Genomic DNA, 124,542 nt, shown 5'->3' with positions numbered 1-124,542 from the left:
CACTGTGCCTGGCCGGCAAAATAAACTTTTCAAATGAACTGAGACCTGTCTCAAATTTGGGGGGTTCACAAATCAATTGTAGCATTCAATTAATTGCACCACACTTTTACCCACTTAGTATCCTTTACTTGATATTCTAACTTATATTCAACTCCTTTTAGGAATTTGAAGTCAGTTTTATATATATAAACAACAATAAAAGATTTGGTAGCTTGATAGTGGTAATAGCTACAGTCCTTAAAGGTAGTGCTCTCCATCTGGTCATACTGGGCATTTGTTAAATCCATGAGTTCATGTCATTGATGGGAAGTGATTATCATTGATTTATCTTAAGAGAGCAGGGAGTGTTCTGCATGAAAAATTAAAATTACATGAGAGAAACAGTTGTAAAATGCAAGATACGAAAGTCTATTAATACTGACTAGATAGGCCAGGCATGGTGGCTCATGCCTGTAATCTCAGCATTTTGGGAGGCCGAGGTGGGTGGATCACCAGGTGAGGAGTTTGAGACCACCCTGGCCAATATGGTGACACCTCGTCTCTACTAAAAGTACAAAATTAGTTGGGCGTGGTGGCACGCACCTGTCATCCCAACTACTCGGGAGGCTGAGGCAGAAGAATCACTTGAACCCAGGAGGCAGAGGTTACAGTGAGCCGAGATTGAGCCATTGCACTGTAGCCTGGGCGACAGAGCGAGACTCCGTGTGGAAAAAAAAAACAAAAAACACTGACTAGGTAATTATTCAACAGTTCTGACAGAAGTAGTTCTGAGGAAACATCAGTAGATGGTGAAAAAACTTAGGGCCTCAGAGAAATGTTAGCACTGATGTCTAAGAGATGGAATTATGCTCAGCACATAATTGGAATGGTCACTCTGATGGTTTTGGCTTCAAAATGAGATTCTTCTTTTTTTTTTTTTTTTGAGATGGAGTCTCGCTCTGTCACTGTATAAAATGGACCAATCAGCAGGATGTGGGTGGGGTCAAATAAGGGAATAAAAGCTGGCCAGCCAGTAGCAGCAACCCGCCCAGGTCCCCTTCCACACTGTGGAAACTTTGTTCTTTTGCTCTTCGCAATAAATCTTGCTGTTGCTCACTCTTTGGGCCCGCACTGCCTTTATGAGCTGTAACACCGCGAAGGTCTGCCACTTCACTCCTAAAGCCAGCGAGACCACGAACCCACCAGAAGGAAGAAACTCTAGACACATCTGAACATCTGAAGGAACAAACTCCAGACATACCATCTTTAAGAACTTTAACACTGCCCGTGAGGGTCTGCGGCTTCATTCTTGAAGTCAGCGAGACCAAGAACCCACCGGAAGGAACCAATTCTGGACACAATACCTTTCAAACAAGGAACCTGTCCAGGCTTCCTTCTGATGACCAACCCACCTCTGATGCTGGCCAGTCTATTTCACACAAAGTTCTAAGTTTTCCTGGTGTCATAGTAACACCATAATCTCCCTTAAATCCTTTCTTGAAATTTTTCAACATAGTTCCTAGTGAAGTGGGCTTACTTTGTGCCTGACCCATGCTTCTTTGAGACAAAACACCACGCTCACACCACACGCACACCACAAAACAAAGAACAAGTAAAAAGGGCACACATACACTTTTACAGTTTACACCAAACCAGAATCAAAACCCAAATCAGAGTATCCGGAAATCCAAGCCAGGTCAAAACCAAAACCAAAGTATCAAGCAATCCAAATCAAGTCAAAAACAAAAACCAAAGTGCCGGTACAGGCATGCCGTGGGTGATCAGGCCACCCTTCCACTCAAATGGAGTGGGCAATTTCCAAAGACTAGTCTTACCAAGTTTCAGATGTCCGGACTCCAAGTGCCTGTTCCTTCCCAGTGTTCAGCCACTGCATTGATCCTCTGTGGGGGCCTGCCACGCGCCACTCTGGCGAGGTGTTCCACCGGGGCAATTGCCTACCCACTCTGGCGAGGTGTTCCACCGGGGCAATTGCCTACCCGGGAGTGCTCTCAGGTTCTGCGTCCCTCAAGCTGGCCAGAGTCCCCTGTAGGGATGCTCCACAGGGCAGGCCTAAGCTGCCTAAGGGGCTGCCTCGACTATCTGTTAATCACCTGGCTTCCCAGTCAGGGAACCAAGAAATGTAGCAGGACAAGCTGCAGGGCTGTATTCAGCCGGGAGCTTTGGCAAGACTCACATCTCCAACTACCAAGCTCCCCAAGTGAGCAATTCCTGTCCCTTTTAAGGGCTTACAACTCTAAGGGGGTCCACATGAGAGGGTTGTGATCGATTGAGCAAGCAGGGAGTACACGACTGGGGGCTGCATGCAGTGGTAATCAGAACGGAACAGAACAGGACAGGGATTTTCACAATGCTTTTCCATACAATGTCTGGAATCCATAGATAACATAACCGGTTTGGTCAGGGGTCGATCTTTAACCAGGCCCAGGGTTGGCACCTGGCTGTCTGCCTGTGGATTTCATTTCTGCCTTTTAGTTTTTACTTGTTTCTTTGGAGGCAGAAATTGGGCATAAAACAATATGAGGGGTGGTCTCCTCCCTTAACAGCACAAACGCTTAATTAACATTTCTTTTTCTTTTGAGACAGGTTCTGTCGCCCAGGCTGGAGTGCGGTGGTGCAGTCATAGCTCAGTGCAGCCTGGACCACCTGGGCTCAAGCAGTCCTGCCACCTCAGCCTCTCAAAATTTGGGATTACAGGCGCGCGCCACCGTGCGGGTCAGGAGGCCTCCCTGAGGGCCCCGGAGGTGGAGCTGGGCTTTTCCTTCGGAAGCGCCCCTGGGAATCTCTCTCTTTACGGCCTTGGAACCTGGGAAACTACATTACCCAGAAAGCTCTGCGTCAAATGACAGCACGGCAGAGCCAGTGAGAGTTCAGATTGAAGGCGTTTCCGTGTGCGCAAGTAAGGTAGAGGCGGGACTCCCGGCGCCCTTTAGTAGCGACCGTTTCCATTGGCGTTAGGGAGTCCTTGGAGCGCTGTGTTGGGACCGTGGTGGTGACTGGATCCAGGAGGTCGAGAGTCGTTCTTCTTTTTGCACAGACGTGACTCTGCAGCTCTTTAACGGCTCCCGCTGCTCTCAACCCAGCTTACCCGACGTGGTCCCATGGCGGCGGCCGCGCTAAGGTTCCCCGTTCAGGTAATTGTGGCGCCTTCCGTGCTCTCCGGTCACCTCCTAGTCACACAAGTCCTAAAGCAGCGAGGGAGCGGCACCTGCTCACGGCTCTGCAACCCGGACCCGGCGTCGGGACACTGAGGCGCTCTCGGGAGGGATCCCTGTTTCAGACACCCGTGGGATGCGGTGGGGAGAGCGACAGGTACAGGGAGGGGCGCAGGCAATGGCCTGGAGATGGACGGATCCGGGAGGATGGAACCTGGGGTCCACAGGCGCCTGTAGGGAACAACCTGTGAGGCGGAACTCCTCCTGGAAAAGCAAGGAGGCTGGGGGCTGTGAAATCATTGCGAGGACACTAGAAATAGGAGAATTTCCAAGAAAGAAGGGACTGGATCAAAGTCCAGGCTTTTAAAGTTTCCTAAAGGCCAAATAAATAACAGAGTAGAGAGGGGATGACGTTGGGGCCCTTTGAGATTGAATCCTTGTAGATCATATAGGTGGTAGAGATGACACTTTGTGCTGAGACACGCAGGTCAGACAATAGTCCAAGGTCACCTGGCTCCGTGGACACAAAAGCGTTCAGGGAGGCCTGAGCTTACCAGATCCTATCAGGGACACAGTCCTGTAAAGTCAGCCTCTTCCCTCAGGCCTTTATGGCTGTAGAAGCATTTAAGGAACGCATACAAGAAAGTGGAGGGTGGGGCCGGGTGCAGTGGCTCACTCCTGTAATCCCAGCACTTTGTGAGGCTTAGGCGGGCGGATCACCTGAGGTCCGGAGGTAGAGACCAGCCTGACCAACCATGGAGAAACCCTGTCTCTACTAAAAATACAAAATTAGCCGGGCGTGGTGGCGCATGCCTGTAATCCCAGCTACTTGGGAAACTGAGGCAGCAGACTCGCTTGAACCCGGGAGGCGGAGGTTGCGTGAGCCGAGATCGCGCCATTGCACTCCACCCTGGGTGACAGAGCGAGACTCCGTCTCAAAAAAAAAAAAAAAAAAGAATGAGGTGCGTTCAGAGAGGGTATCTCTGCTGTGCTGAAGGTGCCACATTGGGCTTTCCATGACCTCGGCCATACTAGGGGAAGTGCCTGTCAGGAGGGGGTGGACTCTTATATAACAGCCACCGCACAGATACCTATTTGTTCAACTAACTATTGTTGTTGGTGGCTGTACCCCATGACCAGTGGGCCTAGTTTCTCCTATGTTTGAGGACCTTGAGAGGAGGATGTGCGAGAGTAGATGTGTGGGAGAGATGGATTGTGATACCTCAGCCTAGGAGTGGTTTGTAGTTTCATCTGTCAACATCATAACAGGGCACAGTGACTTTTGAAGACGTGGCTGTGAAATTTACCCAGGAGGAATGGAATCTCCTTAGTGAGGCTCAGAGATGCCTGTACCGTGATGTGACACTGGAGAACCTGGCACTTATGTCCTCCCTGGGTAAGTTGCCCACACTCACCCCTGTGACCTGAGCTAGTCTCTGTCTTTCCCCCTCTTTTTCTATTGGCAAGACTTTCTCATGTCAGGAGCATGGACACAGCTTCCTACTTCAGTTCTTGGTTGGTAGGACTGAGGTATGCATACTGCCCTCTCCATTCTTGGAGCAGCCCCAACACCTGCTATTGAGCTCCCAGGGAAGAATTCAGAGTCAGAAGTCTTACAGGCAACTTAATGCAGGCTACCTTGTTTGTCCTGTGGATGTTTGTGTGATTTCATCCAGATTTCAGGTTCGGGATCTAATTCATTCCTCCACCTGTTATTTCTTCATGCCTCCCTGTGCCAGGAATTGTCTTCATTGACATTGTCACTGCCTACATAGACTATAGACTATTCTTGTAATACCATCCTTAGAAATTCTCTTCATAGGTCTGGTGCAGTGGCTCATGCCTATAATTTCTGCACTCAGGGAGGCCAAGGCAGGTGGATTACTTGAGGCCAGGAGTTCGAGAACAGCCTGGCCGACATGGTGAAACCCCATCTCTACTGAAAATATAAAAATTAGCCAGGTGTGGTGGCACACGCTTTTAATCCTGGCTACTTGGGAGGCTAAGGTGGGAGGATAGCTTGAACCCAGGAGGCAGGGGTTGCAGTGAGCTGAGATTGTGCCACTGCGCTCCAGCCTGAGCAACAGAGCAAGACTCCGTCTCAAAAAACAGAAATTCTTTTTGTAATATTGTTTCCTGTCTGCTGTCATGTGCTGAGTTGTTCTAAGCCAGTGTTGGCTGTTTCCTTGTTCTGTCTTTCCCTTTGTTCTTACATCATGTATGTCTCATGTACTTGGTTATCTTGGTGGTGGGATCATCTTCTGTGGTCAGAAGATGCAAATGAATCTGGCCTCAGCATTATGGGTGCTGAGTCCCTGAAAAATAGCATCCTAGGACAGTGGTGCATGATGTCAAGAGTTTTATTCAAATCATGACAGAAACCTCTTCTATTTCAGTAGTATTTTTGGGGCCAGACAAGTAAGCACACATGATTTCTGTATCGTCTTTTCTCCTTCATTCTTGTTTTTGGTTTTGTTTGTTTGTTTTTTGAGAAAGGGTCTTGTTCTGTTGCCCAGGCTGGAGTGCAGTAGCTTGATCTCTGCTCACTGCAACCTCTGCCTCCTGGGCTGAAGCACTTCTCCTGCTTCAGCCTCCTGAGAAGCTGGGAATACAGGTGCATGCCATTATGCCCAGCTAATATTTTTTTTTTCTTTTTTTTTTTTTTTGAGACAGAGTCTCACTTTGTTGCCCAGGCTGGAGTGTAGTGGTGCGATCTTGGCTCACTGCAACCTCCACCTCCCAGGTTCAAGCAATTCTTCTGCCTCAGCCTCCCAAGTAGCTGGGACTACAGGCGTGCACCACCACGCCTGGCTATGTTTTGTATTTTTAGTAGAGATGGGGTTTCACCATATTGGCCAGGCTGGTCTCAAACTCCTGACTTCATGATCCGCCTGCCTTTGCCTCCCACAGTGCTGGGATTACAGGCGTGATCCACTGCACCTGGCCTTCTCCATTTTTTTTTTTTTTTGAGATGGAGTTTTGCTCTTGTTGTCCAGGCTGGAGCGCAATGGTGCGATCTCGCTCACCACAACCTCTATCTCCCGGGCCCAAGCAATTCTGCCCTCAGCCTCCTGAGTAGCTGGGATTACAGGCATGTGCCACCATGCCCGGCTAATGAAGGGTGGCCTGCCTCTCCACACCTGTGGGTGTTTCTCGTCAGGTGGAATGAGAGACTTGAGAAAAGAAAGAGACACAGATCCAAAATATAGAGAAAGAAAAGTGGGCCGGGTGCGGTGGCTCATGCTTGTAATCCCAGCACTTTGGGAGGCCGAGGCGGGCGGATCACGAGGTCAGGAGATTGAGACCATGGTGAAACCCTGTCTCTACTAAGAATACAAAAAAATTAGCCAGGCGTGGTGGCGGGCGCCTGTAGTCCCAGCTACTCGGAGAGGCTGAGGCAGGAGAATGGCATGAACCCGGCAGGCGGAGCTTGCAGTGAGCCGCGATTGTGCCACCGCACTCCAGCCTGAGCGACAGAGCGAGACTCCGTCTCAATAAAGAATAAAAAAAAAAAAAAAAAAGAAAAGTGGGCCCAGGGGACTGGCGCTCAGATACGGAGGAACCCTGCCGCCACCAGTCTCTGAGTTCCTTCAGTATTTACTGATCATTATCTCTACCATGTGGCAGGTCAATAGGGTAATAGTGGGGAGAGGTTCAGCAGGAAAACATGTGAACAAATGTCTCTGCATCATAAACAAGGTAAAGTAAAAAGTGCTGTGCTTTTGATGTGCAGATACATAAACATCTCAATGCATTAAAGAGCAGTATTGCCTCCAGCATGTCTCACCTCCAGCCCTAAGACGGTTTTCTCCTATCTCAGTATATGGAATATACAGTTGGGTTTTAACACCCAGACATTCCATTGCCCAGGGATGAGCAGGAGACAGATGCCTTCCTCTTATCTCAACTGCAAAGAGGCCTTCCTCTTTTACTAATCCTCAGCACAGCCCCTTTACGGGCGTCGGGCTGTCAGGTCTTTCCCTTCCCATGAGGCCATATCTCAGGCTATCACATGGGGAGAAACCTTGGGCAATACCTGGCTTTCCTAGGCAGTGTTTTGTGTCCCTGGGTCCTTGAGAGTAGGGAGTAGCGATGACTTTTAACAAGCATGCTGCCTGCAAGCACTTGTTTGACAAAGCACGTCCTGCATAGCCCAAAATCCATTTAACCTTGAGTTGACACAGCACATGTTTCTGGAGCACAGGGTTGGGAGTAGGGTTACAGATTAACAGCATCTCAAGGCAGAATAGTTTTTCTTAGTACTGAACAAAATGGAGTCTCTTATGTCTGCTTCTTTCTACATCGACACAGTAACAGTCTGATCTCTCTTTCTTTTCCCCAAAGGCTAATATTTTGTATTTTTAGTAGAGACAGGGTTTCTCCATGTTGGTCAGGCTGGTCTCAAACTCCTGACCTCAGGTGATCCGCCCACCTCTGCCTCCCAAAGTGCTGGGATTACAGGCATGACCCACGGCGCCTGGCCCTTTTCTTCTCTCTTTCCTCTTCCCTCTTCCCCCCTCCCCCCTTCCCTCCCCTCTCCTCTCCTCTTTTCTTTTCTTTTTTGAGACAGGTTCTCACACTGTCATTTCTGTTACCTGGAGTGCAGTGGTGTGAATATAGTTCACACAGCCTCAACCTCCTGGGCTCAAGTGATCCTCCAGCCTCAGTCTCCTGAGTAGCTAGGACTGCAGGTGCACACCATCACGCCTGGCTAATGTTTGTAGAGAGGTTTTGCTGTGTTACTCGGGCTGGTCTTGATCTCCTGGGCCTGAGTGATCCCTTTGCCTTAGCCTCCCAAAGTGCTGGGATTGTAGGCATGAGTCACCATGCTTGGCCATTTTAAAAATAATTTCTGTAGAGACAGGGTCTCACCATGTTTCCCAGGCTGGTCTTGGATTTCTGGGCTCAGGTGATCTTCCTACATTGGGTTTACAGCTGTGAGCCACTGGTACTGGCCTCTTCCCCATTGTTAAGAACCTCAGAATTGTCAGTTGTACTCCTTGTCAGTTGTACTTTTTTTTTTTTTTTTTTTAAATCCTTTAACTGATTTGTACATGAGCTTGTAGTCTGATATTTATTCCCCTAAATAATCTTCACATCTCTGGACCTCACATCTTAATTTTATTCACATCTTCATCTGCAGTGGTTTCCAGTATTAGCATACAGGTTTTGTGTTAGCAAATGTGTACCCTTTGTTAAACTGTCCTCAAGCAGAAGCTGCTGTGTTGTGCTTGTGTTTTCCTTGGCCTGGACAAATCCCTCTCTACAGCACTCACATGTCATGAGGACATAAATTCTGCAGATGAGTGGTTTGCAGATGCAGGAATTGTAGACCCTGCCTATACTCCCTGTGTTACATAGATGGTTGTGTCCTTTATGTTATGAGGCCTCCTACATTCTGTGACCGTTATAGTCCAGTAATAATACATAACACCATCTTCCACCTGAAGCCAACATCCTGTTCCTCCAAGTAGTTCCTTGGAGTAATTCCTCAGTTTGTCAGATACACTTGTGGGTGGTCTGTGCCTTCCCACCAGAGTTAACATGCACTTCACCAGCATTTTCTTGCTTTCAGGTTGTTGGTGTGGAGTGGAAGATGAGGTGGCACCTTCTAAGCAGAGTATTTATATACAAAGAGAGACTCAGGTCAGGACTCCTATGGCAAGTGTGTCTCCCAAGAAGGCCCACCCCTGTGAGATGTGTGGCCCGATCTTAGGAGACATTTTGCATGTGGCAGATCATCAGGGAACACATCACAAGCAGAAACTGCACAGGTGTGAGGCCTGGGGGAATAAATTGTATGACAGTGGAAACTTTCATCAGCACCAGAATGAGCACATTGGAGAGAAACCCTACAGAGAGAGTGTTGAGGAGGCGTTGTTTGCAAAGAGGTGTAAGTTGCATGTGTCAGGGGAGTCATCTGTCTTCAGTGAGAGTGGGAAAGACTTTTTGCTCAGGTCAGGATTACTCCAGCAAGAGGCCACTCACACTGGGAAGTCAAACAGCAAAACTGAGTGTGTGTCTCTGTTTCATGGGGGAAAAACCCATTACAGCTGTGGAGGATGCATGAAACATTTTAGCACCAAAGATATACTCAGTCAGCACCAGAGACTGCTCCCTAGAGAAGAACCTTATGTGTGGTGTGAATATGGGAAATCCTCTAGCGAATATGACAGCTTCAGTAATCATCAAGGAGTTCACACTAGAGAAAAACCTTATACATGTGGGATATGTGGGAAATTATTTAACAGTAAGTCCCACCTCCTTGTACACCAGAGAATTCACACTGGAGAGAAGCCATATGAGTGTGAGGTTTGTCAGAAATTTTTTAGGCACAAGTACCACCTCATTGCACACCAGAGAGTTCACACTGGAGAAAGGCCATATGAATGCAGTGATTGTGGGAAGTCATTTACCCACAGCTCTACATTCCGTGTTCATAAGAGAGTTCACACTGGTCAGAAGCCTTATGGGTGCAGTGAATGTGGGAAATCTTTTGCCGAAAGCTCCAGTCTCACTAAACACAGGAGAGTTCACACTGGAGAAAAGCCTTACGGGTGCAGTGAATGTGAAAAAAAATTTAGGCAAATCTCTTCACTTCGTCATCATCAGAGAGTTCACAAAAGAAAGGGCTTATGAGTGCAGTGAGTCCAGTCTCATTAAATATTGGAGAATACACACCTGAGTAAGATCCTGTGATTGCAGCAAATGTGGAAAATGTTTACCCAAAGGTCTGCTCTCCTTGGATATTGGAGAGTTCACACTAGAGAAGAGTCCTTACAAGTAAAATAAATTCGGGCAGTTTTGTAGCCACACCTCTGTATTCCTTCAGGATTATAGTTAACACTGAATGAAGGCCTTACTAGTGTGACAAATACAGGATATTTATCCAGAAGTCTGGCTGCATAACTCACAGGAGAGCTGTCATGTGGGAGGATTGCTACATGGGAGGATTGCTTGAGCCTGGGAGGCAGAGGTTGCAGTGAGCCGAGACTGCAACACTGCAGTCCAGTCTGGACCACAGAGTGAGACCCTGTTTCAAAAATAAAATGTATAAATGACATCCAATAAAGTATGCATATTTGAGCTGTAGGATAAGTCTTGAATTTTCTTTTTCTTTTTTTCTTTTTTTTGAGACAGCCTCGCTCTGTCACCCAGGCTGGAGTACAGTGGCATAATCTCGGCTCACTGCAAGCCCTGCCTCCTGGGTTCATGCCATTCTCCTGCCTCAGCCTCCCTAATAGCTGGGACTACAGGCAACCACCACCACTCCTACCTTTTTTGTATTTTTAGTAGAGATGGGGTTTCACCCTGTTAGCCAGGAAGTTCTCAATCTCCTGACCTCGTGATCTGCCCGCCTTGGCCTCTCAAAGTGTTGGGATTGCAGGCGTGAGCCACTGCTCCTGGCTTGAATTTTCTTATAATCCCATGAAACCATCATCAGAGTCACAATAATGAATTTATCTAATCTATCACCTTTGTATTTACCTGGAGCCTTTATAAAGTTTTTCTCTATGCAGACAACCATTGATTTACTCTGCTGTATAATACTTTCCATTTTCTAGAATTTTCTGACTGATGTAATAAAGTGTTTCCTCTTATAATCCCTGGGTGCTCTCCTGCATCATGCTTATTTTGATATCAATGTAGACATGAGTTAATTTGTTGTATATTGCTGAGAAGTATAGTCTGCCATGAAATGTCATTGTATATTCATTCATCCGTTTATGGATATTTGAGTTGCTGCTTGTGTTTTTTTGTTTTTTTTTTTTGAGGTGGAGTCTCACTCTGTCCCCCAGGCTGGAGTGCAGTGGGGCAATCTCAGGTCACTGCAAGCTCTGCCTTCCGGGTTCACGCCATTCTCCTGCCTCAGCCAGTCCTGTGGACTACAGGCGCCCGCAAACACGCCTGGCTAATTTTTTGTATTTTTAGTAGAGACAGGGTTTCACTGTGTTAGCCAGGATCGTCTCGATCTCCTGACCTCGTGATCCACCCATCTCGGCCTCCCATAGCGCTAGCATTACAGGCGTGAGCCACCGCGTGCGGCTGCTTTTTTTTTTTTTTTTTTTTTTAAAGACTGTCGACCAGGTTGGAGTGCAGTGGCGTGATTTTGGCTCATTGCAACCTCCACCTCCCAGGTTCAAGCGATTCTCCCACCCGAGCCTCCCACATAGCTGGGATTACATGCGTGAGCCACCATGCCGGCTGTTTTTTGATTTTTAGAAGAGATGGGGTTTTGCCGTGTTACCAGGTTCATCTCACACTCCTGGCCTCAAATGATCTGCCTGCCTTGGACTCCCAAAGTGCTGGGATTACAGGCCTGAGTCATGAGCCACTGCGCCTGTAATTGATTCTGAGGCCAGGCGTGGTGTCTCACGCCTGTAATCCCAGCACTTTGGGAGGCCAAGGTGGGTGGATCACTTGAGGTCAGGAGTTTGAGACCAGCCTGGCCAACATGGTGAAACGCCATCTCTACTAAAAATACAAAAATTAGCCAGGCGTGGTGGCACATGCCTGTAATCCCAGCTACTCAGGAGGCTGAGGCAGGAGAATCACTTGAACCCAGGCAACAGAGGTTACAGTGAGCTGAGATCACACCACTGCACTCCAGCCTAGGCGACAGTTAGACGCTCTCTCAAAAAAAAATAAAATAAAAACATTTATTCTGAGATAATCCCAGTACCCAGTGTGAAACTATTCCTGCAGTCACTGGAAAATAATAACCACTTTCTTGTAAGGAGATGAAATTTTGGAGCTCAGATGCCATGTTTATGCTGTCATTCAGATGGCCTTTTTTATCTGTGCTGTAATTGTGAAAGTTGTAGCCACTGATGTGTACCACAAAGGCATTGGTTAAGTTGCTTTTCCTTTGAGATAGATGTCAATGTGAAAAAAGAAATTGAGGGCAGGGCGTGGTGGCTCACGCCTGTAAACCCAGCACTTTGGGAGGCCGAGGCAGGCGGATCACGACGTCGGGAGATCGAGATCATCCTGACTAACATGGTGAAACGCCTTCTATAGGGAAAATACACAAAATTAGCCAGGCATGGTGGTGGGTGCCTGTAGTTTCAGCTACTCCAGAGGCTGAGGCAGGAGAATGGCGTGAACCCAGGAGGCAGAGCTTGCATTGAGCGGCAATTGGCGATCGCACCACTGCACTCCAGCCTGGGCGACAGAGCGAGACTCCGTCTCAAAAAAAAAAAAAAATTGAGTGCACTTTAGCATATGAATTAAGAAACATTGATATAGTGATCCTCATAGTAACTGTAAAAAGTAAAGTAGAGGTTCCTTTTCAAAGACTTTCCTCCCTAATTAGGAATAAACGGTAACTTCTCTTATAAGCAAAATTTATTCAAAGACCTGTGCTAACATTCTTAAATATCTGCTAGCTGTCATCAAGAAATCAACGTACTTTATGTTCTTAGCTCCCACAATTTAGCCTAATTATTTGCCCTGGCATGCTTATACTGCTCCAAGCAAGCATTAGGTCATAGCCTGTTCCTCTTCCTTGTTTAAAAGTGTTTTCACCTTTCTCAGCACTCCACAAGTTACTTCCTCCTTCCTTTGTTCTCGTCTACCTTTGCTTCTTTTAAAAGGTTCTAAATTGGCTGGGCGGTGGTGGGGGGTGGTGGCTCACGCCTGTAATCCCACCACTTTGGGAGGCCAAGGCGGGCGGGTAACAGGTCAGGATATCAAGACCATCTGGCTAACACATGAAACCCCGTCTCTAGGAAAAATACAAAAAATTAGCCAGGCATAGTGGCGGGAGCCTGTAGTCCCAGCTACTTGGGAGGCTGAAGCAGAAGAATGGCGTGAACCCGGGAGGTGGAGCTTGCAGTAAGCTGAGAACCTGCCACTGCACTCCAGCCTGGGCGACAGAGTGAGACTCCATCAAAAAAAAAAAAAAAAAAAAAAAAGTTCTAAGTTGCTCGCCAATCGGGACAAATACAGAATGTGAGGCCCCATCCCAGCCAGTGGAAACCGGACACAGCAGTAGGGTGGACGCGTCAGGTTATAAATGACCCTGTCTCCTTAGTTGTGTACTGTCGTGCCAAAACTGCTGGCTGAGTGTACCCTTTCTGCAGGAAGCAAAAATGGCCTTACTAAATAAATTTATGTTCAAGTGCTATTTCTTTATGGCACCGGAGAACGAGCATTTCAAACAATTTGGTGGCAATCCGTACGGGGATACATTCTTCTCTGGGGGCGGTCTCCAGTCCTCTCTCATGGGGTAGCGCTCCCCTACTTCATTGCAAGGTCCTCATAGGTAAGAAATTGAGACCCACCCGGTGTGACGAATAAACCTGGGCTCTCAGCAATGGGGGCAAAAAAAAAAAACTGGCCAGCAACCTAGCTTAAAGATCCTCATGTAATGGAATGACAACTGTGCACAGACCAAGGAAGGAGAAGCCGCAGGAGCCGGTAAAGTATTTCCTTGGTGGTCGGGACTAAGGAAAAAGCCGGGATGGTAAAGCATTCCTTGGTTAGGACATACCAAAGAGAGAAAAACCGCAGGGGTGGTAAAGTATTCCTTAGGATGGCTTAGAGGTGAGAAATCCCTATTGTTGGGGGGGTTGAACCTCACACAAACCTCCAGTAGTAAGAAAAATATTCAGAACTCCCCTTTCCTTTCTTCTCAGGGAAAGAAACAGTAGCTCCACTCCTGCCGGTCCCTCCCCTAGGGGAGAGGGAAGCAGAGGAGAAAACAGCAGCATAGGTGGCTGGCAAACACAAAGGAAAGACCAGTAGAAGAGAAAGAAACCAAAAACAGCAAGCGCAGAGCCAAACAGCCAGGCAGGCAGGCCAAAGGTTAAGTCCCTCTCCCCAGCCCTGCGGTTTGTGAGAAAGAGGGTGGGCACCGGCTCCGGGAGGAGAGCAGAGGAGGTGAAAAGGCGTAATTCTTGCAATTTGCGGCAGGCATATCTGCCAAGCCTCTAGGCTAGTGACTGCCGGGGGCCCAGACTGCAGCCACGCAAATCCCACTCAGCCCAAGAAACTAAGTGTAAAAAGAAAAGGAAAAAAAAAAAAAAGTAAGAGGGGAAATCAGGGGAAAAAAAAAGAAAAACAGCAGCGCGGGGTCGGGGGCGGGGCCTGTGCGGTGGCCCAGCCCTGCTTGCGGCAGGAGCGGGAGAAGTCCGGAGAAGAAAGGGAAACGGGATGAGAGAGCGGAAAATAGAGTGCAAATGAGAGAAAGAAAAAGAAGGAAAGAGTAAGAGAGAAACTGGAAGAGACAGAAATCAAAAGAAGACAAAGGAGGTGAAACTAGGAAAAAAATAGTGTAAAAGGAAGGCAGAAAGTTAAGACATGTTGAAGATTGTGAAAGTCGTAAGAAAAGCTATAAAAGGGAATGTATGCAATAAATACTGTATAATTTAAAAGTAATTAGGCCCCCTGGATGTAAAATTATTATTAAACAGTTTACAAGGTATGTAAGAAAAATAAAATACACTTTTAATAAGATTACAAGGAGGCATAAGAATATGGGTTTTTACCTACACTAAAGGTTAAGACAATTTTTTTGTTTTAAAGGTTTAAGCAAGTTTTAAAATGTTAATTGTCAAGGAAATTGTGTGTAAACATACTGGCTAAAGTTAAGAGGGTATCAAATTCTGTGTGTAAACATATTGGCTAAAGTTAAAAGGGTGTCATCCAGTTTTTCTGTGAACTGGACGTTAAAATTAAAGCACGATAGATTTTTCTTAAAGCACCAACGTGCTCTTTAACAAAAATTATAAAAAGAGTCTGTAAAAGTCTTGCCTTATAGTCAGACATTAAAATTAGATAAATAATGTCTATAAGATCTTACTAAAATTAAGTTTAACATTAGTAGCATATTAATATAAAGATAAATTTATTTATTTATTTACTTTTTAGTTTTAGTAGAGGCGGGGTTTCACGATGTTGGCCAGGCCTGTCTCGAACTCCTGACATCAGGTGATCCACCCGCCTCAGCCTCCCAAAGTGCTGGGATTACAGACGTGAGCCACCGCGCCTGGCCACTAAAGATAAAATTTAACTTATTTGATATAAAATCATACAAAAAATTGACAAATATACAATGGTATTTAGCTTTCTTAAGGCCCTAAGATGGCCAGGTAAGTCACAAGGCCCCTCATCCTGAAGGCCACAGTGAACAAGGGTGGTGAAGGCCACAAGAAGGCCAAGACATTAAGAAGGGGCAGGGCTGCAGCCTCCCCTGGGTGGCGCTGAACAAGAATGGAGCAGGAGGTGTCACCATGAGGCCTAAAGCCCCAGAATATGCAGCAAAAATCCTATACTTAATTTATCTTCCACTTTAACTTCCCTCGGACCTAAAAGTCTTTTAGCACAGGTACCACCCCTAGAATTTCCAGTACACCAGCACCAGCCTGAAAACCACATCCTCATCAAAAGCTAGAAAGAAAAAACTCAAACCAGCCTGGGAAGAACCCTATTTTATGCTGTTAACCCCTGAGACTGCCGTCCACACAGCTGAGGAAAAAAAAAAATGGACCCCCCATACTCAAGTCAAGAAAACATCTTCCTCTCAGAATCATGGGTTACTGTACTAGGATCAAGCCCTACTAAGTTAAAGAAAGATTAATTTTCATATGCCTTCTATACTGCTTCCTTTTCTTATTCTGTTATTAGCTCCTTTGTTATTAATGTAACTAAGTCTGACTCACTCAGACTATTGCCTTTAATGCTTGCTTTGTCATACCTTGTAGAAATGTAAAAGATCAACAGCAGCTAGCCTTTTCACACAAACATTTATATCCCAGCCCTTTAATTGACACAGTTATTCCTAGCACTCATTGTTGTAATGACCTGCAGCCAAGACACCAATTTTCTGCTCCTACCGCCTGGCAACGCTGTAGTAAATAGGACTGCATCACTCAAACTACCCAAGAGCAAAGTTAGACTTCCACAAAAAGGTTTGTGCAGACCTAAAACCCCTCATGTATTTCACTAAAAGGACTACCCCTTCTTACTGTCAGCCTTGTCAATATAACCCTGTCTTTCTCTTTATCACCACCTCCACCTTATAAGGAACTCTAGACACGCCCTTAGTCGCTTCTATGGTATAAAAATTAACATAAATAGGCTGAGCGTGGTGGCTCATGACTGTAATCCCAGCACTTTGGGAGGCCGAGGCTGGTGGATCACCTGAGGTCAGGAGTTTGAGACCAGCCTGGGCAAGATGGTGAAACCCCGTCTCTACTAAAAATACAAAAATTAGCCGGGCGCGGAGGTGGGTGCCTGTAATCCTAGCTACTTGGGAGGCGGAGGCAGGAGAATTGCTTGAACCCGGGAGGCGGAGGTTGCAGTGAGCTGACATCACGCCACTGCACTGTAGCCTGGGTGACGGAGCTAGACTCCGTCTCAAAAAAAAAAAAATTAACATAAATAAAAAAGACCCCCCAGTTATTTTAAAAATACACATTATTCCCTCATCTTTCCCTTCTTAAGTTGCCTCAGATCTAGATCCCACACCAGTTGCTCCTACATCTGGTAAAACTAAGGTGTCTTGTAAAAATAAGAGATCTAAGACAGACCTTCACTGTCAAGACAAAATATCAAGATGCAAATGCCTGGCTGAAATGGATTAAATAATCCATTAGCACTTCAAATAAAAGCGATTATTACACTTGTACGCACAGTAGGCCAGAATCCCAGATTATCCCCTTTCCACTCAGATAAGGACTGTACGGTGGCTCTTTTTCAAAATCCCATTGCTTGGGATAATCCAACATACTGAGCTCTCTCTGCTATTTCCTGAAATTTAACACCCTGCAGGTCAGCCCCCTACGGCAATCCGGCTTCCACCTCTGAAGGCTGAATGCTGAATGCACGAAGTTTACTTTGTGCGTCTCAGGTCAGGAGGAAAATTTAGTGTTCCTTGGAAGCATTAAACGATGCAAAGAGCTCAAGCCTTTCCAAGACCTTGCCCATCAGTCCATGCTTAGCCATCCGCAAACAAATGTATAGTGGTAAGTGGAAGACCTTTACTGGACACTCTGCCAAATAACTGGAGCAGTACTTGTGCTGTAATCCAATTGGGTATCCCCTTCATCCTGGCATTTCATCAATCTACAAAGGTAAAGACAAAACACCACAGGCCAAGAAAAACGTATGAGTCCTTTAATCCTCAGGTTTACATAAATGCTATTAAGGTCCTGTGAGAAGTGCCCGATAAGTTTAAAGCACAAAATCAAATAGCTGCAGAATTTAAATCCACATCATTCTGGTAACTATAAAAAAATGTAGACTAAGCTATGTTACAATCACCAACAATTCATAAATTACACTGAGGATACCATCAAACAGATAGCTAAGCAATTAGGATCTACTAGCCAGATGCCGTAGAAAAATAAAATAGCTTTAAATAATTAGCAGAAAAAGGAGATGTTTGAGTCATAATTAAAACTCAGAACCTCTGCAGAAAGAATTGATTCCTCAGCAGTGTCATGAAAGCAAACCAATTAATGTTGGTGAAGCTACAAAATTAATGCCTCAGTTGTAACAGAGTGGTAATGCGTCTAATTCCCCACAAAGACCAATAAATTAAATGTTTTATACAAAACTCAGTATTGTACCTTTGTTCCTAATAATACTGCCCCGATAGAACTATAACAAAAGCGCTACCAAGGTTAACAGCCCTATCCGATAAATTTGCCAAGAATTGTAAAATAAATAACCCCTTTTCTAAAATAATAAAACATTAGTTCAGTGAATAAAAAGAAATTTTAACTTCAATTCTCACCTTGTTCACTCTTGTTATTAGTGTACTTATTCTTGTAGGCTGTTATAATATTCCCTACCTTCAAAGTTTTATACAAAAACTTGTCTCTGCCACTGTTACAGAGTTAACTGCTAACTCTCCTCCTCCCTATTCAAAAAAAAAATTACTTCTCTTAGAAGGACAAAAAAAGCAGTTAAGTCAAAACATTAAATAAGTTTGAAGAGGAATTATGAAATAAAAAGAGAGGGAATATTGCTAAAAGTAAAGTACAGGTTCCTCTTCAAAGACTTTCCTCCCCATCTAATTAGGAATAAATAGTAACTTCTCTTAAAAGCGACATTTATTGAAAGACTTGTGCTAGCATTCTTAAATATCTGCTAGCCATAATAAAGAAATCAATGTACTTCATGTTCTTAGCTCTGACAGTTTAGCCTAATTATTTGCCCTGGCATGCTTATACTGCTCCAAGCAAGCATTAGGTCATAGCCTGTTCCTCTTCCTTGTTTAAAAGTGTTTTCACCTTTCTCAGCACTCCACAAGTTACTTCCTCCTTCCTTTGTTCTCCTCTACCTTTGCCTCTTTTAAAAGGTTCTAAGTTGCTAGCCAATCAGGACACATACAGAATATGAGGTCCTGTTCCAGGCAATGGAAACCGGCAGGAGGGTGAACGCCTCAGGTTATACATGACCCTGTCTTCTTTGTTCAGTGTGCTCCTGTTGCAAAACTGCTGGCAAGTGCACCCTTTCTGCAGGAAGTAAAAATGGCCTTATGAAATACATCTATGTTCAAGTGCTATTTCTTTTTTTTTTTTTTTTTTTTTTGAGACGGAGTCTTGCTCTGTCGCCCAGGCTGGAGTACATTGGCACGATCTCGGCTCACTGCAAGCTCCGCCTCCCGGGTTCATGCCATTCCCCTGCCTCAGCCTCCCCAGTAGCTGGGACTACAGGTGCCCGCCACCACGCCCAGCTAATTTTTTGTATTTTTAGTAGAGACGGCGTTTCACCATGTTAGTCAGAATGGTCTTGATCTCCTGACCTCGTGATCCGCCGGCCTCGGCCTCCCAAAGTGCGGGATTACAGGCGTGAGCCACCGTGCCTGGCCTCAAGTGCTATTTCTTTATGGCACTGAAGAATAAGCATTTCAAACAGTGACATAGGTCAGCAGGACTTGTTTCTGAGCAGTGGTCATGACCCTGCTCATGATGAAACAGGATCTGGTCAAAACAGGATGCACTAAAGAAACCAGCTGAAAGCAGTGAAACTGAGATGGCAATGAACATCAATTCTAGTTGCCCTCATTGCTCATTATATGCTCATTATAATGTATTAGCATGCTAAAAGACACTCCCACCAGCACCATGGCCGTTTACAAATGCTATGGCAATGCCCAGAAGCTACCTCATGTAGTTTAAAAGAGAAGGAACCCCTGGTTCTGGGAACTCTCCAACCTTTTTCTAGAAAGTTCATGAATAACCCACCTCTTATTTAGCACATAATTAAGGAGGAGTAGCTATAAATATAGCTAGCCAACAATCCACGGGTGCTACTTTGCCTGTGGAGTAGCCCTGCTCTGTCTGTGGACCAGCCATTTTCCTGTTCTCTTGCTCTCATAAACTTGCTTTGCCTTCACTTTACACTCTTGGCTTGCTCTTGAATTATTTCCTTTATGAAGCCAGGAACCCTCCTGGATTGAGCTCCATTTTTGGGGTTTGCTGGCATCAGTAGAGCAATTTTCTGTGGGAACCAGTGGCCAACTGCCAGCTTCACTACCTGCTTCAGGGTGTACCAACATCTGTCTATTTCCCTGTCGTTACATCTTTATTATTATTTTTTTTAATTTATTTTATTTTTTTGAGAAGGAGTCTAGCTCTGTTGCTCAGACTGGAGTGCAGTGGCGCGACCTCAGCTCATTGCAACCTCCGCCTCCCGGGTTCAAGCAATTCTCCGGCCTCAGCCTCCTGAGTAGCTGGGACTACAAGCACCTACCACTATGCCCGGCTAATTTTTGTATTTTTAGTAGAGATGGGGTTTCACCATATTGGTCAGGCTGGTCTCGAACTCCTGACCTCGTGATGTGCCTGCCCCCAGCCTCCCAAAGTGCTGGGATTACAGGTGTGAGCCACTGTGTCCAGCAATTTTTTTTTTTTAATTTTATTATTATTTTTTGAGACAGTCTCGCTCTTGTTGCCCAGGCTGGAGTGCAATGGCACGATCTCGGCTCACCGTAGCCTCCACCTCCAGGGTTCAGGCGATTGTCCTGCCTCAGCCTCCCGAGTAGCTGGGATTATAGGCATGCACCACCATGCCCAGCTGATTTTGTATTTTCAGTAGAGACGCGGTTTCTCCATGTTGGCCAGGTTGGTCTCAAACTCCCGACCTCAGGCCTCCTGAAGTGGTGGGATTACAGGTGTGAGCCATGGCACCCAGCCTTTATTTTTATTTTTTGTGGGTATATAATAGTGTATATATTTGTAGATTACATGAGATATTTTGATGTAGTCATGCCATATGTAATAATCACATCAGGGTTAATGGTGTCTCCATCACCTCAAGCATTTATCCTTTGTATTATAAACAATCCAATTAATACCCTTTTAGTGATTTTCATATGTATGATTAAATTATTTTGACTACAGCCACCCTGTTATGGTAGCAAATACTAGGTCTTATTCATTTTTTCTAACTGTTTTTTGTACCCATCCTGTCATTATGTCTTATGGAGAATTTTCTTTTGTTCCCAACAAAACAATGAAACTCACAAAACTGACTGTAATAATTTGGGTAACATGAATTTAAAGAGCAATCAATACTTAATGTTCTCAGCTCTGAGTGCACACATTGTAAGTCTGAATGATGCCAATGATATGGCCACTTAGATAAGTAAAGTTTGGGAGCATCTCAAATAGTATTTTTATTCTCTGGGTGCAGGATGAGCTTCCTAGAGTCTGATGTGATACCTATTTGATGCTTTTACAAAGAATCAATAGTCTTCCTCCCTTGAGGTGTGAGCAGGGCTTTCCAGCAGCCCTCAGAGTGTAACATGGTCTGCATTCGGTTTGCTCTTGGAGGATACCACCATTGTTGGCTGAGAGCTCTGAGAAGTACTTTACCCAGAAGGCGCTAGTTGCAAGGCCCAGGATGAGGGATTTCTGGGCATGCTTGTCAGGCCAGGGAGTACTGGGTTGGGACTGAGAAGGCACAAGAGGAGTAGTCATCTCTGCTCCCAAGTGGCAGGTCTGAGGCTCATAGGCACTGGCTGGGGTGATGCCTACTCCACCCACAGTTGATGGCAGCAGCCACACTGAGGGACCTAGCTCAGGTAAATGCTGTGTATTACAGGCTTCACCCCAGGTAGAGTAATACAGGTAGAGGAACCAGTAGGTGCAAAGGCTTGGAGGTGCATTTGAGCCATGAACATTTCAGAACCTGGTAACCATGTTGTGTCATGATCACATAAGTCCAGAAGTTTAAGACCGGCTTGGGCAACATAGTGAGACCCCGTCTCTCAAAAAAAAAAAAAAAAAAAAAAAAAGGCCCTAGTAAAAACTGAAGATGAGCCAGAGTCACACCTGTATTGGTTGTCTTAGGGGTTGTGCCTTCAATCTGAGTGTTCTGGGATGTATGGAGATTTGTGAACAGAAGAGGGTCATGTCCTTGGTAGAACTTTAAAAGTTTCCAAAAGCCTCTCAGAGAACAGACTGGAATAAGGATGATGAGGACAATGAGGCACTGAGAAGTGGAGTCTTCTTTCTAGGCCATAGGTGGTAAGAAGGAGCACTGAGGATTGAAATCAGTTAATTAGTTAGCCCCAGGGCCCCTGGCTTTATGGTTGTGTAGGGATCAATGGAGGTTTGATCAGCTGGAGCTGGTCACAGTTGCCTTATTTTCATGGGTTCTGAACACTGAAAATGCTTATGGTGCCAACACAGGGAAAGAGAAAGTGTCCCAGTCTCTCCCTGAACCTGACACTACCTGTGTGGTGTCTGAGATTATGGTGTCTTGAGTGTTCACTTGATGTTTTCCCAGTTCTTGGAGTGGAGAACCTGTGGATACACCAAGCTCAGAGTCCTGAGTACCAGCCAAGGATTAATAGAAGTGTTCTTATTTCTGGCAACCAATGGAAACAGGTGTAGAAAGCTATTTTAGGAATTCATACCATTTTGTGCAAATGCTTTGAGGTGTGACTGAGCTGGGACCTATGTACGGCAGGCATCTATTCTTTCTCATAGGAACAAGAAGCCGGGTCAAGATTCAGGCCTGTAATGTGGTTGCCTGAAAAGCTGGGCATCTGTTTTGGAGATGCTGGGATGCTTGGATGGGGAAAGAGGTGGTCTAATCCAGATGTTAATAGGATCTATCTGGTTGCACACTGGAGGAGAACAGACTCCTGGATTACTGAGGAGGCAGTTAGCACGGAGGGAAGTTTAGCAGCATAATTCAGATGAGTTGATGGACCAGGTGAATGCCGTGCAGACGGGAGAAAAGGAGACATTCTACCTATATTTTTAATAAAGGAACAAGTAGATCTTTGCATGTTGTAGGTGAGGGAGAGAGAGAGAAGGGTCAATGATGTGACCCCTGGTGTTTTTTTTTTTTTTTTTTGAGACGGAGTTTTGCTCTTGTTGCTGAGGCTGGAGTGCAGTTGTGCCATCTCAGCTCACTGCAAATTCTGTCTCCCAGGTTCAAGTGATTCTCCTGCCTCAGCCTCCCGAGTAGCTGGGATTAGCCCGCCACCATGCTTGGCTAATTTTTGTATTTTTAGTAGAGATGGGGTTTCACCATGTTGGTCAGGCTGGTCTTGAACTCCTGATCTCAGGTGATCTACCCACCTCGACCTCCCAAAGTGCTAGGATTATAGGCGTGAGCCACTGGCCCAACCATATTTTATTTCTTAATGAAAACGGAAATAGGCAAAATACATTTGAGAAGAAGAAAATGAGTTGCCAGACATAGTGCTTTGAGAGGGTGAGGTGAGAGGATTGCTTGAGCCTAGGAGTTTAAGGCCAGCCTGAGCAACATAATGAGATCCTGTCTCTACAAAAAAATTTAAAAATTCGGTGGGTGTGCTGGCATGTGCCTTTAGTCCCAGTTACTCAGGAGGCTGGGGTGGGAGGACGCTTGAGCCCAGGAGGTTGAGGTTGCAGTGAGCTATGATCAAACTACTGCCCTCTTGGCTGGGTGACAGAGCAAGATCTTTTCTCTAAAAATAAATAAGAATTTAAAAAGCAAGCAAAATATATAAATAGACATTTTACTAAAGAAGGAACATCCACTTATAAAAAAGGGTAAAAATTTAAAAGACTATCCATATTCTCTGCTGGGCACGGTGGCTCACACCTGTAATCCCAGAACATTGGGAGGCTGAGGCGGGCAGATCACAATGTCAAGAGATCGAGACCATCCTAGCTAACAGGGTGAAACCCCATTTCTATTAAAAATACAAAAAATTGGCCGGGTGTGGTGGCCCACGCCTGTAATCCTAGCACTTTGGGAGGCTGAGGTAGGTGGATCACGAGATCAAGATCATCCTGGCTAACATGGTGAAACCCTGTCTCTAATAAAAATACAAAAAAATTAGCCGGGCGTGGTTGCATGCATCTGTAGTCCCAGCTACTAGGGAGGCTGAGACAGAAGAATTGCTCAAACTCAGGAGGTGGAGGTTGCAGTGAGCCGAGATCACGCCACTGCACTCTATCCTGGGCGACAGAGAGAGGCTTTGTCTCAAAAAAAAAAAAGACTATCCATATTCTGTACCGATAAAAACATGAAAGTGGAATTCATGGACACTGGTGACAGTAACACTAAAGGGAACAACCATATTAATTTTACAGTACACTTTGGTGTTGCTTAAAAAGCTATACATTTGCTGGATGCAGTGGCTCATGCCTATAATCCCAGCACTTTGGGAGGCTGAGGTAGGTAGATCACGAGGTCAGGAGTTCAAGACCAGCGTGGCCAAGATGGTGAAACCTCACCTCTACTAAAAATACAAAAAAATTAGCTGGGCATGGTGGCATGTGCCTGTAGTCCCAGCTACTTCGGAGGGTGAGCCAGGAAAATTGCTTGAACCCATGAGGCAGAGGTTGCAGTGAGCCGAGATTGCATCACTGCACTCCAGCCTGAGTGACAGAGCGAGACTCCATCTCAAAACAGACAAACAAACAAAAAGCTATAGATTTACCTATTCTGATTCAGTTATTGAACCCCCAGATAGTAACACATAAAAAAGAAACATATTTACATAAAGAACTGTACTAAAGTGTCTGTAGTTTTATTTATGGAAGCCAAAAATGAGAAATAGATTAATGATGTATAAACAGATGAATGAATATACAGTGATATTTCATAGCATGTCATCTCAGCAATATAAAAAGGAGTGAACTACTCAAGTATCATCACTGACAAATCTCAAAATAAATATACTGCACGAAACACTTCACGACATCAAATCACGTATAAAAATGTAGAAAATGTAAAATAATCTATTATAAAGCAAAGTTATCAATGGTCATCTGGAAGGCAGAGGTAAAGACGTTACCAGACTCCAGGTAAATATGAAGGTGATGGATCATATTACAGGTTTATTAATGTCAAAACTTATCACACTGTACAGTTTAAATATGTGCAGTTTTGGCCAGGCACGGGGGCTCATGCCTGTAATCCCAGCACTTTGGGAGGCCGAGGCAGGCGGATCACATGGCCAGGAGATCGAGACCATCCTGGCTAACACGGTGAAACCCCGTCTCTACTAAAAATAGAAAAATTAGCCGGGCGTGGCTGTGGGCGCCTATAGTCCCAGCTACTCAGGGGGCTGAGGCAGGAGAATGGCATGAACCCAGGAGGCGGAGCTTGCAGTGAGCTGAGATTGTGCTACTGCACTCCAGCCTGGGCGACAGAGCCAGACTCTGTCTCAAATAAATAAATAAATATAAATAAAAATAAATATGTGCAGTTTTTTTGAAAGTCATTTATTTTGGCCAGGCACGGTGGCTAATGCCTGTAATCCCAGGACTTTGGGAGGCCGAGGTGGGCGGATCACCTGAGGCCAGGAGTTTGAGAACAGCCTGGCCAACATGGTGAAACCTCACCTCTACTAAAAATACAAAAAATAGCTGGGCATGGTGGCAGGTGCCTGTAATCCCAGCTACTCGGGAGGCTAAGGCAGGGGAATCGCTTGAACCTGGGAGGCAGAGGTTGCAGTGACCCAAGATCGTGCCACTGAATTCCAGCCTGGGCAACAAGAGCGAGACTCCATCTCAAAGGAAAAAAAAAGTGATTTATTTCTTATTACAGCTTTAAAAATGTAATTTTAAAAATCTGGACTTGATTTTTGCAAGAGGTTTATTAACTATTGCTGTATCATCTCCTCAACCTGAGTGAGGCAACTAGCCTTCATGGTAACAAAAACATGACGAACAGTAAAGACCATTTCCAGATGATTCAGAAAGAATGACGGCTGGTCACGTGATGGGCCACGTAGTGGTCTAATGGACATCCCTGCTCCCTGTCTTCTTCCTCCTGCCTATGCAGGAATGACCTTTAGGTCAATTAGACCAGAAGGACTACCACAAATAACAAAATCTTTAGGTTATTCTCTCCAGCACTGACCTTAGCCACATAAGATTCAATTAAGAAGGTCCTGAGAATTTCTGTATGTATTCATCCTTCACAGCCATGTCTGGATCATAGTAGAAGCCCTTTTAAAATGCAGTAATTCCAAAAAACTTATCATTTCCACTATAACCTCACAACCTGTGAAGGTACCCTCAACAGCACTGAAACATAATGCACCATCCCTCGTGAGGTAGAGAACAATTTCATGTTGCTCTCAGAAGCACCAGAGATTGTGATGAAAACTGCCACCCTTTCAGGTTGACCTATGAACCCCAAAATTATGGTATTTTTGAGATAGTTTCGCTCTTGTTGCTCATCCTGGTATGGGGTGGCATTACCTGAGCTCACTGCAGCCTCCACCTCCCAGGTTAAAGTGATTCTTGTGCCTCACCCTCCCAAGTAGCTGGGATTATAGGCGAATGCCACAATGCCTGGCTAATTTTGTATTTTTAGTAGAGATGGGGTTTCAGCATGTTGGCCAGGCTGGTCTGGAACTCCTGACCTCAACTGACCCTTCTGCCACGGCCTCCCAAAGTGCTGGGATCACAGGCATGAGCCACCGTGCCCATGTGCAAATCCAGTGTTCAAACAATTCCACACTGTAAATACAGCTCTCAAGATTGAAGGTGTCTTAAGCAGCAGAGTCTTTATTATAACACAAACAAGGGAAATAGGCGGCAGGCAGGCTGTCTGATTTGTGACTGGCAGGCTGGAAAATTCTATCTTAAGAATCCTGTGAGGGCCGGGCACGGTGGCTCACGCCTATAATCCCAGCATTTTGGGAGGCTGAGGCAGGTGGATCACGAGGTCAGGAGATCGAGACCATCCTGGCTAACACAGTGAATCCCCATCTCTACTGAAAATACAAAAAAAAAAAAAAAAAAAAAATTAGCCGGGCGTGGTGGCGGGCACCTGTAGTCCCAGCTACTTGGGAGGCTGAGGCAGGAGAATGGTGTGAACCCGGGAGGTGGAGCTTGCAGTGAGCCGAGATTGCGCCACTGCACTCCAGTATGGGTGACAGAGCAGGACTCCATCTTAAAAAAAAAAAAAAAAGAATCCTGCGAGATCCAAGAGATCCCTGAAAAAGGTAGTCCATCTTTTCAAGTCACCAGAAGAGTTCTCTGCACCAAAAATTAGTCAGGTCCTTGGCCTACCTCATCAGACACAAAGAATTGAGAATGGAATGAGTACTGAGGATACTAAAAAATCCCCCTGGTGAATGAAAGAAAAAATTACTTCTGGATCATAATGAGGTAGGGGAATGATGAAACTGTGAGTACCTGCCAAGTGGTAAAGGTGAAATGCTTTTTGCAAGATAACTGGCAGTCACATAAGTCTGGCAAGGGACACGGGCAGGTTGAAAAATGCAATGGAGGCCGGGCGCAGTGGCTCACGCCTGTAATCCCAGCACTTTGGGAGGCCGAGGCGGGCAGATCACGAGGTCAGGAGATCGAGACCATCCTGGCGAACACGGTGAAATCCCGTCTCTACTAAAAATACAAAAAATTAGCCGGGCGTGGTGGCGGGCGCCTGTAGTCCCAGCTACTCGGGAGGCTGAGGCAGGAGAATGGCATGAATACGGGAGGCAGAGCTTGCAGTGAGCTGAGACTGCGCCACTGCACTCCAGCCTGGGTGACAGAGCGAGACTCCGTCTCAAAAAAAGAAGTCTTAGATCTGCACAGTCACCCAGAAAGGCAGAAGACAACCAAGGTGGGATGCATTAGGGTGACTTTAAGACTCCTGACCCTAACTCTTTCCCTGGGAGCCTGCAACAAAGCAGACTGGGGCTGCTCAAGGAAAGGAGAGGGCAGTACATGTATCTCAGTACTACCAACCACAGAACTGATCCAGAGAATTGGAGAATGAAGCTGTGCCACAGTCCTGATGTGAGAAAGACGTTATTACCAAGACGAATAAAGGGGAGGGGCAGAGACTAACTCAGGTCACAGTTAAGTATGAGTACCTTACCCAGGGAGGATATAAGTGTCAAGGTCTCCAGCATCACATCATGGTACAGGCATCCCTGAGCCTCATTAAGAAGACTCCATTCCTCCAGGGAAAAGTTTACAGCCACGTCTTCAAAGGTCACACTGCTCTGTTATGATGGGGATAGATGAAACCATAAATGGCCCCTGTGCTGAAGACCCACAATCCACTTCCCCAACATATCTACCCTTGCCCATCCTCCTTCTCCCAGGATCCCCAACTCAGAGGAGAAACTTTGCCCACTAGTGCCACTGTGTCCTCATGGGACCATTAATCATGACACATAGCCGTCAGCAACAAGAGGCAGATAAACAAATAGATATCTATGCTGTGATCCTGAAATAAAGGGTTCCATCCTCTCCTTTCTAGCAATTCCCCTGGTATAGCAAAGGTCACATGAATCCCAATGCAGTGCCTAAGAACCTTCAAACATAATCCCTGTGTACCTATACATCCTTCCCATCTTTGGACACCACAGACACATGTCAATTGCCACCAACACCTAACTCCCCCACACCATAGGCCTCTCTCTGGCCTTGCCAGAAGTTAAAGTATTTTATTCCCCCTTTCGTCTACTGATAAGGGTAGGAGTCTTACCCTAGGGTTATAGTGATGGCCAAACACACAACACCTGATGCTGAACATAAGTCATCAAGAAAGTTAATTAATCAAATATGCTCACAACTTGAGAGAAGAGGACACCACTCACCACAGATAGCCACATGGGGGTTGCACTATGCATAAGAGAGAGCAACCAGGGACTGTGGTATGTAAGCTTTTCTGAATCAAGAAGGTGTGATAGCCCCTGATTCCCTTGAAAGGATGCAACTGGCTTGTTTTTAATTTTTGAGACAGGGTCTCGCTCTGTCACTCCTGCTGGAGCGTAGTGGTGCAATTACAGCTCACTGCAGCCTGAACTTTCCAGGTTTCAGGGATCCTCCTACCTCAGCCTCCCGAGTGGCTGGGACCATAGGTGTGCGACACCACACCCAGCTGTAACTGGCTTGTTTGAATTAACTCTATGTGTAGAAATGAAATTCAAACTTGCTACAAATAAATAATAAACAGGAACTCTGCTTAGTCCTCTTGATTAAAAGGGTAGTTAGGCTAGGACACATTATCCAAAAGAGCAGAGTGGGAAGGGGGATTTGTACTCAGACCATTTGAGGTAATACTAGTATCACCAGATATGAAGGTAGCACATGATATTGAACTTAAATTTAGGGCTCACACCATAATGTGGCTGACATCATCCACAGTAGTCTTGGTGAATTAAAAAGCAATCCAAAATTATCACAGAATTCCAATGGTTCCTAATAGCAGTGGTAGTACCAAGTCATTATACGAAGCCCTCCATGCATAAATCCACAGGAAAAAAAGAACGTTAGTGTTTTCAGGTATTCATGGCCCTATTCCACTTCTGTGCTGCATTTGTTATCTTCAGAAATTATGACTTTCTTCTGTCCACCTAACTCCATTCAAAGCCTAGACCCATTGGCCATCAATCTCGGGCCTAGTGACTCTCACAAGGTGACCTTATTTGCCTCCATATCCACCAGGCTGAATGAAACACCCCAGGCCCCATAAAAGTCATCTCAATATCGTGGTGTGGCCACAGAGTGGCGAATTAGCACAAGGTCCAGGCTGAGTGTCATCTTCCCTCAGCTACTCCTATGCTTCTGCTTGCATCTCATGTCTATTCATTCCTTGGAAGCCTATGTCACCTGCCAAACTAGACTACCAGATATATTCTCCCTTCATGGCCATTTACCTCCCTCACCTGTTTTCTGAAGTACAATACCATCACCAGGTACACAAGCAGGAAACCCAACCTCCGCTTCCTGTCTTCCTAGTAGTGTCACCACCATAATCTGAAGGTTGCCCCTTCCAAATGTGATCCATGACTCACTCATCTTGCTCCACACAGTGGCTACCATATATTGGATAGCTCCAATATTAACCCTTCCCCAGATATTTGCATCCATGGGTTTAGGTGCCCATTTGATAGCTCCACTAAGTATTATCTATTACATTTCAGAATCTTAACATGGCTGTGATATTGTGAAATATATATTTGGTCATCTCCTTTCCTGGCATGGAACTCCTAAAATTCATGAAACTCTCAAATTTATAAGTGACTTTGAATGGTAATGAGTTGAATGATGGTTGGTAACCCCTAGATAACTTCAGGATGGAGACTGGTCAGGGAAAAGACTGTCAGGATTTGAGCATCTGGACTAGGGCAGTAGCTTCCAGTTTGATCTTCCTCCTCCCTCAACCCCACAGTCTGTTGTCCACTCTGTAACCAGACAGAACCTGTTAAAACACTGGTAACATCATTTAACCCCCTCCAGTTTCACTTTCTTTTTTTTTCGCGATGGATTCTCACTTTGTTGCTCAGGCTCGAGTGCAGATTGGCACAATCTTGGCTCATTGCAGCCTCCATCTCCCAGGTTCAAGGGAGTCTTACACCTCAGCCTGCGAGTAGCTGAGATTCCAGGCACCCGCCACCATGCCCAGCTGATTTTTGTATTTTTAGTAGAGACTGGGTTTTACCATGTTGGCCAGACTGGTCTAGATCTCCTGACCTCAAGCGATCCACCCGCCTTGACCTCCCAAAGTTCTGGGATTACAGGCGAGAGCCACCACGCCCGGCCTCTCCAGTTTCACTTCTAAGCCATTTGCACATCCCAGTATCCTTCCTGGGTTAATCCACCACATGTGTTTCCCACCGGTCGACAGACATGAAAACACTTCTCCATAGCCTGTGTCAGTGACTTAGGTTTGGGGTTTGAGGATTTTGCAAGATCCCCAGATCGAAGGACAGGAGAAATTGCACTTAAGAGTCCTAGGAGGCCTGGCCAGACCAGCGGCTCACGCCTGTAATCCCAGCACTTTAGGAGGCCAAGGCGGGAGGATTGCTTGAGCCCAGGAGTTTTCGACCATCTTAGGCAACATGGCAAAACCCCGTCTCTATTAAAAATACAAAAATTAGCCAGTTTCTCGGGAGACTGAGATGGGAGGATCACCTGAGCCTGGGGAGGTCAAGACTATGCTGAGCCATGATCGCATCACTGCACTCCAACCTGGGTACCAAGAGTGACACTCTGTCGCTAAATAAATAAATAAATTCCCAGGACATTAAGATCTAGACATATAGGTGAGGATGAGGACCAGTGAGGGACTAGAGCATCCTATACTTCCTTCTGTGGGTTCCTTAAATACTTCCATAGCCATGAGAAGGTGTGCCAAAAGGCGGGGCTTTCAGGAATGTGTCCCTGCTGGGATTTGATAGACTCAGGTTTCTCTGTAAGCTTTTTTTGGCCCTGTAGCCAGGTGACCTCAGGCTGAGTCTCTAATCTTGTGGCCCAGTGCTCAATGTCACCTCTTAGCAGCTATGTGACCTTGAGCAAATATTCAACCTCTCAATGCCTCACTGTCCTCATCACCGCCTTACACTCCGTTCTTCCTTTGAACATCTTTTCGGAATCTTTAACTCTTTAACACAGATTTCCTCCTTTGTTCAAAACTGTCCATGGCTTCTATGGTCCTCACAAAGATCAATCCTCAGCCTGGTACTGAGGAAATAACTCCGACTCATACTTTGTTCTCAGTGGACACAAGATGTCCCTGTGTTCCGAATCCTCCTGGCGCAGTCGTGCCTCCAGGCCTTTGCCTAAGCCGGTCCCTCGGCCAGTCTCGCTCTCCCGACCGCATCAACCGGGTGTCGGAAACAGGGATTCCACCCGCCGGCGCCTCTAGGTCCCTGACAGAGGCCTGAGCTGCAAGGACGCGAGGAAGCGCCCCTCACAGTCAGGGGTCTCAGGGTCTGTGTGGGGATGGCGGGTGAGGCCTGGAGGTCGCAGCGCTCACTTGAGCGGCCGCCGCCACGACTTCATGCGCGGGCGGGGACGCAGGCCAGGCGGTTCCTGTGCTCGTCCTGTCCCAGGTCGCGACCAGCGGCGTCGCCAAGCCTCAGATCCGCCTGTGTGCAATGGGCACAACCACTGCTCTCGCGCGCTCTCGGTCCTGACAAAGAGGTACAGACGCAGCATAGGTGGACGGTCCTGACAAGCCAAAATGGCCACCGCGGCGAGGACGCAGGAAGTCCCTGCTTGACGTTATGTGCCTCCGCAATGGCGCGGCTTCTCTGAGGCTTCATTGGGCTTTCCAATTCACAGAGACGATTCCGGGTAATATTTAAGTTCCGAGAGACGCGCGGCGCTTAAAGGCCGCCTCCAACCTGACTTTCGGAAGAAGGGGCTAAGCTCCACCGCGACGGGCGTTAGGAAATGGCAACTCCAGGTCCAGTTGCAGAGGAGGCTCCCCCATCTTAGAAGAGGCCATACGCGCATTTCTGCGGGTACTGTGTGCAACCGATTACCCGTGTGTTTGGAGACTTATTTCAGAATTTGTGATGCTGAGCTTCTTCGCAGATCTAAGACATCATTTGAGATGCCATCAAGAGCCACGAATCAAAATGGACATTTCATTACATAGGGTCATAAAGACATAAATTGCATCTACTGGAAGCTAAAGCTAGTGTGTGTGTGTGTGTGTGTGTGTGTGTGTGTGTGTATATATATATTTTTTAGAACGGAGTCTGGCTCTGTAGCCCAGGCTGGAGTGCAGTGGCGCGATCTCGGCTCACTGCAAGCTTCGCCTCCCGGGTTCACGCCATTCTCCTGCCTCAGCCTCCCGAGTAGCTGGGACTACAGCGGCCCACCATGCCCGGCTAATTTTTTTGTATTTTTAGTAGAGACGGGGTTTCACTGTGTTAGCCAGGATGATCTTGATCTCCTGACCTCGTGATCCGCCCGCCTCCGCCTCCCAAAGTGCTAGGATTACAGGCGTGAGCCACTGCGCCCGGCATAAAGCTCATAAATATTTTTAAAGGCTATATATACATATAATATATATGAATGTATATGCATGCTTTGTACTACACATAAATTTGTAAAAATTTCATTATGATTTGAAAATTAACCAGTTATTTTAAATGGAATGAGAATTAAAAAGTATTACAGTAACATTCTGACTTAGAATATTGACATAATATTCATTCATTACTTATATATGTTTTGTTGAGACGGTGTCTTGCCCTGTCGCCCAGGCTGGAGTGCAGTGGTGTGATCTCAGCTCACTGCAACCTCCGCCCGGAGGGTTCAAGCAATTCTCCTGCCTCAGCCTCCCAAGTAGCCAGGATTACAGGAATGTGCCACCACACCCAGTTAATTTTTGTATTTTTTAGTAAAGACAGGGTTTCACCATGTTGACTCGGCTGGTCTCAAACTCCGGACCTCAGGTGATCCACCTGCCTTGGCCTCTCAAAGTGCTAGGATTACAGGCGTGAGCCACTGCTCCCGGCCAGTAGTCACTTATATTTTATCAGGCACATTTTACTGAACTGGATTTTATTATCTTATTTATTTATTTGAGATGAGTCTCACTCTGTCGCCCAGGCTGGAGCGCAGTAGCACATCTCGGCTCACTGCAACCTCCGCCTCCCGGGTTCAAGCAAGTCTCCTGCCTCAGCCTCCTGAGTAGCTGGGTCTACAGGCGCATGCCGGCTCGTCCGGCTAATTTTCTGTATTTTAGTAGAGACAGGGTTTCACCGTCTCGCCCAGGGTGGTCTCGAACTCCTGAGCTCAGGCAACCCGCCTGCCTCAGCCTCCCAAAGTGCTGGGATTACAGGCGTGAGCCACCGCACCCGCATGAACTGAATTTTTTTAAAGAGAGTATGTCGCCCAGGCCTTACTCAAACTCGAGCTCATGTAATCCTCCTGTTTCAGCTTTCTGAGAAGCTGGGACTACAGAGCCATGGTGCCTGGCTTTAAAGTACATTTCTTAAGAGTCTAAAATTCTCCAGCTTCCTAGTGCATTCAAATGAAGAATGATTGAAATAAAAATGCTGCTTGTTTTCCCAAGTTATTCTCTGTTGCTAACATTTTATTAATTTGAAAAAGTAAAACTTGCATTAAAATTCTGGAAAGAAAAAAAAATGTCTCCTAATAAACCAGAAACTTAACTATGGAAACAGAAGATTCAGTATGTAGAATAATGTACTCTAACAGCATTTGCCACTGTGCATTTTAGGATCATGAATTGGATCAGTTTAAAGATATTTGAAAAATAATTAATTAGGCTGGGCATGGTAGCTCACGCCTGTAATCCCAGTACTTTGGGAGGCCGAGGCGGCTGGATCACCTGAGGTCAGGAGTTCAAGACCAGCCTGGCCAACAATGGTGAAACCTCATCTCTACAAAAAATAGAAAAATTAGCCAGGCGTGGTGGCAGGCACCTGTAATCCCAGCTACTCGGGAGGCTGAAGTAGGAGAATCACCTGAACCTGGGAGGCAGAGGTTGCAGTGAGCTGAGATTGTGCCACTGCACTTCAGCCTGGGCCACAGTGAGACTCCGTCTCAAAAAAACAAAAAAAGAAAAGAAAGAATTAATTAACCAGGTAGACCAAGTAGAGGTTAGTAAAGTTACTTGTTTTAGAGTAAGTAATTCAAGGAGAAAATATACTACAACAAATTTATTTATTTATTTATTTGAGACGGAGTTTCACTCTATCACCCAGGCTGGAGTGCAGTGGAGCCATCTTGGCTCACTGCAACCTCCACCTCCCAGGTTCAAGCAATTCTCCTGCCTCAGCCTCCCGAGTAGCTGGGACTGCAGGTGCATGCCACCACACCCGGCTAATTTTTTATTTTTAGTAGAGACGGTTCGCCATGTTGGCCAGGCTGGTCTCAAACTCCTGACTTCAGATGATCTGTCTGCCTCAGCCTCCCAAAGTGCTGGGATTACAGGTGTGAACCACCATGCCCGGCCAACAACAACAAATTTATATAAATCATGTAAAAATTTATCAGGGAATATATTGATTTATATATCACATTAAAATTGAACAAAACTAAGAAATTACTAGCATAATCAAAATACCAAAAAGTTAGAATGATAAAGCACACTAATATATTGAGAATAGGAAGGAAATCTAAATATTTTGTACAGAAATTTTCTTTTTCTTTTTTTGAGACGGAAGTTTGCTCTTGTTGCCCAGGCTGGAGTGCAACAGTGTGATCTTGGCTCACCGCAAACTCCACCTCCCAGGTTCAAGCGATTCTCCTGCCTCAGCCTTCCCAAGTAGCTGGGATTATAGGCATGCGCCACCAAGCCCAGCTAATTTTGTATTTTTAGTACAGATGGGGTTTCTCCATGTGGGTCAGGCTGTTCTCAAACTCCTGACCTCAGGTGATCCACCCACCTTGGCCTCCCAAAGTGCTGGGATTACAGGCGTGAGCCACCAAGCCTGGCCTTATACAGAAATTTTCACATAAATTTTAGTCATATATAAGCAGAACAGGCCGGGCACGGTGGCTCACGCCTGTAATCCCAGCACTTTGGGAGGCCGAGGCGGGTGGATCACCTGAGGTCAGAAGTTCAAGACCAGCCTGGTCAACATGGTGAAACCTCGTCTCTACTAAATATACAAAAAATTAGCTGGGTGTGGTGGTGGACACCTGTAATCCCAGCTGCTCAGGAGGCCGAGGCAGGAGAATCGCTTGAACCCAGGAGGCGGAGGTTGCAGGGAGCCGAGATCGTGCCACTGCGCTCCAGCCTGGGCAACAAGAGCAAAACTTTGTCTCCAAAAAAAAAAAAACAAAAAAGAACATTTCATATGTGAATTAAGAAATGTTGTATTAATTATACAGACAAGAGCCTACAGATCCTAAAACTGCTCTCATTACTAAAAACTTTGTCTTTATAAACTACAGATTTTCTCTGACTACAAAGGTTTTGTGGGAATATAATTAGGGTGTTATCAAGAAAATTTTGGTTGGGCGTGGTGGCGCACGCTTGTACTCCCAGCACTTTAGGAGGCTGAGGCAGGCGGATCATCTGACGTCAGGAGTTTGAGACCAGCCTGGCCAACATAACAAAACCCCGTCTCTACTAAAGATACAAAAATTATCCGGGCATGGTCGTGGGCACCTGTAATCCCAGCTACTCTTAGAGGCTGAGACAGGAGAATGACTTGAACCTGGGAGGTGGAGGTTGCAGTGAGCTGAGATCACGCCATTGCACCCCAGCCTGGGCAACAAGAGTGAAACTCTGTCTCAAAGAATAAAAAATAAAAGAGAAAATTTCACTCTCCACGGAAGTGACAGGAAGATATGTATCAGCGAGTGTGAGTGGTCATAACATGGTTAATCTGAATAAGCCATTTTATGACTTCTAGATGACATCCCACACACCTGTATTGATTCAGAATCACTGGACATCTTTCCAGCAAGGGAATAAAATACTAGTAACTGAAAATAAAATGTACCTATAAAACATGATGTCATTAAGTAACATTTAGGGATTGACATGTTTTACATCCTTAACTATCTTGCTATTTGTAATTTACAATTTTTATTCATGTAACTTAAGTATTTTTCCATTCACTAAATGGGACAGGAAGTTTTAACTCTTGCATTCAACACGTTAATGCAATAGCCCTGCAGCTCGCATTTGTAAATCATGTTCCCAAAAGGAAAAAAATGCATATACAAAAAATGTTATAAGGACACTAAACATCTACTCAAAAAAGTCTTCTTGTTCTTCACTTTATGTGAGTAAAGCTTTTTTTTTTTTTTTTTTTGAGACAGAGTCTTGCTCTGTCGCCCAGGCTGGAGTGCAGTGGTGCGATAATTTCTCATCATCCACCCTCCATCACTTCTAAATTGTCTAAGATATGACAATTTCTTCTAAGATTTTGACACTTATCTGGGAATAGTAATTGTTTATTAAATCAATATTTGCCATGGTGGTTGCAATGTTGACATTCCTGCAGGTGTGGAACAAGACCATCTGATTCCTGAGAAATTATCTTGTATTCCATGATCCAACCTCCTTGCTAGGAAGTGATTATCATTTCACCTGTAGGTGCAGTGATAGTGTCTGCATGAAGACTGGGGATTATCTCTGAAAAACAGCTGAGGACTAAGCTAATTACAAAGTTATTAATGTGGATTCAGAGAGTTATCCATTGACAATGGCATAAGTAGCTAGTAAAGTTTCTGTGATGGCCAAGAACACATTAAGTCTCAGTGGATAGTAAGTAGAGGACAGTAAGCTCTAAGTTCTCAGATAATTAAGTGAAACTCATGGCTATCCTGAAAACTTGGCTAACATGAAATTCTTATTTCAACGAAGTGTGTATCCTTTCCATTTATGGGAACTCTGAGGAAGAACAAAAACTTGGAGAGAAAGAAATAGTATGGCAGGAGTTGAAAGATATGGAATAATAGAAGGGAAGCCACAGCATATGTGTAGAAAAAAATAAACTTTTCCTCTATTGTCTGTCACACAACACAACAACAATCAATATGGAATAATTCTGTGACCAGATGTGCAGGGTGTTTTCCACACACACCAAGCAATCCTCCCGTGGACACAAGCTGGGGGTCCTCCAGTTCAACTCAGTCATTATCTACCTGCAGATAGCATCACATCCCCCAGTTTGAGGACTCAGTCACCAAGACTGAGGCTCCCATTTCTGATGACAATCAAAGCCCCAGAGCCTCTGCTTTTGACTGATGAGCTATAAACCACAAATCCCGTGGACCCCCCAACTGGATTTGACTAATTTGATAGAATGGCACATAAAACTCACGGAAAATAATTTACTGGTTAATTATAAATAGTACAAAAGATGCAGATAAAGAGATGCATAGGGTAAAGCATGAGAAAAGCACTTGGAGCTTCCATGCCCTCCTGCAAAGACTGAAGGTGTCTTAAGCAACAAGGCCTTTATTATAACACAAATCAGGGCAATAGGTGGCAGACTGTCTGAGATTCATGACTGGCAGGCTGGAAAATTCCATCTTAAGAATTCTGTGAGATCCAAAAGATCCCTGAAAAAGGTAGTCCATTTTTTCAAGTTATCAGAAGAGTCCTCTGTGCCAAAAATGAGTCAGGTTCATGGCCTAACTCATTGGAGAGAAAGAAATGAGAATAGAATGAGTGCTGAGGATACTAAAAAATCCCTCTGTTGAATGAAACAAAATCAAAGTTACTTCTGGATCATGATGAGTTAGGCGAATGATGTACTGTGGGCACCTGCCAAGTGGTAAAGGTGAAATGCTTTTTAGAAGAGAACTGTAAGTCACAGAAGTCTAGCAAGAGACCTGGGCAGGTCGAAAAATACTATGCAGTTCCCACATACCTGGAATGTATGCAGCTATTTGATGTATGACATTCAATTTAGGCAGATGGCATCCTCATAAGGGGTTTCCTCCAGTGTTATAATGAAGAAAAAATAATATTACCTCCACATCTGTGGTATTTTCCTCATGTAAATATTGTGGTAACCAATGAGAGGGCTGAAGGCTTTCTCACATTCATTGCACTCAAAAGGCACTTCTTCAGTGGGAGCACTCTTTTATGTAAAGAAGCTAGCGTTCTAGCTAAAGAATATTCCCCATTTGTCACACTCATAACACCTTGATCCGGTGTGAACTCTCTGGCCTTGAAGGAGCAAAAAGCCTGGGCAAGAGAATTTCCAAAATTTGCTTCACTTATAAGGCCTCATTCCAGTATGAACTCTCTGATGGCGACGGAACGAAGAACTGTGGCGAAATGATTTTCCACAATCAATGCATTCATATGGCCTTTCTCCAGTGTGAACTCTCAAGTGTTTAATAAGGCTGGAGTTTTCAGCAAAGGATTTCCCACAGTCACTGCACTCATAAGGCCTTTCTCCAGTGTGAACTCTCAGATGTATAATAAGGCTAGATTTTCGGCTAAAGGATTTCCCACACTGCCCACACTCATGCCTTTCTCCAGTATGAACTCGCTGATGGTGAATGAGGTTGGACCTTAAGCTAAAGGATTTCCCACATTCACTACATTCATAAGGCCTTTCTCTAGTGTGAACTCTCTGATGCTGCAAGAGTGAAGAGCTTCGGCGAAATGATTTTCCACACTCAACGCATTCATAAGGCCTTTCTCCTGTGTGAACTCTCAAGTGTTTAATAAGACTGGAGTTTTCAGCAAAGGATCTCCCACATTCACTGCACTCATAAGGCCTCTCTCCAGTGTGAATCCTCCTGTGTTTAATGAGACTAGATGTATAAGCAAAGGACTTCCCACATTCATTGCATTCATAACGCTTTGCTCCAGAGTGAACTTTCCTGTGGTTAATGAGACTGGACTTTTCAGCAAAGGCTTTCCCACATTCAATACACTCATAAGGCCTTTCTCTAGTGTGAAGTGTCTGATGCTGCAAGAGTGAAGAGCTTTGGTGAAATGATTTTCCACACTCACTGCACTCATAGGTCTTTTGCCCAGTATGAAATCTCTCATGAATATGGAGTGTAGGCTTTTGGTGAAATAATTTCCCATATTTGCTGCACTCATAAGGCCTTTCTCCAGTGCGAACATTCCTGTGTTTGTGATCTCTTCTGGGTTCAGTGAGGCAGGACTTGTTCTTAAATAATTTCCTATATTCCCCACACTCATAAGGCCTTTCTCCACTATGACCTCCCTGGTCTTTGTATATATGTATACACGTGCTCTGCTTAGAAGGTGCTGCCTCATCTTCCCCTCCATGCCAACAACCTAAAAGCAAAGAAATGCTGGTGAGGTACATGTTGACTTTGTTGAGTATGCAGCCTACCCACAAGAGTATCTGACAAACCAAAAAACTAGTCTATGGAATTATTTGCACAAACAGGGAGTTGGGTTCAGGTTGAGGTTGGGGCTGCTTAGCATTATCACAGATATAGAAGGCCTCATATTGTCAAGGGCATGACTAAATGAGGCAACAGACAGAATAAAGGCAGGGTCTATAACTCCTTCATTTGCAAACAACTTGCCTGTGGAACCTTATTTGCTGATGACATGTGAGTACTATATAAATAATATGTCCAGGCCCCCCCCAACATGACTAGAGCACAACATCCTTTGGTCAGGGACTGTTAAGAATAGGTATATACGTGGCCGAGAACCGTGGCTCATGCCTCTAATCCCAGCACTTTGCGAGGCCAAGGCGGGTGGATCACAAGGTCAGGGGTTTGAGACCAGCCTGGTCAACAGCCAACATGGCAAAACCCCGTCTCTACTAAAAATAAAAGTTAGCCAGGTGTGGTGGCATGCACCTGTAATCCCAGCTACTCGGGAGGCTGAGGCAGGAGACTTGCTTGAACCTGGGAGGCGGAGGTTGCAGTGAGCCTAGACTGTGCCACTGCACTCCAGCGTGGGCAACAGAGCAAACTGTCTCAAGAAAAAAAAAAAAAAAGATTATATACTCCATAGAGGCTGGGCGCGGTGGCTCACACCTGTAATCCCAGCACTTTGGGAAGTTGAGGGGCGTGGATCACCTGAGGTCAGTTCAAGACCAGCCTTGCCAGCATGGTAAAACCCTATCTTTACTAAAAATACCCCAAAAATTAGCCGGGCGTGGTGGTGGGCCCCTGTAATCCTAGTTAGTCAGGAGGCTGAGGCCAGAGAATCACTTGAACCTGGGAGGCGGAGGTTGCAGTGAGCCGAGATCGCACTATTGCACTCCAACCTGGGAAACAAGAGCGAAACTCCATCTCAAAAAAAAAAAAAAAAAAAAAAAAGAATGGGTATATACTTCATAATACAAAATACATGAGCCAATATTGAAGACCACTGCAGACAGAGCCGTGAGAAAAATAGGTGAGACGTGGAGTCCAGATATATGAAAATTAGTCCTGGGCTGGATGTAATAGCAGAAGCAACAAGGTGTAGGACTAATAAACTGGCACTCTCAAGAATGGGGAAGGAAAGACATAAAGTGGGGCTACTTCTATTGGCATGAAAATACTAGTCAAATAGAAGAGGTCTATGGCATAATTTGAATACAGCCCTGATGTCATGACCTTACTGACATGCTATTCTTCAGAACCAAGCTGCCCCAAGTCCTTGCTAAGGCTGGACTCATTTACATCTTAGGGACAACCACGGGCTCTTCATTTCACCACCAAGATGAGCAACTACATGGAAACTCGATAATGTAAGTACTAAGGGAAAAATAGGACAGACGAACAGCCAATGCTGGCTCAGAACAACTCTGCATTTGATATTCCACAGGAAAAGAAACTAAGTATTACAAAAAGAATTCCTTCCTATATATTTTTAGAGATGAGAACCTGCTATGTTGGCCAGGCTGGCCTCAAACTCCTGGGCTCCGAGTAGCCTCTGAAGAGCTGGGATGACAGGTGTTATTGTGCCTGATGAAATACTACAAAAAGAATTTTGAAGTAGGGTATTGCAAGAATAGGTTGTGGTTCATGTACATAATGACCACATCAGTGACGACAATTCGTAGCATGAACAAATGTGAGCTAAAGGAGGGAAACGGAACTTGAGACAAACAGAAGCCTTGGATCTGCACAGTCACCCAGACAGGCAGAGGACAACCAAGGTGGGAGGCATTAGGGTGACTTTAAGACTCCTGACCCTGACTCCTTCCCTGGAAGCCTGCAACAAAGCAGGTTGGGCCTGCTCAAGGAAAGGAGAGGGCAGTACGTACACCTCAGTCCAACCAACAACAGAACCTCTCCAGAGAACTGGAGAATGAAGCTGTGTCCATGGTCCTGGTGTGAGAAAGAGATAAGGCATAAAGGTGAGGGGCACAGACTAACTCAGGTCACAGGTGAATATGAGTACCTTACCCAGGGAGGATATAAGTGTCAAGGTCTCCAGCATCACGTCACGGTACAGGCATCTCTGAGCCTCATTAAGAAGACTCCATTCCTCCAGGGAAAAGTTTACAGCCACATCTTCAAAGGTCACACTGCTCTGTTATGATGGGGATAGATGAAACCACAAATGGCCCCTATGCTGAAGACCCACAGTCCACTTCCCCAACATATCTACCCTTGCCCATCCTCCTCCTCCCAGGATCCCCAACTCAGAGGAGAAATTTTGCCCACTAGTGCCACTGTGTCCTCATGGGACCATTAATCATGACACATAGCCGTCAGCAACAAGAGGCAGATAAGCACACAGGTATCTATGCTGTGGTCCTGAAATAAAGGGTTCCATCCTCTCCTTTCTAGCAATTCCCCTGGTACAGCAAAGGTCACATGAATCCCAGTGCAGTGCCTGAGGCCTTTCAAACATAATCCTTATGTACGTACACATCCTTCCCATCTTTGGACACCACAGACACATGCCAATTGCCACCACCACCTAACTGCCCACACTATAGGCCTCTCTCTGGTCTTGCCAGAAGTTACAGTATTTTAATCCCCCTTTCTTCTACTGGTAAAGAGTAGGAGTTTCACCCTAGGGTTATGATGATGGCCAAACACAACACCTGACGCTGAACACAAGTCATCAAGAAAGTTCATTAATCAAATATGCTCAGCGCTTGAGAGAAGAGGACACCACTCACCACAGAGAGCCACATGGGGGTTGCACTATGCATAAGAGAGAGTGGCCGGGCACGGTGGCGCACGCCTGTAATCCCAGTAATTCGGGACGCCGAGGCGGGTGGATCACCTGAGGTCAGGAGTTCGAGACCAGCCTGACCAACAAGGTGAAACCCCGTCTCTACTAAAATACAAAAATTGGCTGGGTGTGGTGGCATGCACCTGTAGTCCCAGCTACTCAGGAGCCTGAGACAGGAGAATCATTTGAACCCAGGAGATGGAGGTTGCAGTGAGCCCAGATGGCACCACTGCACTCCAGCCTGGGCAACGGAGCAAGACCCTGTCTCAAAAAAAAAAAAAAAAAAAGAGCAACCAGGGATTGTGGTATGTAAGCTTTGCTCAGTCAAGAGGGTGTGATAGTCCCTGATTCCCGTAAAAGAACGCAACTGGCTTGTTTTTATTTTTAATTTTTGAGACAGGGTCTTGTTCTGTCACTCCTGCTGGAGCATAGTGGCACAATCACAGCTCACTGCAGCCTGAACTTCCTGGGTTCCAGCAATCCTCCCATCTCAGCCTCCTGAGTAGCTGGGACCACAGGTGTGCGATACCACACCCAGCTGCAACTGGCTTGAGTAACTCTGTGGGTAGAAATGAAATTGAAACCTGCATTGGGTGCGGTGGCTCACGCCCACGCCTATAATCCCTGCACTTTGGGAGGCCGAGGTGGGCAGATCACGAGGTCAGGAGATCGAGACCATCCTGGCTAACATGGTGAAACCCCGTCTCTACTAAAAATACAAAAATTAGCCGGGCGTGGTGGCGGGTGCCTGTAGTCCCAGGTACTCAGGAGGCTGAGGCGGGAGAATCATGAACCCAGGAGGCGGAGCTTGCAGTGAGCTGAGATCCGCCACTGTACTCCAGCCTGGGCGACAGAGCGAGACTCCGTCTCAAAAAAAAAAAAAAAGAAAAAAAGAAACTGAAACCTGCTACAAATAAATAATAACCAGGAACTCTGTCTAGTCCTCTTGATTAAAAGGGTAGTTAGGCTAGGACACATTATCCCAAAGAGCAGAGTGGGGAGGGGGATTTGCACTCAGACCATTAGAGGTAGTACTGGTATCACCAGACATGAAGGTAGCACATGATACTGACCTTAACTTTAGGGCTTACACCATAATGTGGCTGACATCATCCACAGTAGTCTTGGTAAATTAAAAAGGAATCCAAAATTACCACAGAATTCCAATGTTTCTCAATAGCAATGGTAGCCCCAAATCACTCTATGAAGCCCTCCATGCATAAATCCACAGACAAAAAGAACCACTAGCATTTTCAGATATTTATGGTTCTATTCCACTTCTGTGCTGCATTTGCTATCCTCAGAAACTATGACTTTTTATTTATTTATTTATTTATTTATATTTTTGAGATGGAGTTTCACTCTTGTTGCCCAGGCTGGAGTGCAATGGCGCGATCTCGGCTCACTGCAACCTCCACCTCCCAGGTTCAAGTGATTCTCCTGCCTCAGCCTCCCGAGTAGCTGGGATTAGAGGCATTAGCCACCACGCCTGGCTAATTTTATATTTTTTAGTAGAGACGGGGTTTCTCCGTGTTGGTCAGGCTGGTCTCCAACTCCCGACCTCAAGTGATCCGCCCACCTCGGCCTCCGAAAGTGCTGGGATTACAGGTGTGAGCCACCGCGCCCGGCTGACTTTTTTTTTTTTTTTTTTTTTGAGACGGAGTTTCACTCTTGTCACCCAGGCTAGAGTGCAATGACACAATCTCGGTTCACTGCAACCTCTGCCTCCCAGGTTCAAGCGATTCTCCTGTCTCAGCCCCCGAATATCTGGGATTACAGGTGCCTGCTACCACGTCAGCTACTTTTTTTGTATTTTTAGTAGAGATGGGCTTTCATCATGTTGGCGACGCTGATCTCGAACCCCCGGCCTCACGTGATCTGCCCACCTTGGCCTCCCACAGTGCTGGGATCACAGGTGTGAGCCACTATGCCCGGCAACTATGATTTTCTTCTGTCCACCTAACCCCATTCAAAGCCCAGAACCACTGGTCATCAATCTCATGCATAGTGACTCTCACAAGGTGACCATATTTGCCTCCACATCCACCAGGCTGAATCAAACACCCCAGGCCACACTAAAGTCATCTCAAAATCTTGGTAAGGCCACAAAGTGGCCAATAAACACAAGCTCTGGCCTGAGTGTCATCTTCCCTCAGCTACTCCTATGCGTCAGCATGCATCTCAAGTCTATTCATTCCTTGGAAGCATTATGTTACTTGCCAAACTAGTCTGTCAGATGTATCCTCCCTTTCCAGCGTAGCCAAGATGGTGAAACCCTGTCTGTACTAAAAATACAAAAATTAGCCAGGCATGGTGGCAGGCACCTATAATCCCAGCTACTCGGGAGGCTGAGGCAGAAGAATCACTTGAACCCGGGAGGCGGAGGTTGCAGTGAGCCGAGATTGCACCACAGCACTCTAGTCTGGGCGACAAAGCAAAACTCTGTCTCAAAAAAAAAAAAAAAAAAAAAAAAGAAGAAACAGCTGTATCCTCCCTTCATGGCCATTTACCTCCCTTACCTGTGTTTCTCAAATCCAATACCATCACCAGGTACACAAGCAGGAAACCCAAACTCCACTTCCTGTCCAATGGTGTCATCAACATAATCTGAAGGTTGTGCCTTCCAAATGTGAGCCATGACTCAATCATTTCAGTCCACACAGTAGTTACCATATATTAGATACCTCCAATATCAACGCTTCCCCAGATATTTGCATCTATGTGTCCAGCTGCCCATTTAATAGCTCCACTAAGTAGTATCTAATACATTTCAGAATCTTAATATGGGTGTGATATTGTGAAATATATATTTGGTCATCTCCTTTTCTGGCATGCAACTCCTAAAATTCATGATATTCTCAAATTTATAAGTGACTTTGAATGGCAATGAGTTGACTGATGGTTGGAAACCCCTAGATAACTTCAGGATGGAGACCGGTCAGGGAAAAGAGACTATGTCAGGATTCGAGGTCTGGGAAGTTCAGCCCCATACCCCAATCTCCAGAAAGGGGAGAGGGGGCCAAAGGTTAAGCTGATCAGCATGGGCCAATGATTTAATTAATCATGCCTATGTAATAAAGCCTCCATAAAACCCCATAAAGACAGGGTCTGGGGAGCTTCCAAATAGCCAAACACATGGAAGTTTCTGGACGGTGGTGTGCCTGAAGATCATAAAAGCTCCGGGTCGCTTCCCCTTATGCATCTCTCCATCTGTAACCTTTGTAATAAATACTCTTTAAAATAAACTGGCAAATTAAAGCGTCTCCTGAGGTTCTGTGACTGGCTCTAGCAATTTAATGGAAGCCGAGGAAGGGGTCATGGGAACCTGATTTTTAGCAAGTCAGTCAAAGGACAGGTAAAAAAAAAAAAAAAAAAATTCCTGGGGCTTGTGATTGGCATCGAAAGGGGTTGGCGGACAGTCCCCTGGGACTGAGACTTCACCCTGTGGGATCTGATGTCCACTGCAGAACTACTTGGTGTATGAGGAAAACCATCCACACATTATCTAGTCACAGAAGTACTCTGTGTTGATTGTTGTGGGGGAGAGCAGAGCAAAAGCAATTTGTATTTTTTTCCACGCAGAATGGCCAAAACAAACCTCCTGATAGCCTCAGTGAATATTACACCTGCTATCAACTTGCTCATCTCAGTTGATGCAGCTCCCATTGCTACAGCTGCTAAGATCAAAAACCCAGGGGTGTTTCCTGAATCCTCTCAAGCTCTCACTGTTCACATTTAAAAATTGAGTTGCCGGGCTGGGCATGGTGGCTCAAGCCTGTAATCCCAGCACTTTGGGAGGCCAAGGCGGGTGGATCACGAGGTCAGGAGTTCGAGGCAGCCTGGATAATATGGCGAAACCTAGTCTCTACTAAAAATACAAAAATTAGCTGGGTGTGGAGGCGCGCGCCTGTAATCCCAGCTACTCCGGAGGCTGAGGCAGGAGAATCGCTTGAACTCAGGAGGCGGAGGTTGCAGTGAGCCAAGATTCCACTATTGCACTCCAGCCTGGGCAACAGGTCCAGACTCCATCTTGGGAAAAAAAAAAAATTGACTTGCCTCTCTAAAAAACACAAATCCAGATCTAGCCACATTGCCTAAGCCACAGCTCTAGTCCATTAATCCTCACCTCGACTAGGGCAGTAGCTTCCAGTTTGATCTTCCTCCTCCCTCAACCCCACAGTCTGTTGCCCACTCAGTAACCAGACAGCGCCTATTAAGAAATTGGTAACATCACCTCACCCCTCTAGTTTCACTTCTAAGTAAGTATTTGCACACCCCAGTATCAGTTCCTGGGTGAACCCTCCACATGTGTTACATTAGTTGACAGACATAGCAACAACTCCCCATAACCTATGTCACTGATGTAGGTTTGGGGTTTGAGGTTTTTCCAAGATCCCCAGATTGAAGGACCGGAGAAATGGCACTTAAGTGTCCTAGGAGGTGCGGTAGTTCCTGCTTGGCATCCCAGCACTTTGGGAAGCCGAAGCAAGAGGACTGCTTGAGCCCAAGGGTTCGAGACTAGCCTGGGCAACATGGCGAAACCCCATCTCTCTCTCTCTCTCTTTTTTTTTTTTTTTCAGACGGAGTCTTTCTCTGTCGCCCAGGCTGGAGTGCAGTGGCGCGATCTCGGCTCACTGCAACCTCTGCCTCCCGGGTTCAAGCGATTCTCCTGCCTCAGCCTCCCAAGTAGTTGGGACTACAGGTGTGTGCCACCAGGCCTGGCTAATTTTTTGTATTTTTAGTAGAGGAGGGGTTTCACCGTGTTAGCCAGGATGGTCTCAAACTCCTGACCTCGTGATCCGCCCGCCTCGGCCTCCCAAAGTGCTAGGATTACAGGCGTGAGCCACCGCGCCCGGCCGTGAAACCCCACCTCTACTAAAAATACAAAAAGCCAGTTACTCGGGAGACTGAGATGAGAGGCTCTCCTGAGCCCGGAGAGGTCGAGGCCGTGCTGCGCCGTGATCGCGTCACCGCAACCCAGCCTGGGTGTTGAGTGAGAACCCGTCGCCGAAAAAAAAAAAAAGATGCCAAGATCTAGACATGTGGGTTAGGATGAGGACCAGTGAAGGACTAGAGCATCCCCTACTTCCTACTGTGGATTCTGTAAGTGCTTCTGTAGCCATGAGGTGTGCCAAAAGGCAGGGCTTTCACAAATGTGTCTGTGCTCGGATTTGATAGACTCAGGCTTCTCTGTAAGCTTTTTTTGGCCCTGCAGCCAGATGACCTCAGACTGAGTCTCTAATCTTGTGGCCCAGTGCTCAATGTCACCTCTCAATGATTCAACCTCTCAATGTCCTCATCACTGCCTTCAACTCTGTTCTTCCTTCGAACATCTTTTGGGAATCGTAACTCTAACACAGATTTCCTCCTTTGTTCAAAACTGTCCATGGCTTTTAGCGTCCTCACAGTCAAAGTTCAACCCTCAGCCTGGTACTGAAGAAACAACTCCGCCTCGGCCAGGCGCGGTGGCTCACGCCTGTATTCCCAGCACTTTGGGAGGCCGAGGCGGGCGGATCACCTAAGGTCAGGAGTTCGAGACCAGCCTAGCCAACATGGTGAAACCCCGTGGTGGCACACGCCTGTAATCCCAGCTACTCGGGAGGCTGAGGCAGGAGAATCGCTTGAACCGGGGAGGTGGAGCTTGCCGTGAGCCGAGATCGCGCCACTGCACTCCAGCCTGGGCGACAGAGTGAGACTCCGTCTCAAAAAGAAAAAAAAAAAAGAAATAACTCCGGCTCACACTTCTTTCCCAGTAGACACACGATGTCCCCGTGTTCCGCATCCTCCTGCCTCAGTCGCGCCTGCAGGCCTTTGCCCTCCGCCAGTCTCGCTCTGCCGACCGCATCAACTGGGTGTCGGAAACAGGGATCCCACCCGCCGGCGCCTCTCCGTCCCTGACAGAGGCCTGGGCTGCAGGGACGCGAGGAGGCGGCCCTCAGGATCAGGGGCCTCAGGGTCTGGGTGGGTAGGGTGGGTAAGGCCCGGAGGTCGCAGCGCTCACCTGAGCAGGGGCCCTCAGAGCGGCTGCTGCCGCCATGACTCTGGGCGGGGGGGGAACGCGGGCTCGGCGGTGTTCCTGTCGTTGTCCTGTCCCGGGTCGCGACCAGCGGCGTCGCCGAGCCTCAGATCCGCCTGTGTGCAATGGCCACAACCACTCCTCCCGAGCTCGTCCAGACCCAGCATCGCCGGATGGACCTGACAGGCCAAAATGGCTGCCACGGCTAGGACGCCGGAAGTCCTGGCTTGACTTTACGTGCCCCGGCAATGGCACGGCTTCTCTGAAGCTTCATTGGCTCAGCCACGTTTCCATTTCGCAGGGCGGATTCTGGGTAATGTAGTTCCCAGACATGGGCAGCGCTTAAGGTGGCTTTCTTCCGACTTTCCGAAGAAAGGGGCAAGCTCCACTGCGAGGGGCGCTAGGAAATGGCGACTCCAGGTCCAGATGCGGAGGAGGGTCTCCCATCTTAGAAGAGGCCATACGCACATTTCTGGGGGTACTGTGTGCAACTGATTGCCCGCGTGTTTGGAGACTTCTTATTTCAGAATTTGTGATGCTCGGCTTCTTCCTTTTTTTTTTTTTTTGTCTTTTTTTTTAAGACATAGTTCTCTCTGTCACTCAGGCTGGGGTGCAGTGGTGTGATCTTGGCTCACTGCAGCCTATGCCTCCCGGGTTCAAGCGATTCTCGTGCCTCAACCATCCTAGTAGCTGGGATTACAGGCGTGTGCCACCATACCCTGCTAATTTTTGTATTTTTAGTAGAGACGGGGTTTCCTCATTTTGGCCAGGCTGGTCTCGAACTTCTGGCCTCAAGTGATCCGCCTGCAATGGTCTACCGAAGTGCTAGGATTACAGGCGTGAACCACCGTTCTCAGCCCATTAGCAACACTTTTATTTATATCTTTAATACTACAGATTCCTCTAGAAATCTGATATCAACATCAAAAAGCTAATGAGACAAATGCTATTATGTTACAGGACAATGGCTGCGGTGTTCAAACATGGAGTATGTATGCATGAGAGAAGAGAGAGACCCTCTCACATTGTTTTATATTCAGTAAAAACAACAAGGAAGTAGAACCAAAGACAGGCAACCCCGCGCCAGGCCCGAAACCAGGCCTAGGCCCGCCTGGCCTAAACCCAGTAGTTAAAAATCAACTTACGATTTAGAAGCCAATGTTATTCATAGATTCCTTATATTGTATAGAAGAACATTGCGAAACTCCCTGCCCTGTTCTGTTCCCCCCGGACCACCGGTGCATGCAGCCCCTGTCACATACCCCTTGCTTGCTCAAATCAATCACGACCCTTTCATGTGAAATCTTTAGTGTTGTGAGCCCTTAAAAGGGACAGAAACTGTGCACTCCGGGAGCTCAGATTTTGAGACAGTAGCTGGCCAATGCTCCCAGCTGAATAAAGCCCTTCCTTCTGCAACTCGGTGTCTGAGAGGTTTTGTCTGCGGCTCGTCCTGCTACATGCACAGGGTGCTTTTACACTGAGATATTTCAAGTGCCTTAAATCCATGAGTTCACCTCTTTGCTGGCAAGTGCTTATCATTGTCAGTGGCATTGGAATCAGAGCGACTCCATCTTGAAAATGGGCTGGATAAAGTAAGGCTGAGAAATACTCGGCTGCATTCCCAGGTTAGGCATTCTTAGTCACAGGATGAGATAGGAGGTTGGCACAAGATGCAGGTCACAAAGACCCTGCTGATAAAACAGGATGTAGTAAAGAAGCTGGCTAAAACGCACCAAAACCAAGATGGTGATGAAAGTGACCTGTGGTCATCCTCACTGCTCATTATACGCTAATTATAATGCATTAGCATGCTAACTCCCGCCAGCGCCATGACAGTATACCAATGCCCTGGCAATGTTTGGAAGTTACCCTATATAGTCTAAAAAGGGGAGGGAACCTCAGTTCTGAGAAATCTACACCTCTTTTTTTTTTTTTTTTTGAGATGGAGTCTCGCTCTGTCACCCAGGCTGGAGTGCATTGCTGCGATCTCGGCTCACTGCAACCTCCGCCTCTTGGCCAAGTTCAAGCGATTTTCCTGTCTCAGCCCCCCGAGCAGCTGGGATTATAGGCGCCTGCCACCGCGCCCAACCTGTAAAATTTTCTATACTTAAAAAAAAAGTTGGCTGGGCGCGGTGGCTCACACCTGTAATCCCAGCACTTTGGGAGGCCGAGGCGGGCGGATCACGAGGTCAGGAGATCGAGACCATCCTGGCTAATATGATGAAACCCCGTCTCTACTAAAAATACAAAAAAATTAGCTGGGCGTGGTGGCAGGCGCCTGTAGTCCCAGCTACTCTGGAGCCTGAGGCAGGAGAATGGCTTGAACCTGGGAGGCGGAGGTTGCAGTGAGCCGAGATCACGCCACTGCACTCCAGCCTGGGGGACAGAGCGAGACTCCGTCTCAAACAAACAAACAAAAAAGTTGGCCGGGTGCGGTGGCTCATGCCTGTAATCCCAGGACTTTGGGAGGCAGAGGTGGGCGGATCACGAGGTCAGGAATTCGAGACCAGCCTCACCAACATAGTGAAACCCCGTCTCTACTGAAAATAGAAAAATTAGCTGGGTGTGGTGGCGCATGCCTGTAATCCCAGCTACTCAGGAGGCTGAGGCAGGAGAATCACTTGAACCCAGGAGGCGGAGGCTGCAGTGAGCCAAGATCGTGGCACTGCACTCCAGCCGGGGTGACAGAGGACAGAGTGAGGCTCCGTTTCAAAAAAAAAAAAAAAAAAAAAAGCTTTCTTGGATTATGCTTTGTATAAATTAAATTGGATATTTAGTGTAAACTTTATTCGGTAATGGAGGTGAGGGTTTCCAGTAGTCTTTCTTTCCCCAAACAATCATTTTCTCAGATTTCCCGTGAGTTGGCTCATAAACATGTTGTACCATAAGAAATTGAAACCTCAAAGGCAAGATGGGTCTCCTGTTGGGTCCACACCAAAATTTGTAAATGGGGGAAAAGCATTACCGCTTTGTTAGCCATATCTACTTTTTCTTACCTGAAGCCTCTTTTTGAATCCCTTGGAGTTCCTGTTCAATGGCACTTATTTTGAATGTAGTGACTTTTATAGTTTCATGTGATATTGGTGTCAAGAGAGTCTTTTTGCTGCTGGATCTGCGAAATAATTTTTTTTTACTCTTTGGAGAGGTGAGTTTGAATGTTCAGGAACATTAATAAAACATTCTTTTTTGATAATTGGATGGCTTCTAAATGATCAGAAACTTGAGAGCCATGTTTAATTAGATATCTGGGGGAGGTTAAGTAACCTCACTGGCCAGGCACAGTGGCTCATGCCTGTAATCCTAGCACTTTGGGGGACAGTGGGGGGGTGGGGGTGGGGGTGCATTATGAGGTCAGGAGTTCGAGACCAGCCTGACCAACATGGTGAAAACCTGTCTCTACTAAAAATACAAAAATTGGCCAGGCATGGTGGCTCATGCCTGTAATCCCAGCACTTTGGGAGGCCAAGGTGGCCAGATCATGAGGTCGGGAGATAGAGACCACGGTGAAACCCCGTCTGTACTAAAAATACAAAAAATTAGCTGGGCGCCGTGGCGGGTGCCTGTAGTCCCAGCTACTCGGGAGGCTGAGGCAGGATAATGGCGTGAACCCGGGAGGCGGAGCTTGCAGTGAGCCGAGTTTGCGCCACTGCACTCCAGCCAGAGCGAGACTCCATCTAAAAAATAAATAAATAAATTAGCCGGGGGTGGTGGCGAGCGCCTGTAATCCCAGCTACTCGGGAGGCTGAGGCAGGAGAATTGCTTGAACCCGGGAGGAGGAGGTTGCAGTGAGCCAAGATTGCACCACTACACTCCAGCCTGGGCAACAGAGCAAGCCTCTGTATCAAAAAAAAAAAAGCCTGATTCCATAACATCCCAAGGTCATGAGCTACACCAATAGCATAATACCTTTAAGTATAAATATTATCCATTTGATTTTTGGCCAGTTGACAAACTGGTGAGTGCTGTTAATTCAGCTAGCTGTGCTGATTTTACTTGAGGCAAGTGATTGCTTTTTTTTTTTTTTTTGCTTTTTTTTTTGAGACAGAGTCTCCCTCTGTCACCCAGGCTGGAGTGCAGTGGCGCAGTCTAGGCTCACTGCAACCTCTGCCTCCCAGGTTCAAGCGATTCTCCTGCCTCAGCCTCCCAAGTAACTGGGACTACAGGCGCCTGCCACCACACCCGGCTAATGTTTGTATTTTTAGTAGAGACGGGGTTTCACCATATTGGCCAGGCTGGTCTTGAACTCCTGAACTTGTGATCCGCCCGCCTCAGCCTCCCAAAGTGCTGGGATTACAGGCATGAGCCACCGCACCCGGCGGGACTGCTCTTTCTGATGTCCACAAGAGACACAAGGTTGTAGCCTGCTCAGTATTTTCAAAATGTATCCTTTAGATCCGATCCATCTGTGAACCAGATAATATCAACATTTTTACATGATGTGTCCTATAAATCCTGTCTGGACACCAATTCTGTGAGTAGAATACAGTGATGAAATATTTCATCTGTTGTTTCAGGAAGCTGCACTGCAGGATTAAGAGTATTACAGATAGAGAGGGCAGCATATGAAGCAGACAGTGTAAGTATGTCATAAGAAACCAATCTATTAATGGAAAACTGCTGTGTATTATGTGAATTCAAAAGAGCTTCTATAGAATGAGGAGCCTCCATTACAATTTTCTGAGTAATCGTAAGGAGCATGGCAGTGGCAAAAATGGCCCTCAGACAAAGAGGTCACCCATGTACTACATGGTCTAATTGCTGACTATAATAACCAGTAGCCCTACATTGTCCTCCAGGTTTTTCAATGAGAACACCCAGGGAACTGCCATGGCTTACATGAACAAAAAATCGCAAAAAACAAAGAAAGGAAAAACAGCAGCTAATAATTTGCATGGGCCAAAGCGGGGGCTTGTAAGGTTTTTCTTTATTTATTATTTGTCCTTCTGATGTCCAGTGTATGAGGTTAGGTTGATCTTTCTACAATGCATATAAAGTCTGTGGCATTAGAGAAAAATTGGACATCCAGCTATGACAGTAGCCAGCCAAGCCTAAAATCCTGTTGTCTTTTTTTTGTTTGTTTGTTTATTAGATGCAGTTTCGCTCTTGTTGCCCAGGGTGGAGTGTAATGCTGCGACCTCGGCTCACTGAAACCTCTGCCTCCTAGGTTCAAACAATTCTCCTGCCTCGGCCTCCCGAGTAGGTGGGAGTACAGGCATGCACCACCACACCTGGCTAATTGTGTATTTTTAGTAGAGACGGAGTTTCTCCATGTTGGTCAGGCTGGTCTCGAACTCCTGACCTCAGGTGATCCATCCACCTCAGCCTCCCGAAGTGCTAGGATTACAGGCGTGGGCCACCGTGCCTGGCCAAAGCTGTCTTTTACTTTTTGGATTAGGGTATCGAAGAAGTCCGGTTACTCAATCCAGATGTATCTGTAGTTTCTCCCTAGGAATTAATTGTTCCAAATATTTTAGTTCTGTGAGGCAAAACTGGAGTTTTTCTGTAGATAGCTCATAAAGCAAAACTGGAGTTTTTCTGTAGACAGCTTATGACCTCTTTTTGCTTTTTGTTCCAGGAAGTGCAAGGAGTCCTTTTTATAATTATGCAGATTGGAGAAGCATAACAAGAGAAATTTAGCTCAGCTAGGTCAGCCTTTAATATGTGTGAAAAATAAGTTGGGCTTTTGGTATAACCTTGAGGCACAACAGTCCAGATATATTGATATCCAATCTAGGTAACGGCAAACAAATACTGTCAGGGTGTATTGGTATGCCTAAAAAGCACTGCATAAATCAACACCAGTGACATATTCACAGTTTACATGTACATTGGATAAAAGAGTGTGGGGGTTTAGAACTACTGGTTGATGAGGAATCACAGTAGTATTTTTTTTTTTTTTTTTGAGACAGAGTCTCACTCTGTTGCCCAGGCTGGAGTGCAGTGGAGTGATCTCAGCTCACTGCAAGCTCCGCCTCCAAGGTTCACACCATTCTCCTGCCTCAGCCTCCCGAGTAGCTGGGACTACAGGTACCCGCCACCACACCTGGCTAATTTTTTTTCTATTTTTAGTAGAGACGGGGTTTCACCGTGTTAGCCAGGATGGTCTCGATCTCCTGACCTCGTGATCTGCTCACCTCGGCCTCCCAAAGTGTTGGGATTACAGGTGTGAGCCACTGCGCCCGGCCGAATCACAGTAGTATTAATAGTTCTCAAATCTTGTATAAATCTTCATCCTTTCCTGTGAGGTTTTGTGTCAGGAAGATGGGACTATTAGGACTGGTGGAAGGGATAATCAATCCCTTTTCAAGGTAATCTTTGGTTATTTGTTTTATTCCTATTATAGCTTCTTGTTTTGAGATGATGTCTCCCTATGTTGCCCAGGGTGGCTTCAAATTCCTGGGCTCAAGGGATCCTCCTGCCTCAGCATCCTGAGTAGTGTTACCTGAAAAATACCAGGTTCATTCACCTGGTGCATAACAAATGACTTTCCATGAGAACACAGGTTTTTGTTTGTTTGTTTGTTTTGAGACGGAGTTTCACTCTTGTCACCCAGGCTGGAGTGCAATGGCGAGATCTTGGCCCGCTGCAACTTCCGCCTCCCCAGTTGAAGTGAATCTCCTGCCTCAGCTTTTGGAGTAGCTGGGATTACAGGCGCCCACCATCATGCCCAGTTAATTTTTGTATTTTTAGTAGAGGCGAGGTTTCACTATGTTGGCCAGGCTGGTCTTGAACTCCTCACCTCAGGTGATCCATCCGCCTCAGCCTCCCAAAGTGCTGGGATTACAGGCACGAGCCACCTCACCCGGCCAGAGAACACAGGTATTGATCAATAGTTTTATTACTTGGCTCAAGTGAAGAGGACACTGGGAGTATTCTCCAAAGCAGTGTCTCCCTGAGGACAAGTAACAGGAGAGTTTTATGGTATAATGGTGATGGGAGAAGGTGCATCAGTGCATGTAGAATTGGGGTCCCAGTTGCACAGATGCAGTGAGTCATACCAGCACATAGAAAGCATGTTATGGTAATGAAGCTATAGCTCCTTCCAGAGTGGAGACTTCAGCATGTTAATAAGGAAAGTTAACTTGGGTTCATCTACACTGCTTGGGGTCTGTCAGGAGCTGTTTTAGCCCAACAAGGTGATTGCATTCAAACCATGGTTTGGAGAGGTACAGGCAGAAGGGGAGGAGGCTGTAAAACAGGGTAATTGCTCAAGTTGATTATATTCCTATAATCCATGGAGATCCTCCCTGTCTGCTTACAGAGGCTGAAACTACAGGTGTGCAACACCATACCCAGCTTATAGCTTCCTGCTTCAATGAATACTGTTTAATATTGGGAAGTGGTTTATTTGGAGCTACCTGTATCTGTACTGGTGTGGCCATTAAAATTTTCCCTAAGTCTGTAGACAATTGACACTGTCACCCGAAAAGCGGTCTTGATCCAGACCTCATGAGTGAGACTTTGTCTCAAAAAAAAGAAAAAAAAAAAAGAATTAACAGAATTGACCAAGTTGAGCCGGGCGCATTGGTTCATGCCTGTGATCCCAGCACTTTGGGAGACCAAGGCGGGTGGATCACAAGGTCAGGAGTTCAAGACCATCCTGCCTAACATGGTGAAACCCTGTCTCTACTAAAAATACAAAAAAATTAGCCAAGCGTGGTGGCGGGCGCCTGTAGTCCCAGCTACTCGGGAGGCTGAGGCAGGAGAATAGCATGAACCCGGGAGGTGGAGCTTGCAGTGAGCTGAGATCACACCGCTGCACTCCAGCCTGGGCAATAGAGTGAGACACCATCTCAAAAAAAAAAAAAACAAGAATTGACCAAGTTGAGGAAAAAAATCTCAGAGCATGAAGGCCGGCTCTCTGAAACAACTCAGGGAAAATAAAAAACAGGCCTGGTGCGGTCGCTCACATCTGTAATTCCAGCACTTTGGGAGACCAAGGCGGACAGATCAAGAGGTCAGGAGTTTGAGACCAGCCTGGCCAACATGGCAAAACCCCATCTCTACTAAAAATACAAAAATTAGTTGGGCGTGGTGGCAGGCGCCTGTAATCCTAGCTACTCGGGAGGCTGAGGCCGGAGAATTGCTTGAACCAGGGAGGCAGAGGTTGCAGTGAGCCGAGGTTGCGCCATTGCACTCCAGCCTGGGCGACAAGAGCAAGACTCAGTCTCAAAATAAAAAAAAGAAAAGAAAAGAAAAAACAACACAGAAGAAAACCTTCAAGAAATATGTGATTATATAAAGTGGCCTATGACTCTTTGGCATGCCTGAGAGACAGGGAGAGAAACCAAGCAACTTGGAAAATATATTTCAGGATATCACTCATGAAAATTTCTCCGACCTCGCTAGGGAGGCCAACGTTAAAATTCAGGAAATGCAGAGAACCCCTGCAAAATACTACAAAGAAGACCATCCCTGAGACACATAGTCATCAGATCCTTCCAGGTCGAAATGAAACAGAAAATATTAAAGGCAGCTAGATAGAAGGGACAGGTCACCTATAAAGGGAACCCTGTCAGGCTAACAGCAGACCTGTCAGTAGAAATCCTACAAGACAAAAGAGACTGGATCCCATATTCAGCATTCTCTCTTTTTTTGATTTTTATTTTTGAGACGGAATCTCACTCTGTCACCCAGGCTGGAGTTCAGTGGTGCAATCTCGGTTTACTGCAACCTCTGCCTCCTGGGTTCAAGCAATTCTCATGCCTCGGCCTCCCAAACAGCTGGGACTACAGGCACATACCACCACAACTGGCTAATTTTTTGTATTATTATTATTTTTTTAGTAGAGACAGGGTTTTGCCATGTTGGTCAGGCTGGTCTCAACCTCCTGGCCTCAAGCGATCTGCTCACCTTGGCCTCCCAAAGTGCGGTTAATTCTTGTGATTGCATTATGAAATTCTTGTAGAGCATTTTTCAGCTCTATTAAGTCAGTCTGGTTCTTTCTTATAAAGGCCATTTTGTCTATCAGCTCCTGTATTATTTTATTGTAATCAATAGATTCCTTGGATTAGTTTTTGACTTTCTCCTGTATGTCAATGATCTTGATTCCTATCCATATTTTGGATTTTATTTATGTTATTTCAGCCATCTCAGTCTGGTTAGGAACTACTGCTGGGGAACTAGTGTGGTTGTTTTGAAGTAAGAAGACACTCTGGCTTTTTCGGTTACCAGAGTTCTTGCCCTGGTTCTTTCTCATCTTTGTTGGCTGATATTTCTTCAATCTTTGAAGTTGCTGAACTTTGGATGGACTTCTTTTTCTTTTATCCTTTTTGGTGCCCTTAAGAGTTTGTGGTATAATGTGGCTCCAGTCAACTGTCTTAATTTCTGGAGCATTTTAGGGGTCCAAGGCTCAGTTCAGGACTGCTAGACTGTGTGCTCTAATACACGGGGCCTGGTATCAGGCATCCAGCTTTGTCCTATGATCCCTGGAGGTCAGAAACCTGCCATGCTGGAGGGTCTAAGTTGTTCCCAGACTATTGGTAACAACACTCTGAAGGGCAGTGCCAGCCCCAGTGCTTAGGGTGGTGGCAGCAGGATCCATGCTTGTTCCCACATGCCAGCAGCAATGGCAGTGGTGGGGTGTACGTTTATTGGCTGTGATGGAGTGCTGGTGGGTGTAGGGGTGCCAGCCTCCACGTGAGTGTTCACAGTGCTGGTGGTGGCAGCACAACATGGAGGGGTAGGGAAGGGGGTTCCATTGATGTCCCAGTACACATTCACACCAGCAGTGGTGTTAATATGGAGGCAAGGTGCTGGCAGGTGCAGGACTGTTTGTACCCTCTGTGCATGCATTCACATGGGTAGCAGCTGATGCTGGTGAGTGGAGTGTGTCTGCTGGTCTGTGTAGTTTTGTGCTGGTTCAGGGGTGGGGTGCTGGCAGGTGCAGGCTGGCAGTCTCTGGGATCGCAAATGCTCTGACAGCAATGGTGGTGCAGCGAAAAGTTGGGGGGATGAGGTGTGCTCACACTGGCAGCTGTAGCATGACAGGGTGCACATGCACACGCATGCTGGTGGAAAAGAGAAGGCAAGGTCCACTTGCGTGCACATATGCTGGCAAAGCAACGTCGGGGGTGGCCATAGGTGAATGCATGCAGGCAAAGTGTCTCAGAGAGGCCGCAGTTTTGGGAAGGTGCAGGTGGGCTGTTGCACGACTATGGGATTTCTCAACTGCAGTTCACCAGCACAGGAGCTATGATGTACACCCCCATAAAGGACCCCACCTGGGCAACCGAGGTCGCACTGCAAGCAGGTGTGGGTAGCCTGGAGCCCTGGGAGAGACCAGCTGACCAAGAGGTGCTCAGGTCCAACCATCCCCAACTTATCGGCAAGAATGCCCTGCACTGATCAGGTCTGACTTCCCTAGGGCTAAAGTCTGTTAGGGAAGCAAGGCGAACCTTGAAATATGGGCGTGTCTAGCTGTGCTCCACTAGAGATGCTCCCACCCCAAATCCTCTGGGCTCTGCACTGGCTGGAGTTCTGTCCCTACCACTGCTCTAAGCAGCTCTCCCTGCCAGCTCAAGTGTTCATGGGGGTCATTGAGTCTCCTGCTGGCAGGTTTCCAAAGTTTCTTTGTGCTGAGCTGCCTTTAGCTGGAGGAGCAGTAACACAAGTACCCCTGTGCCACCACCAATGGGACCATGTGGGGTCAGACCTGTAGCCAGCAGAGAACTGGGTGCTGCCCAAGGCTCATACTGACCACTTCCTGGCTACTCCGTGTTTGTTCAAGGCCCTAGGACTCTACAATCAGCACGGGGCAAAACCAGCGAGGTTTATGTCCTTCCCTTCAGAGTGGCAAGCTCCTCCCCATCCTAGGCACATTCAGAAAAGCCATCTGCGAGCCAGAGCCTGTAGTGGGAAACCTTAGGAATCTATCTGGTGTTCTACTGCAGGTGAACTGGCACCCAAGCCATAAGACAAAGTCCTTCTCACTCTTCCCTCCTGTTTTCACAAGCAGAGGTGTCTCTCCCCATGGTCCTCACCAGTCCAGGACTGTGGGACTCACAGGCTTGTGGTGAGTGCTGCCAGGCTTGGGACACTGTTCAGGGCAGTGGGCTTTCCTCTGGCCATCCAAGAGCCAAGGCCTGAAATTAGGGACCCTAAGAGCCTACTTGGTGCTCTACCCTACTGTGGCCAAACTGGTATCTAAGCTGTAAGACAAAGTCTTCTTTACTCTTCTGTTTCTCAAGCAGGAGTCATTCCTGAAAGCCATCACAGCTGGGAATGTGCTGGGTCACACATGAAGCCAGCGTCTGAGTCTCACCAATGGCACATGGTGAGTACTGCCTGTGTATTACTGCTGATTATTCAGGGCCCAATGACTCTTTAGTCAGCAGGTGATGGATCCTCCCAGGACTGGATCCTCCCTTTCAAAGAAGTGGGTTCTCTTCTAGCCCAGGGTATATCTAGAAATGTCATTCAGAGCTAGGGCCTAGAATAGGGGCCTCAGCCTGGTGCCCTATCCTACTGTAGCTGAGCTGGAACAAGTTCCAAGACAAAGTTTTCTTTATTCTTCCCTCTCCTCTCCTCAAGTGGAGGGAAGGAGTCTCTCTTGGAGCTGTAAGCTGTGCGGCCTGGAGTTGGGAGAGGGGTATACATTCATCTACCATGTGAGTTGGGCACTGCACACCAAGGCATTCAAACAAGAGAAATGAAACCTTATCTATATGAAGAATTGCATTCAAATGTGCTTAACAAGCAGTTTTATTCCTAACAGACAAAAATAAGAAGCAATAACATATCCATAAGCAGATGAATTCGTACACAGTGATTTCCATAGCATGTCATATTCTAAGATAAAAAGAATGAACTACTCATATATCATGATTGATGAATGTCAAAATATGCATCCCTGCTACGTGAAATAAAAATAATAATAAAGAAAAAAGAAGAACATCTAAATAAATAGGGCTCAGGAGAGTACTCAGGTATGAAAAGAGGAAACATGTTATATCAGTCATATAAAATTCCAGAAAATTGACATTAATCTACTGTTAAGCAAATATTGTAATTCAGTGATTGTCTGGAGGATGGAGAGGCCAGAGAGAAAGATAGTATTTATTTTTTAAGAGACAGGGTCTTACTATGGGACCCAGGCTAGTCTCAAACTTCTTACCTCAAGCAATACTCCCACCCTGGACTCCCAAAGTGTTGGGATAACAGGCATGAGTCACCATGCCCAGTCTTATTACAGCTTTAAAAATTTAATTTGAAAGAACTATCTGGATTTAACATTATTTTTGACAAATAGGTTATGTGATTTTACATTGACTCTCCTAACTCTCATCACGCCCTAAGGGGGGCAATTAGCCTGTGTGATACCAAATACTTATGAGCCAGGAAGATCATTTCCACTTGATTAAATTGGAATGCCGGCTGGTTGCAAAGGCCACATCACTGGACTAAGAGATTTCCTTTCTCCCTACCCTCTTCCTCCTACTAATTCAGGGATGGCTTTTTGGTATGCAGCCCAGATAGGCTACAGAAATCCAAAAAACCTTTAGATTTAGTCTGACAATGACCTAAGCTACACTAGATTCATAATTATGGAGGTCCTGAAAATTTCTGTACCTGCTTGTCCATCACAGACATAGTGACTGAATCATTGTGGATGCCTTTTTAAAAAAAGTATATCCCAACTATTCTGTTGTAGTCTGCTTCACTACCTAGAAATGCTAATTCTACAAAAATTATTTTTGGGCTGGGCATGGTGGCTCACACCTGTAATCCTAGTGCTTTCAAGGGCGTATGCTAGAGGATTACTTGAGGCCAGGAGTTGAACATCAGTCAGGGTAAAATAGCAAAACCCTATCTCTATAAAAAATTCTTAAATTACCTGGGCTAATCTCAGGTACTCGGGAGGCTGAGGCAGGAGGATCACTTGAGCCCAGGAGTTTGAGGCCGCAGTGAGGTATGACCATGCCAGTGTATTCCAGCCTGAGTTTCAGAGTGACATCATGTCCCTAAAAAAATAAAAATTAAAGAATTATGATTTCTTTCTCCAGGCTTATAATGTAGGACACTATCCTACAGAATTCTGGACTTCAGGACACATGAATGCACTGTAGGACTTGAGAACAGATTTCCCTCACCAGTACTGAGCAGAATGCAATATCCGTTATAAACAAGAGAATAATTTTGTGCTGTTCTCAGAAGCACCAAAGTGTGTCACTAAAACTGTCCCCTACTCAGGTTGATTTATGAAAACACATATTATTGCACTATTTCATCTAAAAATAAAGATCACAAAGCCCTGAAGTCTTTATTTGGAGGCCTTAGGCAGCCATCCAAACTAGGCCACAAATGCAGAGCTATATTCTGCCTTCATACTGTTCCCTAAGAGTCACACAGTTTAGTAACCCCAACAAACCTTCATGGTACCAGAATCCTTCATGGTACCAGAACCATGTTGTATCTAAGCCACACAATGCAGTGAGTATACAATTCACACAATACAGTCAATACAATTCCCAAGATTGAAGGAAGCTTAAATAAGGACTTCATCATAGCAGAAACTAGAACAATGAGAGGCAGCTTGTACTTGGGTTGGTGAGTTAGAGGCTGGAAAATTCCATTTTAAGAATCATGACAATCATGAGATTCCTAGGAAAGACAGCCCATCTTGTCAAGTAATCAGAAAAATTCTCTAGGCCAAGCTGGTCCAACCCGCAGCTTGTGGGCCGCATGTATCTCAGGACAGCTTTGAATGCAGCCCAACACAAATTTGTAAACTTTCTTAAAACATTATGAGGGTTTTTGTGTGATTTTTAAAAAAAAGTTCATCAGCTATCATTAGTGTTAATGTATTTCACATGCGGCACAAAACAATTCTTCTTCCAATGTGGACCAGGAAAGCCAAAAGACTGGACACTTCTGCTCTAGGCCAGAACGGAGTCAGGTCCATGGCCCAACTCTTCATAGAGAAATGAGAAAGGAACGAGTGCAGAGGCTACTCAAAAATACCACTGCTGAATGGGAGACAACTTGAACTTTTTTTCTGGAATATGATGGAGTGCATGAGTGATGCACTGTAGGTACCTGCCGAGTGGTAGAGATGAAATGGCTTTTTCCAGAGACCTAAGAATGAAATAAATCTGGCAAGGACATACGCAGGATAAGAAATGCAATACAGCTCCCATATACCTGGAATTTATGCAGCTATTGGACATATGACATTCAATATAGGTTGATGGCATCCTCATAAGGGCTCTCTCCCACAGTTACACTGGAAAAGAAGTAATATTCCCACACATCTATGTTATTTTTCTCCTGTCAACATTCTGGTATCCAGTGAAAGCAGAGTGAAGCCCTCGCAAATGCTCTGCACTCAAAAGGCACTTCCACAGCAGGAGTTTGTCTGTGCATAATATGTTAGACATTTAGATAAAGAATGTGCCATATTTGTCACACCATAAAGCCTTGATCCAGTGTGAACTCTGATTTTGAAGGAGCACAGAGGTTTGACTAATCAATTTTCCAAATTTACTTCACTGAGAAGGGCTTTCTCTAGTGTGAACTTGCAGGGCAGAACTTCTAGTGAATGTCTTTCCATATTTGCTACACTGTTGAGGCCTTTCTCTAGCATGAACTCTCCTGTGTTTAATGAAACCAGAGTTTTCCCACAAAGGATTTTCTACTCGCTGCTCTCATAAGGCTTTGTCCAGTGTGAACTCTTACGAACATGGAGCGCAGAGCTGTACGGAAATGATTTCTCACATTTATTATGTGAGAAATTATTATGTGGCCTTTCTCCATTGTAAATTATCTGATGAATAGTAATGCAGCTCTTCTGGCTAAATAATTTTACAAATTCCTTACAGTCATATGGCCTTTCTCAACTGTGAACTCAGTAGTGTTCAGTGAGGTGGGACTTCTTGTTAGGTAATTTCCCAAATTCCCCGTAACTATAGGGTCTTTCTCCAGTGTGACCCTTCTGGTATTTAGTGAGGCAAAACTTCTATGTACAGGATTTCATACATTCTCTACACTCAGAAAGCCTTTCCCCAGTGTGATCTTGCTATTGTTGAATGAGGCCAACCTTTTGGCTAGATGATTTTGCACATTCTCCACACTCATAAGCGCTTTCCAGTGTGATCTCACGAATGTTGAATGAGGGTGCTCTTTTTACCAACAGATCTGCCAAATTTTCAACATTCATGATGTCTTTCTCCCGTGTGAACTCGTTGATGTTTAATGAGGTTTCCTTTTTGACGAAAACACTTTCCACATTCTCCACACTCATGTGGCCTTTCTCCAGAGTGAATCTGCTGATGTCGAATGAGACTGCCCTTTTGATGAAAACATTTCCCACATTCTCCACACTCATGTGGCCTTTCTCCAGAGTGGATCTGCTGATGTTGAATGAGACTGCCCTTTTGATGAAAACATTTCCCACATTCTCTACACTCATATGGCCTTTCTCCAGTGTGAACTCTCTGGTGTTCAGTGAGGTGTGACTTGTACCTAAATGATTTCCTACATTCTTTACACTCATAGGGTCTTTCTCCAGTGTGAACTCTCTGGTGTTCCTTTAGGTGGGAGTTGCTCCTAAATAACTTCCCACATGCCGTACACTCAAAAGGCCTTTCTCCAGTGTGAACTCGCTGATGCTGAATGAGGTTGCACTTGTGATTAAACGATTTCCCACATTCTCCACACTGATAAGGTCTTTCTCCAGTGTGAACTCGCTGGTGGTGAACAAGGCTGCGCTTATGGCTAAAAGATTTCCCACATTCGTCACATTCATAAGGTCTTTCTCCAGTGTGAACTCGCTGATGGTCAACAAGACTGTGCTTATGACTAAAAGATTTATCACATTCTCCACACTCATAAGGTCTTTCTCCAGTGTGAACTCTCTGGTGTTCAGTGAGGTGGGCCTTATACCAAAATGATTCATCACATTGTCCACACTGATAAGGTCTTTTTCCAGTGTGAACTCCCTGATGATTATTAAAACTATTACTTTTGCTAGTGAATTTCCCAGAATCACTGCATACATAAGGTCCTTCTCTAGGGAGAAGTCTCTGGTGAAGGACAAGTGAGTGTTTGTTGCTAAAGGGTATTGTGGACTCTCCACAGATGTAATGAGTTTTTCCACCCTGAAGGGGTATCCCATGCTTAGTTTCAAAGTTTGACTTCTCTGAAGTGTGAATGTCCTCTTGTTGGAGTAATCTCAAGCTGGACAAAAAGTCTTTCCCAACCTCATGAAAGATAAATGGCTCATGTGACATAGGGAATTCACAGTTCTTTACAAAAGATGTTCCCTTGGCATTGCTTCTGTACGATTTCTCTCCAATGTGCTGCTTCTGGTCTTGATGATGGTTTGCATCGTCATCCAATTTTTTTTCATATGCCCCAAACCCATTCAATTTCTGATTGTGTTGTGTTCCCTGGTGTAAGATATCTCCCAGGAGAGGGCCACACATTCCCCAGAGGTGGACCTTCTTGGTACATACACCTGTCCAATGTGTCCTGAGTGGGGACTCCTGTTGTATAGAAAGGGTCTGCTTAGAAGGTGTCTCGTCTTTTGCTTCATACCAACAACCTAAAAGAAATAAAATGCTGGTAAAATGCAAGGTACTTCCGAAGGGAAGTATTACTAAGCCATACCTGATCAACAGCTGCTTTGTTGTACTTACATTTACTTGGGCCTAGACATATCCTTTTATATAGCATCCACATACTTTATGAAGGTCCTTTAGATGTTTGCACAGGAAGGAATTGCCTCTGCTTCCTGTAGTGCATGTATTGTTGGTTCCTTCACATCATGTGGCCCCCTACATTCTGTAATCATTCTAACCCAGTAATATGAAGAAGACTTATCTTCAACCTAAAGGCAACATTCTGTTTCTGCAATTATTTCCATGGAGTAATACCTCTGTTAGATACACTTGTTTGTGTGTCACAAGAAAATACGAGTACAACAAAGCAGTTGTTGGTCAGGTATGGCTTAGCAATGTGTACACACTTCCTAATACAAAATTGATATGCCAGTATTGGAGTCCACTGCAGATGGAAATGTGAGAAAAATGGGTCCAGGTGGGATCCAGAGATGTGAAGATTAGTCCTGGGCTGGCATCAGAGGAGAGGTGACAGGGTATAGAACGGTGAAGTCTGAAACTCTCAAGAATGGGGAAGACAGAAACAGCATATGGCTCGTCATGTTGCCAGGTAAATACTTGTGAAATCGGAGAGCTTCTAGTATGACTTTCCTAAATCCCTAATGTTATGTCTTCCTCCAGGGTGTTACTCCTCAGAGGTGGCCTCCCTCTGGGCCCATCATGCTGAGCCTGGGTTTAGCTGCAACTTCTGGATCACTGAGAACTCTCAGTCCCACTGCAAAGATATACATGGAATTTACATGAGACATGGATGACATAAAGAATAAGAGAAAGACAAGAGAGAAGAATAGCCAACCAACAGTTCAGAAAAAATCAGCACATGATAGCCCATAGGAAAGAAAACTAAATACTACAAAGATAATTTTTGGCCAGGTGCAGTGGCTCACACCTATAATCCCAGCACTGTGGGAGGCCAAACTGGAAGGACTACTTGACCCTAGGAGTTCAAGACCAACCTGGGTAACATAATGAGACACCATCTCTACAAAACAAACAAATGAGGCTGGGCACGGTGGCTCACGCCTGTAATCCCAGCACTTCGGGAGCCCGAGGCGGGTGGATCACAAGGTCAGGAGATCGAGACCATCCTGGCTAACACGGTGAAACCCCGTCTCTACTAAAAATACAAAAAAATTAGCCAGGTGTGGCAGCATGTGCCTGTGGTCCCAGCTACTTGGGAGGCTGAGGCAGGAGAATGGTGTGAACCTGGGAAGCGGAGGTTGCAGTGAGCCGAGATTGGGCCACTGCACTCCAGCCTGGGTGGCAGAGCAAGACTCCGTCTCAAAAAAAAAAAAAAAACCAAAACCAAAAATACAAATGAACAAAAATTAGTTGGGCAGGGTGGCATGCTCCTGTAGTCCCAGCTACTTAGGAGTCAGGTGGGAGGATTACTTGAGCCCAGAAGGTTGAGAATGAAGTGAACCATGATTGCATCAGTAGACTGCAGCCTGGATGACAGTGAAACCCTGTCTGAAAAAAAAAAAAACAAAAAAGCAAAAAATACTCAGGGCACACTGGCTCATGCTTGTAATCCCAGCACTTTGGGAGGATGAGGTGGGAGGATCACGTGAGGTTGGGAGTCAGAGACCAGCCTGGGCAATACAGCCAGACCTCATCTCTATTAAAAATAAAAATAAAAATTAGTGGGATGTGGTGGCAGAAGCCTCTAGTCCGAGTTACTCCAGAGGCTGAGGAAGGAGGATTGCTTGAGCCTGGGAGATTGAGGCTACAGTGAGCTATGATCGCAGCACTGCACTCCAGCCTGGGTGACAGAGTAAGACTTTGAAAACAAAACAGAACAAAACAAAACAAATAAGATAATTTATAAGGAGGGTCTTGCAAGAACAACCTATGGTGCATGTAAGTATTGAGAACATCAGTGATGGGAGGAATTCCTAGCACAGGCAGTCATGAATAAATGTCACCTAGAGCAAGGAAGCAGAACCTGTGCATACCAGTCTCTGATCTAGAAAAATTACTCAACAGCCAGAGGGCAAGCAAGGTGGGATGCATTATGGTGCCTGTAAAGCTCCTTCTCTGGGAGCTTGCAGCAAAGCAGGTGTTGGGGCTGCTCAAGGAGAAGAGAGGGCAGTGCACACACCTCAGTCCTACATACCACATAGAACCTACCCAGGGAACTAACAGAGGAACCTGTGCCCAGGCTCCTGAAGTGAGGAAAACAGTCTTGCCATGGGGAAAAAAGATGGGGACAGACAGACAATAGCTGAGGTCACAGAGAAGAGTGTGAGTGCCTTACCTAGAGAAGATATAAGTGTCAGGTTCTCCAGCATCACGTCATGATAAAGGCATCTCTGAGCCTCACTAAGGAGACTCCATTCCTCCTGGGAAAAGTTCACAGCCACATCTTCAAAGGTCACAGTGCCCTGCCATGATGATGACAGATGAAACCACAAACACTCCATATGGTCATCCACTTATCCACCCTTGCCCTTCCTCCTCCCAAGGTCCTAAACTACAAGGAGAAACTAGGCCCACTGGTGTCACTATCTTCTCATGGGCTCACTGGTCATGGTGTGCAGCCATCAGCCGCAAGAAGTGGGTGAACCAATAGATTTCTATGTTTTGGTGCTGATATAAAGCGGTCCATACCTCCTGATAGCCAATGCCCCTGGTAGAGATGAAGTCATGTAAATCCCAATGCAGCATCCTCAGTCTATCAGACATACTCCTTCTCTAAATACACATCATTCCTCTTTTTTGCTTTTTTTTTTTTTTTTTTTGAGATAGGGTTTCACTCCTGTTGCCCAGGCTGGAGTGCAATGACATAATCTCAGCTCTCTGCAACCTCTGTCTACTGGGCTCGAGTAATTCTCTGTCCTTAGCCTCCCGAGTAGATGGGATACAGGTGCATGCCACCGTGCTGGCTAATTTTTTTTTTTTTGTATTTTTGGTAGAGAGAAGGTTTCACTATGTTGCCCAGGTTAGTCTCGAAATCCTGAGCTCAAGTGATTCACCCACCTCAGCCTCCCAATGTGCTGGGATTACAGGCATGAGCCACTGTGCTAGGCCAAAATACACGTCATTCTTTAGACTGCACAGACACATGCCCATGGCCACCCCCACTAAACTGCCTCCCACATTGGCCTCTGCCTCCCCACAAGTTAAAGTATGTTTATACCCTCTTCTTCCTTCTACCAGTAAGGGTGAGATTTTCACCTTACAGTTATATTAATGACCAAACACATGACATCAAACACTAGACAGGTGCTATAAATATGTTTAAAAATCAAATACACTCAAAGTCTAGAAGAGGGCATCCCTCATCATGAAGGACCACACAGGGGTTGCACTATGGATAAGAGCGCATAACCAGAAACTATGATATGCAAGCTTTTAAAATGAAGAGGGTGTGATGACCCCCAAATCCCTTAGGAGGATGCAACTGGCTTGTTTGAATAACACTGTGGGTAAGGATAAAATTGAAACTCACTACAAAGTATAATAACTAGGAATTCTGCCTGGTCTCCCTAATAAAAGGATTATTAGGCCATGCTGATTATTATCTAAAAGAGCCTAGTGGGAAGGGAATTGGTTCTCAGGTCATTTGAGGTCATACCAATATCACTAGATGTCAAGGTGACACATCATATTGGGCCTCCATTTTTGGCTTTATACCACAATATGGCTGACAGCATCCAATATGCTTCACATATTCAAACAGGATCCAATAATAACACAAAATGACCATGGTTCCCATTAGCAGTGGTAGTCCCTAATAATTCTATGAATGCCTCCTTGCATTACTCCACATCCATGCAAAACCACATGTAACTTCAGATATCCATGGTCTTATTCCACTTCTGTGCTGCAATGGCTTACCCTTCAGCAACACGGACCAACTTCCATTCACCTAATACCATTGCCATTTAAAGACCAGTCCTGGATGGGCATGGTGGTTCACACCTGTAATCCTAGCACTTTGGGAGGCTGAGGCAGGTGGATCATGAGGTCAGGAGTTCGAGACCAGCCTGGCCAATATGGTGAAATCACATCTCTACTAAAAATACAAAAAAAAATTAGTGGGGCGTGGTGGCACGCAACTGTATTCTCAGCTACCGGGAGGCTGAGGCAGGAGAATCACTTGAACCTGGGAGGTGGAGGTTGTAATGAGCCAAGATTGTGCCACTATACACCAGTACACCAGCCTGGGCGACAGAGTGAGACACCGTCTCAAAAAAAAAAAAAAAAAGTCCTGTTTTTAATCCATTTAAGGCCCAAGACCTACTGTCACAGATGACCATATTTCTCCCTGAGCATATTCAGCACGCGTAATGAAACCCCCCACACACTACCAAAGTCATCTCAAATCTTGATTGCACAGAGTGGTGAATAAGTACCACTCTGGCCTAAGTGTCATCTTCCCTCAATTTGACTACACTTCTGCATATATCTATTTCATGTCTATTCTCTCCTTGAAAGTCTATGTCCCCTGTCAAATTATGCTGACAGGTATACCCTACCATCATGGTCACTTACCTACCTCTCCAGTGTTTAGGAAGCCCAGTAACATTACCCAGGGACCCAAGCAACAGATGCAGTCCTCATCATTCAACCACTGCTTTCTGGTCCCCTAAAAGATTTACCACCAGAATCTGAAGTGTGTTCTCCTTAATGTGACCCATGGCTCACTCACCATAGCATACACATTAGCTACCATAGATGTCTCCAGTGTCAATCCCTTTCCAGATACCCCAACCTGCATGTCCATAGCCATTTGATGCCTACACTTATTCGTCTCTGACTCTTCATATGGCCATAACAGTCATCCTGATATTTGCATAATATTCTAATTATGTTTATTACCAACATGCTCATCTCAGCTGATGCAGCTTCCATAGCTACAGCTACTAAGACCAAAAACCTCGGGCTCCTGATTGCTCTCTTCATGCCCTTACTTTGCATATTAGGAAACCTAGATGCTTGTTACAAAATATCAACTTTGAATCCAGCCACATCTCCTTAGCCATGAATCTTAGTCTGTTAACCCTCACTTGGATTACGGCAAAAGCCTCAACTCTCATCTTATTTCCTCCTCTCTCAACCCCACAGTCTGTTCTCCACTGTAGAGCCAGAGGAGACTACAGCCAGATGAAACTGTGGCAACATCACCTCCTCCCTCTGGTCAGTTTCACCTCTAAGCATTTCACATCCTGGTACTAACTCCTGGGTTAACCTTCCAAGTATGTTTATACTGGTTGACAGAAATGGGAATACCTCCATATATCCTGTGTCACAGACTTAGGATCCTGGGTTTAAGGTTCCTCCAGGGTTCCCATATCAAAAAACTTAAAAAAAAAAAAAAAAAGGTACCTAAGAATCCCAGGACATCCCAATCTAAAGAGCATGTGGATAGGAGTTAGGGCCAGTGAGGGAATAACACCCTCCGCTTCCCTGCGGAGGTTCTGCAAGTGCTTCTGCAGCCAGGTGTTCCTGAGAGGAGAGGCACAAGCTACAAGAATGTATCCCTGATGAGATTTGATAAGCTCAGGCCTCCCTGAACTCTTTCTTGGCCCTGTAACTAGGTAAACGCGAGTTGGTTGTCTGAACTGAGCGCCTCAGTACAAAATGTCATCTCTTAGCACCTATCTGATCTGTAGAGGTTGAACAAGAATTCAACCTCCCAGGGCCCGAAAGTCATCCCCTGTGTTCTTTTTCGACTGGACTTTGGGAAACCTTTAAAGCCTGGACATTGATCTTTTCCTTCCTTTGCTGGAAGCTGTCCATGGCTTCCAGCGTTCTCAGGGTGAATACACAGTTCTCAGCCTGCTCTTCCAGGAGGAGCTCTGCCTCACACTTTGCTCCCGACAGGTGCCTGTGGACCCTAGGTTACGATGCTCTCGGCTCAGTTCATCTCCAGGCCTTTGCCTGCACCGCTCCCTGTGCCTGTAGCTCTCCTGAGCGCATCCCGCGGGTGTCAAAAACGGGGGCCCATAGAGAGCGCCTCAGTGGCGCCGGGTTCAGGCTGTAGAACCTTGAGCAGGCGCCGCTTCCTCTCTGCTTTTGGACTTAGGTAAAGATGAGGTGACCTGAGGGCACGGAAGACGCCACAATTACCTGAGCCGGGGGCCTCAGCGCGGCCGCCGCCATCCGACTGGGTGGGGAAAGCGGGGTCGAAAGGAGGGGGCGAGCAGTGCAGGTACCCGGGCACGGTGGTCCCGATCCCGGCCTTGGTGCGGGTCACGCCTAGCGCCTTTAAGGAGCTGCAGAGCAGCCTCTGTGCAGTCGGGACAACGTCTCGTCTCCACCTTCTGGGTTCAGTCACTTCTACACGACCCAACACTCCGCGGTCTCTCACTGGAAAATACACCCAAAGCCAATCAAAATGGCCACTAGTAGAGGACGCCGGAAGTCCCACCTTTATACTGTTTCCGCGGAAACGCCTTTATTTTGAGCCTTCATTGGCTCTGACGCGCTGTCATTCGACGCAGAGATTTCTGGGTTATGTAGTTTCCTCAGGTTTCAAGACAGTTCCAAGGCGGTAAAGAAGGCCTTCTCAGAGGCGCTTGATTGCACAGAGTGGTGAATAAACACCACTCTGGCCTAAGTGTCATCTTCCCTCAATTTGACTATACTTCTGCATGTATCTATTTCATGTCTATTTTCTCCTTGAAAGTCTATATCCCCTGTCAAACTATGCTGTCAGGTATACCCTACCATCATGCTCACTTACTTGCAGGAAAGGCCCAGCTCCACCTCAGCGGTCTGTCCTTAAAGTGCATGTCCTTCTAGGGTAGAGGTTAGTCTCACCTAGCCTTAGAACCCGTATTGAGATTTTTGGAGATTAGTGTCTGTAACTGATCACTCAAGTATTTGAAAAAATATTATTTTAGATTTTGGGGAACTCGAGCTCTCCGATGCTAAACTTATTATTTAGGATGCCCCCAAAGACTAAAAATCCAAATTATCATAACGTTTTGAACAGTCTTTCAGTCGCAAAATCCCGGTACTGGGAGCAGAGGCTGATAAACATTATTGTGTTATAAATTCACATAAATGCACTCTGAGGCATTAGAGTCAGTTTCTCAGTCTGTCAGGGACAAGAGAGAACTAATCCAGATAGGACAAGACAAGGAAGATAGAGGAGAAATGTTGTGTTCCCTAAAGCAGGAATACATGCTGAATCTCTGTCTGTGATTCCCACAGAAGACAACTCTCCTGCCTATAAAATCAATCATAGTGTCCAGTACATTGAGCAACACTTTTATCCACTTAGTATCCCTCGCTTGAGATTCCAACTTATATTCAATTAATTCTGGATTAATTTATCTAAGATTTATCAATCTTACAGGAAGACCAATGAAAGAAATACTATTTTGGTAGTGATAAATGGCTGCAGTTTTCAAAGGTGGAGCACGTATGCAGAAGATGCTCTCCACCTGTTGATATTGGTTGTGTCTTAAATCCAGGAGTTCATGTTATTGCTGGGAAGTGGCTATTCTTTATTTCTGTTTCCATGGCAAGGAGTGTTTTGCCTAATAAATTAATGTTATGGCTGGGATTACAGGCATGAGCCACCATATCCGGCTAATTTTGTATTTTTAGTAGAGACGGGGTTTCTCCATGTTGGTCAGGCTGGTCTCGAACTCTCAACCTCAGGTGATCCACCTGTCTCGGCCTCCCAAAGTGCTGGGATTAAAGGCATGAGCCACTGTGCCCGGCCGCTCAGTTCTTAAAAACCCCATGCCTTCTATGTTCAGGGAGAAGAGGCATTTAGAGCAAGAGCTTACTCATTCTCCATTTCTGCTCAGAAATAAAACTTTCTTGCCTTTTTTTTTTCCCAAATTGGGTGTTCTTTTTTTTTGTGACCAATTCAAAGTAGGGAAAGAACTCAGTTTATTGGTAGTACAACTTAAAAAAAAAAGCATGTTTAACATTCCAACTTTCATAGTCCCGTCAACTTTTACTTTATGTTCTAGTCCCAGGACTCTTCTCTCCAGACCATTTTACCCTTTCTTGTGCAGATGTCTTCAGGTTTCCACCCAGGGTTCAGGCCAGGAGACTTTGGCCTTTTTTCCAAGTGCTACCTTGATTAACCAGTCTAACCATCACCCTAGGCATTCCAGGTGGGGTTTCTCATTGTATCTTTACCTTCTGGCTTTTAAAATTTATCCAAACTTCAGGAACTACAGCAACTTAGCTTAAGGCCCTTTAATGTTGGGGGATCAACAGGAACTTCCTTTGGTCCACCCAACCTTCAATAGTGTTATATTCAGAATTTTGTTTTAATCCCATCAGTTTTTATTTTATTCATCTAATTTCCATCTAATAGCCATCTAAAGATTTCTACCATGCTGGGATGAGTATCATGATTTCCCCCTTTTCTTTTTCCTCTTAGTTTCATTCCTATCCATGTTTTCTTTATTTGTCTTCTTTCTTTATAACTATTTAAAAATTTCTACCTTCCTGGAAGGAGCTATTTGACTCTCCCCTGTACCTTTCATCATTGTCTATCTTATTAATTAATCTAATGGTTTTATTAGCATCTGAAAGGCCCACAATAGGAAGCAAATTTGGTAAGACTGACTATAGCTCAATTTTGCAGCAGTAAGTTTACATAAGGTGCCCAAGAAAATGGGGTTCCCCAAACCAAGACATTTACCATGACCTGGGTAATAAACATATTCAGTAGGTAAATATTCCTATCATCATAATGCCAGTTCCACATGGCTTGCATGGGAAGCATATTAAGCTGGTTCATCTGGGGAGCCCCACTTGGCATTTATAGGGGGAGTCAGACAGTCCCGCTTTGCCGAGTAGACAGACTTTAGAGTAGCTTTTATACACCCACCCAGGCTGGCTGTTCCTTCAGGAATAAACTCTTGTGTGTGGATGATACATACCTATCTGCAATTGTTGAAGAGTGAGCTGTAGGTACTACATCAACCCAAACATGTTCTTCCACTCTGCATTATTTAAAACCAAAGATGTTTCCCCTAAGTTAGTTATTCTCACTATCCATGTTAGTAAAGGTTCCTGAGGAAGCTGACGATACTGGTCTATAAAATGAAACAATTCCTCCACACTATTGATATAGAACCAGGCCTGTTCTGTCCATCTCACAGTATGCCAATCACTGAGATGATGAGTCTTGCAGCAGAGAAAGCATGTATTTACAAGGCTGCCAAGTGCAGAGGTGGGAGAACAGTTCTCAAATCTGCCTCTTTGATGATGGGATTTAGAGATATTTATGGGATAAAGAAGCCTGTCGGCTGGGCGCGGTGGCTCATGCCTGTAATCCCAGCACTTTGGGAGGCCAAGCCAGGCAGATCACAAGGTCAGGAGTTTGAGACTAGCCTGGCCAACATGGTGAAACCCCGTCTGTACTAAAAATACAAAAATCACCTGGGCATGGTGGCGGGGGTGGGGGCACCTGTAATCCCAGCTACTCAGGAGGCTGAGGCAGAAGAATTACTTGAACCCGGGAGGTGGAGGTTGCAGTGAGCCGAGATCGCGCCATTGCACTCCAGCCTGGGCAACACAGTGAGACTCCATCTCAAAAAAAAAAAATTGACCTGTTCTATCTCCAAAGTATGCCTGTATAAAGTTATTGATGCAAGAACATATTGTACCTTTTGTAATGGATTTTTCCAAATATATACACAAATACAAAGGACTATGTAATGAAGTCCCATGAATTCTTCCTCAATGATCCATTATTATTTATCATTGCATGGTGGTTTTTTTTTTTTTTTTTTTTTTTTTTGAGACAGAGTCTCGCTCTGTGACCCAGGCTGGAGGAAGTGGCATGATCTTCACTCACTGCAAGCTCAGCCTCCCAGGTTCATGCCATTCTCCTCAGCCTCCTGAGTAGCTGGGACTACAGGCGCCCGCCACCACACCCGGGTAAGTTTTTGTATTTTTAGTAGAGATGGGGTTTCACTGTGTTAGCCGAGATGGTTTCGATCTCCTGACCTCATGATCTGTCTGCCTCGGCCTCCCAAAGTGCTGGGATTACAGGCGTGAGCCACTTTGCCCGGCATTTTTTTTTTTTTTTTTTTTTTAGACAGAGTCTTGCTGTGTCGCCCAGGCTGGAGTGCAGTGATGCAATCTCAGCTTACTGCAACCTCCACCTCCTGGGTTCAAGCAATTCTCAGGGCTCAGCCTCCCAAGCAGCTGGGATTACAGTGCCATTATGCCCGGCTCATTTTTTTTTTTTTTTTCTTTGAGACGGAGTTTTGCTCTTGCTGCCCAGCGTGAAGTGCTATGGCACAATCCTGGCTCAACACAACCTCTGCCTCCCAGGTTCAAGCAATTCTCCTGCCTCAGCCTCCCGAGTAGATGGGATTATAGGCATGTGCCACCACGCCCGGCTAATGTTGTATTTTTTTTTTTTTTTTTTTTTTTTTTTTTTTTTAGTAGAGATAGGGTTTCTCCTGACTCTACTAAAAAAAAAAAAAGGGTCAGGCTGGTCTCCAACTCCCAACCTCAGGTGATCCATCCACCTCGGCTCTCCAAAGTGCAGGGATTACAGGCATGAGCCACCACATCTGACCACTTATCTATTCTTAAGTGTATTACTATGCTGTTTTACTTATAATCCTGATATCTCTCATTTTTGTTATTTTTGAGACGGAGTTTCTTGCTCTTGTTGTCAGGCTAGATGCAATAGCACCATCTCAGCTCACTGCAACCTCTGCCTCCTGGATTCAAGTGATTCTCCTGCCTCAGCCTCCCTAGTAGCTGGCTAACTTTGTATTTTTAGTAGAGACGGGGCTTCTCCATGTTGGTCAGGCTGGTCTCAAACTCCTGATCTCAGGTGATCCACCCGCCTCAGCCTCCCAATGTTCTGGGATTACAGGCATGAGCCACCATGCCTGGCCTCTAAATGTTATCTTGTATGACAGCATGATATATAGGCACATAAAAGCAAGATGCTTTAGAAATGTAAATAAAAGATTATAAATTACAAATGGCAATGTAATCAGGGATGTAAAGAATCTCAATACCTAAATGTTACCTTGCATGACAGCAAGTTATATAGGCATATTTTATCTTCACTATCAGTAATATTTTGCTTTCTTCTTTCTAGAAATATCTGTGATGATTCTTAATCAACATAGGACTCTAAAGTAATGTCTAGAAGTTTAAAATTGTGTGTTCCAATTATATTATGACTACACACACTGGAAGGTATATTTCTATCTATTGTGGAGTAAAATTTTCTTGATTATACCCTGCTTATGCTCCCACAAAACCTTTGTAATCAGCAAATTTAAAAGCCCAAGTCTCTGAGTAGCATTTGTGCTTCTGTGTGGCCAGTATGACCCCACCTCCATTTTGTCTAACAGCCCCTTGGTGTTCTGAATATGCTGATTGTGTGGATCACATCTCTCCCTCTTGGGTTTGTTGTCAGTGTGGTATATATTTATGTGGGCTCAGGCTGTCAACAGCTGCCAGTACCCAATGCCTCTTACACAGAGTCCTATAGGTATAACAGGGGCACCTCTAGGATGGACTGAGATTTTTTTTTTTTTTTTTGAGACGGGGTCACTCTTTCCCCCAGACTGGACTGTGGTGGCATGATCTTGGCTCACTGCAACCTCTGCCTCCCTGGTTCAAGCAACTCTCCTGTATCAGCCTCCCGCGTAGCTCAGACTACAGGTGAGCGCAACCACCCATGGCTAATTTTTGTATTTTTAGTAAAGACAGGATTTCAGCATGTTGGCCAGGCTGGTCTCAAACTCCTGACCTCGTGATCCACCCACCTCGGCCTCCCAAAGCGTTGGGATTACAGGCGTGAGCCACCGTGCTCTGCCGGACTGAGGTTTTTAAATACCGCACACCTGTCACACAGGGTCCCTGGGATATGTGTTTTGTCTATAGGCTGTGCTGCAGTATAACCCTCAGGCACTTGTCACACACCAGGAGCATACACTCTTTGAAATTTTTGCTTCCAGACTGTACCACAGCATGCTGGGAGAATGTAATCCAACTGTGTGTTTCTGGCTGTGTCATAATCACATACTTATGTGGGACTACCCCTGAATCACCCATTTCAAGAATATCTAGTTTGCTTATGGCTTATACATGTGTAAACAACTTAAATCATATCAGAGAAATGCACAAAAAATTAGAGTATAATAAATTCTAATACAAAAATTACTCAATTTCAAGAAATAAATAAAATTTTGGCCAGGCGCGGTGGCTCACGCCTCTAATCCCAGCACTTTTGGAGGCCAAGGCGGGTGGATCATGAGGTCAGGAGTTCAAGACCAGCCTGGCCAAGATGGTGAAACCCCGTCTGTACTAAAAATACAAAAATTAGCCGGGCGTGGTGGTGGGCGCCTGTAATCCCAGCTACTTGGGAGGCTGTGGCAGAGAACTGCTTAAACCTGAGAGGCGGAGGTTGCAGTGAGCCAAGATTGCACCATTGCACTCCAGCCTGGGTGACAGAGAGAGACTCCGTCTCAAAAAAAAATAATAAAAAAATAAAATAAAATTTAAGGCCAGGCATTGTGGTTATGTATGTAATCCCAGCACTTTGGGAGGCCAAAGCAGGTGGATTGCTTGAGCCCAGGAGTCTAAGACCAGCCTGGGCAACATTGTGAAACCCAGTCTCTACAAAAAATAAAAAATAAAAGCTTAGCCAGGCATGGTGGTGCTTGCCTGTAGTCCCAGCTACTTGGGAGGCAGAGGTGGGAGGATCACCTAGCCCAGGGAGGTCCAGGCTGCAGTTAGCTGTAATTGTGTCACAGCACTCCAGCCTGGGTGACAGAGTAAGACCCTGTCCCACCCCCCGCACAAAAAAAGGAATTTTAAAAAGGAAAGTGATACCTGTAGATTAATAGAGATATATGAGACAGAACTACTAAAAGTCATGGGGATAAATTTGGGAATTTCTTTTTTTTTTTTTTTTTAATTTTTGTATTTAGTAGAGACAGAGTTTCACCATGTTGGCCAGGCTGGTCTCAAACTCCCGACCTCAGATGATCCACCCGCCTCAGCCTCCCAAAGTGCTGGGACCACAGGCGTGAGCCACCACGCCCACATTTGGGAATTTCATTGCAGTGAAGCTGCTTAAAGAACAAAGATATTTTTGAGACAATAGAAAAAAATGGACGATGATAACATATTTTGTTATGCTTTAAACATTTCTGATGGAACCAGTTGTAGGTGTTATGAAAGAGCCCTTGGACTTTGGAAATACCCTGTGAAGAGATTATGCATTAAGCGATGTCAGGAAGCTGGGCGCTGTGGCTCATGCCTGTAATCCCAGCACTTTGGGAGGCCGAGGTGGGTGGATCACCAGAGGTCAGGAGTTCTAGACCAGCATGACCAACATGGTGAAACCTTGTCTCTACTAAAAATACAAAAATTCACTGGGTGTAGTGGCAGGTGCCTGTAATTCCAGCTACTAGAGAGGTGGAGGCAGGAGAATCACTTGACATGCTGGGATTACAGGCGTGAGCCACCACGCCTGGCCTAGATTCTTTACATATCTGATTACCTTACTATTTCCAATTTACAATCTTTTATTCATGTTTCTGAAGTGTCTTTCCTTTCACTAATGGGAGAGGAAGTATTAACTCTTTCACTCATCAAACACAAGTTAGTAAAATACCAGAGACTCAATTTGCAAATCATGCCCCCAAAAAGACAAAAATGCATAACCAAAAAATGTTATAAAGACACTAAATGGCCACTCAAATACTTTAAACAGTCTTCTTCATTTCCCACTGGTAAAGATCTTACAGTGGACTTTGTGAGGCTTAATATTTTCAGTCAGTAATGGAAGGAAGAATATTCAAAGAAGGTTTCAGAGGAAATATAGAGGAGAGGCATAAGGCAAGGAGAGGAGGTTGCACCATGTCTCCAGGTCCCTCAGAGTATGTCTCAACCTTAGAGCAGAACTGGTTCCTTTTGATAGTGACACTCTGTAGGGACCAGCCCCACAGGGTCGGTGGGTCTCTCCCTGTGTGCGGCGACGAGAGAGTGTAGAAATAAAGACACAAGACAAAGAGATAAGAGAAAAGGCAGCTGGGCCCGGGGGACCACTACCACCAATGCGCGGAGACTGGTAGTGGCCCTGAATGTCTAGCTGCACTGTTATTTATTGGACACAAAGCAAAAGAGGCAGGGCAAAGAGTGTGAGTCATCTCCAATGATAGGTAAGGTCATGTGGGTCACGTGTTCACTGGACGCGGGGCCCTTCCCTGCCTGGCAGCCAAGGCAGAGAGAGAGAGGGAGAGAGAGAGACAGCTTACACCATTATTTCTGCATATCAGAGACTTTTAGTACTTTCACTAATTTTGCTACTGTTATCTAGAAGGCAGAGCCAGGTGTACAGGATGGAACATGAAGGCAGACTAGGAGCGTGACCGCTGAAGCACAGCATCTCAGGGAGACGGTTAGGCCTCCGGATAACTGCGGGTGAGCCTGACTAATGTCAGGCCCTCCACAAGAGGTGGAGGAGCAGAGTCTTCTCTAAACTCCCCCGGGGAAAAGGGAGACTCCCTTTCCCGGTCCGCTAAGTAGCAGGTGTTTTTCCTTGACACTAAGGCTACCGCTAGACCAGACTTCCCAGACGCTGGCATCACCGCTAGACCAAGGAGCCCTCTGGTGGCCCTGTCTGGACATAACAGAAGGCTCGCACTCTTGTCTTCTGGTCACTTCTCACTGTGTCCCCTCAGCTCCTATCTCTGTATGGCCTGGTTTTTTCTAGGTTATGATTATAGAGCGAGGATTATTATAATACTGGAATAAAGAGTAATTGCTACAAACTAATGATTAATGATATTCATATATAATCACATCTATGATCTAGATCTAGTATAACTCTTGTTGTTTTATATATTTTATTATACTGGAATGGCTCGTGCCCTCGGTCTCTTGCCTCAGCACCTGGGTAGCTTGCCACCCACAACACTCACCTGGGAATAGTTGGTATTTATTAATTCACATTTACAAAACCGTGGCTGGAGTGTCAGCATTCCTGCCATGGGGAAAGTGGATATTTGAACCCTGAGAAAAGATTCTGGGTACAATAATCTCACCTTCTTGCTGGGAAGGAACTATCATTTCAGCAGTAAGTACAATGATAGTTTCAGCATGGGGACTGGAGATTACCTCTGGAAAACAGCTTGGACTGAGAAAATTAGTTAATATTGTGGATAAATGAAGTTACCACTGAGAATGACATAAGTAGCTAGAAAAGTTTCTGTGAAGTCTGAGAACACATAAATCTCAATGGATAGTGAGCAGAGGACATGGGGCTGTAAGTTCTGAGATAGTTAAGTGGAGCCCATGGCCATCCTAGAGACTTGACTAACATGAAATTCTTATTTCTACAAAGTGTGTATTATTTCAATTTCTGAGAACTCAGGAAAAACCAACTTAGAGCCAAGGAAATAGTAAGGTAAGACTAGAAAGATGTCATAGAACAGAAAGAAAGCGATGGTGGCATCATATTGATTCAATGTCTTGGAATCTGCATCTTGTCACCTGGGGACACATTCTTTGATACAAAATGGAGGACCAGCTCATAGCTCCTGTGGTATTGAAAAACAAGTACTCCGGCCAGGCGCGGTGGCTCACGCCTGTAATACCAGCACTTTGGGAGGCCGAGGCGGGCAGATCACGGGGTCAGGTGATCGAGACCATCCTAGTCAACATGGTGAAACCCCGTATCCACTAAAATACAAAAAAATTAGCCAGGCGTGGTGGCGCACGCCTGTAGTCCCAGCTACTTGGGAGGCTGAGGCAGGGGAAATCACTTGAACCTGGGAGGAGGAGGGTGCAGTGAGCCGAGATCGCACCACTGCACTCCAGCCTGGTGACAGAGCAAGACTCCGTCTCAAAAAAGAAGAAAAAAGAAAAAAAAAGTATTCCTTACAGTAAAGGAATGATATCACTGAAGAATACATTAGGTTCAAATATGTCTTTGTTTTACTTTCTCTTATTTCTTATTGAAATGGAAATAGAAAAAAAATTATTTTAGTATCAGGGTAATACCAACCTTGTATGATGAGTTTAGAAGTATTTTCTCCTCCTCTTATTTTTGGGAATAGTTCGAGTAGGATTGGGGTTAGTTCTTTAAATGTTTGGTAAAATTCAGTAGTGAAGCCATTGGGTCCCAGGCTTTTCTTTGCTGGGAAAATTTTTATTACAGCCTCAATCTCATTGCTTGCTATTTGTCAGTTCAGGTTTTGGATTTCCTCATAATTCATCTTGGTAAGTTATATGTGTCTAGGAATTTGTCCATTTTTTCTATAATTTCCAATTTTTGGCATACAGTTGATCATAGTAGCCTCTAATGACCCTTTGAATTTCTGCAGTATTGGCTGTAAAGTCTTCTTTCTCACTTCTATTTTATTTGGTTTATCTTTCTTAGTCTGGCTAAAGGATTTTTTATTTTGTTTACTTTTCAAAAAACCAATTTCTCGGCCGGGCGTGGTGGCTCACACCTGTAATCCCAGCACTTTGGGAGGCTGAGGTGGACAGATCACGAGGTCAGGAGTTCAAGACCAGCCTGACCAACATGTCAAAGCCCCGTCTGTATTAAAAATACAAAAATTAGCCGGGCATGGTGGTGGGTGCCTGCAATCCCAGCTACTTGGGAGGCTGAGGCAGGAGAATTGCTTGAATCCAGGAGGCAGAGGTTGCAGTGAACAGAGATCCTGCCATTGCACTCCAGCCTGGGTGATAAGAGCAAGACCCCATTTCAAAAAAAAACAAACAAAAAACAAACAAACAAAAAAACAATAATTTTGTTGAACACATTTGTATTGTTTTCTTTGTTTCAGTTTCATTTATTTCTGCTCTAATCTTTATTATTTTATTTTCCTTTTTTTTTTTTTTTTTTTTTTGAGACAGAGTCTTGTTCTGTTGCCCAGGCTAGAGTGCAGTGGCGTGATCTTGGCTCACTGCAACCTCCACCTCCCGGGTTCAAGCAATTCTCCTGTCTCAGCCTCCTGAGTAGCTGGGACTACAGGTGCCTGCCACTACGTCTGGCTAATTTTTATATTTTTAGTAGAGATGGAATTTCACCTTATTGGTCAGGCTGGTCTCGAACTCCTGACCTCCGGTGATCCACCTGCCTCAGCCTCCCAAAGTGTTGGGACTGCAGGCGTGAGCTACTGCGCCCAGCTATTTATTTTCTTCTACTCACTTTGGGTTTGGTTTGCTCTAGTGTCTCTAATTCTTTAAGATGCATTATTAGGTTGTTTATTTAAAGTTTTCTTTTTACTTTTGTAATGTAGGCACTTATAGCTATAAACATTCTTCTTAGTACTTATTTTTCTGTATCCCACAGATTTTGGCATGCTGTGTTTCTATTATCATTTGTTTCAAAAAACTTTTCTTTTCTTTTTTTTTTTTTTTTTTTGAGACAGAGTCTTGCTCCATCATCCAGGCTGGAGTGCAGCGGCGCAGTCTCGGCTCACTGCCACCTCCACCTTCTTGGGTTCAAGCAATTCTCCTGTCTCAGCCTCATGAGTAGCTAGGACTACAGGCGCCCGCCACCATGCCCGACTAATTTTTGTATTTTTAGTAGAGACATGGTTTCACCTTGTTGATCAGGCTGGTCTCGAACTCCTGACCTCAGGTGATCCACCTGCTTTGGCCTCCCAAAGTGCTGGGATTACAGGCATGAGTCAATGCACCTGGCCTCAAAAAACTTTTCAATTTCTTTCTTTTTTTTTTTTTTCTCTTTGAGATGGAGTCTCACTCTGTCTCCCAAGCTGGAGTGCAATGGCGCAATCTCCACTCACTGCAACCTCCACCTCCTGGGTTTAAGCAATTATCCTGCCTCAGCCTCCTGAGTAGCTGGGATTACAGGTGTGTGCCATCATGCCCGGCTAATTTTTGTATTTTTAGTAGAGACAGGGTTTATCATGTCAGTCAGGCTGGTCTTGAACTCCTGACCTCGTGATCCGCCTGGCTCCACCTCCCAAAGTGCTGGGATTACAGTCGTGAGCCATCATGCCCAGCCCAACTTCTCAATTTCTTAATTGACCCACTGGTCATTCAGAAGACGACTGTTTAATTTCCATGTGTTTGTAGCATTTTGAAAGTCCACTTGTTACTGATTTCTACTTTTATGGCCTTGTGGTCAGAGAAGGTACTTGATATTATTTCAATTTAAAAAAGTTTCAAGACATATTTTATGGCCTAACATATAGTATTTCTTTGAGAATGATCCATGTGCTGAGAAGAATATGTATTCTGAAGCTGTTGGATGAAATGTTCTATAAATATCTATTAGGTCCATTTGTTCTATAGTGCAGATTGAGTCCATTTCTGTCTGGAAGGCCTGTTCAATGCTGAAAGTGGGGTGTTGTCATCTTCAGCTATCACTGTGTCGGACTCTATCTGTCTCTTTAGTTCTAATAATATTTACTTTTATATCTGGGTGCTCCAGTGTTGAGTGTATATATATTTACAAAGATTATGTCCTCTTGCTGAATTGATCCCTTTAGCATTATATATAATGACTTTGTCTCTTTTCACAGTTTTTCTCTTGAAATCTATTTTTCTGATATACATGTAGTTATTCCTGCTATTTCGTCGTTTCCAGTGGCATGAAATATCTTTTTCCATCCTTTTATTTTAATCTATGTGTGTCTTTATAGGTGAAGTGTGTTTCTTGTATGCAATAGAGCATTGGGTCTTTATTTTTATTCATTCAGCAACTCCGTGTGTTTTGATTGGAGACTTTAGTCCATTTATATTCAATGTTATTATTAATAAGTAAGGATTTACTGCTGCCATGTTGTTTGGTGGTCTTCTCTTCCTTCTTTCCTTCCTTCCTGTCTTCCTTATTGTGAAGGTGATTTTCTCTGGTTGTATATTTTAATTTCTTTTTTAAAAATTTTTTGGTATCTGTTGTAGGTTTTTGAATTTAGTTTACCATGAAGCTTCCATATAATATCTTATAACCCATTATTTTAAACTGATGACAACACTGATCCCATAAACAAATAACAAACAAGAGAAAAACTAATAAAAACATTACACTTTAACTATGTCACCCAGCTTTTAAATTTTTTGTTTCTATGTATATCTTATTGTACTGTCTATGTCTTGAAAACTTGTTGGAATTGTTTTTGATAGGTTCATATTTTAGTCTTTCTACTCAAGATATGAGTTTACACACCACAGTTACAGTGTTACTATATTGTTTTTTTTTTCTGTGTAGTTACTATTACCAGTGAGTTTCGTGCCTTCAGATGATTTCTTGTTGCTCATTAACATCCTTTTAGATTGCAGAACTCCCTTTAACATTTCTTGTAAGACAAGTCTGGTGTTGACAAAAATCTTTCAGCTTTTGTTCATCCAGAAGATTTTTTATTTCTCTTTCATGTTTGAAGGATACTTTCAGCAAATACACTATTCTAGGATAAAAGTTTTTTCCTTCAGCACTTTAAATCCATCATGCCACTCTCTCCTGGCCTATAAGGTTTATACTGGGAAGTCTTCTACCAGGCATATTGGGGCTCCTTTGTGTGTTGTTTCTGTTCTTTTGCTGCTTTTAGGATCCTTTCTTTACCCTTGACCTTTGGTAATTTGATTACTAAATGTCTTGAGGTAGTCTTCTTTGGGTTAAATCTGCTTGGTATTCTACAGCCTTCTTGTACTTGAATATTGATATCTTTCTCTTGGAAAGATAATCCTTCCTAATATCTTTGGGAAATTCTCTGATATTATCCCTTTGAATAGACTTTTTAAAAATTATTATTATACTTTAAGTTTTAGGGTACATGGGCACAACGTGCAGGTTTGTTACATATGTATACATGTGCCATGTTGGTGTGCTGCACCCAGTAACTCATCATTTAGCATTAGTTATATCACCTAATGCTATCCCTCCCCTGTCCCCCTACCCCACAACAGGCCCCAGTGTGTGATGTTCCCCTTCCTGTGTCCATGTGTTCTCATTGTTCAATTCCCACCTATGAGTGAGAACATGCAGTGTTTGGTTTTTTGTCCTTGTGATAGTTTGCTGAGAATGATGGTTTCCAGCTTCATCCATGTCCCTACAAAGGACATGAACTCATCATTTTTTATGGCTGCATAGTATTCCATGGTGTATATGTGCCACATTTTCTTAATCCAGTCTATCATTGTTGGACATTTGTGTTGGTTCCAAGTTTTTGCTATTGTGAATAGTGCCACAATAAACATACATGTTCATGTGTCTTTATAGCAGCATGATTTATAATCCTTTGGGTATATACCCAGTAATGGGATGGCTGGGTCAAATGGTATTTCTAGTTCTAGATCCCTGAGGAATCGCCACACCGACTTCCACAATGGTTGAACTAGTTTCCAGTCCCACCAACAATGTAAAAGTGTTCCTATTTCTCCACATCCTCTCCAGCACCTGTTGTTTCTTGATTTTTTAATGATCGCCATTCTAACTGGTGTCAGATGGTGTCTCATTGTGGTTTTGTTTTGCATTTCTCTGATGGCCAGTGATGATGAGCATTTTTTCATGTGTTTTTCGACTGTATAAATATCTTCTTTTGAGAAGTGTCTGCTCATATCCTTTGCCCACTTTTTGATGGGGTTGTTTTTTTTCTTATAAATTTGTTTGAGTTCATTGTAGATTCTGGATATTAGCCCTTTGTCAGATAAGTAGGTTGTAAAAATTTTCTCCCATTCTGTAGGCTGCCTGTTCACTCTGATGGTGGTTTCTTTTGCTGTGCAGAAGTGCTTTAGTTTAATTAGATCCCATTTGTCAATTTTGGCTTTTGTTGCCATTGCTTTTGGTGTTTTGGACATGAAGTCCTTGCCCATGCCTGTGTCCTGAATGGTATTACCTAGGTTTTCTTCTAGGGTTTTTATGGTTTTAGGTCTAACATTTAAGTCTTTAATCCATCTTGAATTAATTTTTGTATAAGATGTAAGGAAGGGATCCAGTTTCAGCTTTCTACATATGGCTAGCCAGTTTTCCCAGCACGATTTATTAAATAGGGAATCCTTTCCCCATTGTTTGTTTTTTCAGGTTTGTCAAAGATCAGATAGTTGTAGATATGCGGCATTATTTTCTGAGGGCTCTGTTCTGTTCCATTGGTCTATATCTCTGTTTTGGTACCAGTACCATGCTGTTTTGGTTACTGCAGCCTTGTAGTATAGTTTGAAGTCAGGTAGCGTGATGCCTCCAGCTTTGTTCTTTTGGCTTAGGATTGACTTGGCAATGCGGGCTCTTTTTTGGTTCCATATGAACTTTAAGGTAGTTTTTTCCAATTCTGTGAAGAAAGTCATTGGTAGCTTGATGGGGATGGCATTGAATCTATAAATTACCTTGGGCAGTATGGCCATTTTCATGATATTGATTCTTCCTACCCATGAACATGGAATGTTCTTCCATTTGTTTGTATCCTCTTTTATTTCATTGAGCAGTGGTTTGTAGCTCTCCTTGAAGAGGTCCTTCACATCCCTTGTAAGTTGGATTCCTAGGTATTTTATTCTCTTTGAAGCAATTGTGAATGGGAGTTCACTCATGATTTGGCTTTCTGTTTGTCTGTTATTGGTGTATAAGAATGCTTGTGATTTTTGCACATTGATTTTGTATCCTGAGACTTTGTTGAAGTTGCTTATCAGCTTAAGGAGATTTTGGGCTGAGACAATGGGGTTTTCTAGATATACAATCATGTCATCTGCAAACAGGGACAATTTGACTTCCTCTTTTCCTAATTGAATGCCCTTTATTTCCTTCTCCTGCCTGATTGCCCTGGCCAGAACTTCCAACACTATGTTGAATAGGAGTGGTGAGAGAGGGCATCCCTGTCTTGTGCCAGTTTTCAAAGGGAATGCTTCCAGTTTTTGTCCATTCAGTATGATATTGGCTGTGGGTTTGTCATAGATAGCTCTTATTATTTTGAGATACGTTCCCATCAATACCTAATTTATTGAGAGTTTTTAGCATGAAGGGTTGTTGAATTCTGTCAAAGGCCTTTTCTGCATCCATTGAGATAATCCTGTGGTTTTTGTCTTTGGTTCTGTTTATATGCTGGATTACGTTTATTGATTTTCGTATGTTGAACCACCCTTGCACCCCTGGGATGAAGCCCACTTGATCATGGTGGATAAGCTTTTTGATGTGTTGCTGGATTCGGTTTGCCAGTATTTTATTGAGGATTTTTGCATCAATGTTCATCAAGGATATTGGTCTAAAATTCTCTTTTTTTGTTGCATCTCTGCCAGGCTTTGGTATCAGGATGATGCTGGCCTCATAAAATGAGTTAGGGAGGATTCCCTCTTTTTCTATTGATTGGAATAGTTTCAGAAGGAATGGCACCAGCTCCTCCTTGTACCTCTGGTAGAATTCAGCTGTGAATCCATCTGGTCCTGGACTTTTTTTGGTTGGTAACCTATTAATTATTGCCTCAATTTCAGAGCCTGGTCTATTCAGAGATTCAACTTCTTCCTGGTTTAGTCTTGGGAGAGTGTATGTGTCGAGGAATTTGTCCATTTCTTCTAGATTTTCTAGTTTATTTGCGTAGAGGTGTTTATAGTATTCTCTGATGGTAGTTTGTATTTCTGTGGGATCGGTGCTGATATCCCCTTTGTCATTTTTTTATTGCATCTATTTGATTCTTCTCTCTTTTCTTCTTTATTAGTCATGCTAGCGGTCTATCAATTTTGTTGATCTTTTCAAAAAACCAGCTCCTGGATTCATTGATTTTTTGAAGGGTTTTTTGTGTCTCTATTTCCTTCAGTTCTGCTCTGATCTTAGTTATTTCTTGCCTTCTGCTAGCTTTTGAATGTGTTTGCTCTTGCTTCTCTAGTTCTTTTAATTGGATGTTAGGGTGTCAATTTTAGATCTTTCCTGCTTTCTCTGGTGGGCATTTAGTGCTATAAATTTCCCTCTACACACTGCTTTGGATGTGTCCCAGGATTGTGGTATGTTGTGTCTTTGTTCTCCTTGGTTTCAAAGAACATCTTTATTTCTGCCTTCATTTCGTTATGTACCCAGTAGTCATTCAGGAGCAGGTTGTTCGGTTTCCATGTAGTTAAGCGGTTTTGAATGAGTTTCTTAATCCTGAGTTCTAGTTTGATTGCACTGTGGTCTGAGAGACAGTTTGTTATAATTTCTGTTCTTTTACATTTGCGGAGGAGTGCTTTACTTCCAACTATGTGGTCAATTTTGGAATAGGTGTAGTGTGGTGCTGAAAAAAAATGTATATTCTGTTGATTTGGGGTGGAGAGTTCTGTAGATGTCTATTAGGTACGCTTGGTGCAGAGCTGAGTTCAATTCCTCGATATCCTTGTTAACTTTCTGTCTCATTGATCCGTCTAATGTTGACAGTGGGGTGTTAAAGTCTCCCATTATTATTGTGTGGGAGTCTAAGTCTCTTTGTAGGTCACTAAGGACTTGCTTTATGAATCTGGGTGCTCCCGTATTGGGTGCATATATATTTAGGATAGTTAGTTCTTCTTGTTGAATTGATCCCTTTACCATTATGTAGTGGCCTTGTCTCTTTTGATCTTTGTTGGTTTAAAGTCTGTTTTATCCGAGACTAGGATTGCAACCCCTGCCTTTTTTTGTTTTCCATTTGCTTGGTAGATCTTCCTCCATCCCTTTATTTTGAGCCTATGTGTGTCTCTGCACGTGAGATGGGTTTCCTGAATACAGCACACAGATGGGTCTTGACTCTTTATCCAATTTGCCAGTCTGTGCCTTTTAATTGGAGCATTGAGCCCATTTACATTTAAGGTTAGTATTGTTATGTGTGAATTTGATCCTGTCATTATGATGTTAGCTGGTTATTTTGCTCATTAGTTGATGCAGTTTCTTCCTAGCCTTGATGGTCTTTACAATTTGGCATGTTTTTGCAGTGGATGGTACCAGTTGTTCCTTTCCATGTTTAGTGCTTCCTTCAGGAGCTCTTTTAGGGCAGGCCTGGTGGTGACAAAATCTCTCAGCATTTGCTTGTCTGTAAAGTATTTTATTTCTCCTTCACTTATGAAGCTTAGTTTGGCTGGATATGAAATTCCAGGTTGAAAATTCTTTTCTTTAAGACTGTTGCCTTCTTTAGAAGATTTATTTAGGGTATTGTGACAAAGTCAAAAGGTGATGCAGGACAAAAATCATTATATGCAGGACATGTCCTGTATGTATAGGAATCTTGGAAATTTTATTAGTGATGTCTTTCATGCTACTAACACATTTGAAAAACACCTACTGAGAGCTCGTATGTGTTCCTTGGATGTGTATTTTAACAGTGAATTATCAAGACAGCACAACTTCACTGTTGATTTTTACCATTCTGATATCTTCTTTACAATTGCTCAGCATTTTCAGGAAAAAAGAGTCACATTTTGTTGACAAAGTGTGGTCAAGATCACAACACAACCACATACTTAACTTCATTCTTTCACTTCTCATACTTTAGTATTCAGGCTCAAACTTTCCTGAGATCTTAACTTTGTCCATCTATCACAGATATTTCCTCAGAGCAATTTCTTTCATTATCTTCAAATAACTACGGAATCATTATTAATAGCTGTCAGGATTTTTCCCCCAGGGATAATCTCACCTCCTAACACAGACACCGTACTTACAATGACAATGACAGGTTAAATGGTAATTGCACTGTGTTTTGCTGTGATGGAGACATCACTGATTACCCAGGCAGGAAGAGTTTTCGGAAGAAATCTGTCCACTGGTTTCCGGGAGACTCCACATCATCCCTCTTCCTTCTTCCACTCCAAGGCCTTGTTTGGAATATTTTCTCTTCCGTCTCTGACCAAACTGAAGCTCACAAAAGTTACTGTAAAGCTTGAGTGCACACATATTTAAAAAGCAACAAGGTAATAGTTATTAGCTTCTAGCTGTGAGTGTACGCAAAGAGACATTGTGGTGTGGTGTATCTATTTAGTTTTGCAGCTTTGGGGAACATCTGAAATGCCTCAACATTTCTGCGATCGGTGCATACTACACTCCAGGGAATCTAGGTCCAGGCCTTTTAAGAGGACAGAAGTCAGCCGGGCACCATGGCTCACTCCTGTAATCCCAGCACTTTGGGAGGCCGAAGCAGGCAAATCACAAAGTCAGGAGTTCGAGACCAGCCTGGCCAACACGGTGAAATCCCGTACTCTGCTAAAAGTACTAAAATTAGCCTGGCGTGGTGGCGGGCCCCTGTAGTCCCAACTACTTGGGAGGCTGAGGCAGGAGAATCGCTTGAACCCGGGAGGCGGAGGTTGCAGTCAGCCAAGATCGCGCCACTGCACTGCAGCCTGGGCGACAGAGCGAGACTCTGTCTCAAAAAAAAGAAAAAAAAAAAAAAAAAAAAAAGAGGATGGAATTCCTGTTAGCCCTTTGAAACTCGGGTTACTTTTCCCAAACAACTTGGCCCTCCTACTTCGAGTTTTCCCAAGAGCCCAGGCCAAGAATCCCCTGCCTTGAAGGATAGCTCAGTGGGAACCACACTCTACCCACAAACCTATACGTTGCATACCCAATGAGGGCCCAGGAGAGGGGTGTTTCAGTGCCTGCGGGGGGTGCGTGGGCGGGACTTCCGGCTCCTCCTTGTAGCGGACATTTTGTTTGTTTCTGTCAGGCTGCACCTGGCCGGGGTTCTGTAACGCTTGTGTGGGCCGCAGGTGGAGGTGTCGGGAAAGCGCGGAGGAGATGTTGTCCCCAGTGTCCCGAGACGCGTCTGATGCTCTGCAGGGACGGAAGTGCCTGCGTCCCCGATCGAGACGCCTGCCGCTCCCGGCAGCTGTCCGCGCCCACGGTCCTATGGCGGAGCTAACGGACTCCGCGCGGGTGGGTGCTGCGTCCTCCGGGCCCTCAGTCACCCTTTCTCCGACTCCGAATCGTAAAGTGCCTGCAGCCCCTGTGTCCCAGGACAGCGACGCACTCTTGGGGCGGGGTCCTATCTCGGTGTGGGTGGGTGTAGGAGAGTTACGGGCGGAGGGGACGGCGCAGGTAAAGGCTCGGGGGTGCTGCTGACCCCCAAACATTTGGGAGACAGGGTTCTCATCAACACAGAGCAGACTTTGAGGAACTGTGACTGGAATGGCAGGCTGAGAAGTTGTCGCTTCATTCTGAGGGCGTTGAGATTAACTGAGGGTTTTGAATAGAAGAACGTGATCTTAGCTGGGATTTTAAGTGTCTCGAAATTTGCTCAGGGGAGAACATTAGTTTGGGGTGGGGACTGCGAGGATGGATACGAGGAGACCGGTAAGGAGGCTACTGCAGTGGATTCCAGGAATGCTTTGGTGGTGGATGTACCAAGAGTAATGGCAGGTGAGTGGGTAGAAGTGATCATATTCTGGGTAGGTTTTAAATTTGAAACCAACAGGATTTTCTGCTCCATCATATGCAGCTATGACTGAAAGTAAGGCATGAAAGAGCAAGGTGTTTTTGTTGTTTTTCCATGAACGTTTGGATTTTGGAATGGTGACTTTGAGATGTCTCAGAGTGGAGGCTTCCTCACTTAGGCAACTAGAGAGGAAGGTCTGAAGTTGTGGGGAAGGGGCTGGGCTTAGAATATCTTTGGGGTGAAGGGAGTGGTCTGGAGTAGGGCAAGGCCAGGAGGTCAGATTTAAGTGGGGCAGTCTTAAGTATGTTATTTCATATCTCTGGGGTAAGAGATGAGAAGGCTGGGACTGGAGGGCAGGGAAGAGGGAGTGGGCATTCTTGAGACTCCCCCCCAGAAGAGAAGGGTCCTGCCATTTGAAAGGGTTCTTTTCAGTGTTTGCAGGAGGAGAGAGCTGTAGGGTATGAGGAGTTTGGCCTGGGATGGCAACGATGGGTAGTGTGCTATAAATTTGTTACTATCTGATTATCTCACCCTCATTTTGTGTGTTTTTAGTTTTAGTTTATTTATTTATTTATTTATTTTTTTGAGACGAAGTCTCACTCTGTCGCCCAGGGTGGGATGCAGTGGCTCATTGCAACCTCTACCTCCCGGGTTCAAGAGATTCTCCCGCCTCAGCCTCCCGAGTAGTTGAGATTACAGGTGCCCGCAACCACCCCTGGCTAATTTTAGTATTTATAGTAGAGACGGGGGTGGGGAGGTGGGAGGGGTGGGGTGGGGAGGTGGGAGGGGTGGGGTGGGGGCGGGGGAGTTGGGGGGACGTTCACCGTGTTGGCCCAGGTGGTCTTGAACTCCCAACCTCAACTGATCCACCGGCCCCAGCCTTCCAAAGTGTTTGGATTACAGTTGTGAGCCACTGCACTTGGCTTTGGTTTTATTTTATTTATTTATTTATTTTTTTGGAGACGAGTCTCGCTCTGTCACCCAGGCTGGAGTGCAGTGGTGCGATCTTGGCTCACTGCAGCTTCTGCCTCCCAGATTCAAGTGATTCTCCTGCCTCAGTTTTCCCAGTAGCTGGGATTACAGGCATGCATCACCATGCCCAGCTAATTTTTGTATTTTAATAGATAGAGTTTCACCATGTTGGCCAGGCTGGTCTCAAACTCGTGACCTCAGTTGATCCACTCCCTTTGGCCTCCCAAAGTGCTGGGATTACAAGAGTGAGCCACCATGCCTTGGCCGGGTTTTGTTTTGTTTTGTTTTTTTGAGATGGAGTCTTGCTCTTGTCACCCAGGCTGGAGTGCAGTGGCGCGATCTCGGCTCACTGCAACCTCTGTCTCCTGGGTTCAAGCAGTTCTCCTACCTCAGCCTCCCGAGTAGCTGGGATTACAGGTGCCCACCACCACACCCAGCTAATTTTTGCATTTTTAGTAGAGACGGGGTTTCACCACGTTTCCTAGGCTGGAGTGCAGTGGCACAATCTTGGCTCACCGCAACCTCTGCCTTCTGGGTTCAAGCAATTCTCCTGTCTGCCTCCTGAGTAGCTGGAATTACAGGCACCCGCCACCACGCCCAGCTAATTTGTTTGTATTTTTGGTAGAGACGGGGTTTCACGATGTTGGCCAGGCTGGTCTCGAACTCCTGCCCTCAGGAGATCCAACCGCCTCGGCCTCCCAAAGTGCTGGGATTACAGGTGTGAGTCATCATGCTCGGCTGAGACCCCATTTCAAAAAAAAAAAGTTCACTACTTCTCCCAGTCTTGCCTAGTGTAGTAGAAGGATCTCACGAATCCATCTGGCCAAAGATTTAGGGTGCTTCTCTAATCTTTGTGTTTGTCCAGAATGCTGTCTCTGTTTTTGGTAACTCTCTGGAACTTAGGATGTACTACATTCTGTCATTATCCTGAGGCCAGAAGGTAGGAACCAGACTCTCTTGATGTAGCTGGAATGTGTTGAGGGTGTTGAATGTGTTCCAGTTTCTTCTGTTTTCATGATGCAGCTGAGCATGGGTATTTATCTCCTGCTGCCTGCATTAAGTTAGTTAGAGATCTGTGTCAAATGCCTAAAGTCGGCCAGGCGCAGTGGCTCACACCTGTAATCCCAGCACTTTGGGAGGCCGAGGCGGGTGGATCACGAGGTCAGGAGATCAAGACCATCCTGGCTAACATGGTGAAACCTTCTCTCTACTGAAAATACAAAAAATTAGCCGGGCATGGTGGTGGGCGCCTGTAGTCCCGGCTACTCGGGAGGCTGAGGCAGGAGAATGGTGTGAACCTGGGAGATGGAGCTTGCAGTGAGCCAAGATCGTGCCACTGCACTCCAGCCTGGGCAACAGTGCAAGAATCTGTCTAAAAAAAAAAAAAAGAAAAATTGTTATGTGTCTTCTGACTGCCTCACTGACCAGCTGATCCCCATCCTTCTCCCTCTCTTTAAGCGTTCCTATTCCCTGACACACAGCAATATTGAAATCAGGTCAGTTAGTAACCCTACAGTGGCCTCTAAGAGTTCAAGTTAAAGGAGTAGTTACACATCTCTCACTTTAAATCAGGGGTGTCCAATCTTTTGGCTTCCCTGGGCCTCCAGCACTAGGGGTTGCATTTCAACATGAGATTTGTAGGGGATACACATCCAATCCATATCAAACAGTGGTACAATGTGCAACAAAGAAATGGAAGAGGGTTGAGGATACCTGAGATCTGCATGTGGTTTGAGGTGCCTGTGATTGAAAAAAGGAACAGGGCCAGATTGGGAGGCTTTCAGAGCAACAATAGGGCTTTCCTTGGCAATGGGGCCATTGATGGTTTGGAGCAAGATGGGATACTGATTGTTGGCAAGCACTTTTTTTTTTTTTTTTTGAGATGGAGTCTCACTCTGTCGCCAGACTGGAGTGTAGTAGTGTGATCTCAGCTCACTGCAACCTCTGCCTCCCAGGTTCAAGCAGTTCTCCTGCCTCAGCCTCCCAAGTAGCTGGGACTACAGGCACACACCACCATGCCCAGCTAATTTGTGTATTTTTTTTTTTTTTTTTTTTTAGTAGAGACGGGGTTTCACCATGTTGGCCAGGATAGTCTCGCTCTCTTGACCTCGTGATCTGCCTTCGGCAAGCACTCTTAATGCTATGTGTAGAGTGACATTTGGGGAGTCCAGGGAGATGGGGTGGGCCAGTAGGGTGGGGGGGAAGCTGGAGATGTGAGGGAGACATAGTCCAGAGAGTGATGTGTATGAGAGGAGGGAGTGTGAGCTGACGGTCCTGTGACTTGGGGCTTAACTGAGAAAAATAAGCCTAGGTTCATACCTGGGATTTGTGATCTTGGGTACCCCAGGGGAGTTGGCTGGCTCAGAGTGTAAATGGCATTTATCTGTCAGCCTGTCTGTTGTTGTGGTGGGCGGACACAGTGATTGCTGGGGTGATCAGGAGAGAGTGAGGATCAGTGGTACTAGTGCCTGGTATCTCTGACTTGGGAACCTGGGAGGTTAGTTAGCAGGATGTTGTGGGTAGGTAGACTGGGGATCATTGGTCAAGAGACTTTTTATGGTCCTTCCTGTCCCTTTTGTTGCAGGGCTGTGTGGTCTTTGAGGATGTGTTTGTATACTTCTCTCGGGAAGAATGGGAGCTTCTTGATGATGCTCAGAGACTTTTGTACCACGATGTGATGCTGGAGAACTTTGCACTTTTAGCCTCACTGGGTAAGGTCCTCATGCTTTTCTGCCTTTACCACTCTGTTCTTCCTGTGGTGGGATCATGAGCACCGCTTCCTTCACCAGTTTCCTGGAGTAGGTGCTCAGGATGCCAGGGCTAAGCTGTATGGAGTGTCCTCCCTACTTGCTGAGTAGTCCTGAAGCCGTGCAGCCAAGGGTTTGGGGTCATGAGACTTGTGGTTTGCCCAGTGGATCTCACTAGGTCTGTTCGCTTTCTGTACTGGTGACTCTGTCCAAAATTATGATGCCTCTGTGCCCAAGGTTCTGTCCCTTTCTCCAGGTGACATTTTCTTTTCTTTTTTTTTTTTTTTGAGTCAGGGTCTGGCTCTGTTGCCCAAGCTGGAGTGCAGTGGCACGATCTCAGCTCATTGCAACCTCTACCTCCCAGGCTCAAGCCATCCTCTCACCTCAGCCTCCTGAATAGTTGGGACTACAGACACACACCACCACACCCAGCTAATTTTTCTGTAGAGATGTGGTTTCGCCATGTTGCCCAGGCTGGTCTTGAACTCCTGAGCTCAAGTAATACCCTGACTTGACTTCTGAAAGTGTTAGATTACAGGTGTGAGCCACTGCGCCCAGCTCAGGTGACATTTTCTAGGGCCTGACCTTGTCAGGAGTTATAGGCACTTACATAGTCACTTATAGGGACCTTTGGGTTATTCCTGCACAACTCCTCCCAGGTTATTTTTCTTACCTGAAGTCCATCATAGGGTGGTTTGCCATGGGCCAGTGCTGGCTGCTCACCTGTTCTGACTTTCCCTTAGGAATTGCATTTTCCAGATCACGTGCAGTCATGAAACTACAGCGAGGAGAAGAGCCCTGGGTGTATGACCAGGTGGATATGACTTCAGCCACAGAAAGAGAGGCCCAGAGGGGACTTAGACCTGGTGAGTGGACATTGGGGAAGGGCACGATGTCAAAGCTGGGTTCAAAACTGGCAACATTAACTGTTCACATCAGTGTTTGTTTCCAGGGCCAGTGGCCACACAGCGTTTCTATCTGTCCTTTCCTGTTCTTGACACGAAGATATATCATTTCTAGTTTGTTAGCCCCTTGCCACCCTCACCTCTGGCCCTCACCTTACACCCATGTTTTACCACTTCTCTGTCTGCATTTTTTGGCAGTATTGACCTGCAATTAATGTTCACAAGATGTGCATATATTCTTAAATAGTCTTTGAACACCAGCTGCTCACTTGTAGTTGGATTTTCCTGGGACTGGATACATTTTTCATAGCACTCACGAGTCACTAACAATCAAGGCCCTACTGGAAGCCATTTGTTTGGTTCCATTCTTATATCCTGGCCCTTCATTAGCACTCCCCCATGGTATGACCTCCAGAGGCTCACTACCTCAAAGCCATTCCTTCCTCACTCTGACCATGCCTCTCATTCTGAAAACAGTTTCATGAACTTATTCCTGCATGTGTCAAATGCACATATACGATGAGGTTGCCCCTTCCCACCCGTAAATATGCATTTAATCAGCATTTCTGTGTTCTTCAGGTTGTTGGCATGGAGTGGAGGATGAAGAGGTATCTTCTGAGCAGAGCATTTTTGTAGCAGGAGTGTCAGAGGTCAGGACTCTCGTGGCAGAGCTGGAGTCTCACCCATGTGACATATGTGGCCCAATATTGAAAGATACCTTACACCTGGCTAAATACTATGGGGGAAAAGCCAGGCAGAAACCATACTTGTGTGGGGCATGTGGAAAGCAATTCTGGTTCAGTACAGACTTTGACCAGCACCAGAACCAGCCCAATGGAGGGAAACTTTTCCCAAGGAAGGAGGGCAGAGACTCTGTGAAAAGCTGCAGAGTCCATGTGCCAGAAAAGACCCTCACATGTGGGAAAGGTAGGAGAGACTTTTCAGCCACATCTGGCCTTCTTCAGCATCAGGCCTCTCACAGCAGCATGAAGCCCCACAAGAGCACTAAGCTTGTGAGTGGCTTTCTCATGGGACAGAGGTATCACAGGTGTGGTGAATGTGGGAAAGCCTTCACCCGCAAAGACACACTTGCTCGGCATCAGAGAATCCACACTGGAGAAAGGCCTTATGAGTGTAACGAATGTGGGAAATTCTTCAGCCAAAGCTATGACCTCTTTAAACACCAGACAGTTCACACTGGAGAAAGGCCATACGAGTGCAGCGAATGTGGGAAATTCTTTAGACAAATCTCCGGCCTGATTGAGCACAGGCGAGTTCACACGGGTGAAAGACTCTATCAGTGTGGCAAATGTGGGAAATTTTTTAGCAGTAAGTCTAATCTCATTCGACACCAGGAAGTTCACACAGGAGCCAGGCCTTATGTATGCAGCGAATGTGGGAAAGAGTTCAGTCGGAAACACACACTTGTTCTGCACCAACGAACTCACACTGGAGAAAGGCCTTATGAGTGCAGTGAATGTGGGAAGGCCTTTAGCCAAAGCTCCCACCTTAATGTACACTGGAGAATTCACAGCAGTGATTATGAGTGTAGCAGATGTGGTAAAGCTTTCAGCTGCATCTCCAAACTCATTCAGCACCAGAAAGTTCACTCTGGAGAAAAGCCTTATGAGTGCAGCAAGTGCGGGAAAGCCTTCACTCAAAGACCCAACCTCATCAGGCACTGGAAAGTCCACACTGGGGAAAGGCCTTATGTGTGTAGTGAGTGCGGGAGAGAATTCATCCGGAAACAGACACTTGTTCTGCACCAGAGGGTTCATGCTGGAGAAAAGCTTTAAGAGTGTAGCAAATGTGGGGGAAAGTCTTAGGCCAATGCCCCCGACTTATTGTATGGTGGGGAACTAGCAGTAGTTAATGAGTGCAGCAGATGCAGGAAAGCCTTCCCCTGGAGGCTGAACCTTACCCGCCATTGGGAATTTCACACTGGACACAGGCCTTAGCAGTCCAAGCAATGTGCTGTCTCTGTTCAGCCCAACAGCTCACCCTAGAGTGGAACTCTGGGAGCAGCCATTGGGAGGGAACCATCAGTAAGAAGTGAAACTTCATAGATATGGACATTCCCACTGGGGAGATTCCCTGTGAGTGCCAAGTATGTGAGATGCTTTCAGCAGCTGTGTTGCACTTTTTAAATGGCTATTGGCCTTTGCTGGGGCAGGTGCCATCTGCTCCTACCATCTGGCAGAATCATACTGCGTTTACTATTTACCCCAGCATGTTTGTGACGGGCAGACCTCTCTTCTCTCCCCAGTCCCTAAAAGGTGTTGTGAGTGGTCTCACAGCCCACTAGGGGTCTTAATTTCCTCTCTTTTGATGTAAATGGCATGGAAATAATCAGCTTTGTTCAAGAGGACACAGAAGGATTCTGCAAATAGCCTGCAGAGACTTACCTGTGTTGATTGGTTTCATATGATGCTCGTTATGGATATATCCAATATCCAAGTCACCCAGCTCTGGAACTGCCTGCTTCACGTTGCTCATGATAATAAAGGCCTGTTCTTTAAGCCACCATTAATGTTGTGGGTTCTGTTTATTGTTTGGAGTCTGTTGAGGAAACAGGTGTGTTCTCAGCATGAACAAGTTAACAGCTTTTGTGGGAGTCCTTGTTTTCTGTCCCTTAGAGCAAATGGCAGAGAACAGCTCTGATTACAGCTTTGACCTAATTTGCGTTGCTGTTCAAGCCCTTCTAAGACAGACTGCAGGGCTTTGGGAGACAAATCATGTGACCTGGATGCCAGTTTTACTGTAGGTTTGGAGGTAACCATGAAGAGAGATCAGTTGTAACAACTTCTAGAGCACCTGGGAGCATGAGTTTGGTCACTGGTTCCCATCCAGTGTTCCATATTTCCAAGCACTTATTGGGAAGCTGGCCCCTGCTTCTTGTCAAGGAGTCTGTGTTCAGAATTTAATAGGCAGGTGTCCTTGTCTGGAGGACCTCTAGGAGCCAGGTGGTAATTATAATTGGTATAGAAACACTGGGTATGACTAATAGGGAGTTGAAGAGATTGCAGCACACTACAAGGGATGTGCCACTTCTTTTTTTTGAGATGGAGTTTCACTCTTGTTGCCTAGGCTGGAGTGCAATGGCGTGATCTTGGCTCACTGCAACCTCCACCTACTGGGTTCAAGTGACTGTCCTGCCTCAGCCTCCTGAGTAGCTGGGATTATAGGCATGCGTCACCTATGCCCAGCTAATTTTTTTTTTTTTTTTTTTTTTTGAGACGGAGTCTGGCTCTGTCACCCAGGCAGGAGTGCAGTGGCGCAATCTTGGCTCACTGCAAGCTCCACCTCCCAGGTTCTTGCCATTCTCCTGCCTCCGCCTCCCGAGTAGCTGGGACTACAGGTGCCCGCCACCACACCCGGCTAATTCTTTTGTATTTTTTAGTAGAGACGGAGTTTCACCATGTTAGCCAGGATGGTCTCGATCTCCTGACCTCGTGATCCGCCTGCCTTGGCCTCCCAAAGTGCTGGGATTACGGGCGTGAGCCACTGCGCCCAGCCCTAATTTTGTATTTTTAGTAGAGACAGGGTTTCTCCATGTTGGTCAGGCTGGTCTCAAACTCCCGACCTCAGGTGATCCGCCTGCCTCGGCCTCCCGAGTCCTGGGATTACAGGCGTGAGCCACCGCACCTGGCCTGGGATGTGCCACTTCTAAAGGTACATGCTCAGATGTTCCCATACTATGGCTATATAGGATGAGAGTATACAGAAAGTTTCAGAACTTCCACAGCTATGTCTCTTTTGTGGTCAGCATCACTCCCAGGGCAAATCTAAACATTTTGTGGATTCCCATAGACTCTAGATGGCTCAACTCAAGACCACTGCTGGGGCCGGGTGCAGTGGCTCACGCCTGTAATCCCAGCACTTTAGGAGGCTGAGGCGGGCGGATCACGAGGTCAGGAGATTGAAACCATCCCGGCTAACACGGTGAAGCCCCGTCTCTACTAAAAATACAAAAAATTAGCCAGGCGTGGTGGTGGGCATCTGTAGTCCCAGCTACTTGGGAGGCTGAGGCAGGAGAATGGCATGAACCCAGGAGGCGGAGCTTGCAGTGAGCCGAGATCGCACCACTGCACTCCAGCCTGGGTGACAGAGCGAGACTCTGTCTCAAAAAAAAAAAAAAAAAGAAAAAAAAAAGACCATTGCTGGGTGCGTAAGTGGGTAGGAAAACCAAGATTGAAAGAAGGAAGATCTAGCATTTCAGGGACATGGCTTTGCAACTTAGCCAGTGTTCCTGGTGAATCATGTGGAAATAGCTTTCTTGGTTGCCACTTTTTGCTGTCACTGAGGCAGGGCTGCTCCTGAAGCAAGAGGCAAGAGAGGATAGAGTCTATATAGGGTTGCCTATAGGATTTGTCTGTGTTTTCCCAGTTTTCTTTTTTGTTTTGAGACAGGGTCTCTCTCTGTCAACCCAGGATAGAATGCAGTGGCACTATGATAGCTTACTGTAACCTTGAACTCTTGGGCTCAAGTAATCCTCAGCCTCCTAAGTAGCTGCGATTACAGGCATGTGCCATCACACCTGGCTAACTTTTTTGTTTGTTTTTGTTTTTGGAGATGGAGTGTCACTGTATTGCTCAAGCTGGTCTTGAACTCCTGGCTTCAAGTGATCCCAAAGCACTGGGATTACAGGCATGAGCCAGCATGCCTGGCTGGTTTTCCTAATTTCTTAAAATGAACTGTCATTTATTTGTGAACTCTCTTCTTGTATAATAATATAGTCTATAAATTTCCCTGTAAGTACTGCTTTAGCAGCATCCCCCAAATTTTGATATAGTGTGCATTTGTTTTGTGTAAGATGGAATTAGTTTAAAATTGGACTGGAAAAGCTCTAGTTTTGTCTGTAGGGACTTTAGGTATCTCATTTTGACATTTAAATGCAGTGAGCTTTATTATTATTGTTTAACATCTGGAAGATCCCATGACAATATGGAGGGCAAGTTTGACTGCTGATGGTTTCTGGTTGGCATACGTGATTAGGTAGGCACTCTGGCTCAACTGTGTTACCCCAGAAGGGTATAAAATCCCTGCTGGGATCCTCTGACTTGAGCTCTCCTGAAGCCAGCATTTCTCTCTCAGATATTGGTGGCTTGATCTGGAAGTGAATCATATCAGTGTATGAATGGGAGTCTGGAAAACTGCCTGGATTTGTGTCTGACATAGCATATGGGCATGCATTCTTTCTCTTGCTGCACCATACCCTTTGCCTTAACAAAACCTCACGCGAGTATTCTCTGTGGAGTTTTGTGAGTATTTTCAATTACATTTTTGAAATTTTTTCATTTGGTGATGAAAATGGGATATTTGCTATGATCTCTGAGTCCATTTTAAATAATAATGGCTAAGGAGTTATTGGGCAGAATGAAATATGGTAGAGGCTGGTGAGGAAGATTTTTTGTGAATAGGTTGGCTTCTAGTCCTTGGATTGAGATTGCACAAGTTATGTGATTCACTCACAAACAGGAGGAAGAATATAAGTAGGACCTGGAGTCTGTGGGTCGGAGGGGATAACTAAATGTCCTGCAAAACACCCAAACACCTCCCATTAGGCCCACCTCCAACACTGGAGGTCACATTTCAACATGAGATTTGGAAGGGACACACATCTAAACTATATCAGCTGTAGATTCTAGCCTGTAGTTAAGTACACTACCATACCTTTTCCTAACTCCATCCTGCAGACCCAGCTAATTGATGTCATGGTAAAAGGGGAGGCAACATGATATGAGGCTTGATGTTATGGACCTCCTTATTGAGCTGTCTTGAATAAGACTTAATACTGGAGGGGGAGGGAAAAGTAAGAATCATTCAGAAGAAAAGTAACTAAAAATAAGAGATGAGATAGCCTGGCGCGGTGGCTCATGCCTGTAATCCCAGCACTTTGGGAGGGTGAGGTGGGCAGATCACCTGAGGTCAGGAGTTGGACACCAGCCTAACCAACATGGTGAAACTCCATCTCTACTAAAAATACAAAAAAACTAGCCGAGCGTTGTGGTGCGTGCCTGTAATCCCAGCTACTCAGGAGGCTGAGGCAGGAGAATTGCTTGAACCTAGGAGGCAGAGGTTGCGATGAGCCGAGATTGCACCATTGCATTCCAGCCTGGGTGACAAGAGTGAAATTCCATCTCAAAATAAATAAATAAATACATACATAAATAAATAAAAAGAGATGGAAGAAACCTCAGGAAAACAGAATTGGATAAAAATGTTTAGATGGTTGATCAAAAATGACCTTAAACAAGAAAGGAAGATTGAGTAGTTACTGAAAGTATTGAATCCCTGTAAAAATAATTGGTCTACTGAAAGATCTGGAACTAATTAATTCACCCTAGTCTTGATAATTTTTCAAAATGTCAAAATTATAAAAAGGTGACAAGTATAATCTCTTCAGAGCCTGCTCTGATTATAACCAGGGAGAGAAATGGGGAGTATTATGACTGAATGATGATGTCAATTGAAGAAAATGACAAGACAAGTCTCAATCATTTTGGAGACTTATTTGCCAAAGTTAATGACCCACCCGGGAGACAAGTCTATGCTTTTCTCTGAAGATGATTTTTAGGGCTCCAAATTTAAAGAGGAAAGGGTGGGATATTGAGAAGCACACAGTTTTCACATTAAAAAAGGGGGCAAAAGAAAGATGTGGGGAATCTGCATTTTACATAAGATAACACAGAGGAAATGGGGTAGGCATTTTGTGTCTGACAGGCTGGGGTGACCGCACCTGTAAAGATAAACTATCAGTTTGCATTTCCATGGTGAAGTTTTTTGTTTGTTTCTTTTTTTTTTGTTTTTTTTTTTGTTTGTTTTTAGATGGAGTTTCACTTCTGTCGCCCAGGCTGGAGTGCAGTGGCATGATCTCGGCTCACTGTAACCTCTGTCCCCTGGGTTCAAGTGATTCTCCTGTCTCAGCCTCCCGAGTAGCTGGGATTATAGGCACCTGCCACCACACCTGGCTAATTTTTGTATTTTTTTTTTTTTTTTTTTTTTTTTAGTAGAGATGGGGTTTCACCATCTTGGCCAGGCTGGTCTCGAACTCCTGACCTCGTGATCCAGCCGCCTTGGCCTCCCAAAGTGTTAGGCTTACAGGTGTGAGCCTCCGCGCCCGGCCACCATGGTGAAGTTTTAACAGCTCACCAGTAATTTCCTTGTGGGTAAAATATGGGGAAAGTGGGTAGCTTTTCATCTTGCAGCCATTTGATTTAGGAACCAAAAGGTAGAGGCAAGTTTGCATGACCCAGTTCCCAGCTTGACTTTTCCCCTTGGCTAAATGGGTTTGGGGTCCCAAAATTTAATTTCCTTTGACAATGGATCTCATGACCTTGTTAGGGTCTCATGACCTCTAGCTGGGAATTCAAGTTCACTTTCATTGGAATGAAGTAAATGGTCTGCAGGCAGTGAGAAAACTTTACTACAATTGATGATCGATGTTGCTATAACTTAGCTAATGTAAACTTAAAAGGAAATACAATTACACGAACATAGTGATACAGCTAGAGAAGGCTTGCAGCTGGAGAAATATGGTCTATAGAGGCATTTATGGACAGAAATTATGTATGATTTTTGCTTCACCATTACCACAAGGCATTATTGGAATTGATAGGATGCCATGTAAATCTGCTTTTAGTCCTGTTTTAATTGAGCATGCTAGATGGAATCTTCAGAATCAGCTAAGCTCACTCAAGTGATTATAACACCATAGAATTCCTGGGGGGAAATAAATGTTGACTTGAATTAAGGATCTTTTAGATGCAGGTATATTACTAAAATTCCCTATTTAGTAGTCTAGGATGGGCTGGGTGCGGTGGCTCACACCTCTAATCCCAACACTTTGGGAGGCCAGGGCAGGAGGATTACTTGAGCCCAGCAGTTTGAGACCAGCTTGGGCAACATAGTGAGACCTCCTCTCTACAAAAAAATTGAAAACGTATTAGCTGAGTGTGGTGGAACATGCTTGTAGTCTTAACTATTCAGGAGGCTGAGGGGAGGATCACTCAAGGCCAGGAGTTTGAGGATGCAGTGAGCCATGTTTGCACCACTGCACTCCAGCCTTGGTCGAGGATGGCCTGGAAGAAAAGCTGATGGATCTGGTAAATTAACTATAGATTACGGAAGACTTGATAAATTGGTGTCCCCCCATTTGATCAGCTATATCTGATATGGCATCAACAACTAAAGCTGTGCTGCAAGCTCAGAGAGATCAGTATTCTGTACTAGATTTGGCTCATGCCTTCTTTTCCATTAGGAAGCCAAAGCCAATTTTCATTCATTAGGGATAGTCCCCAATATGCATTTACTCTGCCCTCAGAAGAACATTTAAATTCTCTGGATGGGCTGAACATGGTGGCTCATACCTGTAATCCCAGCACTTTGGGAGGCTGAGGCTGGTGGATCACTTGAAGTCAGGAGTTCGAGACCAGCCTAGACATCATGGTGAAACCCCGTCTCTACTAAAAAAAAAATACAAATATTAGCCAGACATGGTGGTGGGTGCCTGTAATCCCAGCTACTCAAGGTGGAGGCAAGAGAATCACTTGAACGCAGGAGGCAGAGGTTGCAGTGAGTTGAGATCGTGCCACTGTACTCCAGCCTGGGTGACAAAACGAGAGTCAAATAAATAAATAAAAATAAATTCTCTGGATGATACTTGGCCCTGGATTTAAACCCTTTTGTAGGACAATATGTGGTATATGAGCTGCTACTTGGGAGGCTGAGGTGGGAGGATCAGTTGATCCCAGGAGCTCGAGGCTGCAGTGAACCATGATGGTGCCACTACACTCCAGCCTGGGTGACAGTGAGAACCTATGTCTAAAAAACATATATATTTGGTATACGGGCAAGAACCCCAATTTGAAGGAAAGGTGGAGAATATACTGTAATTTTGACTTATTTTGTAATGATCATGATCAGACTCATAATGTTATCTGCTATTTGGTGTAATACTGGTATATTTGGTAAAATTAATTTGATGTGTTCTGATATGGTTTGGATGTATGTTCCTTGCAAATCTCATGTTGAAATGTGACCTTCAACGTTGGAGGTGGGCCTAGTCAGAGGTCTTTGGGTCATGGGGGTGGATCCCTCATGAATGGGTTGGTGCTGTCCTCATGGTAGTGAGTGAGTTCTCACTGAGTTCATGCAAGATCTGGTTGTTTAGAAAAGCCTGGCCCCTCCTGCCTACCTCTCTTGCTCCCTCCCTCACCATGTGACACGCTGGCTCTCCTTCACTTTTTGCCAAAATTGTAAGCTTCCTGAGGCCCTCACCAAAAGCAGATACTGGCACTTTCCTTCATGTACTGTCTGCAGAACTGTGAGCCAAATACATCTCCCTCTTTTTTTTTTTTTTAAATAAATTACCCAATCTCAGATATTCCTTTATGGCATCACAAATTGACTAACACATTTCAAACAAAGCTTATGATAAGACTGATACAGATTATAAAATGAAGTGAGAAATTGAATTAAAACAACCACAAGATGTTCTATCCGTGGAAAATATTGGCTAGGAGAGGAACTAGAATTAACTTTGAATTGAATGAGTCTATTGATACTGTTATTAAAGTTGATGATGGAAGGAGGTAAAATAGTAGCCAGTCTTGTGCATGATTATGAACCTTTGTGCTGGGCTATTTCATTTTCTGAAATATTTTGAAGCAATACCCACTTCTCAAATAATGCACACAAAGTATTTTGACAGCTGCCCTTTTTGCTTGTTCTGTTCTATAAATAGTGAAAATGATGTAGGGTAATATTAAGAAGGAGTGATTTGTAATTAAAAATACCCAGCCAACAAAGGGATGACTGTGGAGAATAGATAACACTTTATAGCTGGAATAGGACAATTTTATGCTTATCTCTGGGGACATCTGGATATCTAGTTTGACTTTTAGCAAAGAAAGGCAGTGGGAGTTACAATGTGCTGCTTAAACTCTGAAATTTTTTCGTGTCTTTACAGCTGGCTTTTACCTGGCATAAATGGCTAGGTTGGCTTGGGTCATGCAGCCAGAGGGACATAAAAGTCCCTATTGGAAATTTCTGTTATTAATTCTTCTGAAATCAAGCTCCATCCCATATATATTAGTGGCACAGTCCAGAGATGAAGCATGTCCACTTGTGAATAAGAATCCTGAGGGTCATGTGTCCAGATCTTTCTGAGCCGTGATGCCTGTTCTGTCTTTCTCTAGCTGTACTGTATGCTTTATATTTAAATAAAAGCCTTATGACAGAGTGCTTTCAGTCCCATGAGTCATTTCAAATATCTGAATTTTTCAAGTCTTTGCAGATGTAAATATAGATGTAGAAATAAATTTGTATAGAAATGTGTGCAAGTGGCCAGGCGCGGTGGCTCACGCCTGTAATCCCAGCACTTTGGGAAGCCGAGGCGGGCGGATCACGAGGTCAGGAGATCGAGACCATCCTGGCTAACACGGTGAAACTCTGTCTCTACTAAAAATATACAAAAAATTAGCCGGGCGTGGTGGCAGGCGCCCGTAGTCCCAGCTACTCAGGAGCCTGAGGCAGGAGAATGGCGTGAACCTCAGAGGCTGAGCTTGCAGTGAGCCAAGATCGTGCCACTGCACTCCAGCCTGGGCGACAGAGCAAGACTCTGTCTCAACAAAAAAAAAAAAAAAAAAAAAAAAGTGTGCGTGCATGTGTATGTATCTGCTTTCTCCCCAAGAGGACCTAATAATCAATGATTTACCAGTAGAAAAGAGCACAGCTAATGCTTACTAATATTTACAAGCATTGTTATCTATTGAAGAAAACCAGAGCTCCTTGGAAAAGAGGCTGATTCTGGGGCTGGGACAGCAAGGGTACAACATGAGCCTGAAAATATTTTTGGATTAGAAAGTAATGAAATTATCAATAATATTGACATAAAAAAGCAGAGAGCACAGCTTTAATGAGTTCCCACTGTCCAAACATCTGGGAGAATCTGAACGTTAAAATAAATGTTGGGGCCGGACGCAGTGGCTCACGCCTGTAATTCCAGCACCTTGAGAGGCCGAGGTGGGTGGATCATGAGGTCAGGAGTTCAAGACTAGCCTGGCCAAGATGGTGAAACCCTGTCTCTACTAAAAATACAAAAAATTAGCTAGGCATGGTGGTGGGCAACTGTAGTCCCAGCTACTCGGGAGGCTGAGGCAGGAGAATGGCGTGAACCTGGGAGGCGGAGCTTGCAGTGAGCCGAGATCGTGCCACTGCACTCCAACCTGGGTGACAGAGCAAGATTCCATCTCAAAAAAAAAAAAAAAAAAAAGTACATTACCTTGCTGAGAATTAAAAAGAAAATTTTATATTCGAGTGCTATTTATTTTGCGGCTCCAAAACTTTATAACAAAGCGGCAGAGATTTCTCGGCCAGGCTCGGTGGCTCATGCCTGTAATCCCAGCACTTTGGGAAGCCGAGGTGCGTGGATCACCTGAGGTCAGTGGTTCGAGACCAGCCTGGCCAACATGGTGAAACCCCGTCTCTTCTAAAAATACAAAAATTAGCTGGGTGTCATGGTGTGTGCCTGTAGTCCCAGCTACTTGGGAGGCTGAGGCAAGATAATCGCTTGAACCCAGGAGGTGGAGAGGTTGCAGTGAAACAAGACTGCGTCATTGCACTCCAGCCTGGGCAATAAGAGTGAAACTCCATCTCAAAAAGAAAAAGAAAAAAAAAAAGAAGAGATTTCTCACCTATATACCCTGAGTGTCTCTGCAGCCAGCAAAGCAGATGAAGGCCCGCTGGGTTGGAGCCCTAGGCCCTCCAATGCCGAAGTGCCCTGTGAAGTCTCCATCCATCCAGGCACTCTAGTAACCTGCTTCTTCTGCCTGGAATTTATTCTAAAAATACCCACATGGCTCATTTCTCACTTCCTTCAAGTGCATTTCACCGGCTTTCTGATTAAGAAGTCCCACCTCTCCCCTTTGTCTCTTATCAAAGTAGCATTTCTTTCATTGTTTTTTGAGATTGATGTTAGACTTCTAAAAGGAATATATCTCAGATATCAAGTAAGAATTATGAAATGGATAAAAGCGTTGCTCAGTGAATTGGACACAGTTATTGACTGGACACAGTAATTGGACACAATAATTGACTATGCAGGCAAAAGATGTTTTCTGTTGGAATCAGACAGAATTCTACCTTTGTACTACTGTTTCAAGGTGATCTAACATTTCTCTTCTATCTTCTAGAAGCACTATTATGCCACTATCTGAAGTAGTTTTTCACCTGTCCCTGACCAAAAGTGCACAGACTGACTTCAATGCTTCGGAGTGCATACATTTGAAATGTAATATGATAGAGGCTGGGTACGGTGGCTTACGCCTGTAATCCCAGCACTTTGAGAGGCCGAGGCGGGCAGATCACCTGGGGCCAGGAATTTGGGACCACCATAGTGAAACCCTGTCTCTACTAAAAATACAAAAAATTAGCCTGGCGTGGTGGCGCGCGCCTATAGTCCCAGCTACTTGGAAGGTTGAGGCACGAGAATCGATTAACCTGGGAGGCGGAGGTTGCAGTGATCCCAGATGGCGCCGCTGCACTCCAGCCTGGGGGACAGAGGGAAACTTTGTCTTAAAAAAAAAAAAAAAAAAAAGGAATAAACTTATATGGTAATGTTTATTAGCTTCTCTACTAGTGGATATATTTCGTGTCTGAATGGCTCTATGGAATGATGTACATATTTGGATTGGCAGCCTTAGGGAGCGTCTGATAATAATTTTAGCCTCTGGGAGCCTGCTGAACTTTATGAAGTTTGAAATAATATTCCCCAAACACTTGGGTGATCAGTTGCAGATGGCACCTCTAATATGCTGTCTGATTACGACCCATTTAAGAAAGGGCGAAGCCCCTCCACTGCCCTAGGACTTGGATAAGCCATTTCTCATCGCCCAGCGCCCTGGAGCTTCGCTTTTACTCCAAGAGGTTGGTGCAAAGGGTCCCCGGCACCCACCTCGGGATCTATGAAAACTACATTACCTAGAATGCTCTGCGTTGAACGCCACGCTACTAAGCCAGTAAGAGCTCAGAAAACCGACTTTCCTTGAGAGTCACAAAAAGAAAGGACGGGAATTTTTGTGGGGGGGGGGCCTCTTCGTGGCGGCCATTTTAGCTTCTCTGAGGTGTGTTCACCGGATCAGAGAGAGCAGAGCGCCGAGTTGGGGCCACGAAGGCGTGAGGGGAGTCGTCGTCCCTGCTGCACGAAAGCGTCTAAGCCTTGGCGACGCCGCCCTGGGGGACCCACGTCAGGCCTGGGATAGGGACCGCTGTCCCCGGGTCCCGACCAATGTCGCCCGTCGCTCCCGGCCCAGCTCTACCCGCAGAGTCTGATGGCAGCGGCCACTCTGAGGACGCCAACTCAGGTGAGTGCTGCGTCTTCCCGTCCTCACACACCTTCCCCCACCCACGTTCTAAAGCCATCAGTGAGGGGCGCCTGCTCGAGTCCCCGCAGCCCAGGGTCGGGGACACTGAGGCGCTCGTGGGTGGGGCCCTTTTTCTGACACTACGTGTGACGAGGTGTGGGAGAGCGTGACAGGCGGAGGAACCGGCGCGTGCAAAGGTTGAGGCGCGACTGAGCCAGGAGAATTCGGAAAGCTGTTTTCTGCAGGGAACGAAGAATATGAGGCAGAGTTACTCCTAGGGTTGTACTGTCATTGTGAGGACGCTAGAAGCCACGGAGAGTTCTGAACAAAGGAGGGACGCCATTTATGTTAGTTTTTTTTCTTTGAGACGGAGTTTCGCTCTTATCGCCCAGGCTGGAGTGCAATGACGCGATCTCGGGTCACTGCAACTTCCGACTCCCGGGTTCAAGCGATTCTCCTGCCTCAGCCTCCCCAGCAGCTGGGATTACAACGTCCGGCTAATTTTTTGTATTTTTAGTAGAGACGGGATTTCACCATTTTGGCCAGACTGGTCTGGAACTCCTGACAAGTGATCCGCCTGCCTCGGCCTCCCAAAGTGCTGGGATTACAGGCGTGAGCCACCGCGCCCGCCCTATGTTAGGGTTTAAAAACTTTCCCAAAGACTGTTCACAGGAAGAGCAGCGATGGGGCGATGAGGACATTGAGATAGTGGGAGGCTACATCTTTTTTTCATTGCCCTACAGTTGGCAAGAGGTGACAGCACTGAGACCAGAGAGTAAAACAGCCAGCCTGAGTTCAGGGCCAGGCAGGGCTACAGGGAGGCTTGAGCTCATCTAGCCTCACCAGGGATGCATTCCTCTTTCCCTGGTTCTCCCAGTTGTAGAAGGACGTATGGAACTCACATAGGGAAGTGGAGAGTGTTCGGTCCCTCAGTAGCCCCTACCCCCATGTTCTTGGGATTGTGGTTTCCTAGTATTCTTAAGTGCTGTTACCCCAATCCTGGGTCTGGTGCCCTGGAGAAATTCCAAGCCCAGGGCTCTTAAGTCCATGCCAGGGGTTATACTGAGGTGTTCCCATTTTTGTCAGCCAGTGGAAACTTGTGAAAGGTTATCTCTGGCACTGGTATCAGGAGGCGCAAGTGCTTAGTAAAACTAAGCTGAGATTTTTGAGGAAACCATAGATCTGTTTCCTTTTAGCTGGGAACAAAGAGCAGGGGGAAGGAGTCAGGACTGCAGTGGCTGCCTGAGAAGTTGGGTACCTATTCTGGAGGTAATGAGAGATTTGGGTTAGAAGAGGGAGGTGATCTTACCAAAGTCCTAACAGGGTCCATCCTGTTAGCGTGGAGAGCAGACTGTGGGGTTGAGGGAAGAGGAAAGAAGATCAGAGTGGAAGCTACAGCCAGTCCAGGGTAATGGACCAGAGTCATTGATTAGGAGATGTGTTGCATTCTGGATGCAAATTTTTAAAGGGAGCAACTAAATTTTCTGATGTAGACAGCGAGGGAGTGAAACAGGATTCAGCGATGACCCCATGGTTCTTCAACTGAGATGGAGAAGTTGGTATTAACAGTAATATTCACTGGAGACAACAGGAGCTTTATTTGGTCATGTAAGAGTTTGAGATGTTTCAGAGACATTACGTAGGCATTAAGTAGGTGGCTGAACACCCAGGTCTGGAAATCTGGGGAGTGCTTCAGAATGGAGACATCCAAAATGTGGTGGTCATTGTGTGGACTAAGGTGAGTGAGCTGTGGATTACATTTAGAAGGGTTGATCTTTTTTTTTTTTTTTTTTTTGAGATGGAGTGTCGCTCTTGTTGCCCAGGCCAGAGTGCAATGGCGCCAGCTTGGCTCACCACAACCTCCGCCTCCCGGCTTCAAGCAATTCTCCTGCCTCAGCCTCCCGAGTAGCTGGGATTACAGGCATGCGCCACCACGCCCGGCTAATTTTGTATTTATTTAGTAGAGACAGGGTTTCTCCATGTTGGTCAGGCTAGTCTTGAACTCCCAACCTCAGGTGATCCACCAGCCTCAGCCACCCAGAGTTCTGGGATTACAGGCGTAAGCCACCGCATCCGGCCTACAAGGGTTAATCTTTAGGCATGGTGGTACAGGTTATTTGGCCAGGAAGGGCAGAATGGGGGCTAAGGACCAAGCCTTTTGGTTGGATAAGTGGGTGATGTTCTTGGGCTTTCTAAACAGAGGTAAGGGAGGTTAGTGGCTATGGAGGTAGGGTGTTTGGAGAGGATAGTTGGGCAGGTGGCATACACTTTCAAGGAAAGAGTGGATGTAAGGTGGATGCAGAGGCATAGGTGTATTTGAGGCAAATGGCTGTCCTTTTTTTCCTTTGTGCTTATTCAGCACTCTGTGGAATCACCAGGATTTTTTGATGACTTTGATGGGGCCTAGGGTGTTTATTCAACCTGGAGGATAAGGCCAGGTGCCAATGTGGTCATCTGTGACAGTCACTTGGCCTGGGCTAGGTGATCAGTGGAGCTAGTCTTTGAGTGTTAAGTGGACAGAGGAAGTTTGTTACTGCTGAGGGGCTAGCAAGTGCAGCACGGAAGTGGAATAGGGCCGTGGGTATCTGAGATGCACACGTGGTTCTGTGTGGCCTAAATCTGAGGCAAAGAATGGAGCCAGCCAGGGAGCCCTCATAGGACTTGGGGCTGCTACCACTAGTGGATGCCCTGGGAGATCTAGGGTAGTATTAGATCCGTTTGAATTTGTCGAGCATACTCTGGATGCTGTGTGCTAAGTTATGGTGTAAAGTCTAAAATTAAGGCCCAGTATGACATCTGGTGAAATCAGGGTGGCATCAAATGGCCTGAGTACAAGTTTCCCTCCCCACTCTTCTCCCAAACAGACAACCCTTTTAATCAAGGAGACCAGGCACAATTTCTGCCTATCACTTTGTAGCAGATTTCAGCTCCCTACCAGGTCATGGAGTTTTCCAAACAAGCCCATTGTGGGAACCAGGGGGCAGTTGATCCTTTTGTTCTCAAAGTGCTTGCATCCCACAGTTTTTGGTTATTCACTTTTTTTCTGGACTAGACCCCCATGTGACCCTGTGTGGTACATGTTGTCCTCATCTCCCAGGTTCTATGTGCATATGATTAATAAACTGCTATGTCATCTTTCTTTTTTTTTTTTTTTTTGAGACGGAGTCTCGCTCTGTCGCCCAGACTGGAGTGCAGTTTCGCAATCTCGGCTCACTGCAACCTCCGCCTCCTGGGTTCAAGCAATTCTCCTGCCTCAGCCTCCTGAGTAGCTGGGATTACAGGTGTGCTTCACCACGCCCGGCTAATTTTTGTATTTTTAGTAGAGATGGGGTTTCGCCATATTGGTCAGGCTGGTCTTGAACTCCTGACCTCGTGATCCACCCGTCTTGGCCTCCCAAAGTGCTGGGATTACAGGCATGAGCCACCATACCCAACTGCTGTATCGTCTTTCTAGTGTCAGGTATTGTGTGTTTGTCCATATCCATAACCCTAGTGTGGCAATCCTGCCTTCGCTAATGGGGTAAAGAGGAAGAGATTAAAACAGTGACATGGGAGGTAAGAGCAGGGAGATGCCTATGGTGTGGGCAGTGAGGTGGCAGCCCTGGGCTTGGGGCTGTGGTGTCTGGAGATAGGAGGGATGTGTATTCTGAAGAATGACATGCATCTGGAAAGGGAGTAAGTGACAGCTGCAGGGCCCTGGTATTGAGACTTAGATGACCTTGGACATTTCAGGGGGATTTCATGATGGGATAGTATGGATCCTTCCATGCCAGGCCCCCAGCTTAGATGCCTATTTATCCATGTGCTGGTTTCTCCTCTCAGTTGGGGAGCTTGGGAAGAGAATGGGCATGGGGTAAAGATGTGGGGGTATGCATTGTGGGTCCTTGGGATAGGGGCTCTTGGTGGTTTCATCTGTTCCCATTGTGGCAGGGCACTGTGACCTTTGAAGATGTGGCCGTACACTTCTCCTGGGAGGAATGGGGTCTCCTTGATGAGGCTCAAAGATGCCTGTACCATGAGGTGATGCTGGAGAACTTGGCTCTTTTAACCTCTCTAGGTAAGGTTCTTTTACCCTTTCCTGTGCCCTGAGCTAGTCTGTGCCCTTCCTCTTTTCTCTATAGGCAGGTCTGTCCTTCTCATGACAAGACTATGGGCTCTGCTTCTTTCTCAGTTCCCTGCATAGTTCTGTCATTGGTAAGACTAAGGTGTGCATACTGTCTTCTCCTCTCCTTGAGGAGCCCCAGTACCTGTTTCCTCACAGCCTCACAGGGAAGGATTCAGAGTCTGCAGTCTTGCAGTCACCCTAGTGGATCCCACCTTGATTGTCCCCTCCATGTCTGGGTGACTTTTTCCAGATTTGAGGATCCTGTGTGCCCCAGCTACTACTTCCATCCCGAGCTGGCATTTCATTATGCCTGCCTATGCCAGGAGTTACTGTCACTGACATGGTCACTACTTATGTAGACCATGGACTCTTCTTACAAAGTATTCCTCTGAAATTTTCTTTGTAGTATTTGTGTGTGTGTGTGTGTGTGTGTTTCCTGTGGGCTGTCATGTGCTGAGTTTTTTGTGGGACAGTGCAGGCTGCTCTTCTGTTCTTTCTTCCCTTAGTACTTACATTATCCAGATGCTGTATCAGAGCAGCAACCTGTTCTGTTTGGCGAGCATTTTGGTGCCAATGCCGGTGGTCACAGCTCACTTCCGGTTTCCCTTCACCATTCTTGACATTTTGCTGACAAGTCAGCTCTACTACTTGTCACTTCTGCTCTTAACATCCAGCCTGGGGCTAATCCTCACATCTCTGGACTCCGTATCTTATCTGTTTTTCTCACTGCTACACCTGCAGTTCTTTCTAACGTTAGCCTCTATATAGTGTGTCATGAGGTATGCACATACTCTTTTTTTTTGAGACGGAGTCTCACTCTGTTACCCAGGCTGGAGTGGCAGTGGCATGATCTCGGCTCACTGCAACCTCCGCCTCCCAGGTTCAAGTAATTCTCCTGCCTCAGCCTCCTGAGTAGCTGTGATTACAGGCGCATGCCACTGCACCTGGCTAATTTTTGTATTTTTTTAGAGATGGGGTTTCACCATCTTGACCAGGCTGGTCTTGAACTCCTGACCTTGTGATCCACCCACCTTGGCCTCCCAAAGTGCTGGGATTACAGGTGTGAGCCACTGCGCCTGTCCTTGCACATACTCTTAAACAGTCCTTGAAGGCCAGCTGCTGCATTGCAGTCGTATTTCCATGGGCTTGCATATACTATTCTACATAGCACTCATGTGTCACCAGCAGATAAGCTTCTGCTAAAGTTGTTTGCAGAGGATTTAGTTTTAGACCCTGCCTCTCTCTTTGTGATACCTCATGGTTGTGGCCTTTACCTCTTGAGATTTCCCACATTCCTGTAATCTTTTTTTTTTGAGACGGAGTCTCCTTCTGTCACCCAGGCTGGAGTGCAGTGGTGCAATCTTGGCTCGCTGCAACCTCCGCCTCCCGGGTTCAAGTGATTCTCCTGCCTCAGCTTCCTGAGTCCTGGGACTACAGGCACCCACCACCATGTCCAGCTAATTTTTGTATTTTTACTAGAGACGGGGTTTCACCATATTGGCCAGGCTGGTCTCAAACTCCTGACTTTGTGATCCACCCACCTTGGCCTCCCAAAGTGCTGGGATTACAGACGTGAGCCACCGCACCCAGCCCATTCTTGTAATCTTTATCCTAGAATTGCTAAACAGCCTCATCTGCAACTGAACCCAACTCTACTGTCATGCAAACGATCCCATGGACTTGTTCCTGGGTTTGTCATACACACACTTGTATAAGGGCTGCCCCCTCCCACCATAGTTAATGTGCACTTCACTAGCATTTCTTGCTTTTAGGTTTTTGGCATAGAGTGGTGGATGAGGAGGCACCTTCTGACAAGAGCATTTCTTTAGAAGGAGTGACCCAACTCAGGACTTCTAAGGCAGATCTTTCTCCCTAGAAGGCCCACCCCTGTGAGACGTGCAGCCTGGTCTTGAGAGACATTTTGCTCTTGGCTGGGCCCTAGGGGACACATCATAGGCAGAAATTATATAGAGGTGGGGCATGTGGGAAATAATTGTATTTCATTGCAGATGTTCATCACCAGAAGCAGCACCTTGGAGAAAAACATTTCAGAAGCAATGTGGGCAGAGCCTTGTTTGTGAAGACCTGCACATTCCATGTGTCAGGGGAGCCTTCCACCTGCAGAGAAGTTGGGAAGGACTTCCTGGCCAAGTTGGGATTTCTCCATCAACAGGCTCCTCACACTGGGGAGCAATCAAATAGCAAAAGCGACGGTGGGGCCATCAGTCACAGAGGAAAAACTCATTACAACTGTGGAGAACACACAAAAGCATTCAGCGGTAAACACACACTTGTTCAGCAGCAGAGAACCCTCACTACAGAAAGATGTTACATATGCAGTGAATGTGGGAAATCCTTTAGCAAAAGCTACAGTCTCAATGACCATTGGAGAGTTCACACTGGAGAAAAGCCTTATGAATGTCGAGAGTGTGGGAAGTCCTTTAGGCAAAGCTCTAGTCTCATTCAGCACCGGAGAGTTCACACTGCAGTACGACCTCATGAATGTGATGAATGTGGAAAATTATTTAGCAACAAGTCTAACCTCATTAAACATCGGAGAGTTCACACTGGGGAAAGGCCATATGAGTGCAGTGAATGTGGGAAATCCTTTAGCCAAAGGTCTGCACTCCTTCAACATCGGGGAGTTCACACTGGGGAGAGGCCTTATGAGTGCAGTGAATGTGGGAAGTTTTTTACATATCATTCCAGTCTCATAAAACACCAGAAAGTTCACAGTGGATCCAGGCCTTATGAGTGCAGCGAATGTGGGAAGTCATTTAGCCAAAACTCTAGCCTCATTGAACACCATAGGGTTCACACTGGAGAAAGGCCTTATAAGTGCAGCGAATGTGGGAAATCCTTTAGCCAAAGGTCTGCACTCCTTCAACATCGGGGAGTTCACACTGGGGAGAGGCCTTATGAGTGCAGTGAATGTGGGAAGTTCTTTCCCTACAGCTCCAGTCTCCGAAAACACCAGAGAGTTCACACTGGATCAAGACCCTATGAGTGCAGTGAATGTGGGAAATCCTTTACTCAAAATTCCGGCCTCATTAAGCACAGGAGGGTTCACACTGGGGAGAAGCCTTATGAGTGCACGGAATGTGGGAAATCCTTTAGCCATAACTCCAGCCTTATTAAACATCAGAGAATTCATAGTCGATAAAAGCCTTATGAGTGGCAAATGTGGAAAATCTGTTAGCACCCTGGAGAAAGTCCTTGAGTACACAGTGAATGTCAGAAAGCTTCAGCTGAAGGCCATATCTCATTGAGTGCCACACAGTTCACAAGGGAAAGACACTTTTGATATGTAGGGATGTCCAGTTGATATAACAGCTCTGAAGGAGATCCTTTATGAGGGTGGCATCAGCCTGAATTGAACATCCTATATCTGAACATCTGCGTAAATTCCAGGTATGTGTGAACTGCATTGTACCTTTTGCCCTGCCCAGGACCCATGTCAGATTTATGTCTCTGCTGATACTATGGTGGAAGCCATTTTACCTCTACTGCCTGGCAGGTGACCACCAGTGTGCACCACTCACCCATCCCAGTGTATTCAGGTAAGTGAACCTTGGTGTTCTGTTCGTGGGAGGAATTTGTAAATAGCCTAAGCATTTATTCCTTTTTTTTTTTTTTTTCCTTTCTGATGAGTTAGGCCATGGACCTGACCCAGTTTGGCCCAGAGGACTCTGCTGGTGACCTGAAAAGAGGGACTACATATTTCAGGATATTGTTGGTCTCACATGACTCTTGATAGAGTTTGCCAGCCTTCAAATCACCAACTGTGGGAACCACCTGCCTCTTATTGCCTTGGTTTGTACAATAACAAAGGCCTTATTAATCTTGGGGGTTCTATATGTATGGGTTGGTTTGAAAACAGTTGGGTTCTGCTAACATGAAGGTGAATAACTTTTTTTGGAGATCCCAAACATTGTGTAGCTCAACAGGGACAGGGACAGGGACAGTAGGATGGCAGAATATAGCTCTCTAGTTTGAGCCTAGTTTTCATTGCTATTCAAGGCCTCTGAGAAAAAACTACAGGGTATTGTCCTAATTTATATCCTGGATGCCATAGAGGTCAGCCTGAGGAGGCAGCAGTTACTTGACATCCTTTGGTGCTTCTGAAAGCAACATGAAATTGTTCTCTTGTTCACAAGGAATACTGCATCGTGTTCAGTGCCAGTGGGGGAAATCTGTTCCCCAGGTCCTGTATGCCTTGATATCCTGAATTCCACAGGGTAGCACCACAGGTGGTAAGATTATAGTAGGAATTATAATTGTTATAGAAGTACTGGATTGATAGAGAGTGGAAAACTGCAATAAATAGAATGTGCCCCTTTTACAGAGGTTTCCATGATGTTCGTTATTATGGCTCTTAAGGATGAGCAGGTACAGAAATCCTCAGGACCTACAGAATTGTGTATCTTGTGTAGCTGAGGTCATTGTCAGAAATTTTATGGAATCCTGTAGCCTCTGGGATTTTCACCTCAAGGTCATTGCTATGCAGGCAGGAAAACAAGGATAGAGAAGGGAGGTCTAGGCCGTTGATATAGCCTTTGTGATCTAGCCAACATTTCTGTTGAGTCAGGTGGAAATGGCCTTCACTGTTCACTTGTATTTGCGATCACTGAGGCAAAATCCTCTCCCAGGACATGAGGAGAGAGATGGTGGAATCAACATAGGGTTGTCAAACCTGATTTTCCAAAAACAATAGGAAATTCAGACTTTTATTTTGAACCATATTTTGTTAGGTTGGTGCAAAAGTAACTGTGGTTTTGAACCATGATTTTTATTTTTATTTTTTTTTGAGTCAGAGTCTTGCTCTGTCGCCCAGTCTGGAGGGCAATGGCACTATCTCAGCTCATTGCAACCTCCGCCTCCCAGGTTCAAGTGATTCTTCTGCCTCAGCCTCCCAAGTAGCTGGGATTACAGGCACCCGCCACCACGCCCGTCTGAGTTTTGCATTTTTAGTAGACATGGGGTTTCACCATGTTGGCCAGGCTGGTCTCGAACTCCTGACTTCATGTGATCCACCCACCTTGGCCTCCCAAAGTGCTGGGATTTACAGGCGTGAGCCACTGCGCCCAGCCAAGCTTTTTCACCATTCCAATTTCCTTCAAATGCTGAACAACCGTGGAATGGTTGACATTGAGTTCTTAGGCAACTTCTCATGTAGTTGTAAGAGGATCAGCTTCTAATATTGCTCTCAATTGGTCATTGTCAACTTCCAGTGGCTGGCTACTACACTACTTCTCTTCAAGGCTCTTGTCTCCTTTGCAAAACTTCTTGAACCACCACTGCACTGTACATTCGTTAGCAGTTCCTGGGCCAAATGTGTTTATATTGTGAGTTGTCTCTGCTGCTTTACGACCCATTGTGAACTCAAGTAAGAAAATCTCAGCCGGGCGCGGTGGCTCACGCCTGTAATCCCAGCACTTTGGGAGGCTGAAGTAGGTGGATCACAAGGTCAGGAGTTAGAGACCAGCCTGACCAACATATTGAAACCTCATCTCTACTAAAAATACAAAAATTAGCCGGGCGTGGTGGCATGTGCCTGTAGTCCCAGCTACTTGGGAGGCTGAGGCAGGAGAATCACTTGAACCCGGGAGGCAGAAGTCACAGTGAGCCAAGATCACGCCACTGCACTCCAGCCTGGACGACAGACAAAACAAGACTCCGTCTCAAAAAAAAGAGGCCAGATGCGGTGGCTTACACCTGTAATCCCAGCACTTTGGGAGGCCGAGGTGGGTGGATCACAGGTCAGGAGTTCGAGACCAGCCTGGCCAACATGGTGAAACCCCGTCTCTACTAAAAATACAAAAATTAGCTGGGCATAGTGGCATGCACCTGTAATCCCAGCTACTGGGGAGCCTGAGGCACGAGAATTGTTTGAACCCCAGGAGGTGGAGGTTGCAGTGAGCCAAGATCATGTCACTGCACTCCAGCCTGGGCAACAGAGCAAGACTCTATCTCAAAAAAATCGCTGAAATTTGAGTTTTGTCTAACATTTCCATAGTCTAAAATAAACATAAACAGCAAGTAGTAAGTCAGCAAAAAAACATAAAGCGAGAAATGCCTATTAAAATGATGTATAACCACATTTATTTAAGAATGTTTTCCAATATAAAATGGCAAAATCCAACATGCAAAAACGGCAATTACTTTTGCACTAACCTGATAATAATTTTAATAAGAATAAATGGTACATATTTAAACTATATAATTTGATCAGCTTTGATATTCATATTAACCTGTAATTGCTCCCACCATGCCAATTTTGAAACTGCCAACATGTTACTGAATGTAGAATTGGGAAGAGTTGCTGATAGCATCCTAATATATTCTGTTTCTACCATACTGATACAGTGGCCACGAATAACCTCAAGAATGTAGAAAATAAAATGTAGTGAAATGATTAGGAAGAAGTTGTTTCTTCACAATCATGACAATGAACGTGTCATTCCACAAGTTACCTCATTGTCCTTTAATAATTATCTGCCTATAGGCAACTATTGATTTACTTTCCATTATAATACATTAGTTTTCATTTGCTAGAATTTTATATGATTGAAACCATAATGTATTTACTCTTTTTTAATCCCTGGGTATAGTCATGTATTTATTTTGAGATTCATCATTATACCTCTATGAGTAGTTTCTTTTTTTTGTATTGCTGAGAAGTATGATGTTCTGTGGATATACCAGTATTCGTTCATTCATTCATTTGTTATGGATATTTTGAGTAGTTTTTTAAAGTAGTTTGAGGTATAATGGAACTTAAAGTGCTTATATTTAAAATGCATATTTTGATATTTTCATACATGCTTACACCCTGGAACCCAGTTTCCTTCTGTCTTTTTAGTTCATTCTCAACATATAAAATTAATTTTCATTGTGTAAAATTACTGGTACAATGACATATTTTGTCTCCTGTTACTGCTGTGTTCAATTACAAAAAAAGATGGAAAAGACTGTTATGAAGCCAGATGAACCTTTCTCCAGTCTTCCTTCACTATTTTTTTTTCCTTCACCATTTATCATTTCATAGTCATTTATGTTTCATCGGTCCTCATGTGTACTAGTGGGTTATTTTACTTATAATCCCGGACATCATATTATTTAATGCATAGCCTCTTCAGAATGCAATTTTGAAATGTAAAGGCTCTTTTATAACCCCCCAAAAAATCACACAAATATATTTTAAAATGTAAATATTTTATCGCTTCTGTTTTCTCAGTTGTCTAAAACAATGCGTTTCTTAAGGAAGATCATTTTTATTCAGGATCCAAATGTATATTTAATAGCTTTCAGTAGTTGTATCTCATAAGTCTGTAACCTACAGGTTCCATTTACCTTTGTTTTCTTATTTCTTGAAGTTGCTGAGTCATTTTTTAATTAGAATTTGCTGTATTCTAGATGTGGCTTATTGAATCTCTAACATTGTTTAACTTGTACACTAGATGTTGATGAAATCGGTGATTGAGATTTTGTCCCAGCAGACAGGTGTGTGATGGCAACAGTGAAATAAATACAAAACCTTCTCCCAACCCAGAAATCCTCTCCACGAAGGTAGAGACAGAAAACGCTTTTATTAAGCATTAAACCAGAATGTGATGCACATCACAGACAATCCACTAAGAAATTGCAAGGTAAGAAAAAAGCCTCACTCCTTCATATGGCCTAGCAGATGTAGCCCATTACACACGTTTTCAAGATAAACAACAACAAGTCCTCAAATACGAATTTGACAGCACCATTTGTCACACATAGTTCATCCTAACAGGTGATGCTCTATTACCTTACTGGCTTTACCTAGAGGAAAAGCAAACTTATCATATCTTTATGACAGAGGATAATGAGGGGAGCTGCCTTGGGGCTGCTGGATGATACATCGGGACAGGACAGTGCGAGCTTCCAGCAAGGCAGCTCTAGTTGGAGCCCTGATTTCTTTCCAAGGTGAGGAGAGGGTGATGATAGTATCCTTGGGAAGGGGAGTGAAAAGTGCTGAGGGACTGTATTTATAGCTGAGGGGTTTCCTGGGTGCTGTGGGTCTCTTGTCTTTGCCACTCTGCCTCAACACTGAAACTGTCCATTCCCTACTTGGAGGCTGCACCCAAAACCTCCCTCTGCCTTCATGCTCTGGCCTCCCCCTGCAAGTTACCACCCTGGGTCTTGGTGCTTGCAGCACTTCCGGTGCCTGGCTGCCCCAGGCCCTCTGCTCCCTCTGCTGCCTGGGTTTAATCCCTCCTCTGCCACTGCCCAGCATCAGGACTCTGCTGGTTTTGCAGCCTCTTGGTACCTCAGTTTTATGTTTGTGGAATAGGAGTGCTCACAGTACTCTCTGGGATCCTGGCAAAAGGTGTGGTAGGCAGGTGGTAAGCAGGGCCGAGCACTATCTCCAGCACCTAGTGAGTTGATGCCTTATCATTTACCTGATCCAGGCAGATCTTAAGGTACAAGAGAAAGAGAAATGGGGCTTCTTAGAACCCCCTGACCCCACAGCTTCTACTTGGATGGAATTTTTGGAAGAAGCACTGGCTGTAGAGTCCAGAGATCTCAGTGTGAATTTCTGAAGGACTCCTTCCCAAGGAAGTGACCTTGAGAAAGTCCCAAACAACCCCTGTCAAGGACTTGACTAACAGCTTCTCTAATGTTTGTCTCCCTTTCCAATTTAAGAACAAATGGATGAAATCAAGTATGTGTCCCTAACCAATCACAGAGTAGGCCCTACTTGTAGTTAGCCTGCCTTCGGCTTCCTCAGACCCACAGACTCCAATTAGCACACCTAAAGCCTTCCCTTTTTTCTACTCTGAAGAATTCCAGCTGGGCGGCGCGGTGGCTCACACCAGGGACAGGGGCTGAGTGGGCTGGGGCGGGGCTGGGTTAGTGACTAGAGACCCTCTTTGAACCTCAATGGTTGATTAGAATAAAACGAAGGGAAAAAGAGGCTGGGCTCGGTGGCTAACGCCTGTAATCCCAGCACTTTGGGAGGCCGAGGCAGGCGGATCACCTGAGGTCAGGAGTTTTGAGACCAGCCTGAACAACATGGAGAAACCCCATCTCTACTAAAAATACAAAATTAGTCAGGTGTGGTGGCACATGCCTGTGATCCCAGCTACTCAGGAGGCTGAGGCAGGAGAATTGCTTGAACCTGGGAGGTGGAGGTTGCAGTGAGCCGAGATAGTGCCACTGCACTCCAGCCTGGGCAACAAGAAACTCCGTCTCCAAAAGGAAAAAAAAAAAAGGAATTCCGGCTGGGCACAGTGGCTCACATCTGTAATCTCAGCACTTTGGGAGGCCAAGGAGGGTAGATCACTTGAGGCCTGAAGTTTGAGACCAGCCTGGCCAACATGGCGAAACCCTGTCTCAACTAAAAATACAAAAATTAGCCAGGCATGGTGGTGTTCGCCTGTAGTGCCAACTGCTCAGGAGGCTGAGACGAGAATGGTTTGCACACTTCCCTGGATGCTGACAATCAAGACTACTACTTTCTTTTCTTTCTTTTTCTTTCTTTTTTTTTTTTTTTTTGAGATGGAGTCTCCCTCTGTCACCCAGGCTGGAGTGCAATGGCACAATTTCGGCTCACTGCAACCTCCGCCTCCCGGGTTTAAGCAATTCTCCTGCCTCAGCCTCCAGAGTAGCTGAGATTACAGGCGTGCGCCACCACGCCCAGCTAATTTTTATAGTTTTAGTAGAGATGGGGTTTCACCATGTTGGTCAGGCTGGTCTTGAACTCCCAACCTCAGGTGATCTACCCACCTCGGCCTCCCAAAGTGCTGGGATTACAGGCGTGAGTCACCGCGCCTGGCCAAGACTACTGTTTTCATGTGGAGCTAATATTGACCCGCTTCCTAAGGATTACCTCATTACTTATTCCTTCTTCCTCCCAAAAAGAGTAGAGAGGAATGATCATTCCTGTCTCTTAATGTATCTGCAGTTCAGAGAGGGCAAGCAACATCCATACACGACCACAGCTGCCAAGTGTGGGAAAATATTTTAAATAGCCCATTTTCAAGGCATGATAAATCTAAGTACTGGCAGCCAGCCTGCAAATGTAACAAACCACACGGCTCATGCATCTAGAAGGTCACAATAGGTACACAGAATGTAGAGGAGGGGTCAGGCCATGAAAGGGAAGAATGTTTCATTATTGGAAATCAAAACTTAAGCAGGGAAGGGGACCGGGGTTTAACCTTATAAGGGGGATAATGAAACTTAGACGACATCTGGGAAGACTGTAACCTCATAGTACTGGACCAATGAGTATCTTGGAGGAGGGACTTGCAAGCAAGGAGATAAATTACCTGTTGTGACTACCCTAGATGTGCCTGCCTACACCAGTCCCCTGATCTTGCAAGACTGTTATTGAAAGTCTCACTTTTGCTGTTCTTCGTGTCTTTTAGTCCATTCTTTGGGTTTGGATGGGTGAGTGTGTTTCTCACACAAGCAGCTGAGGTCTACACTGAACTGGGTTGGCTTGCCTTGGTCCCTTTATTCCTCTGACTGGAAATGCAGGAGACTCTGGACAGATTCCTCTCTGCCAAGTCTGCTAAGCCCAGAACATGAGTAACCACACTGGGACACTGCCACCTGGGGCCTCAAGTCCTTCTCCACAAACTTGCTTCCCATGGTCAGCATTGCCACTGCCTGAACACCTCCAACAGGGTCCCTTGGTGTCACTCCAAACACATCGCTCTCTCACAACCCCATGCAATGATTCATTCCTGGGGTCCTTTCGGTCTTCCATCTAACCACCACCATAGGATGCTTCCTCCACACCATACTGAACTGTCACTCAGTTATCAGTCACTACTGCAGACATTGGGAGAGAAGATGAAGAACTGAGAATGTCCAGCGTGACCATCGCACGTCTCTATACCCATGGCTTTTGCCTCCCAACCCCTCTAGCAGGTGTCCTTAGTCCCAACTGCTCCTCCCCAGCCCTGTGTAAAATCAATGACTGACAATGAGTACTAATCCCCAAGAGCGTTCCTTCTCCCACCTGTACTTGACCAATTACTTCTGAAACTGGCTGAATCTGGCTGAGCCCTCCTATAAAGCCCATAAACATCCTATTCTCCTGCTTAGGTCAAACCTGCTCACACATGTGTATTTCCAGGTTGTGCTGGGGTATGAACCAGTTCCCTCATCAGTACATCATCTAGTATGCAGTGATGTGTGTAGGGAGTAGTATTATCACATCAGGTTGTGCCTGCCTCATCACAATTGCCCCACAGAGATAGTGCAATTGTGTTTGTGGCCCACACATCAGATTTTTTTTTTTTTTGAGACGGAGTCTTGCTCTGTTGCCCAGGCTGGGGTGCAGTGGCATGATCTCGGATCATTGTAGCCTCCGCCTCCCAGGTTCAAGTGATTCTCCTGCCTCAGCCTCCTGAGTAGCTGGGATTACAGGTGCGCACCACCACACCCGGCTAATTTTTCTATTTTTAGTAGAGATGGGGTTTCACCATGTTGGCCAGGCTGGTCTCAAACTCCTGACCTTGTGATCTGTCCGCCTCGGCCTCCCAGTGTGCTGGGACTACAGGCGTGAGCCCCGCGCCTGGCCCCACATATCAGATTTTTGGGTATCCCTAGCATATGTCCGTCCCACAAGTCTCTGTGGAGACTGCTATGGTGT

The 124,542-nt window shown here is 45.4% G+C and overlaps 5 protein-coding genes and 1 long non-coding RNA gene across 19 annotated transcripts; 3 read left to right on the top strand and 3 right to left on the bottom strand.

The window, feature by feature from the left end:
• Positions 1 to 2,927: 2,927 nt before the first annotated feature.
• On the top strand, positions 2,928 to 10,756 carry ZNF552 (zinc finger protein 552). Of its 2 annotated transcripts, none has more exons than XM_024351018.3 (3): positions 2,928 to 3,309; positions 4,422 to 4,548; positions 8,728 to 10,756. In XM_024351018.3, the coding sequence occupies exons 1-3, from the start codon at positions 3,289 to 3,291 to the stop codon at positions 9,789 to 9,791; spliced, it is 1,212 nt and encodes a 403-aa protein (XP_024206786.2). In that variant the 5' UTR covers positions 2,928 to 3,288; the 3' UTR covers positions 9,792 to 10,756. The 2 variants fall into 2 exon arrangements, with proteins under 2 accessions (XP_024206786.2, NP_001233527.1); NM_001246598.2 differs by having other exon boundaries at positions 2,928 to 3,131; positions 8,728 to 10,244.
• A 5,148-nt stretch (positions 10,757 to 15,904) lies between these two features.
• ZNF586 (zinc finger protein 586) lies at positions 15,905 to 60,869 on the bottom strand. 5 transcript variants are annotated; one of them, XM_063802321.1, is made up of 5 exons: positions 47,944 to 48,176; positions 41,162 to 41,288; positions 37,687 to 39,080; positions 27,456 to 27,582; positions 15,905 to 17,222 (listed from the first exon to the last, which is right to left on the bottom strand). In XM_063802321.1, the coding sequence occupies exons 1-3, from the start codon at positions 47,977 to 47,979 to the stop codon at positions 38,035 to 38,037; spliced, it is 1,209 nt and encodes a 402-aa protein (XP_063658391.1). In that variant the 5' UTR covers positions 47,980 to 48,176; the 3' UTR covers positions 15,905 to 17,222; positions 27,456 to 27,582; positions 37,687 to 38,034. The 5 variants fall into 5 exon arrangements, with proteins under 5 accessions (XP_063658391.1, XP_054529010.1, XP_003316786.3 ...); XM_054673035.2 differs by lacking the exons at positions 15,905 to 17,222; positions 27,456 to 27,582; positions 47,944 to 48,176 and adding an exon at positions 60,794 to 60,869 and having other exon boundaries at positions 37,131 to 39,080; XM_003316738.6 differs by lacking the exons at positions 15,905 to 17,222; positions 27,456 to 27,582 and having other exon boundaries at positions 37,131 to 39,080; positions 47,944 to 48,783.
• On the bottom strand, positions 59,644 to 70,929 carry ZNF776 (zinc finger protein 776). 6 transcript variants are annotated; one of them, XR_010153983.1, is made up of 5 exons: positions 70,653 to 70,929; positions 66,835 to 66,961; positions 62,996 to 64,501; positions 62,101 to 62,182; positions 59,644 to 60,920 (listed from the first exon to the last, which is right to left on the bottom strand). XR_010153983.1 is itself a non-coding variant. In XM_024351707.3 (4 exons), the coding sequence occupies exons 1-4, from the start codon at positions 70,683 to 70,685 to the stop codon at positions 60,741 to 60,743; spliced, it is 429 nt and encodes a 142-aa protein (XP_024207475.1). In that variant the 5' UTR covers positions 70,686 to 70,929; the 3' UTR covers positions 59,644 to 60,740. The 6 variants fall into 6 exon arrangements, 2 of the variants coding, with proteins under 2 accessions (XP_024207475.1, XP_003316782.2); XR_010153982.1 differs by having other exon boundaries at positions 62,101 to 64,501; XR_010153984.1 differs by lacking the exon at positions 62,101 to 62,182.
• Positions 70,930 to 90,014: 19,085 nt separating this feature from the next.
• On the top strand, positions 90,015 to 97,961 carry ZNF671 (zinc finger protein 671). Of its 2 annotated transcripts, none has more exons than XM_003316749.7 (4): positions 90,015 to 90,312; positions 94,368 to 94,494; positions 95,274 to 95,396; positions 96,015 to 97,961. In XM_003316749.7, exons 1-4 carry the CDS (start codon positions 90,175 to 90,177, stop codon positions 97,229 to 97,231), a joined length of 1,605 nt encoding a protein of 534 aa, XP_003316797.3. In that variant the 5' UTR covers positions 90,015 to 90,174; the 3' UTR covers positions 97,232 to 97,961. The 2 variants fall into 2 exon arrangements, with proteins under 2 accessions (XP_003316797.3, XP_016792459.1); XM_016936970.4 differs by having other exon boundaries at positions 90,050 to 90,795.
• LOC129138033 (uncharacterized) lies at positions 97,962 to 103,900 on the bottom strand. Its single transcript, XR_008540955.2, has 2 exons — positions 103,805 to 103,900; positions 97,962 to 97,994 (listed from the first exon to the last, which is right to left on the bottom strand). It is a non-coding gene; the product is annotated as an uncharacterized LOC129138033 (long non-coding RNA).
• A 4,572-nt stretch (positions 103,901 to 108,472) lies between these two features.
• On the top strand, positions 108,473 to 120,451 carry ZNF154 (zinc finger protein 154). Of its 3 annotated transcripts, XR_001711959.4 has the most exons (5): positions 108,496 to 108,799; positions 112,730 to 112,856; positions 114,914 to 116,464; positions 116,560 to 116,717; positions 120,404 to 120,451. XR_001711959.4 is itself a non-coding variant. In XM_003316736.7 (3 exons), exons 1-3 carry the CDS (start codon positions 108,767 to 108,769, stop codon positions 116,065 to 116,067), a joined length of 1,314 nt encoding a protein of 437 aa, XP_003316784.1. In that variant the 5' UTR covers positions 108,473 to 108,766; the 3' UTR covers positions 116,068 to 120,451. The 3 variants fall into 3 exon arrangements, 1 of the variants encoding a protein (XP_003316784.1); XR_001711958.4 differs by having other exon boundaries at positions 116,560 to 120,451; XM_003316736.7 differs by having other exon boundaries at positions 108,473 to 108,799; positions 114,914 to 120,451.
• Positions 120,452 to 124,542: the final 4,091 nt, after the last annotated feature.

This window comes from Pan troglodytes, chromosome 20 (genome assembly GCF_028858775.2).
Source record: "Pan troglodytes isolate AG18354 chromosome 20, NHGRI_mPanTro3-v2.0_pri, whole genome shotgun sequence".
In the NCBI taxonomy this organism is placed as follows: Eukaryota; Metazoa; Chordata; class Mammalia; order Primates; family Hominidae; genus Pan; species Pan troglodytes.
The sequence above is the reverse complement of the archived record's forward strand: the minus strand, read 5'-3'. Positions and strand labels throughout refer to the sequence as shown.

Bases quoted from the DNA above. Each gene is read 5' to 3' on its own strand.
- ZNF776 (XM_003316734.6), bottom strand. From the start codon at position 70,685: ATGGCGGCGGCCGCGCTGAGGCCCCCGGCTCAG. The intron at 66,962-70,652 runs GTAATTGTGGCG...TCATCATGGCAG, and splicing joins CGCTGAGGCCCCCGGCTCAG to GGCACTGTGACCTTTGAAGA. The intron at 64,502-66,834 runs GTAAGGCACTCA...TATTTCTTTTAG, and splicing joins GACACTTATATCTTCTCTAG to GTTGTTGGTATGAAGCAAAA.
- ZNF552 (NM_001246598.2), top strand. From the start codon at position 3,099: ATGGCGGCGGCCGCGCTAAGGTTCCCCGTTCAG. The intron at 3,132-4,421 runs GTAATTGTGGCG...ACATCATAACAG, and splicing joins CGCTAAGGTTCCCCGTTCAG to GGCACAGTGACTTTTGAAGA. The intron at 4,549-8,727 runs GTAAGTTGCCCA...TCTTGCTTTCAG, and splicing joins GGCACTTATGTCCTCCCTGG to GTTGTTGGTGTGGAGTGGAA.
- ZNF154 (XM_003316736.7), top strand. From the start codon at position 108,767: ATGGCAGCGGCCACTCTGAGGACGCCAACTCAG. The intron at 108,800-112,729 runs GTGAGTGCTGCG...CCATTGTGGCAG, and splicing joins CTCTGAGGACGCCAACTCAG to GGCACTGTGACCTTTGAAGA. The intron at 112,857-114,913 runs GTAAGGTTCTTT...ATTTCATTGCAG, and splicing joins GGCTCTTTTAACCTCTCTAG to ATGTTCATCACCAGAAGCAG.
- ZNF671 (XM_003316749.7), top strand. From the start codon at position 90,175: ATGTTGTCCCCAGTGTCCCGAGACGCGTCTGATGCTCTGCAGGGACGG. The intron at 90,313-94,367 runs GTGGGTGCTGCG...CTTTTGTTGCAG, and splicing joins AGCTAACGGACTCCGCGCGG to GGCTGTGTGGTCTTTGAGGA. The intron at 95,397-96,014 runs GTGAGTGGACAT...TGTGTTCTTCAG, and splicing joins CCAGAGGGGACTTAGACCTG to GTTGTTGGCATGGAGTGGAG.
- ZNF586 (XM_003316738.6), bottom strand. From the start codon at position 47,979: ATGGCGGCAGCAGCCGCTCTGAGGGCCCCTGCTCAG. The intron at 41,289-47,943 runs GTGAGCGCTGCG...CCATCATAACAG, and splicing joins CTCTGAGGGCCCCTGCTCAG to AGCAGTGTGACCTTTGAAGA. The intron at 39,081-41,161 runs GTAAGGTACTCA...CTTTGCTTTTAG, and splicing joins GACACTTATATCCTCCCTGG to GTTGTTGGCATGGAGGGGAA.